Raw genomic sequence first — 141969 nt, 5'->3', positions numbered from 1 at the left:
AGCCACGGTACAGTTTCAAATTTATTACTAAAAAGTTATTGTTAGTTAGAAAATTGTACCTCTTCTTTCTATTGTTCCGATGATGAGGCAGCATTGGGAAAAAAGTTAAAAACATTTTAGGAACAAATATCAGATCATATTACTAATATTACATTTTACATAGCGATAACCACGGCATACACAGCTACAACTTCATTCCTACATTTTGAAATTGCTACCCATGTCTGGCTCTCAAGTTTTAGGCCCCATTTAGACGGTACGAGAACTCGCATACGAGTTTTGTTACATTGCGGTATTTGATGGCTGTGCAAAATTGTATGTACCCTCAACAGCCCGCAATGTAACTAAAATCGTATGCGAGTTCGCACGCCGTCTAAATCAGGCCTTACGGTACCTAACACTGATTAGAAATACTCCGAGCGCGATTTGACTCGCTTGTATCTACTTCTATGTTACTAAAACATTTTACAAACATATTTATAATCTACACTGATGAGTACAGACTAGCCAAAGACTGTTATGCATTAGTTAACCAAAAAGATTTACCCATCTGCTGACTAAAAGTAAACCTAAAACAAAATAAAGATAATGATGAAAAGCGAAGAAGAAATTAACATTAATCTGTAAATGTATCTTGTGGAATAAACAAATCAAAATCCATAAATATGTTTTAGGCAAAGATGATGGGGAAGAGATGAGGCGTGACATGACATAAATAAACGCACAAAACCTTGATGTTTTGCTATTCTCACAATAGGTACGTTAAAGTTTTCTGAATAATACTTGTCACAACCATGGGAACAAATCAAATTATTTTAACAAATATTTTGATTTGGGATTTTAAGTAGTCACACTACTATATATAAATTAAAAATCGAAATAAGATGTCATATATTAAAGAAACCTTCGCCACTGGTGGTGTCCGTCATTTTTAACCGCCGCCTCAAATCTCAAAGAAAGGGGTTCTCAATTCGTCTGTATTTTTTTTTATGTTTGTTCCTCGATATCTCCGTCGTTACTGGACCGATTTTGAATTTTTTTTTTGATTGATAGTATATGCATACAGATTGGTCCCATTTTTCTCAGAACCCAGTTCTAAATTAGATGGGATCCTGGAGAAATCGAGGGAACTCCTCAAATATGAAAGGCATACATATGGTGATTTTTGTGTTTTTGAAGGAACAGCATTCATTTACGTACGGAACAGTGACATTTGGTGCAGTGGAACTGCTGATGATGGTCAGAACGGAACTCCTCAAATCTGCACGGCACGCTTATAGTGACTTTGGTATTTTTATAAGAACAGCATGCTCTTACGTCCAGAACAGTGACATTTGGTGCAGTGGAAGTGCTGATGATGGTCAGAACCGAACTCCTCAAATCTGAAGGGCACACTTACAGTGACTTTGGTATTTTTATAAGAACAGCATGCATTTAAGTTCAGAACAGTAACATTTATTTAGTTATGTTTGTTAAGCATATTGAGTTTTCTAGTCAAATTTTGTCAAGCTTCGATTTCTTATAATCGGATTCATGAGGAATTCAGGAAACTCCTCAAACCTTAACGGTATACGTATATTGATTTTTGTCGCCATCAAATAATTAAAGCATTAAAAGTAGTTTAAAAAAATATCTACACATTTTTCTACATAATCCAACATTCGCAAGTAGCTTTCACCAGAACCCCAAAGGCGGCGGTTTTTTTTTTTTTTAAATATATTATTTCTTTAATATATCGTCACTACTTTGAAAAAAACTTGTATCTTCTTCTGTCAATGAAAAGAAAATTGTAGTAAGTATGTATAGAATGCATATAGACTTACTGCGTTTTAACTTTGAGTAGAAGCATGAGATACGAGATTTTTCAAAGCATTGACGATATGACATCTTATTTCGATTAATACTTGTCAGTTAATTAATCGGTAACAACACAACATGCCTTCATAAACAAATTCCATTGAATGATTATTAAAAAAATCTCCTACCAACATTACCTAATTATGGGAGATTAGAACACATCTATTTGTAATGTGTTTGTTGATTAATAATATCTGCGTAATTAGTTAGGTTACTTATTCATGTCACTATAAAATTTGGTGCCTTTTTTATTAGGTATTTCTACAGCTCTAAATACCGTATGCATAATACTGCTATTACTCACGCAATGCTGACAATAAATAAGTAGTACTTTGTTTCCTACCAACAAAAGTTTTTTTTTTTATGGGATAGGAGGCAAACGAGCTGACAGGTCGCCTGATGGTAAGCGATCACTGCCGCCCATGGACACCAGAAACACCAGAGGTGTTGGAGGTGCGTTTCCGGCATTTAAGATGGGTGTACGCTCTTTAAAGTTTTAATTTCTGTATCTTTGACAACCATCTTTATAGGTAGGTATTACTTTACTATGTTCACGGATGGATTCAAACATACATTCCAAAATTGGCTCTGGATGCGATATATATTGATGGTTTATTCTAATAAAAACGTATCCAAATTTTGACACTGACAATGGTACCTAGGGCACTGGTCCCACCGCGAGCTAGTAAGCTATAAGCTATCGGATATAAAAAGGAACAAAAGATAATCACTCCCGTGCAAATAAAAGAGACACGGCGATATTGATAGCTCACCGCTGGGCGAGTAACTATAAACATCGCCGTGTCTCTTTTATTTACACGGGAGTGATTATCTTTTGTCCGTTTTTATAGCCGATAGCTCATAGTTTACTAGCTCGCGGTAGGACCAGTGCCTAATACCTATCCTAAAATTTGAATCGGGCCGTCAATTTATGTTATGGGGATACTTTACTCACACTATGTTGTTGCGTCTGGCTCTTCTACCATAGACTCGTTATAAGGTAAACTCACCCGTTCATCCACAGCGACTTTGCGACTCTTCCACACAAACTCGCAGACAGCGATGACACACGCCACACCCATCCCTCCCATCAGCACTACGAATACGCCGCCGACATTGGCGAGACCCAGCTCGTTTGCTGTCGACGACGATTTTGATGTCTCGTCCTGGGAAATGAAAGATATTTGCTTGACAAATTCAAACATGGTGGCGTTCACACGGTCAGCGGGCGAAGGGGGGTGTCCTTCATACGCAACTGTGCTTCCTAGTTATCCCGTCGCGCGATGTTCATAAGAGTAAGTAAATAAAATAAAATCATAAGAGTGAAGAAGAGGGTTCATAAGAGTACCATATTTTAATTCGATAAGTTGTAGCCTAACTTCATTTCTGTTTAATATCTCTGTTTGAAGTTTTTTGAAATTAACAACATATGTAATTGAAGATGTTTTTTAAACTTATGAATTTATGTGAGGGCATTGACTTATTGTTTCTAACCAAAAAACAATATTATTCAGTTGTAACTTCATGTCTCTTTGTGCTGCACCATGTAGTATAATTAAGTAATTGATTTGCATAGGAAATTAGGAAATTCACCTCAAAATCAGCATAAAAATGTATAATTCACAAACCGTTCCGTAAAATCTAATCAAAACATATTTTTCAGTACAGATGGTCGTTTTTTTACGCACTAGTTCGAGAAGTGGTTCATTATATGCCAGGTCGAAACTTCGGAGGCTCATCTGTACTGAAAAACGTCGTACGATACACGTGCGAAAAGGAAATCCGTAACTCGTGTCGATTTAAAACACTCCCTTCGGTCGTGTTTTAATTTATCGCCACTCGTTTCGAACTTCCTTTTTTACGCACTTGTATCGTAATGTACTATTTACTAGATTTGCTACCATAGTCTTTAAACATGTTTTGCAACTTCGATATAAAGTTTCAAACTACAAGAGCACTCCCCGCCACCACGGCGACGAGTAAACTGCAGCTACATAATTCGAACTAACCACAAACTCGATTACATAAATGGCAGTTTCAGTGTAAACAAACTTTGAATTAATTCCAATAACATGCCAGTTTACCCTCTTATTGTCTAGACTTACCGCGAAAAGGAAGATCCACTACAATATTGTGACGTTTTCAATGAAAAGGACCGCAGCTATCAGGAGTTCAGGATCGATGTTAAAAGTACATACATTTCAGACACCAATGGATTCATGTGTCGGCTACCGATAAGATCGATTTAATGTTGAAGCTACTATGGAAGGCAATTGTAGAATGAAGACAAATGGGAAAAAAGGCAACGTAGCGAAATATCGCAATCGGTCACAAGCTTCCCTTTTCCTATGTGGCGAAGGGCACAGCACTGGTTAGCCACCAAAAGCGATGTTTCACGGACATTGCACCATAAATCGTCTGAAATTTCCGCTAAGGCCAGTGTGTATGAACGTATATTGTGTACCCTTTTGATTGAAAATGGCCGCTCAGTAAGTATGATGAGAGCGACGCAAGACTGATCGTTGTAGAGATCCTTGGGCTAAGCCTATATCCAGCAATGGACGTTTTTCAGCTGATGATGATGATGATATGACTTACCCTACATGATCCTCCGCCTCTTTTCTCTTTCCACCATTTCGTTTTCAAAATATGCAATTTTCCTTCCTCTTGTAGTTTTAAAACAGCACCACTGATAGCAGTTCGGTATGGGGAATCTGGCCAAAGCAAACACAATTTTGAATAACGTCTTTACGAAAAGATTTACAGAACGTATTTGTGTATGTCCTATACTGTTTCCGAACAGAGTCTATTAAATATGGAATTTAAAAACAGCTCCTTTGTAAAAAAAAATTAACTGCAAATATAAAAAGCAGCGACAACACTTGAAATCAATGAATGTGGTATTAAAACTTTCTTAGAATTTTATTAACACATTCTAAGCTGAAATGACAGAGATTTCAAAGTCAAAACGACATGAGATGTCAAACAAATATCAAAGATCGTAAGCAATGTCAAAATAAGTGCGGTGTAAACAGCTGTAGATCACAGACTCACTAGGCGGCATCGCGATCCCGTAGCCTTTAGAGTCGAGCATGCCCCCGACTTGCGTGAGGTCGCAATTCCGCTCGACCACATACTCGATGGTTGTAGATTCCATGAGGTACGCGTACGCGCCCTTGCCTCTCATCACGCGCTCCTCCCCCTCTTTGTTACTAGTCGCGAATACAGACGGCCTCGCAGACTCCATGAACGACCACATGCGCTGGTAAGTCGAGAAGTTTGAGTCCTGTCGTAAAATTAGATTATGAGATACATGATGAAATACAAATTAGATTAAAATCTCATCTTTATCAATTTTGTGTCGACAAAGAATATCATATGTAGTTTTACATATAAATATGAGATTTTTATCTTGCGTAAACCTTTGAAACCTTATTATAATTTTGTCCTAAAATCAAATAATCAAATGTGAGTGGAGAGACACGATTACATTTACTAGGTATTTTAATTATAAATTCACAATGACCAAGTGTCATGGGTTTATAATTTAATAAAGTCTTTGAAAATTTAATTTGCTATGAAAGTTACTATTTAGGTTCTATATTTTAATGAAGTCTTTGAAAATCTAATTCACTTAAAATACTAGAAATTTGATTTTAACTAAAGAATTTCTCATCTAATCACTCGAAGAACAAAGACGCGTAATTTGAAGACGCATCGCCAAAAACAAATTTCGCAAATTCTAGTTTACATTTAATTAACGCTCGCTTCTGCGAGTACTCATTCTTCACCCGGCTTGAATAGATGCGCTACTGATAAAGTTACTATGTAAAACACTTAATTGTGTTATACAGCTTTGTTTTTTACTCTCAAAAGTAATCTTACCCTGAAGAAAGCAGCGGTGGACCCTCCTTTCAAAGCGCCATACTTGATTTTTGTCTGTTTTGCGAGATCTTCCGCGCTCTCAATAGGCGAGTCCATGCGCTCGACGGTAAGAAATGCGGCCAAATTCGCGGTATACGATGATATCATGATCAAAGTGAAGAACCACCACATTCCCGCCACCATTCTCGTTGAAACCGCTCTGGCAATACATTCAGATAACAAGAGTTAGTATTTATGAAGTTTCTACGTGCTGCTATCAAATAAGTGTTCATTGAAATTGAGACTAAACTAACATCTGAACATGTTGAGCAACTACTTGAATTGAAAGTGTAGTGATTTGATTACTCGTGAAATGTAGTCTTAAATGAAATTATTTGTAGCTTATCTACTATAGGTACCTCTATAAGTGTGTTTTAAATCAGTTTTGATATCATTAGCTTCTGAGATCGTTGTTACATGCACACACAGCAATTAGGTTCATGGATGGACAAAAAGACAATCAAAGGTTATGTAAAATCGATCTCTAGAACTTATCTATTACTTAATTTTAAAATTTGATGCAGCAAGCTATGGATACTACACAAGCGCAGAGAAATCTTGTCTGGTGCACTGTTATCGGCCATACCGAATTCAAAAACTAAATTCTCAAAACCATATCTAACTATTGTGAATCCAAAGCTCATCGAAAGTACCGAAACATCTCTATTTGAACCGGGCGGTGGAGGTTTACTTACTCAGTAGCTACCGATGCTTGAAATTCACAAAGGGTTGTGGTCGCTTTGAAACTAATTAGTGAAAAGGTTCTTCATCCAAGCTTTGTAGTAACCGAAGGCTACATTTCCGTATTAAGTCCTGCGTTATCGTCTTGATCGTTTAATAGAGTCGAATAAAATGCCTTCAGAAACCTTTTTTGCGATAAAAAACTTGAAAACTGTGCAGAATTGTAGCCAACCGTTAGTAGTAGATGGGACTTACTTCGGTGCGATATCCGAACCTTGCTGCATCAAGGAGCCGATAGTGAACCACAGCGAGTTCAACAGAGTGAATTGATTCTCCAGCACCTGCGGCTCGTCAAGACAGTTCCTCGGGCTGTCCCACTCGTACGGGCTGAACCTGCGCCCAAATACCGCCCATTTAATGACTGACTACTCACGCTCACCATCAATAGCCCTTCATCTTTCATCTTTGTCATTTATTGACAAAGACATAAAAGTTTTGTTACGTGTTGAAAATGTCCAAATCGTAAAATAGTCAATAAATCCAAGTTGTACTTTGAAGCATGACTCAAATATTAATTTACATAAGTTCCAATTTTCGATTTGATTATGTCTAATTACAGACGGTTTACGATTTAGAGAAAATTTGCATGTATTTTTTTATATCTTTGACAAGAATGGCAAAGCGTCGGCTTATCATTGTGATGGTCTGAGCGTATGTTTTAGGAAAATAGGGTTCTCTCTATCGCACGGAAAAGTACCCATTTTTGCGGATGTTCCTAACACTATTCCGTCCTTCCATAAAAAGTACCAGTTAAGTATTCCCGACGGCTCCAACTTTTCGGAATTCAAACTGTATTGATTTCGCTGAGGTCACTATTCTCCAGCGACACTAAAACCACATTTGAAACATTCTAGTGCCAAATGTGTTTTCAAAATCGCTTTCTCGCCATTCTTCTATCAGTTATCTTTATCTTACTTGGGTAAAAAGTCACAGCTCTGCTGCATGAGAGATCCAATGGCAAACCACAAACAGTTAGCGAGTGAAAATATATTTTCCATTTTCTCTCCGTCCGGTGACCGCGTTTGATGCCATTCGTACGGAGTAAACCTATTGGATTAGCGCATTTAGCACACGAATAAAAAGGGGTTACTTTATGCGAGAGTAGATTTCCATGAAATATCAAACGCTTTAATTAGCAATAACGAAAGAACGTACCTGGCCAAAATAAATAGAAGCACTGAAACGCCCAAATATGCGGTGGCCATATAAATCCAGACGTCCAGAGACAATGGCGAGAGAAACGAAAACAGGTTCGGCGGTTGTTTTATAGGTTTGCGGTAGAGTACCGAAATTCCGAGGTTCATGAAAGGCATTGTGAAGTCGACCACTTGCTCCCTGTTCAACAAGAAATATCGTGAAATGTGGAATGTGTATTTTCTTTGTAAGAAAAACGGACCAAGCATTTTTAAAATGTACGTACCTGTCGTATGTAATGGTTAAATCCGCAATGGCTACGTCAGCACGTTGTTCTAACAATTCTCTTATCATGCCATCCCATTCTTTAGTTTCCCGATTGAAGGAGCCGTATCTGCCGTCAGGCGCGAGCTTGAATGTGTAATTGAAGCCCAGAATTTTAGATATCTCATGAATGAGATCGATGGCGTACCCTTCGAATTGCGCATTTCCTGTCAACTTCTCGCTTGCTTCCTTCCGCATACAATATGGAGCACTCTATGGAAATAATGAATATGTAAATGTGAAAGAAAAGAAAATATTTTGTTAGAAATATTTTGTTGTCAAAGTAAATTATTGTCGTAGCTTTACGGACTGGGTAAATATTTATATTCTCATATTTACTCAACCTAATTGTGACAAATAGGTGCTAAAGAAAATGCGTATTAGCTAGATAAATTATATTTACAAGCAGTGATGTAAAGTAATGGGTATACGCGACTATGTTGCTACTTACGCATTGTAATGCGAATTACAAGTAATGTGAGCCAGGAGAGTTCCAAATGTGTGCTAATTTAAGCTTCATATGACTCGAGAGTGTAGTAAAATGTAACCAAAAGATCGATGTGCGTACTCACCAAAATCGTCGTCACTATTAATGTTTTGTTTTGCAATATCTCGACAATCTGCTTCTGATTTTCACCGTAAGATCGAGTGTAGTTCACGCCTTCCGATGAGTTCCAAATACCGGCTTTCTGGAGGCCGTCCCTTGTGAGTTCTATTATGTCGAGGGTGAAGTCGCTCCTGAATCCTTGATGGTCAAACTTTATAACTCCGGTTAATCCCTTCATCTCTACCTGTGTATTGAAACAAACGAGCGTTGTGAAACTTGCCTAATCAGACTGTTCAACTATTTAGTTGCGGGAGAACTTCGGATTGTGTTCGTGATGCACGTTTACGAGTATGTGAATTCCGTAACAGCGAATAGATTGTCAAATGCCCCTAATGGATTAGTTTTGTAGTCTAAACTGAATCTGAAAGTAAATTTAAGTATCTGTGTATTGTTGATGTTGGGTTCTATGCTATATTCGTCACATTGATTGGTGTTATTAGCTGTTTTCATTGCATCATTCAGGGGTATTACAAAGTCAAATTGGTCTTCTTCATAAAGTTATTATTAGTATATTATTTATGGCATTTTCGAGCAAATCGTAGCTTAAGGACAGGGACGCTCTAACAGGTTATTCATTCATATCATCCTTATATTGAGCAACAATGTGATACCTTTTCTTGAGATAGTCACGTATATTTTTACGGGTCGTAGTTATTTTAAGTACCAAATGTTAGATTAAGTACCAAATGATTTCTTTTACCACAATATTCAAGGTTAAATGCGAAAGACTCATTGCAAAACGATTTTCCTACTTCAGAGCTGTCATAACATGGAGAAAAGTTAATTTTATACCATTCAACTTTTACGTGGGCATTTTATGTTATGAAAGAACGTCGTAAACTTGCAAGAAAATCCTTGACGATATTAAGATTTATCTTGGTCAAAGAACCTTAATAAAAATAATATTTGAACGTAAGATTCTAAGAATAGATTTACTATTAAGTACAAACGTTTCTACTTACAGTGCATAGATAGGTACAGTATAAAACAAAGCTACTCAGATCAGCAGTAACTGAATCTGTGATTTCTATTTGTGCAGATTTAGAGGTAAGTAGTTAATATTCACAATTTCAGAAAGTACTTAAACGAGTGAGAGTTGTCTTAATATTAAAGTAAAAAAAAATATTATAAGTCAATACACGGTGAAGATAGGTACTTGAAAATAGAAGAAAATGTAGGTACTCTTCTATAGAAAATATTGTCAGGGTCAGACAGCCAAACTATATGCAGGTAACAGCCAAATTTATTTCAATATTTCGGGGCTGATCCCGTAGTAAAGTTGCTCAGCATAATCCACAAATTCACACTGTATATTCTAGCAGATGAGAGAATAAAGCTTCTATAGTAAAAAGGCAATTTTATTTGTGGTTAAAGAATTTTATTAATCTCAAAAGAAATTTACATTTCACTTAATGAGATACATGCATCAAATTAATATATTTATAAATTGCTAGTTTGCACCCGTGGGCGACAATTCTATTTACAAATTTACATTAATATTGTATGTTAATAAACTTAGTATATATTCCTAAGTATAACGATTATCAATTGCAAAATAATAAAATAAATAAAATAAATTTTTCATTTAATTCAGCAAGCGGGTTATTAATAATCATCTTCACAATCCAGTTTATTATCAAATATAATTTGGCGATAAATATTTATGAACGCTTTTTATGCTTTCCTTTTATTTTTTCTTTCTAATCTAATTTTTAATATTCGTAATTTTTTTATACTTTTGATTTCTTCCAAAGGCAGGAGAATGAGGAAAACTTGACGACGATTGACGTGTAACTGACTTGTTGCATTAAGAAATTTTGTTATAAAATAACTTGCCTCAATTTTGCTCTTTTTAGAGGCAAATACATTGGAAATATGTATTTTTATTATTTTCCACACGAAACAACAAAACATTTAGAAGAACAAATAGATAAACTAACTAATTTTTTTGGAGGAGATCGCTTTTTAGCTATAAGATGGCCTGGTGTCTGCTTCTATCTATGTATAATAACTGTTTTGTCTCCATTGTATCTTGCTAAGGTGTGCCAATAAAGAGTATTATTCTACCTGGTTACTTTAAACTACGTGGTTTGACTTCATTGATATTAGTATATTCGTACTTTAATCGTGTGATTGTCACCTTGTCTAAGTCTCGGCACTCATTTATTAATAAATAGCCCCATTGCAACACAGGCACGCTAAGCTCACTAACAATGCGGCCAACTAATCCTACTCCCCACTAATCCGCCCTACATCCTCAACTAAAGAGAGCTATCTGTCTCCTTTACACTGGACATGAGTAGGGTGGACAGAGCTATGTTTAATTAATTTCCACTCTAAGTGCCGCTTAATCTCACTGTTTAGCTGGCTTTTGTTTTCGTGTTTAAGGTGCAGTAAGATTAGGAAATGGGCTTTAAAAAAGTCGTAGCGCCTTTTTGGTTCATATAACGGCTGTCATAAAATTCATTAGTAATTTTGAGGTCTTTCTCGAGGAACTTCTTCGATTCGAATCCCGATCCGTTTCGAAACTTGATAGAAAAAAAATCACGAACGTTTATTTATTTTTTCTAAAAATCGGCGACATTATGTTTGAGGAAGCTCACGGATTACCTTGTTATTTATTTAAATATGCAAAAAGAAATATATCCGCGCGCCCGACGTCAAAAAACTTAGCATTCGCATCGCTTAAGCGCTAAGGATAGCTGATTCATCTTATGGCGTATTGTGATCCAAAGCAAAGCGCTACGACTTAAAAACTGTTTGTTTGAACCTCCTGCACCTTAAATGTCTAATATTTGGAAAGAATGTTAGTAGGAAATGTTGCCGGTGCTAATTGTACTTTTTCCCGTCCCGGTGTTTTAATTGTCACTATTTAACAAGCACAACGCCTTTATTGCACCAGACTCTCCACTTGGCTCATTTACATAGCGACAATGAATATTTATTTTGCTGAACGGTGGAAAAACGAGATACAGCTGGCACATTGCAATCTGTATCACTTAAATGACTAATTTAAAAAGGAATCAACGGTTCATATTTCGAGAGGAAAAATGAAACAGTTAAAAACAAATTATGGAATATAGTTGGCAGATTTATAAATTCTAAAAAGGACTAAAAATTCTTCACAAATATCTTTTCACCACACCAACTGATAAAGGCTTACTTTCCTATTCGAAAACAGATAGCAAAATTGCATTTTATCCACAAGAGTGCATAGTAATTTCATACAAATTTTAACTTGATATCTTGAGCTGGCTGGTAGAAATCACCTATAAATGATGATTTTGAATTATAAATATTGAATAAATTGATAGATTTGATTTAGTTTGATATTTTGTTCGTGTTGGTGTGGTGCAAAATTTTGTGTTTCACTCGGCAGCAAAGTTTGTTTAACCTTCGTGCCTTGAAACCCTCGCAACGCTCAAGATTCCACTTTTTGAACCACTCGCTATGCTCGCGGTTCCATATTGGCACGTGCGGTTAAACAACAACTTTGCCCCCTTGTAAAACAAATAACTATTGTTTTAAGGAATAATACCGAACTGAAAATGAGCACCACCCAAATTACAATAAAAACAGGTGTCGACATAATCTATTATATCCAATCATTATTTAAGCTTCTATGTAAAATTTAACTCATCGACTACTGCGGTAAATAACTCCTAATTAAACATCCCGCAGTGAATCTGTTAATAGAATTGATTTACGTATCAGCTATTAAATCAAGAGGACACTCACGATCTTCATAATTATAATTGAATGTGGATGACCCATGAGGCTATGTGACTTCGAACTCGCACGACAGAGACCGCACGTCAATTTGGTGTGAGGTGTCCAAGTCGTGTAACGCCATTGGCGAATATATGTACATCGTTTTAAATTGAAAATGTAGTATGTACTATTATTATGCGTATATAGTTACGATTCATATTCGGACTCGCACGACAAAGGCTGCACGTCAATTTGGTGTGAGGTGTCCAGGTCGTGAGACGCCTTTGGCGAATACATGTACAGCATTTTAAATTATTATGAGTATACTCATGTTTCATGTGCTCTGCCTACCCCTTCATGGGACACAGGCGTGATTGTATGTATGTATGTATGTATACTCACGATCTTCATGTAATTGATGAGACTGTACCCATGAGGCCATGTGTCTTCGGCATTGCACAACAAAGGTCGCACGTCAATTTGGTGTGAAGTGTCTAAGCTGTGTAACGCCTTTGGCAAATACATGTACAGCATTTTAAATTATTAAGAGTATACTCACGATCTTCATATAATTGATGAGGCTATACCCATGAGGCCATGTGTCTTCGGCCTCGCAAGACAGAGGCCGCACGTCAATCTGCTGTGACGTGTCCAGGTCGTGTAAAGCTTTTGCGAATAAATGCACGGCGTCGTACATTAACGCAGTTTCGGTCTGTGTAAAAAAAAAGAAAAATGTATAAACTAGCCTAATTACACTGCTATGTAAAGTACTGTAAGACCCATTTAAGAACCACCGTTACTAGATGTAAGTCACCAGTTTATTTCACTTATTTGATGTTTTTAAAGCGGCTCACTTTCAAATGGCCTATTTCTAACCATACTCGTAATATATCGAAATTCGATCTAGATTTCCATCCATCTCATATCCATATAGGATATAGGTATATTACAATTAGAATCAGTCCGAACTAATGAATTTATATATCTGTAAACGGACAGACAGTAAACATCTAATAATCTTAATTCTACAATAAATAAACCAAAACATTCACTAAACGTTTTATGGAGGTGGCTATTTGTAAAGGTTACGTTTCATTTGACATAGGGCATAATGAGGAGGCACACTGACATTTTATCCCGCTAGGCGGCGCCTGTGCAAGTGTCTAGACATGTCACTGTCATCTCATATGTGAGAGAGAGAAAAAACCAAAAAACATATCATCTTCTCGCTCTTACGTACGAAATTCTTTATCTGTGCAATGCAAGTGCAATGGTCTAATAGGGTGGCGCCATCTGTCATAACCTTTGAGTGTGCCTCCTCATTAAATAATAATTGTACATGTTGTCAAACAAATGAACTAGTTCGTATAAATGCACGTGAATTTGTGTACTCACCTTTATAAAGGTCATGTTTTCCTGTAAACAGAACAAGTCGTATCATTATGCTGAACTGCTTCAGTCTGTTCTTTTTTAAGAATATCTCAATAAGCAGCTACCTCGTTAAATTTGACATTTACGACTCGAATACCTTACAGATAATTAGCATAATTGTTGATAAATAAGGTGGAATAAAATGGTATTCATTGGCAACATTGCGCAAAAAAATCACAATCCAAATATCAGTTCCCCTAACGTACACCCGTGTAATGTATTGTAAATAGAAAATTCAATGAATTGCTAGAAGTGTTATACATAATCACTGTAAATTTAAATTTAACTTGTTTGTTATTGACTTCTTCTAGGCAGTGTATGGCAATATATTATTTCAACAATGTTCTCGTCAACAACTTTAAATATACCTTAGCAGAGGTATGTCCCAGTTGCAATTTCCTTCCTTTCCTTGCTTCATCATAGACCCAATCTCTCACTACTCTTTGGACGTCAGCTCTTTCAGGGTCTAGCAACCTTAGTGAGGTTATATTAGTGCCACCGTATTTGAATTCTTCTAGGTCAACGCTATGCAAGTCCTGTTAAAATAATAAGAGATATAATGATAAGATTTCAAACAATTGCCATTTATAAATCTTGCGAAAATCTTGATCATAGTTTCAATATTTGGGAAGTAGTACAAACTTTCAGCTAACGACCCGCTTCAAACAATGTTTACAAGATGTCCCACCGATACGACAGTGACGTTTCAGTGTCAAAGTCACCTAAGTCAACAGCCAAGATTTTTAATTTAAAATTTACTGCTATAGCGACCCGTTATGCGGGTTTTCTATTCAAATGTGGGTTTTGCTACGTAAGGTTTTCCTGTGTCAATGGTTACGCTCGTAGGCTTTGTAGCGCGTAGCTCGCGGTGGCATTGAATATGTTTTAATACTTCTTGAAAATGAGACAATAACTGTAACAAAACTATGATTTTGATGTATCTACACTATGGTGTATTATGTAAGTAGATAACAGTATTACCAGAGAAGTGATGAGATAGCTATGGTAGTCCGACATCATCCCGATCTGTTGTGCTTGCTGAAGAACATCTCGTATTCTGTCGGTCGCACAGTCCAGTACTATGTGCGACTCTGCTGAGTTCTTGATTTGCTTAAGCAGAGGCCTGGTGGGTAAAACAGTGACATCAAAATTCCACCCAATGTGCAATCAGAAATGGTTATCTTGACATATTTCGTCTCATATCCCAGATCATTAACACTACTCGAATTAATTTTAATTTCTGTAGCTTAAAATATACCTATCTTAAATTACACATCGCTAATATATGTGAAAGCGATGCAATTTCAACACGTGTTAATAAAACTTTTAACTACATATAATTATAATTCCAAAATTTGCACAATTCATTTCGAATTTAACGAAGTTATAATATTGTAGTTTGGTACATGAATTGAATATATTGCACCATTATTAAATTTTTAATATGTGAGTAAATGTCAGTTTAATACCGACAAGAATGATTTATTTTCGAACGTATTATTTTCATCATCTTTCGATTTTAACGTTCCATTCGGTATTTATTTAGAACATATATTATTATAATTGATATAATTCGATTATTTCTTAGTGAATGCCTACGTGTAGAAGAAATAAAAAAGTCCTCGAAACCACTGAACTTGTTTAAAAAATACACTTTTTTCTTGAAAAACTTGACTATCGCGAAAAAGTTATTTGATTCAGTTTTCAAAATTTGAGTTCATGCTCGAGTAAGTCTGTCCATAAATATAACTGACCTGTAGTCATGGGAATCTGGCAGCTGCCTCACGGCGACCGGCAACTCCAAAGGCCCATGGGCCTTCAGTAACTCCTGAAGTCGAACTAGACCCTCGCTGTTCTCGTACACGATTGTGAACGACTTCCAACCCCACGCTCGCACCAGGTCCACGTACGCCTGTTAGTGAAATAGTGCCATTTTAAAATATCCAAGTATTATTTTTATTCATCGATGCACGGCAAATTTCTCGAATTAATATGCGTGCGCGAAAATTCGAACGCAATGAAACTATTTCGCTTGAGCTACCTAGCGACAACACGGTAGCAACACTTGACTTATCGGCGACATTGATGACTTGTGTCGCGTGCTGTCGCCAGGCATGTCGAAAAACATTCGACAACGCCGCGTTAATTTCGCAACGTCGCTGGCAAAACCAATCGTGCGCTGTTGGCTGACTTATCCAGTGAATTTCAGCTGTGTTGGGCCACTTCGCTGGCGAGAGGCGTCACCAGGCATTCGATATACATATTTGGTCAGCCATTACATATAAATAGTTACATAAATAGTTTCGTAGATATATTTACGTACCCGGCTCAAAGCAGCTGGATGCGGGTACAGGTTGACGAGGCACGACTCGCGTCGCGTCCGGTAGTCCCACCGAGTCTCCAGGTGGGGCAGCTCCATGGTGTCACAGATGGACTGCACGTGCGCGGCCGCCGGGGCGCTCTGCGGCCCAAAGATAGCCGCCACGCCGCTTCGGAGCAGGTGGCATACTGGAGGAGGAAGTTAATTTTAATCCGATGTTGCTTGCGTTTTTTTTTTATTGGGCATTTATTTGTGTGATGAGCACAGATATTTGTCCTGAGTCATGGATGTTTTCTATGTATATAAGTATGTATTTATCTATTTAAGTATGTATATCGTCGCTTAGCACCCATAGTACAAGCTTTGCTTAGTTTGGGGCTAAGTTGATCTGTTTAAGGTGTCCCCAATATTTATTTTATTTATTTTATTTTATTGTATGGCATAAAGAATTTAGAAATAAATCGAAGACACATCTGGCCCCGTAGCCGAATGGCATTTCTCCGACGCCAAACGAAAGCGATACGCCGCTGGCTCTGTCCGCCAATACGCAAGCGCGATAGAGATAGATATCTACTAGCGCTTCGTTTCGTGAGCGTTTCGTGAGCGATTGTGCCATTCGGCTAGCCACCCAGCCGGCCTAGCCGAAATGACAATCGTTGACGGTATACGCAGTCTGGCTTTGTCGTTCCAATACGGAAGAGCGATAGAGATAGCTTTGACTGCGTACCCAGGTAGGGGCATACGTGATATGATGTTCTTAATAGTAATAAAACTCCCAATGTTTGTCGCCGAAATGGATGATGAGATTAGTGAGATTCATCTCAGACATTCTTCTGAATTCTTAAATCTCGAAATATATTTGTGCAAAAGAGTAAATAGTCAGGAATTTCTGTGTAAGAAATAGGCTCTTAGAAAGTTTCCCGGGCCACTTTGTATTCAAAAGAAAGAGTTTGTCATCCCGTCAGCCCATCTCACTAAATTGGATGCTTACCTACAGGCAACGGTACTTGTAGGGGTTTACCTAGTCCTTTTGTTTATAAAAAGAATCTAGATTCTTTGCTGAGCTGAATACCTGTACAATGTTGTATAATAGAGAGTTAGAACCTACCTACTCGCCAGAAGCTGATTTAGTTCTACAGTTGCTATTTGTATTTCTTATCATCATCATCATCATCGACATTGCCACATATTGTATTTCTACACGTAATACAGTACGAAATTAATATTAATATATCCCAGAGTTTCAAATTGGTCCAGGAATTTGACTGTGTGTGGGAGACTTCACAAAAAATATTGTATTCGTACCTAGCTAATAGGCTACTTGCCTCCTAGTCAAATCAGCTTCTTTTTAAGAAGTGTCAAAACGATTTTTAACGTCTTACTAATATTGAATTAATATGAAATCGAATTGAGTAACGTCACAACTCAGTTGCTTTATATATCTATACCCTGACTTATTAAACTCGAAATTGGATTTAAAAATAACTTCTATCCATGTTTTTCTTATATTTATCTGATGATTTTTCAATATTTTATTTTAAGTACAGTCAAGTTCCCTATTACCAGTTTTGTGAAAAAAATATAAAATTAAGTATTTGAATTTCAATATAAACTCGGATTTCGTGTACGTATCATCATCCTCCTTGCGTTATCCCGGCATTTGCCACGGCTCATGGGAGCCTGAGGTCTGCTTTGACAACTAATCCCAAGATTTGGCGTAGGCACTAGTTCCGTGTACTATCGTTCGGTAATTTTACTTTTGTCGCAAAATTTACAACGACTAATTGTTTTTAACTACTCTCGCCGATTGGGTAGGTATACTATTTTCGTCCAAGTAACCTTTTTGCCACAAATTATTTAGCGAAAACCCCGAATAAGTACACTAACCTTCAAACTAAAAATATATAGGTATGAACCTTTCGTCTCTAAATGGCTTTTGCTCTGTAATAACTCACTGAGTAAAGTGAGTAAGGGCCACTTTTATGTCGAGTGTGGCAATTATTTCCTTCTTGCTTTTCTTTCAAATTGTATTCCTTAAATGTTTATATAGGTAGCAGTATTACGTTAGTATTAAGGTTGACTGGAAGAGATCCCTTATAGGGATAAGTTCGCCTTTGTGCACCATAACTATACTGTATTTCTATGTCCTAACTTGTCTTATGTACAATAAATTGTTGACATACATACATTAAGTAGGTTTTACGTTATCTATAGGTGAACTTGTTACTTAATTAAAAATAACATTACTCATTTACGGGTAAGTACCTTTTTTTTGTTTAGGAGGGGGGAAATGCATTACGCATACCACTCGGGTGCGGGGAAGGATCCGAGTGGTTATGTGGAACTCCTTGCTAAGGGCTAATGGGACCCCAAGTCTACCCACTAAACAACCCCCCCGTCTGCCACCATTGTGCTGTGGCGGTGGGCTGCAGGTACGCTCGCGCTTTACTTCACCACCAGCACCAGTCCGCTTTGCAGAGCACCACCTCCGGAGGCCCTTGATAGCCCCATATATTATTAGATTGTATCCAGTACGGTCGACCTCTCAGGGACATTTACGAGTACCTACACCATGTTGAACAAGTCCTACTTGTTATGTTTTCTGTACTAACAGGAACAATAAATTAAAATGTAGGTTGTACTCGTCAAACTGACCAACATTTGGTCTTTGACGGTTTGAGGAGAACACGAAAAGCCTAAATTATTATTCCTGTTACATGTCACAATCAAATGCTTCTAGTGACCTTCTAACTTACCTCGCTTGGCGCGTGGCAGAACAGCTCGGTCGGCGTTCACGCGCTCTGCGGCGTAGTGTATCTAAATTCTAAAGCAACTGAACGCTGCGTGGCTGTCCTGTCTATTTACTAATTTAGTGTAACTACCGTCAAAACAATACACGATCGACCGACGATATTATTCTTACTTACCTCTCTTAGAAGCGTGGAAGCTGTCCTGCGGTGAGATGGTCTCAACTTGCGCCAGCAGCTTGGCGCGTGGCAGAACAGCTCGGTCGGCGTTCACGCGCTCAACAGCGTAGCGGAACGCTACCTCCTGCTTGTCATCTTCAGGGTGGAAGAGGCCACCTGTCACATAGATTAAGGGCTAGTTGCATCAACCATAGTTAGCAGACACATCAACGTCACGCAGCAGAAGTCTATGTAAACTTCCATACCGATCCTAATAACCGATCCTTAAGGCTGCTTTTAGTTTCACGCTGACCGTCGGCGCTGACAGGCTAGTATTATGTATGAGCATTTGACAATAAGGCTGAGAGATGAGTGCTGACGATCGTTGGATCAACTACGCGCCGAGCGCTGCCGCAACCATGGTCAGCGTGACTCCAAAATTAGCCTAAAAATAATAATCCTAATAAACACTAGAGGATTACCAGATGTTACAGTCAGACCGTGCTAAGTTGGCAGCAATTTTGATTGCCTCGCCGGTGTAAATGTATAGTTATTAACCGACTTCAAAAGAAGGAGATTCTCAATTCGACTGATTTTTTTTTTGTATGTATGTTACTCGATATCTCCGAGAATCGTGGACCGATTTTCAATTTTTTTTTTCAATCGAACGGGTATAACCCCGAGATGGTCCCATTGGCACCAAGTCGGGGTCTGGTGATGGGATCTTGGAGAAATCGAGGGAACTCTTCAAATGTTATAGGCACATGTAATGTTTTTAGAGTATTTTTCAAAGGTACACCAGTATTTACGCCTGATGGTAATAATTTTATGTGGCTGAGCTGATGATGGAAGGTCAACTCCTCAATGGTTAGGAGTTAAAGGATAATTCTTTCACTACTGTACGTATATTCGGAATGATACATATAATATCAATAGGAACCACTAAAAATCAACAAATAAATAAACTTTTTAACAAAAAATAAAACCGCCTTCAAAAACAAGCGCGTTACAAAACACGGAGAAACTAAAAAGCAAAAAATAATAAACCTTTGGATTCAGATTTCTTATCGGATTGCAATAATCTAAACATCCAAATTATAAACAAATCAATTATTTTTGGAGTCGGGGCCAGCCTGCGTATGCAGGGCCTGCGGGGCAAACAGGCAATAGCAAGGCGACGAACAGGTCTGGTAAGACTACAAAAATAATCGATTTGTTTATAATTTGGATGTTTAGATTATTGCAATCCGATAAGAAATCTGAATCCAAAGGTTTATTATTTTTTGCTTTTTAGTTTCTCCGTGTTTTGTAACGCGCTTGTTTTTGAAGGTTTTATAATTATCAAAGTCGATTAAATTAGGGCATTTAATTAACCCTTACGTTAAGTAGTTATTTTTTAAACTTCATTCTTGATATTTTTTATCAAGAGGCGTCGTAGGTGTAGGCAATTTTGCGAATTTCTTTAGGTTACATAAATAAACTTTTGTCTGCTCTCAGTACGAAACGAGCAAGGGAATTTACCTGGAACCTCACTTGGATGAATATTTATAACTTAATTAGACTGAAAATACGTAAAAACTTTACAGCGACGCTAATTAGGCATCCCATTATCTTATTTTTAAAGTTTCGTTCGTCTGAAATAGGCTTCTAGAAATATTTTTTAGGGTACAAAGAGCTTTTCATGTTTTATTTAATATATTTTTGTCTCAAACCTCTACACGAATTCCGGAATAATTAATCTGACTTTAGAGTCAAATATTCTTCTTCTTCCAGGCCCCGTAGCCGAATGGCATTTCTGCGACGCGAAACGAAAACGAAACGCCGCGAAAGTCTGGCTCTGTCACGCCACAGTCACGCCAATACGCATCAAGAGCGATAAAGATAGATAGCTACGAAAGAGATATTATCCTGAGCGTTTGTGTATTCGGCTACGCACACAGGTGTCGAGTTTTAATACCTACACCGGGTGTCTCTAAAACCAACGCCAAAATGAAAAGGGATGATATGACATTTCATTAAGGTCAAATTCGCTTAATGTGATGGCTAAATGAGATGTCCTATCACTCCTTTGCATTTTGGCGTTGCTTTTAGGGACACTTGGTATAAGTGACATGGGTTACTGAGCACACATTTAAAACTGACCCACTGTTCCCGCCTTAACCCTCCCTATATTGCCTCCAATAGGTACCTATATACGCTGCTCGTAAATATTTAATTATTCGTATTAAATACTTAAGAGAATTACTTTCCAAGTTTTCAAAGAATTCATTTAAGAGCATTCGTTCTCGGATCTTCTAATTATATAGGTAGCTGTGAAGTTAAATTATCTTTACCCGTCACTTTCTTCGAATCCTTAATTTTCTGCTAAATTTATTGAGAATGTTGAATTGTTGGGTTGGCATTATGTACTAAATGCGTTTAAATTGTTATTCAATTATTTTCGTATTCAAGTTGTCGTGACGAAGTTAAAGTTAACTTAGTTTGGGCTTTTCCACTATTGTTTAATAAATTTAATTTAATGTTTTTGTATTTATTGTTCGGTTTTCGAAAGTGAGAATTGGATTATTGGCAACTTTTTGTGAAAACGCCCATTTTAAGTTTTGTGAGTGTGATGCTATTTTTTACCAAGTTTTTTATTTATTTTATTTCTTAGTAAAATCCTATACCGAATATGCTATGCACTATATTTTTTTTGTTTTACCGAGCCGAACATAATTATTAATTACATAATGATAAGAACCTAAGTCCCAAAAATAGCTAAGTTAGTAAGTAACATCCTTACCAATCCTTATCGTATCCGGCAACGCAGAAAGGTGTCCAAAAAACAGGATCAGATAAATCGCCTTGGCTCCTCTCATTCTGAAACAAAAAAGTAATAACTTTTTCAATTTCGCCGTTTTGCGCATAAACGCCTAGTTCTGCGGTCACCTTAACCCAACTTTTAGAGGACAACGGGTCATTTAGTTCATAAATCAGACTGGGAGCGCTTTCCGAACTTTAAGATACGGAAAAAACATGTTATTTACCTGCAATAATTTATAGGATGAACATATTAATACATATAGTTCATTACTGAATATCTTATACTATAGGATCAATCCTGAACAGGCGAAAAAAATTAAGGAGGTACACTCCAAGTACACTCCCATCGAAAATATCTAGGTCGGACAATATTTTTTCGCGAATTTGGGTCAGCTCCCATATTATTAGATGGTACTCAGTCAGTATAACTATTGTATATTCGCCTCGTTAATTACTGGGCGTTGCGGGTGACTAAATAAACACCCTGTATAAATATTTAAAATTACCCTAAATGCAAATGAGGCAGTAGGTATGTATATGTACACATAGAATAAAATATTTACCATCATGCATGTTTGTTTTCAGAATAACAATTAAGTTTGCCTACAGTATGTTGTATTGCCGACCTACTTAGATATAGGCAAAATTAAATCAATCAATCAATCAATCTATCTATCAATTTCACTTATGTACGAGTACACTGTAACTGGTAACAAGTGACAAACTTTTAAAAAGGTTTCCTAAACTGCCAGTTTCTAATGACACAAAATAAATACAGTAACAATATTAATCATTATTAAGCATATTCGTAGCTTCAGAGGTCAAGCTTTCTACTAAATTTAAACATTATTATTATATAACTACGTTTCTTTAATATCATCAACTCCTAATGAAGTCTGAACTAATTTTGCAAACATCTTCGACAAAAGCTATTGTCCCGGATTTGGAAGTTCACATTTTTGACACATTGGTTTTGAAGTATGTTGCGATGTGGCTAAGACGTATCGTTTGCCAAATCTAAAGATTAATTTCGAATTGGTTGAATCGATTATGCCCTATGTACAAGGAGGTGCTTAAACAAATATACGATTTTTGAATCGAAATGATAAACTCTGCCACAGCACTAGTTTAAAAATAAAAATGAATGATAAATGACATAATAAGTAAATCCTGCGTGATAAATTAATATCGTAAAATACTCACTAACGAAGATCCGCAAAAATGCAATAGGTTATGTTTAAAGTAAGCGAAGTATTGTTTTTAAGTACTTGATTTTTTAAAATATTATTACAGGATTTTATTTAAAATTTCATTAGGTTGCGCGAGTTTACGTTTTGTGGACTCTGTCATGTGTCAAAAAGAGGTTCTTACAGCTCTGGGACAATATGTGTCATATTGATTGTCATTTTTTTATTTAAATGGTCTTACTCTTGGCCTACTAGCCAAAGACAAAGTCGTGGAGTCCTACGATAGAGTGAGCTCACCCAGAGTTGACCCTAGATTTGAAGATTGCCAGTCATAGTAGTTAAATTCATATTCTTATAATAATCAACCCCTAATAATTATACTTCTGCAAACCTCCGCGACACATGTTTCATATTCATAGTCCTATAATATGTAATAATTACCTAAGACAAGTAATGAGAAGCTCTTGAAATGCGCGAACGCTCAATTGCCCTACATTCTCCTACCACAAGTAGGTATGCCGCGTCTAATTGATTTCATTGAGCACGTACCGGAGTGTTGTATAAGGTCTTGCTTCTACGTAGTGAGAAAACCCGATAATTAATTTGATTTCTCACTTGCGATTCACTGTTGTTTTAATTGACATCCAGTCGGGCCATGGATACGTAGAATTTTTGACGTTTTAGAAAATGTTACATTTTTTGCAATTTTTGGCTCTAATAGTAAGTAAGGTCAATACGGATAAGTGTGCCATACGGGGTTAAGTGTGTCTGGCCATTTTACTCATTGTTACAGGTGTTTTTTAACCCCCGGCGCAAAAACGACGGGGTGTTATAAGTTTGACGTGTCTGTCTGTCTGTTTGTCTGTCTATATGTCTGTCTGTTTGTGTGTGTGTCTGTCTGTGGCATTGTAGCTCTAGAACGGATGAACCGATTTAGTTTTAGTTTTTTTTGTTTGAAAACTGTTTCATGAACATCGGTCCACTATGTCACGGTAAGGGTTTTTTTTTCAAAATTTTAATTTTGTGGTTACGCTATTCCCCGACCACAAGTATGCCGCGTCTAATTGATTTCATAGAGCACGTACCGGAGTATTGTACAAGGTCTTGCGTCTACGTAGTGAGAAAACTCGATAATTAATTTGATTTCTCACTTGCGATTCATTGTTCTTTTTAACTGCCGCACCCAAATCTCAAGGAAGGTGGTTCTCAATTCGTCTGTATTTTTTTTATGTTTGTTCCACGATATCTCCTTCGTTACTGGACCGATTTTGTTTTTTTTTATCGAATGTATATGCATACAGATTGGTCCCATTTTTATCAGAACCCAGTTCTGGAGAATTGAGGAACTCCTCAAAAGAGAGGGTCAAAAATCGGCCAAATTTGATCACATGATTTTTGAACGAGCCCTAGCCGGAATTATTGTAAACAAAGGTGTGGCCAGTGCTATAAAAAAAATGTACCATTCGAGTATTTAAATTGCCGATATTTTACAAGTTTATTACAAATCTTTACATATTCCATTACACAAATAATGACTCTGTTTAAACGAAAATAAATTTCAACATAAAACATTTTGGTATATTTCTTAAAATTAAAAGCCGTTTTTGTCGGATAGTCTGTTTATTGCACTGGTATCAGTGTGGAAATGTACCTGAGCCACCAAGTAGCGGGCCGCTAAACATTATTTTTCAGCAACTTTCGAAACTTTAAATACGATGGTGCATAATAAGGTTGGTTATAAATTTAATTATTGGTTTTATAAGTATCTGACATGACAAAACTTCGTAAATTTTGGACCGATTTTTATTTTGACTTGCATGGGATCATAACATAATATAACAGTCATCGTATTCGATCGATTTTAAGTGTGTAATAGTGATCGTTAATAACTAGTTAAAAGTTATTTGTTTTTCTGTCGGCCATTACTTTGAGAACCCCTGACTTGAGCTGCACGTGTTACTTTGACAGTGACAGCAGTTTGTTTACGTTTATTCCGTTCAATTCGTAATGGGATTATAGAAGAGCGAACTTTTGAATATTCAATTTTTAATAAAAAGAACAGCCAGTATTAAAACATTACCAAGTATGCAATCCTCTATCAATGATATTGTAGTAGTAACTGTTGCCTTTGTAACTTTTAGACCGGGCACGCAAAAAATGAAAAAAAAATACAAAAAATAACCCGCAATATAGTGTAATCGATTCTACTCTTGATTTTGAACAAACTGTTTTCAGTGGATGGTGTAACACGTTGTATAAGAAATCAAATTATTTTATTTAATATTTTTTGATTTGTATTTTTTTTAAAGTAGTAGGACTACTGTATACAAATTATAAACTGCAATAGATACCATACACTAATAGATACACTAAAGAAAAAGTGTCGCCACCAGTGGGCTTGATCGCTTTTTCTTTAGTGCATGGTATCTATTTCAGTTTACATGTACAGCACGTTGGGATTTCTGGGTGTACAGAAGTTGTTTGACGATGAAACTATTATATATTTAATTCCCGGAAAAGTTGTTATCCCATGGTTTCATACTTTGTGATAAAAAAAGTCGATAGTATTTTCCACAGACTTTCGTTCGAAATTCAAAAATCGATCAAAAATAAAGCAAAATATCTCATTATTTCGAAAAGTACATCACAGCACGTTCGATTATGAAATAATGAGGTTAATTTCGGTCAAGGGATAGTACTCTATCTAAACTGTCGTTTTTACAAAACCAAGCACGCGGGAGGCATAAAGAGACATAAATCTTACCCTCTTTTCGCTTGGCTGCGATTGTTTTATATCGAATAACTTATCGATAGTAGTAACTTAGGTATACATATACAGATATTACTATCGATAAGTTAGGAGGCCGATTCGAACTTGGAGATTGGTATCAATTTATTCTCGTTTTGATACTTATTTCTGACCAAGAGGTCGTCAAGAGGTGCGAATGAAATACCCTAAGGGAGTGGGAGATAAATGAAAATGTTTTATTTATGTATTTATTGCACATAAGATAATTTTAACGCAACTTTGGAAATCATATATACCTACTACCAATAACGCTATATTGACACAGAGTTGACGGACATAAAGAGAGAAACAGATTTCTTTTTCGTGCCATTTCGGATTTATTATTTGTTCAGGTACTTAAATCCAATGTTATCTGTGATTTAACGTTTGTGGCAAAAATAGGTTTTTAAGAACATGTTTTTTTATAAATACCTAATAAATAAATAAATATTGGGGACACCTTACCCAGATCAACTTAGCCTTTGGGGCTAAGCAAAACTTGTACTATGGGTGCTAAGCGACGATATACTTAAATAGATAAAATACATACTTGTATACATAGAAAACATCCATGACTCAGGAACAAATATCTGTGCTCATCACACAAATAAATGCCCTTACCGGGATTCGAACCCAGGACCGCATGGGTACTTACTGAATTTATTAGTATTTGTGCAAACATAATTATTAAGGGTAAGGGCATTTATTTGTGTGATGAGCACAGATATTTGTTAATTTACTTCTAGTATATAATTCTAGTATATAATCTAGTATATAATAGGTTTCCGCTTCCGGTGGCTGACCAGTCAACACTAACGTCACTCGCCTCCGTCGATTTTAATTGAAAAAAGTGCTTAACCGTGCGAAATCAGTGCAATAGAACTAATAAACATTAAAACTAAACGTCGTGGACAACATACGAAGTGTAGTAACAGTGCTAGTGAACAAACTTAATTAGAATCATCCACAAATACCGATCGGAATTATAACCTCAAAACTATATTTCACCTTATCGCTCCATAGTGCCAACCTAACGTCAAAAAGTGACACTGACACTCGGTGTTGCCACTAAGTTGAACGAAAAACCTTCCAAAACACAACAAAAACATTAAAATGGGCGACAATATGGAAATACTTCTTCAAAAACTTGATGAAAAGTTAGAGAAACAAACAAAAACAATTACGGAATCGGTAACAAGAAACGTCACGGACGCGCTAGAAGTTAAGATGAAAAATATCATCGAAGAAAACAATAACCTCAAAATTAAAGTGTCTGATCTGGAAGAAAAACTTAAAAGAGTTGTAAATGAAAAACGCAAAAATAACCTGGTGTTTTTTGGAGTGGAAGAGAAGGGAAAATCAGAGGCGGAACTCGTGGACTGCATTAAGGACATTGTAATTGAAACGGGAGTTTACTTCGACAGCCACGAAATTAGTAACGTGTACAGAATCGGAAAACAAAGCGAAAACAAGAGTCGTCCAGTCGTAGCTTCCATCACAACTCAATGGAAAAAACATCTTATACTAAAAAATAAGAAAACCCTTCCACAAGGCATTAACGTGAAGGAAGATTACCCTAAGGAAGTTCTGGAAGTAAGAAAACAATTACAACCCCAATTAGAAGAGGAAAGGAAGAAGGGGAATATAGCTTATTTAAAAGATGACAGATTGATAGTCATAAAACCAAAAGACAACAACAGGGAAAAGAGAAAAAGAGAATCGTCAGATTCCCCTCAGTCATCAGCTCAAACAAAATTGAATAAAAACCAAACCCTAAGCAACCCTTCACAATCACTCTCAGGATCGAGCAAGAAAGAGGTCATCAGGCCTACCATGCTGAACTATGTTAGCCGGGAAGGTTCCGACTCTCAACCTAATGTTCCAAAAAACTAATTGCCACGGAAAATCGGAAAAAAACAATAGTATTAAGAAAAAACAACATAGTAAACATTACAACAAAACCTCCCCCAAGCCGACTGGTCATCGAGGGGGAAAATGACCAAAACCCTCTAAATCAAACCCCAGATGAACAAACAGCCACATGTAAAATTAAGAGGTCTGTTCTACAAGTAGCAACCTTAAACACGAGAACTCTGAGGACAGAAGAAAGCCTCACTGAATTAGAATTTGCACTGAGTGACTTGAAGTGGGACATACTAGGCATTAGTGAAATGCGAAGAGTAGGCGAGTCTATAGAGGAACGCCCGGGCTTTATACTATACTCCAAAGGAGAGATCGCCGGTCATAGAGGTGTAGGCTTTCTCATAAAAAAGTCCCACAAAAACAAGATACAAGAATTCGTCGGTATATCAGATAGAATAGCGGTGCTAAACTTACAGCTCCCAGGTTATAAAAAGACATGGTCAATCATCCAAGTCTATGCACCAACAGAACAAGCCCGAAAGGAAGAAATCGAACTTTTTTACAACAAGTTGTCAGACTGTATATCCCAACATTCAAAAAATTTTATCATAGTAATGGGAGACTTCAACGCGCAAGTAGGAAGTCAACAGAAAGGAGAAGAACTTATTATTGGTAAATTTGGTCATGGCAAAAGGAGCCCAAATGGTCAGATATTTATAGATTTCCTGGCGGAGCACAACCTATGCATCCTAAACACTATATTCAAGAAGAAGCCAGGAAAAAATGGACATGGATCTCCCCAGGAGGCAGATATAAGAACCAGATTGATTATATTACCACAAACTACAGAAAACCATTCACAAACACAGATGTTGTCCAAAACTTAAATTTCAACACCAACCATCGAATGGTAAGGAGCACCTTTACACTAGCGCCACCTAGAAAATCTAGAAAATCTGTCAGCAATAAAGCAATCAAAATAAACAAAGATATTATAAAGGAAACCATAGCAACCCTGTCCGAGACCAGTGTGCTGCATGACCCGGATGAGAACCCGTTGATATTGTACCAAAAGCTGGAGCAAAAGCTTGCTAATCCGAAGAATACCAAAAAGAAAAAGGAATACCTCAGCGATGAGTCAAAATCACTACTACAAGAGAGACGAAATCTTCTGTCCGACCCTGCTGGTAAACATGACAACAAGAAAATTGCCCAAATTAGTAAAGCAATCAATAGAAGCATTAGAAAAGATAGAAGAAACCTAAAATATAAAACCTTAGAAAAACACATCATCCAGACGGGCGGTATCAGAAGAGCCCTAAAAGAAATAAAAGAGGTCGACAAGGAATGGATACCGAGCATGAAACACAAAGGGAAAAACATTACCACAAGAAAACATGTCAGCGAGCATGCCACATCTTTTTACTCAAAACTTTACTCCAAAGTGGAAGATGGGACTCAGTGCTACGAAGAAAACCCAGAAAATATGACACAAGAACCTGCTATTTTAAAAAGTGAAGTGGAGAAAGCTATACTCAGCCAAAAAACTGACAAAGCTCCCGGCCCCGACAGAATTGCAAACGAACTACTTAGAGGTACTGTCTATGAACTAAGCCCGATCCTAACAAACATTTTCAATAAAATATTAGTCACCTGTACTATTCCAAGTCAATGGACCAAATCACACATAATTCTCATACACAAAAAAGGGCCAAAGGATGACGTGGGGAACTACAGACCCATTAGCTTGATGTCTAATGTCTATAAAGTATTCGCAAAAGTGATTTTAGAAAGGATAAGCAAGCAACTGGACGAGCAACAACCTGTAGAGCAAGCAGGGTTCCGAAGGAATTATTCGACCTTAGACCACATTCACACTGTAAAACAAATTGTTGAGAAATATAAAGAATATAAAAAACATATATATATTGCGTTCATAGACTACAACAAGGCCTTCGATAGTCTAATCCATGATCGAATTTGGGATACCTTACAGCAACAAGGAATACCACAGGTCTACATAAATGTCCTAAGAAAGCTATATCATAACAGTAGCGCCAGAGTACAACTTGAAGCACTAGGAAATGAGTTTCCAGTACAGAAAGGAGTTAGACAAGGCGATCCTGTCTCACCAAAGATCTTCTCTGCTGTCCTGGAAAGCATTTTCCGTAACGTAAATTGGAAGAACAAAGGAATTAAAATAGATGGAAAATGGCTCAGTCATCTTAGATTTGCTGACGATTTAGTTTTGATGGAAGAATCACCCATAATACTGGAACAGATGGTCAGAGAACTATGTCAAGAAAGTAGTAAGGTTGGTCTTGTAATGAATAGTAGCAAAACTAAACTCCTAACTAATAAGGAACATATAAGCATAATTGTCAACAGCGAACCGTTGGAATATGTGCAGGAGTACATATATCTGGGCCAAATTATTTCATTTGATGACCATATGTCAAAGGAGGTTGAGAAAAGAATTACAAGTGGTTGGAAAAAATATTGGTCCCTAAAGTATATCATGAAGAACAAAGACTTTAGCATGACAATTAAACGTAAGGTATTTAACACCTGTATCCTCCCATGCTTAACGTATGGATGTGAAACATGGGCCCTCACAGAAGTACATAGAGCAAAACTCGCGTCATGCCAGCGTGCGATGGAGAGGAGCATTTTGGGACTCAGAAGAAGCGACAGAGTACGAAATATCGACATAAGAGAGAAGACCAAACTGACAGATATCCTGCAGAGAATAGATCAACTAAAATGGAAATGGACAGGTCATATGATGCGCTCGAAAGAAGGAAAATGGAGTAAAGAGATCACTAACTGGTACCCCAGAGGATGCAGCCGTAAGAAAGGCCCACAGCTCTGTAGATGGGAAGATGAAATAAAACACCCCTAAGGGATATTATTAAACGCACAGCAAAAAAATAATCGCCTATCAATTTATCGTCATCAATAATATACTTCTGTACATCAAATTAATTACTTCACTGCAAATAAACTAAATGATTAACAAAACTAGTAATGCAGATTATTCCAAAATACACATCAGCACGACATTACTTTTTTCCTCTAATGCAAGACAATTAAATTCCTTTAGGAACAAAAATACAACAATCTTATCAAAAATACTAATTGCGCAGCAATTTACCCGTCTTCATAGCAAATTATTTAATTCGAAGAGCATACATCCTTTTTTCTTATTTTTTAAGTATTCACGTTCAGCTAATTTAATAATTATTATAGCTACAATATCTTAATTCATTGCATTATTTCTAAGGAGCAGAATTGTCACCGTCACGAAAACAAACTTTTGCTAGAAAATTGGGTTAGGTTAGGTTAGAACTGCGACCCTCACGGAAACAAACTTTTGTAAGAAAAGTGGGTTAGGTTAGGTTAGAACTGCGACCCTCACGGAAACAAACTTTTGTGAGAAAAGTGGGTTAGGTTAGGTTAGAACTGCGACCCTCACGGAAACAAACTTTTGTGAGAAAAGTAGGTTAGGTTAGGTTAGAACTGCGACTCCCTTGGGTCTCTGACGACGAGATTATGAGGGTAGACATCCGCCTGAGGGGAGGTAAAAAAGCTCCTGGGCCTGACGGGGTACCTGGAAAAGTCCTACCTATCATGCTAAAGCATCTCGGAAACCGAATTAGGGAACTTTTTGATGACTGCCTGAAGGAGGGCCTGTTTCCGAGAGGCTGGAAAGAGAGTAGGTTGTGCCTCCTCAGGAAAGATAGCCGCCCGCCGGACAGTCCCTCCGGATATCGGCCAATAATAGTGCTCCTTGACGAGGTAGGGAAGATGTTGGAGCGTATCCTTGCTGGCCGCATTCTCCAACATCTTAAGAACACCGGCCCGGACGTCAGTGACAGGCAATTCGGGTTCCGGGCGGGGCTGTCCACAATGGACGCACTTTCCTCTCTTAGGAAATTTAGTGAGGATGCAGCGGGGAGAGGGCAGGGTGTCGTAGCGTTATCACTCGACATCGCCAACGCCTTCGGCACCCTCTCATATACGTAATCAAGGAGGCACTTCGGTACCACCACCTGAGGACAATCGTGGAGCACTACCTATCTGAGAGAGTAGTGCTCTACGAAACAAGAGAAGGTCGAGCAGAACGAGAAATGGCCTGCGGTGTTCCACAGGTGTCAGTCTTAGGACCACTCCTGTGGAACATCGGATATGATTGGGTGATAAGGGGGCCGCTGCTTCCCCGCATGTCCACCATATGTTACGCGGACGACACAATGGTGGCTGTGCGGGGAAGAGAATTGGAGGAGACACTGAGGAGGGCGGCGGTTGGCACAGAACTGACGGTCGGCCGCATTCGCCTGCTTGGGTTAAAGGTGGCCCTCTCGAAGACGGAAGCGGTAGTTTTCGGGGGAAAGGATGGCGCCTGCCCGCCGGCTTGACGATTCAGGTGGAGGGGGAATCTGTCCAGGTCAGGGCCAATATCAAATATCTTGGCCTGGTCCTGGACAGAAAATGGGAATTCAGGGAACATTTCACCCGACTTGCTCCACGAATTGTGGGCGTGGCTTCCGCCCTAGGCAGGCTGCTACCCAACGTGGGAGGACCAGGAGCCCCATGCCGCCGCCTTTTTGCGGGGGTGGTAAGAAGTATGGCCCTATACGAGGCCCCGATTTGGGCGGACCGGCTGTCGAGCGGAAACAAATCCCTGCTCCGGCGGCCGCAAAAAGTGGTGGCCTTAAGAATAATTAGGGCCTACTCGACGGTATCCCATGCGGCGGCGTGTCTCCTCGCCTGCACTCCTCCATGGGAGCTCGACGCCCAGGTCCAGGCGGAGAGGTATACGATGAGGGTGGAGGCCAGAGCTAGAGGACAACGCTTGGACCCAGAAGTGGCAGAGCGGGCAGACCGAGAGGCCAAGGTCAGGCTCCGAGAGCTATGGGAGGCCAGTCTGGAGGACAGTCTGGAGGACAGTCCGTATGGAACACACACCATAGGGGCAGTCCTCCCATATATGGAGGAGTGGCTGAAGAGGAAGCACGGGGCCCTGTCATATAGGGCAACGCAGGTGATGACCGGTCACGGCTGCTTCGGTCATTACCTGAAAAAGATAAAGAGGGAATTGGGGCCCCAGTGTCACCAGTGCGGCGACCCTGACGACTCGGCCCAACACACGCTAGAGGTGTGCAGCCACTGGGAGCAAGAGCGCCGCGCTCTCACCGCAGCAATAGGAACGACGGACCTATCGCTGCACAGCGTCGTTGCAGCCATGCTCCGTAGCGAGAGAAACTGGAAAGCGGTCATCTCCTTCTGTGAGGACATCATCTCGCAGAAGGAGACAGAGGAGCGAGAACGCGAAAATGCGGCCTATGCGCCTTCGCATCGGCAAAGACGTAGAGGAAGTAGACGCGCGCAGTTCGCAATAAACGGCGCCCTCCCTCAATAGGGCCAGTGGGTTGGGGCCCACATTGCACGGCCTTACACGACTGGGGGGAGAATCAGAAGCGTCCCTGATTGTCCCCTTCCTTGGTGCGGGTTTTCTGGCCTAACGTCGGGAAAGACGGGGGACATTGCGGAAGAATGAATGTGCGAGCCCGTAATGTCCCCATACAACATCTTAGAGGGTGCGACGCCGGAGTGGGGTTTAGTGGGTATTCTCTTTCCCTCCTAGAAGTAAATTCAGTAAGTACCCATGCGGTCCTGGGTTCGAATCCCGGTAAGGGCGGTGAGGCGAGTTTACCCTACCCTAAATTATTTAGGGTAGGGTAAACTCGCCTCATTCGGTGACACGCCTAATTCGGTGATACAAGCTTTGAAGCACTATTCCGAAAGATGATTTTTGGTTGTTTCACCGAATTACGTTTAATGTATCGAAGAATATATTATAACAATTTCAGTTTCTTTCAACTCGTTAAAAGCAACAGTTTCGTGTGCTCTGCCTACTCCTTTTGGTAAAACAGGCGAAAATTTATGTATGTATTTAAATACTTTGTAGAAATTTTAACCGTCACAAAAACAAAATGGTCACGGCAATATTTTCATTTTTACCCTGTATGCTATACTTTTCATGAAGTAGAATAGAAACCGGCCAAGAGTGTGTCGGGCCACGCTCAGTGTAGGGTTCCGTAGTTTCTCGTATTTTTTTCAAAAACTGTTCAACCTATGAAGTTCAAAATAATTTGCCTAGAAAGTCTTTATAAAGTTCTATTTTTGTGATTTTTTTTCATATTTTTTAAACTTATGGTTCAAAAGTTAGAGGGGGGACGCATGTTTTTAACTTATGGAGCGAATATTTCCGAAAATATTAACAATATTAAAAAATGGTTTTGGTAAACCCCTATTAATTTTTCAATACCTATCCAACAATATATCACACGTTAGGATTGAAATGAAAAAAAAAAACACTACCCACTTTACGTGCACTTTTGCACTTTGTCGGAGTGATTGATATACATATTGGCACCAAATTTCAGCTTTCTAGTTCTAACGGTCACTGAGATTATCCGCGGACGGACGGACGGACGGACAGACACAGACAGACATGGCGAAACTATAAGGGTTCCTAGTCGACTACGGAACCCTAAAAACCTCTCTCGTATACTTATTATTTTTTTGGTGCACACAAAAGCGGCTATTTAAAAATTATTCAGGTTAGAGCATAAAGAGAGTTGTTGTTTTTATTATGAAAACGAGATTGTTATTCTCGGTGGTAACGTACGGTGGTAATAGTACGGCCATCAATCTATGTCGGACTCCACAGATTACTTTACCCCGTCACCTGTTAGACGGCGCATCGATTGTAGAAGATATTAGTGATTTTTGTGGTAGGCCAAGTAAAAGGTTTACATGGAAATGTAAGGAACACAATTTTTTATGTTTGTAACTTTTTGTGCGCTTACGGCCGGTAAGATAAAGGGTAGCTAGGGACCTTTGATATGTTAGCCTCATAACTAGCCCCAACAGAATTACGAAGTTAAAAGTTGTGTTCCGTGCATTTCCCCTCTATGCCTGTATGAGCTTTCATTTCTTGGCCTATGTTTGGGTTGTCAAAACACACTACCGAGTTTTTGAATTGCTCTCAGAAGGCTTAGTGTGACCTGCTTGTAATTGACCTGCTTGCATTTCATGCGACTGATTTTATAGTCTTGTACACAGCGAACTAATCATTCCTTGAACGGATTTCATTATTATAGGAGGTCACGGTCACTTATGCAGCTACTTACTAACAGCTAGGTTATAACTAGTTTGCGAAGTAACCCTAGTACTTTTGTGCGGTTGTACAAGTTTTCATTACAGATTCATAATGCGTAGTTTGTGAGAGAAAGTCTGCGAGCAATTGGGCACCAACCTTTTTGACCCGTGCAAAGGGAGCCCTTACCAACGGAATTGTGAATGACTGGTGGAACCCAAATCGAAGTCATTTGCAAAATAATAGAATATCATAGTCATGTTTGCAGTGCTTATTTATAGATGTATCGGTCATTCACACATTTTGCTGCCTGCCAGCAAATATTAGAAGTAAATAACTGGTACATCCTAGGGACCTGACGTAAGGCGAATGAACTTGTGACGGCTATATACTATTTCAACCTTTTCGAAGTAGGAGTTTGGTGCTGGCCGTTTGACGTAATTTTAGAATTCAAAATTCTTGTTCGCTTAGTTCGGTTTGTCTTCTAGAAAATGCTAAAAGGTCATTGGCAGGCTGTCCTACAACACATTTGTTTGCAAATCAATTTCTTAAATATTTAAGTTTTCAAAGCGTATCTTTTTATTTCTAAATTGAAAGTGCTACGTTTCTCAGGTTTGGGACTCAACTACGAGTTCAAGTACCTACCAGTTTAAGTCAGAGTCCTTGCAACCCAACCGTCTTGGATGTCTTTGTCCTGTCTGCTCCCGTTCCGGGTGGCTTCTGAGAAATCTCGGGACATCTAGCACTACTACTTCGCCGCTCTCTCATCATAATGGTGTTCAAACACTGGCTGTTATAAATGTTATATAACAGTGTGTGACAGGGACAGCGTATTGTCAATGCCATCGCACTGTCCTTGTCACACAATGTTATATAAAATTTATAACAGCCAGAGTGGAAGCACCACAACGTCGCCGGCCTGCATCTTCCACAACTATACAGGAAAGTGAACCTCAAAGGTTCTAGTTTCGCCGTATCGCATTTTTTCTATCTATTTCTACCACAGCTCAGTTAAAACCACGCGACCCTGATATCTTTTGTATATTTATACTATTTTGTAAGTAATAACGATTCTATTGTTAATATTCTTCTACTTTCTTCTTTCTAGCCTACTTCGTGTATATGTGAGTTATGTGACGTCATATGAAACGTCATATTGGCGCCCAACGTGGGACGAATGAATAAATGGAAATTATAGCGTTTTGTATTCTGAAAACTATTAACATGAAAATGATGGTCCTCAAATGTTTTAGTTTGAAATAGAAGGGAAGGGACAGTATTTTGACTGCTGTTTTCATAAAGATGTATACAAACAAGGTACATTTACAACAACGTCTTTTTCTATGATGAACTGAATGGTAACTGTTACTATAAGCTATTTAATGAATTTGTAATTTTTCAAAAGTAATAAACATTGCAGAAGATTTGATTTCAAATTTTAATGGACAATTTCTCTCTTGATTTCATTACATAACAGTTAAAAATATATCAACGAATATAATGGTTTGATCGATTAATATCCTCAAAATCAACAATCATTACACATTTGCATTGATACTGAGAGTAATGGAGAATATATTTAAAGAAGCGTTCATTTACTACATACATTGCTAGTACCTAAATTTCGATAATTAAGGATATCGATGGCGAAGTGCCATGAACTCCTAACTAAGTACGAAAACCTAAGTAGTTGGGAGTTCATGGTACTTCACCGTCGATATGTTATATCGTTTAAACTAATTTACTGAAAAGTTTTATTATTTGTCCTTTCCAAGGCGTTTTTTTTAATAATCATAAATTCATGTATTCATGAACGTATGATATCCTAATTGCTTGTTCGATACAGTTCGTATACTTGTTCGTATAGTGTGTAATTCGATTACTAATTAGTTTTGCAATTATTTAGGTACTTATATTATAAAATGGTTTAAGTCTTATGTATCTCCTTAAAAATATGAATAAATTCATACAAACTTCTCATTACTACAAGAATCACATCATTAGCCTCATCCCATCCATTTTTCACTCGAAAACAGTTGGTTTATTCACTAATGCATTAAAGCTATCATAATATTGACTCAGCTAAGCCTAATACAATCAAAACAAAAACAAATCGAATACTCACTTAAAACGGCAAACACTACACACGCACACACACTATTAAAAATTCGTTGTCATGTTCATAGTCGGTTTAGGTATCAAGTTTGGCACTAGCTCGAGAGGTATCGATTCACGTGCGCTCCGGGCCCGTGTGGAGCGCCCGTCCGCGCGCGAAGTCTGGCTTTGGCTGGGCGGGCGGGGGCTGAGCCGGAGCGCGCTTGCGCACGATCGCTACGCTTTGTAGCGCAACATCCATGGGGAGGAAATATTATTTGGGACAATAAGTATGGATATAACCTTGTATTTAATGTTAATGAATATAACTTTGAATAATAATGAATATATATGTTTTTATATTGTTTTGTAAATGTTTTTATATTTTATTTTTATATACATATTGTAAAATACCTAGCCTAAGAAAGAAAATAAATACAATAACCAGAACTAAAAAAAATATAACATAGAACTATATTAAATAAGTTTATCAATTTGTATAGCCGAGCGTGTCATATTTTGTACTGACAAATTAGATTATTACGTACTTACCTGTAGAAAGTATGTGGCCTGAGCTCTGGCCCTTGAGTGTTTATAATATTGTGTTGTTGCAATTAAATGTCAAGTAACATCTTTATGGTTTCGTTGACTTCCACGTCTTCCACAGAAAAAATGACGAGCGAGAGAGTCATAGACGTTTTGACTTAGTCCGGGAACCTTAAGTAGATGTATTTCTTTGTTCTGTGGTAGGTATATGTGTAGAAAATCTGTAAAATATAAATTAATTTAATTTATCTAATGTTTTGGTGCACATACATGTCAAAAAAGATTTTAACGCGTTTATTTTATGTGTGAGATTTAATATACTTACATAAAATAAAGTGTAATGAAATCACCGCTGATAAGTATGTACTGTTAACATGAAAGAGCCTGACCTGACCAACTCGGCAATTTATTCAGCGGATGCAAGACAGCCGAGCCGCGCTGCGCCGCGCTGCCTGTCCCCGCCGTGCGTTGAACTCAGGATTCGCATCCTCAACGCAAATTGTCTTTTCATTATTCACGCCGCGATTCTTTCGCCCTTTCACATTCCACAATAAAAGTTTGTGCATAAAAATGAAGGGTGCAAGCCTAATCAAAGCCTTACCGGTCGACAATTAACCCAGCGCCAAAAGGAATGAAAAACGGTGCGATTGTTTTTTGTTTTGACAAAACACTGCCGCTTACGCACGAAGCGGAAGTTTAAGAAGGATTTGGGAAATTTAGACTATTTTAGAGGATCGTTTTCTATGCCTCTAAGAGAAGTTGCTTATTCTTAACTTTAAAGGAGAAGAATGATCAAAGAAGGACTTATATTATAGTGAAATATTAGGGACATAGTAAAACATCAAACGAGTTTCACACTAACATACCAATTTATATGACTACAGTTATCACCAGTTTGTGCGTAGTATACTTTCTATACATTTCGCTAGAACTAATACGATCAGTAAGAGTGAGATGCATTAAAAATTAGATCCAGCAACACACTCGTAAATATGTCGTGTACTAACTTACTTACCTACTAATCTAAACTACTCACACTAATCTAAGTACCTAAATCCGCTCCGCGTCCCCCTACATACAAAGGAGCCTATCACGCTTGCTGCGTTGCCTCGTTGAATAACGATGGCCAACCTTTGCATCAGTAGGGCTAGCACACGATTGTCTTTGGTGTCCTGCCGTTTCGCCAAAAAACGTTTCGTCAAATTTCATTTCCCAATAATCATATCGCAATAGTTTCATTTCCCAAAGTATTGTTTGGCAAAGGTATGTTTCGCAATGAATTTGTTTGGTCAAATTATCATTTGGCACAATTTTACTTAGTCAAATTTTATTTAGACAAAACTTTATTTCGCAAACGTTTTTAATGGCAAAACTTATATCCCAAAAACATGTTTGGTCAAAATTTCACATCGCAAATTTCGAAAATATTTAGGCATTTGCATTTTCATTTCTACGGGATTAATTTAATTTACCGAAGATTTTTTTGCCAAATTTAACTTAAAATTGTCAAATGATAATTTCAGTTTTATTCCCAAGGCTTCAGTTGGACAAGAAAAGTTTGCTCAGCTTTATTTTTGTCAAATTAATTACTGGACAAAACTATTTTGTCAACTATTTTTTTTTGTCAAAAAATGTTTCTACAAATTACACCATGCAAAACCACGTTTGTCAATAAATATTACAAGGCATAAATGTAATGTAATAATTGTATTAGTATTGTAACAGAAAACTCGTGTGTGACAGTGTCAGTTTAGGTGCGACGACGAGCGAAGCGAGGAGGAGCGTGTTAGGTTGACAGTGAGCAAACCGAAAATGGCTTTTTAAAGTAATTAAAAATTAATAGAACATAATGGTCTTGAAAACATAAGGTTTCTTTTTAATAAAATGTATCCGGACATGTAAGTGAAAATGTCATCCTTGACATTTGCAGCAGGAGGAAAAAAAGTACGACATACACATTATTTCACACAAATCTTGGATACAAAGTATAAAATCAACAAACAAATTTCTAGTGCGCCATTTAATTACAATATATTGGGAAATGGAAATTTTGCCTAACAATACCTTTGACTAAATAATATTTGGTAAAATGAAATTTGACCAAGTAAATGTTTTGGGAAACAAATACTTGCCAAAAAAAGTTTTGCTAAATGTCAATTTGCGATAAGTTGTTTTGCCAAACGTTTATTTGGGAAATGATAATTTGGGAATAATATTTTGGGATGTGAAACTTTGGGAAACGTTTTTTGGCGAATCGTCAGTAAACCATCCGCTCGAAAAAAGGTTGCATAAACATTTTACCTTAATAAAAAATTAATAAGTTAAGGACTCGTTAAAACCGGGAGAGAAGCGAATGAATTTGTGCGTTTTTTTTACAGTTAAGTTGTAATTGCGATGTGGAGTCGGCAGAATGGAAAGCTTTGGTTTCCAATAATTGCCACTCCAATCAGTGAACCACATGTTTCGCACATTGCATTTTCATATTTTTTGTGAGGGTAAACTAGTGTACGTGATTAATGCTACCTGTAAACCATTAATAATACTCGTATTGACGTACCTACCTACACAGTCACAGTTAATATAACCTGACAACAAAAGTAAAATTTTGAAACAGACCCCGACATAGTGGACCAATTTTCATGAAACATGGCTAAGAACACTCCCGACTAACTCAGCTTTCAAACAAAAAAACTTAATCTAAATCGTTTGATCCGTTAGGGAGCTACTATGCCACAGACAGACAAACAGACAGACACGTCAAACTTATAACACCCGTCGTTTTCGCGTCGGGGGTTGAAAACTATACCTAAAGATATTCATTTTTAACTTCGTCAACAACCTGAAACATCAAAGAAACTAGGAGCTGCTCAGAAAGACTGATATTTAGAAATAGTAACTTATAAGAGATGTATGAGTAAAGTAGGTAACTCATGTACCGGGATTTCATTTATTTATTTAAACTTTATTGCACAATTTACTTTCAACTTTATTGGCCTTAAGGTATTTCTACCAGTCAACCATAACTTATTATCCAAATTTTATCTATTTGGTGAATTAAAAGTTTTAAATGTTTTCTAATTCTTAGCACAGCAAAAAGACGCCTAACGTAACTGAATGGCAATTGATGCGTTTTAGTAAGTAACTGCTACTGGGTATGTTATTCTGGTACAAAAGAAAAAACTAGTTTTTTTATTGATAATTAAAGATCGTTATCAGCGTGCTGTATTGGTGGCAGAGTATGGTTGACAAAAAAACAAATACACAAGTATGTAAAACATTACATATACTTAACAAATTATGAAATATATACATATTTATAATTATTAGCCAAATTACATTGAATAAATAACTAAAATTTGGTCAACATATTTGGCTGTCAGTCGTTCACGTCGATTAGAAAAAATCCATTTTAAATAATTAAATGACCTTTCTACGTTGACAGAAGTTACAAGAAGGTTGTTATAAAATCTAGGTATTGTGTATCCATACTGTGAATGAAGATACTGGGATTATTCGTGCACTTTATTACACTCCTCCGTGCTCGTCTTACTTCGTGCACTACTTTTGACTTGAACTACTTGAATAACAATTCTAGATAATTAGTCGTATCTGCAGTGTCGTATCTAGAGTGCATTTGATTATTTGGATTTAAATAATATAATTACATATTTAAATGTATTTTGTTTTTCTTTGCCAACCGTACCACTTGCCACGAAAAGTGCACCCTGATAACGATCTTTATTGATAATATTTAATTAAATAATCATTCGTTTTCAATAAGCTATTATTCCGATCATTTAAAAACATATCTGTTATGTGCTGTAAAGTAATAAATAAAAAGGTACAAAATTATGTTAAGGTTTTGTAACCTGCTGGAATAAATTGTACCAGCATATGTTATTCAACGAAAGCCGTAGAAATGTCTGACACGAACTTTTTATTTTTATAAATCAATACATTTTTTGCAAACTTTCTAGACCCCCGAGCCCAAGCCGACGGCGTGTCCTATATTTTTGCGAATTTTAGAGAGTGACATGTTATTGCAGATAGTTAGTTAGTTAGTTAGTTTAGTTGGGCATTTTCCACAAGTCGACAACTATTGTGCCTATTTTGCGTGAATTTGACGAGGTAGCACTACTCTAGCCACCCCAGCAGGGTTAGCACATGATTGCCGCGAGAGTATGTCGCCGCGAGATAGACTACCCATCCTTATATCATTAATACAATCAGAAAAAGACGTGTGATCTATCTCGCGGCGACATACTCTCGCGGCAATCATATGCTAGGCCTACAGCTCCTCTACAAATCCTAGCAGTCTTTTCATGTTGCTAAATACCTCTTTTAGTGTGTTCGGCGTACCTAGGTACTTGTTCCTATATACTTCTACCTGTTTACACTCCGGAATAAAGTGTTTGGTGGTCTCTTCTGCTTCCATGCACGCTCTGCACATGGGGCTATCGGTTATACCTATGTTATTGAGGTGTTTGTTCAGTGTGTTGTGTCCTGTAATTAATCCTACTATTTTGCGCAGTTGCCGTCTGGGTGTTCTGAGTAGGATTTTTGTGAGCTTCGTATTAGGTTCGGCAAGAATTTCTTTGGTTTGTCTACATGTGTCTAATTCAAATTATTACACTGCTTCCTAACAGTCTGTGTTTAATCTCTGCAATCTGAAGTTATCTGTTCAAGTCTAAACGAGTTAGTTTCCTAACTCAGAAACTGTCTCCAACTATTCATAATTGTCTATTCATTAAGTTACAAGATTTAGGTATATATTTAGGTAGCCACTTATATAATAGCATAATTTTAATCTACTACTAGTGAATTATTAGTTACTAGCTTTTGCCCGCGGCTTCGCTCGCGTTAGAAAGAGACAAAAAGTAGCCTATGTCGCTCTCCATCTCTTCAACTATCTCCACTTAAAAAGTCACTTCAATACGTCGCTCCGTTTTGCCGTGAAAGACGGACAAATAAACAGACACACACACACACACTTTCCCATTTATAATATTAGTATGGACTAGCTTTTGCCTGCGGCTTCGCTCGCGTTAGAAAGAGACAAAAAGTAGCCTATGTCACTCTCCATCTCTTCAACTATCTCCACTTAAAAAGTCACTTCAATATGTCGCTCCGTTTTGCCGTGAAAGACGGACAAACAAACAGACACACACACTTTCCCATTTATAATATTAGTACGGATGCGTAATACGAAAATCAGGTTATTCTTATATCAGATATAATTACCTATGACTCATAATATTATTGAGCTCGTCCCTAATAATGGGTGAAATGAAGAAGTGACGCATGTCACGAACGTGTAGGAAATATTACGGTAATATTCTGCCGTCAGATACACACTATCACCACAGTATAATAAAGAGTACTATCGTACAGTATGGCCACTGCCGCTCCCCGCTGAAAATGCCGCCCACCTCCTCTCGGTTACCTCAAAGTTATAGCGCCTGTCAAAAACACGAACAGTCGACCTGTCATATTTCACTCATACAAGCATAGTACGCGGTCACCTATACGAGCTAAGACTGTGTGCTAGGAATGCGCCTCTTTCAATATATTTGATCGCCAGTGTCCGAGGTGGGCTATCACACACACTAAACAATAGATAAACTTATGCAGTAACCCTAACCAGTTTTTTGAGAAGTTTGGATTGACATGGGCATAAAAGCGATCTTACAGATCGACTACAGAGGGCTACATACAAATGTACAAGTCCGATAAATGGGCAAGATGCCGAGCATTGTTCGCGGTGGTATTCCCTATTGTGACCAGGAAGGCAAGTATGGTCGCTCGATAAATGATAAAACATCGGGCCGTCCCTATCGCACTATTTGTAAGTTCGATAGGGACGGCCTGATGTTTTATCATTTATCGCTCGGCCATGCTTACCTTGCCTGCCAGGTGACCACACATACGTTGGGGCGAAAAGGTTCTCGAGTGGCGACCGCGTACCGGAAGACGCAGGGTGGGTAGGCCTCCACAAGGTGGACTGATGACCTGGTGAAGGTCGCAGGAGTCCGCTGGATGCGGGTGGCGCAGGACAGGTCATTGTGGCAATTTTTGGGGGAGGCCTATGTCCAGCAGTGGACGTCTTTCGGCTGATATGATGATGATGACCACACATACACAGTCAGGCAAAAAGTAGCAACATCCTAGTGTCGAACCGCTTTCTCACGTATTAAGTATATTGATTTGAAAGGGATGACAGTACAATGTTGCCACCTTTTAATTTCTACTCTTTTTTTAACACGCTTTTATTAGGTCGTCGTGTATGTAACTAACTATGTAATGGAATCTGCGGAGGCTAATTTAACCATCTTCCAAGGATCGTAGCGTAATGAAAATTGGCAGCTATATGTAGTTCCGATGACAATACAATAATATGGTACTGTTGAGCTGATCTGATGATGGAGTCGGAAGATATGAACTGGAACTACATGATGGAACATCGTATCATAGCCGTTTTTGGGTTTCTTAGAAAAGTCTTGTAATGAACTTTGACTACAATTAGGTTTCAAGGTCTGATGATGAAGCCGAAAGATATGAACTGGAACTACATGATGGAACATCGTATCATAGCTGTTTTTGGGTTTCTTAGAAAAGTCTTGTAATGAACTTTGACTACGATTAGGTTTCAAGGTCTGATGATGGAGCCGGAAGATATGAACTGGAACTACATGATGGAACATCGTATCATAGCTGTTTTTGGGCTTCTTAGAAAAGTCTTGTAATGAACTATGACTACGATTAGGTTTCAAGGCCTGATGATGGTGCCGGAAGATAAGAACAGAAAAGGGGGGGGGGCTCGAGGGGGAAAGCATGAAAGAAAGATCAACGTAGTATTTAAAAAAAGTTGGGTTAGCGTTTTCTTGTGACCTTTCAGAGCAAACAAAGGGGGCTCGGGGGCGAAGCCCCCGCAAGAAAGAAAGATAAACGTTGTATTTAAATAAGTTGGGTTAAGGTTTTCTTGTGATCCTTAAGAGCAAAGAAAAGGGGGGCTCGGGGGCGAAGCCCCCGCATGAAAGAAAGATCAACGTAGTATTTAGAATAAGTAGGGATAGCGTTTTCTTGTGACCTTTCAGAGCAAACAAAGGGGGCTCGGGGGCGAAGCCCCCGCATGAAAGAAAGATCAACGTAGTATTTAAGATAAGTTGGGTTAGCGTTTTCTTGTGACCTTTAAGAGCAAACAAAGGGGGCTCGGGGGCGAAGCCCCCGTATAAAAGAAAGATTAAAGTAGTATTTAAAATAAGTTGGGATAGCGTTTTCTTCTGACCTTTCAGAGCAAACAAAGGGGGCTCGGGGGCGAAGCCCACCGCATGAAAGAAAGATTAACGTAGTATTTAAAATAAGTTGGGATAGCGTTTTCTTGTGACCTTTCAGAGCAAACAAAGGGGGGCTCGGGGGGCCAGGCCCCCCTCATTAAAGAAAGATCAACGTTGTATTTAAAATAAGTTGGGTTAAGTTTTCTTGTGATCCTTAAGAGTAAAGAAAAGGGGGCCTCGGGGGGAGAAGCCCCTCGCATGAAAGAAAGATCAACGAAGTATTTAGAATAAGTTGGGTTAGCGTTTTCTTGTGACCTTTACGAGCAAACAAAGGGGGCTTGGGGGTGAAGCCCCCGCATGAAAGAAAGATCAACGTAGTATTTAAGATCAGTTGGGTTAGCGTTTTCTTGTGACCTTTAAGAGCAAACAAAGGGGGGCTCGGGGGGCGAAGCCCCCCGCATAAAAAAAAGATTAACGTAGTATTTAAAATAAGTTGGGTTAGCGTTTTCTTGTGACATTTCAGAGCAAACAAAGGGGGGCTCGGGGGGCGAAGCCCCCCGCATAAAAGAAAGATCAACGTTGTATTTAAGATAAGTTGGGTTAGCGTTTTCTTGTGACCTTTAAGAGCAAACAAAGGGGGGCTCGGGGGGCGAAGCCCCTCGCATAAAAGAAAGATCAACGTAGTATTTAAAATAAGTTGGGTTAGCGTTTTCTTGTGACCTTTCAGAACAAAGAAAGGGGGGCTCGGGGGGCGAAGCCCCCGCATGAAATTAAGATCAACGTAGTATTTAAGATAAGTTGGGTTAAGGTTTTCTTGTGATTCTGCTCTCTTTTAGCGAGCACGTCCTCAACGAGAAAGAGGCGGCGGAGCGCGAACGGGAAGCCCAGGCCGAGGCACCCCCGATGCGCCGCCGCCGCACAGGTTGCAGACGTGCCGCTCACGAGCGGAACCTGCCACCCTAAAGACAGCCAGCGGGCAAGGGATGCATGAGAGCGCCCCCGCCCAATATGCTGGCTCTCGAGTTGGAGAGTGCGACCCTTGTGTCCGGGAAGCGCTCCCACAGTGAGGACCGGTCGGCTCATGGCCCGATCAGCGAGGGATTCTGATCCAGGATGGCCGCTGCGGGGCCGCGGATGCACTTTACAGCTTCCCGGGACCCCGCACACAAAGCGGTGAGAGGACACCGTGGGGTTTAGTGGGTAGGGGGGACTCTTTACAGCCTCGAGCCCCACATAACCGACCGGGTCGCCCACCACCTCAGACCCGGCGGTATGCGTAAACGCATTCCCCACGAAAAAAAAAAAAAAAAAAAAAAAATAAAAAGGTTTTCTTGTGATCCTTTAGAGTAAAGAAAAGGGGGCCTCAGGGGGCGAAGCTCCCGCATGAAAGAAAGATCAACGTAGTATTTAGAATAAGTTGGGATAGCGTTTTCTTGTGACCTTTAAGAGCAAACAAAGGGGGGCTCGGGGGACGAAGCCCCGTGCATAAAAGAAAGATCAACGTTGTATTTAAGATAAGTTGGGTTAGCGTTTTCTTGTGACCTTTAAGAGCAAACAAAGGGGGGCTCGGGGGCGAAGCCCCCGCATAAAATAAAGATTAACGTAGTATTTAAAATAAGTTGGGTAAGCGTTTTCTTGTGACCTTTCAGAGTAAACAAAGGGGGGCACGGGGGGCGAAGCCCCCCGCATAAAAGAAAGATCAACGTTGTATTTAAAATAAGTTGGGTTAGCGTTTTCTTGTGACTTTTAAGAGCAAACAAAGGGGGGCTCGGGGGGCGAAGCCCCCCGCATGAAAGAAAGATCAACGTAGTATTTAGAATAAATTGGTTTAGCGTTTTCTTGTGACCTTTAAGAGCAAACAAAGGGGGGCTCGGGGGGCGAAGCCCCGCGCATGAAAGAAAGATCAACGTAGTATTTAAGATAAGTTGGGTTAGCGTTTTCTTGTGACCTTTAAGAGCAAACAAAGGGGGGCTCGGGGGGCGAAGCCCCCAGCATGAAAGAAAGATCAACGTAGTATTTAGAATAAGTTGGGTTAGCGTTTTCTTGTGACCTTTAAGAGCAAACAAAGGGGGCTCGGGGGCGAAGCCCCCGCATGAAAGAAAGATCAACGTAGTATTTAAGATCAGTTGGGTTAGCGTTTTCTTGTGACCTTTAAGAGCAAACAAAGGGGGCTCGGGGGCGAAGCCCCCGCATAAAAGAAAGATTAACGTAGTATTTAAAATAAGTTGGGTTAGCATTTTCTTGTGACATTTCAGAGCAAACAAAGGGGGCTCGGGGGCGAAGCCCCCATAAAAGAAAGATCAACATTGTATTTAAAATAAGTTGGGTTTAGGTTTTCTTGTGACCTTTAAGAGCAAACAAAGGGGGGCTCGGGGGCGAAGCCCCCGCATGAAAGAAAGATCAACGTTGTATTTAAAATAAGTTGGGTTAGCGTTTTCTTGTGACCTTTAAGAGCAAACAAAGAGGGGCTCGGGGGGCGAAGCCCCCCGCATGAAAGAAAGATCAACGTAGTATTCAGAATAAATTGGTTTAGCGTTTTCTTGTGACCTTTAAGAGCAAACAAAGGGGGCTCGGGGGGCGAAGCCCCCCGCACGAAAGAAAGATCAACGTAGTATTTAAGATAAGTTGGGTTAGTGTTTTCTTGTGACCTTTAAGAGCAAACAAAGGGGGGCTCGGGGGCGAAGCCCCCGCATAAAATAAAGATTAACGTAGTATTTAAAATAAGTTGGGTAAGCGTTTTCTTGTGACCTTTCAGAGTAAACAAAGGGGGACTTGGGGGCGAAGCCCCCGCATAAAAGAAAGATCAACGTTGTATTTAAAATAAGTTGGGTTAGCGTTTTCTTGTGACCTTTAAGAGCAAACAAAGGGGGCTCGGGGGCGAAGCCCCAATGAAAGAAAGATCAACGTAGTATTTAAGATCAGTTGGGTTAGCGTTTTCTTGTGACCTTTAAGAGCAAACAAAGGGGGGCTCGGGGGGCGAAGCCCCCCGCATAAAAGAAAGATTAACGTAGTATTTAAAATAAGTTGGGTTAGCATTTTCTTGTGACATTTCAGAGCAAACAAAGGGGGGCTCGGGGGCGAAGCCCCCCGCATAAAAGAAAGATCAACATTGTATTTAAAATAAGTTGGGTTTAGGTTTTCTTGTGACCTTTAAGAGCAAACAAAGGGGGGCTCGGGGGGCGAAGCCCCCGCATGAAAGAAAGATCAACGTTGTATTTAAATTAAGTTGGGTTAGCGTTTTCTTGTGACCTTTAAGAGCAAACAAAGAGGGGCTCGGGGGGCGAAGCCCCCCGCATGAAAGAAAGATCAACGTAGTATTCAGAATAAATTGGTTTAGCGTTTTCTTGTGACCTTTAAGAGCAAACAAAGGGGGGCTCGGGGGGCGAAGCCCCCCGCACGAAAGAAAGATCAACGTAGTATTTAAGATAAGTTGGGTTAGTGTTTTCTTGTGACCTTTAAGAGCAAACAAAGGGGGGCTCGGGGGCCGAAGCCCCCCGCATAAAATAAAGATTAACGTAGTATTTAAAATAAGTTGGGTAAGCGTTTTCTTGTGACCTTTCAGAGTAAACAAAGGGGGACTTGGGGGGCGAAGCCCCCCGCATAAAAGAAAGATCAACGTTGTATTTAAAATAAGTTGGGTTAGCGTTTTCTTGTGACCTTTAAGAGCAAACAAAGGGGGGCTCGGGGGCGAAGCCCCTGCATGAAAAGAAAGATCAACGTTGTATTTAAAATAAGTTGGGTTAGCGTTTTCTTGTGACCTTTAATAGCAAACAAAGGGGGGCTCGGGGGCGAAGCCCCGCATGAAAGAAAGATCAACGTAGTATTTAGAATAAATTGGTTTAGCGTTTTCTTGTGACCTTTAAGAGCAAACAAAGGGGGCTCGGGGGCGAAGCCCCGCATGAAAGAAAGATCAACGTAGTATTTAAGATAAGTTGGGTTAGTGTTTTCTTGTGACCTTTAAGAGCAAACAAAGGGGGGCTCGGGGGCGAAGCCCCGCATAAAATAAAGATTAACGTAGTATTTAAAATAAGTTGGGTAAGCGTTTTCTTGTGACCTTTCAGAGTAAACAAAGGGGAGCTTGGGGGGCGAAGCCCCCCGCATAAAAGAAAGATTAACGTAGTATTTAAAATAAGTTGGGTTAGCGTTTTCTTGTGACCTTTAAGAGCAAACAAAGGGGGGCTCGGGGGGCGAAGCCCCCGCATGAAAGAAAGATCAACATAGTATTTAGAATAAATTGGTTTAGCGTTTTCTTGTGACCTTTAAGAGCAAACAAAGGGGGGCTCGGGGGGCGAAGCCCCCCGCATGAAAGAAAGTTTAACATAGTATTTAAGATCAGTTGGGTTAGCGTTTTCTTGTGAGCTTTAAGAGCAAACGAAGGGGGGCTCGGGGGGCGAAGCCCCCCGCATGAATGAAAGATCAATGTAGTACTTTAGATCAGTTGGGTTGGCGTTTTCTTGTGACCTTTAAGAGCAAACAAAGGGGGGCTCGGGGGGCGAAGCCCCCCGCATGAAAGAAAGATCAACGTAGTATTTAAGATAAGTTGGGTTAGCGTTTTCTTGTGACCTTTAAGAGCAAACAAAGGGGAGCTCGGGGGGCGAAGCCCCCCGCATAAAAGAAAGATTAACGTAGTATTTAAAATAAGTTGGGATAGCGTTTTCTTGTGACCTTTCAGAGCAAACAAAGGGGGGCTCGGGGGGCGAAGCCCCCGCATAAAAGAAAGATCAACGTTGTTTTTAAAATAAGTTTGGTTAAGGTTTTCTTGTGATGCATAGGTCGCAGACGTGCCGCTCACGAGCGGAACCTGCCACCCTAAAGACAGCCAGCGGGCGAGGGATGCATGAGAGCGCCCCCGCCCAATACGCTGGCTCTCGAGTTGGATAGTGCGACCCTTGTGTCCAGGAAGCGCTCCCACAGTGAGGACCGGTCGGCTCATCGCCTGACCTGCGAGGGATTCTGATCCAGGATGGCCGCTGTGGGGCCGCGAATGCACTTTACAGCTTCCCGGGACTCCGCACACAAAGCGGTGAGAGGACACCGTGGGGTTTAGTGGGTAGGGGGGACTCTTTACAGCCTCGAGCCCCACATAACCGACCGGGTCGCCCACCACCTCAGACCCGGCGGTATGCGTAAACGCATTCCCCACGAAAAAAAAAAAACAAAAAAAAAAAGTTTTCTTGTGATCCTTAAGTGTAAAGAAAAGGGGGCCTCGGGGGGCGAAGCCCCCCGCATAAAAGAAAGATCAACGTTGTATTTAAAATAAGTTGGGTAATGGTTTTCCTGTGACCCTTAAGAGCAAATAAAGGGGGTCTATCTTTTACGGATAAATTAGTAGGTATAAACATTTTTATGATAATACCGTAATAAGAAGGTAGCCGCTGGTTATTATTAAGTAGCAATTAGCAATAAGTACACGTTAAGCCACAAATGGCATGTAAAATCCGCCTACTTGAAATAAATTTATGTATAAATGTTAAAAGTATTTAATTATTAATGACTAAAAAGTATAAAATAAATTAATAGTTTAAAAAACACTATAAAACACGCTTTTATAAATGCACGTAAAAGCCAAAAATAAATTATGGATCGTTCAAGTTGTCTCTATTTGTGAGCTGAAGTTTAAAAACTATGTGCTTTTAATTATAATATTTGATTGTAAAAGCGTGGGGCGCTGGAACAGGAAAGACTTTCTTGTAAACAAATACTAATCCGAACTTCCTGGCGAATGAAGTTGCATAAGAACATAACGTTTACATATGCCGCCTAAGGGTTACCAAAAAGAACCAAAGATATCTCGTCCACGAACAAGAACTCTGCATCCTGTCACTGTAGACACTTTCCCCTTTTGTACTTTGATTACCGGAAAAAAGCGGCGTTCTAAGTGTCGGTGACTGTCGACTCTCCTCGCTACTAGCGCATATTTTGTCTGAGTTCGACAAACTGGTACCTACTTTGAACACTGACTTTTAATTGATTTGACTGTTTAATGTAGAACCTACTAGTCATGCTGCAACTCCAGTTAGCGCGTCAATCTGTGTAACCTCCTTCCCGTAGCATAGCATAATTTGATTTATCAGCAAGTTATACAAAACGTCTTTCCTGTTCCAGCGCCCCACGCTTTTACAATCAAATATTATAATTAAAAGCACATAGTTTTTAAACTTCAGCTCACAAATAGAGACAACTTGAACGATCCATAATTTATTTTTGGCTTTTACGTGCATTTATAAAAGCGTGTTTTATAGTGTTTTTTAAACTATTAATTTATTTTAAACTATAATTGCTACAACGAACCTTATCTTAACTGAAAAACAAAAGAAACCTTGTTATCTTCAGCTGTCAGTACTGTCACTTGTCTATTACTAGTTTGCGAGATCTATTTGCAACAAATTAAAGACGTGACCAGCTTTGGGCGCTCAAATAAAGTGAGGCCAACGAGAGGAGAATGTAAATGTGTTGCCATTACTGATCTAATTTGCGATAGTGATCGATTATTCGTCTTTACTTAACGTGGATTGTTTTCAAAATTCTATTTAATTGCATAAGCGTTACTAGCAGCAGACAAATTGGACTCGCAGACATTGATCCGCACTTCAGCTGAAATCATCCGCAGTATTCGCATTATGCAACTTTAAAACCTCTCTTTAAGAGTCAGAGAGAAGTCAGAATCAAAACCTGTACAGGCGATACTTTACATGCTAGTCCCATTGGTCCCTCGTCACAATTACCACGCCGGGAAAGAGGTAGATTACCTACACACCCTCTGAGAGAATATATGCGTCGTTCGTAGTGTTTCCGTAGCTTCCCAGCGTTTTGTGTTTTTGTGAACAATTGACGAGTTTACTGTAACAGTTACAATTTCATCAGGTTTTAGTAACAGTACCATAAACTGGTTTGCGAGTTATTTATCGAACCGATCACAGTTTGTTGAAGTGCGCGGCGTTGACGGTTCTAGTGTATCATCTGAATTACTCCCAGTGTCCAGAGGAGTTCCACAAGGCTCCATTCTCGGTCCTGTGTTATACAGCCTCTACAGTTCAGATATTGTAAAAAACATACGTCATTGCAAATTTCATGTATATGCCGATGATATTCAAATCTTTATATCTTTTAAACCAGAAGACACTAAAGAGGCAGTCGATAAATTAAACGAAGACTTGCATCGTATTGCTAGCTGGTCAAAAATGAACAGTTTGGTGCTTAATCCTACAAAATCCAAGTTTCTGGTGTTAGGTTCAAGAAAACAAGTGAACAGAATCAACGCTTTAAACCCGAGCGTGAACATTACAGGTCAGAAGGTAGACATGGTCTCAGAAGCCCGTAACTTAGGCATCCTTATGGACAGTTCCTTGCACTTTGAAAACCATGTCGTTGAAACGGTCAGAAATTGCTTCTACAGGTTAACAGTTCTTTACAGGGTGCGAAATTATTTAAGTGTAGACATGCGTGTGAAGCTTTGCGATACTCTAATTCTGTCTAAACTTAATTACGCGGATACGGTATATGGGAACTGTTTACTATCTCGTACAAAAAGAATCGTTCAACGACTGCAAAATGCGTGTGCTCGCTTTTGCTTCCCAATACCACCTCGGACACACATAAGCCCATATCTGAGTAGTAACAAACTGTTAAACATGAGTAATCGACGCATGTTACATTTCGCCTCGCTCCTTTTTGGTATCTGTGTCAGTAAAAAGCCGGTGTATTTATTTGAGAAATTGACCGTCCATCACCACATAAGACATGCTCCCAGACTGCTCTGCCCAAGGCACAGAACTGCTGCATTTCGTGGCAGCTTTCGTTACGCTGCCACGAAGTGCTGGAATAATCTTCCACCTCCAATCCGACAGAGCATTACTATAGGTTCTTTCAAATTGCGACTAAAAGCGTACCTAATGGACCAACAATGTTCTGCTGCCTGAAACATTATTTAGTTTGAGCTAGATTTATTTATTTCATTAAAAATATATATTTCCGATCTTCCTTTCCGTATGTCGTCTTTGTTACTTTTATATGCCTTTTTAGTAGTTCTGCTACTGTATATTTAGATATGTATGTGTGTATATATAATATAAATTTAACGTATTTAATTGACACTATCTATATTCACGATGTCCGCAACCAGTATGCTGTCCCGCATACCTCGCTGGCTCCGCAGAAAACCAGCGCCGTTGACACGCCTGTCGTGTCAGCTGCATTGCTGAGTGGAGACCATTTCGGCCTCTCATTTCTACTTCTACTGTTTTGTTTTAAGTCTTTGTATTTCTATTTCTGATGTTTGTAGTGATGTATTGGCTGAATAAATGAATTCTATTCTATTCTATTCTATTCTAAATAAAAAAAAATCACTAATCACTTTGTTCACCTAATAGCAAATTATGTGAATGTCTCACAGACTACCGTATCTTATTTACTACGATATCAATAGCATTCATTAATGAATAGTGTAGTAGGACCTTAACCTCAGAGACACGAACGCCCTTGCTGATTAGATGCGTGATGCGTCTGTGCCGGATTCTTGTCTGAGACGCAACAGCCGGCCTAGTCGAAGTGACAATCGATGGCGCTACGTGGCAATCCAATCGAAACGCAGTCTGGCTCTGTCGCGCAACTACAGGGTACATAGCCGAATGGCACAAACGCTCACGAAACGCTCACGAAAATCTACCGCTCTTTCGTATTGGCGCGACAGAGCAAGACTACCTTTCGCGGCGTTTCGTTTTCGTTTCGCGTCGCAGAAATGCCATTCGGCTACAGCACCAGAAGAGCGAGAGCTAGTCACGATAACGATGTGAACGTAAGCGATTGTCTGTTGGCTAGGTACCTTTGGTAAGTGAATCGAAAATAATCTCTTCTATATGTATCCTGTCTGACCACGTCAAGATCAAGTGACACGTCAAGATCAAGTGAACAGTGTACTGGACTCACTGAAAAGTTACTGGTAAACATAGTGTCGGAGGCCAAGTTGAGGTCGCTCAGCCAGCGCAGTATAAGACACATGCGAACCAAAATACCACCTTTTGAGCTTTAGTGCGTTTTCACATTATCCGATCCGATATCGGATGTCGGAAGGATTTCAAAGGCAAAATCAAACATAGTGCATGGCTTAAATGTATGGGATATCGATCCTACATCCGATATCGGATCGGATAATGTGAAAATGCACTTAGAGAGCTTGACATTTGTGTCAAATACCGCTAGTAGTAAACGACTGATGGGAAGCAGTCACCGTAGCCTATGGACTTATTGTCGTATAATAAGCATCTTGCCTACCTACTAGTTGTGTGAAACAAATATCACTATATGTTAGTAAGCTCGTTCACTAGATTACAAATTGTTAGTGCTGGTACGCATCATATGTGCGTAATTTATAATAAACTACCATTGTATAAAATTAATAGAAAAATTAATAGTTTAAAAAACACTATAAAACACGCTTTTATAAATGCACGTAAAATCCAAAAATAAATTATGGATCGTTCAAGTTGTCTCTATTTGTGAGCTGAAGTTTAAAAACTATGTGCTTTTAATTATAATATTTGATTGTAAAAGCGTGGGGCGCTGGAACAGGAAAGACTTTTTGTATAACTTGCTGATAAATCAAATTATGCTATGCTACGGGAAGGAGGTTACACAGATTGACGCGCTAACTGGAGTTGCAGCATGACTAGTAGGTTCTACATTAAACAGTCATATCAATTAAAAGTCAGTGTTCAAAGTAGGTACCAGTTTGTCGAACTCAGACAAAATATGCGCTAGTAGCGAGGAGAGTCGACAGTCACCGACACTTAGAACGCCGCTTTTTTCCGGTAATCAAAGTACAAAAGGGGTAAGTGTCTACAGTGACAGGATGCAGAGTTCTTGTTCGTGGACGAGATATCTTTGGTTCTTTTTGGTAACCCTTAGGCGGCATATGTAAACGTTATGTTCTTATGCAACTTCATTCGCCAGGAAGTTCGGATTAGTATTTGTTTACAAGAAAGTCTTTCCTGTTCCAGCGCCCCACGCTTTTACAATCAAATATTATAATTAAAAGCACATAGTTTTTAAACTTCAGCTCACAAATAGAGACAACTTGAACGATCCATAATTTATTTTTGGATTTTACGTGCATTTATAAAAGCGTGTTTTATAGTGTTTTTTAAACTATTAATTTATTTTATACTTTTTAGTCATTAATAATGAAATACTTTTAACATTTATACATAAATTTATTTCAAGTAGGCGGATTTTACATGCTATTTGTGGCTTAACGTATACTTATTGCTAATTGCTACTTAATAATAACCAGCGGCTACCTTCTTATTACGGTATTATCATAAAAATGTTTATACCTAGTAAGTTATCCGTAAAAGATAGACCCCCTTTATTTGCTCTTAAGGGTCACAGGAAAACCATTACCCAACTTATTTTAAATACAACGTTGATCTTTCTTTTATGCGGATGGCTTCGCCCCCCGAGTCCCCCTTTGTTTGCTCTTAAAGGTCACAATAAAACGCTAACCCAACTTATTTTAAATACTACGTTGATCTGTATTTCATGCGGGGGGCTTCGCCCCCCGAGCCCCACTTTGTTTGCTCTTAAAGGTCACAAGAAAACGCTAAACCAATTTGTTCTAAATACTACGTTGATCTTTCTTCCATGCGGGGGCTTCGCCCCCCGAGCCCCCCTTTGTTTGCTCTTAAAGGTCACAAGAAAACGCTAACCCAACTTATTTTAAATACAACGTTGATCTTTCTTTTATACGGAGGGCTTTGCCCCCCGGGCCCCCCTTTGTTTACTCTGAAAGGTCACAAGAAAACGCTAACCCAACTTATTTTAAATACTACGTTAATCTTTCTTTTATGCGGGGGGCTTCGCCCCCCGAGCCCCCTTTGTTTGCTCTTAAAGGTCACAAGAAAACGCTAACCCAACTTATCTTAAATACAACGTTGATCTTTCTTTTATGCGGGGGCTTCGCCCCCCGAGCCCCCCTTTGCTTGCTCTTAAAGGTCACAAGAAAACGCTAACCCAACTGATCCTAAATACTACGTTGATCTTTCTTTCATGCGGGGGGGCTTCGCCCCCGAGCCCCCCTTTGTTTGCCCTTAAAGGTCACAAGAAAACGCTAACCCAACTTATCTTAAATACTACGTTGATCTTTCTTTCATGCGGGGGCTTCGCCCCCGAGCCCCCCTTTGTTTGCTCTTAAAGGTCACAAGAAAACCTTAACCCAACTTATTTTAAATACAACGTTGATCTTTCTTTTATGCGGGGGCTTCGCCCCCGAGCCCCTTTGTTTGCTCTTAAAGGTCACAAGAAAACCTTAACCCAACTTATTTTAAATACAACGTTGATCTCTTTTTATGCGGAGGGCTTCGCCCCCGAGCCCCCCTTTGTTTGCTCTGACATGTCACAAGAAAACGCTAACCCAACTTATTTTAAATACTACGTTAATCATTCTTTTATGCGAGGGCTTCGCCCCCGAGCCCCCTTTGTTTGCTCTTAAAGGTCACAAGAAAACGCTAACCCAACTGATCTAAAATACTACATTGATCTTTCTTTCATGCGGGGCTTCGCCCCCGAGCCCCCTTTGTTTGCTCTTAAAGGTCACAAGAAAACGCTAACCCAACTTATCTTAAATACAACGTTGATCTTTCTTTTATGCGGGGGCTTCGCCCCCGAGCCCCCTTTGCTTGCTCTTAAAGGTCACAAGAAAACGCTAACCCAACTGATCCTAAATACTACGTTGATCTTTCTTTCATGCGGGGGGCTTCGCCCCCCGAGCCCCCCTTTGTTTGCCCTTAAAGGTCACAAGAAAACGCTAACCCAACTTATCTTAAATACTACGTTGATCTTTCTTTCATGCGGGGGGCTTCGCCCCCCGAGCCCCCCTTTGTTTGCTCTTAAAGGTCACAAGAAAACCTTAACCCAACTTATTTTAAATACAACGTTGATCTTTCTTTTATGCGGGGGGCTTCGCCCCCCGAGCCCCCTTTGTTTGCTCTTAAAGGTCACAAGAAAACCTTAACCCAACTTATTTTAAATACAACGTTGATCTCTCTTTTATGCGGAGGGCTTCGCCCCCCGAGCCCCCCTTTGTTTGCTCTGACATGTCACAAGAAAACGCTAACCCAACTTATTTTAAATACTACGTTAATCATTCTTTTATGCGAGGGGCTTCGCCCCCCGAGCCCCCTTTGTTTGCTCTTAAAGGTCACAAGAAAACGCTAACCCAACTGATCTAAAATACTACATTGATCTTTCTTTCATGCGGGGGGCTTCGCCCCCCGAGCCCCCCTTTGTTTGCTCTTAAAGGTCACAAGAAAACGCTATCCCTACTTATTCTAAATACTACGTTGATCTTTCTTTCATGCGGGGGCTTCGCCCCCCGAGCCCCCCTTTGTTTGCTCTTAAAGGTCACAAGAAAACGCTAACCCAACTTATCTTAAATACAACGTTGATCTTTCTTTTATGCGGGGGGCTTCGCCCCCCGAGCCCCCTTTGTTTGCTCTGAAATGTCACAAGGAAACGCTAACCCAACTTATTTTAAATACTACGTTAATCTTTCTTTTATGCGAGGGGCTTTGCCCCCCGAGCCCCCCCTTTTGCTCTTAAAGGTCACAAGAAAACGCTAACCCAACTGATCTTAAATACTACATTGATCTTTCTTTCATCTTTCTTTCGAGCCCCCCTGTGTTTGATCTTAAAGCTCACAAGAAAACGCTAACCCAACTGATCTAAAATACTACATTGATCTTTCTTTCATGCGGGGGCTTCGCCCCCCGAGCCCCCCTTTGTTTGCTCTTAAAGCTCACAAGAAAACGCTAACCCAACTTATCTTAAATACAACGTTGATCTTTCTTTTATGCGGGGGGCTTCGCCCCCCGAGCCCCCCTTTGTTTGCTCTGAAATGTCACAAGAAAACGCTAACCCAACTTATTTTAAATACTACGTTAATCTTTCTTTTATGCGAGGGGCTTCGCCCCCCGAGCCCCCCTTTGTTTGCTCTTAAAGGTCACAAGAAAACGCTAACCCAACTTATCTTAAATACTACGTTGATCTTTATTTCATGCGGGGGGCTTCGCCCCCCGAGCCCCACTTTGTTTGCTCTTAAAGGTCACAAGAAAACGCTAAACCAATTTATTCTAAATACTACGTTGATCTTTCTTTCATGCGGGGGCTTCGCCCCCCGAGCCCCCCTTTGTTTGCTCTTAAAGGTCACAAGAAAACGCTAACCCAACTTATTTTAAATACAACGTTGATCTTTCTTTTATGCGGGGGGCTTCGCCCCCCGAGCACCCCTTTGTTTACTCTGAAAGGTCACAAGAAAACGTTTACCCAACTTATTTTAAATACTACGTTAATCTTTCTTTTATGCGGGGGGCTTCGCCCTCTCAGCCCCCCTTTGTTTGCTCTTAAAGGTTACAAGAAAACGCTAACCCAACTTATTTAAATACTACGTTAATCTTTATTTTATGCCGAACGAGCCCCCCTTTGTTTGCTCTTAAAGGTCTCAAGAAAACGCTAACCCAACTTATTTTAAATACTACGTTAATCTTTCTTTTATGCGGGGGGCTTCGCCCCCCGAGCCCCCTTTGTTTGCTCTGAAAGGTCACAAGAAAACGCTATCCCTACTTATTCTAAATACTACGTTGATCATTCTTTCATGCGGGGGGCTTCGCCCCCCGAGCCCCCCTTTTATTTGCTCTAAGGATCACAAGAAAACCTTAACCCAACTTATTTTAAATACAACGTTTATCTTTCTTTCTTGCGGGGGGCTTCGCCCCCCGAGCCCCCCTTTGTTTGCTCTGAAAGGTCGCAAGAAAACGCTAACCCAACTTTTTTTAAATACTGCGGTTATCTTTCTTTCATGCTTCCCCCCTCGAGCCCCCCCCCCCCCCCCCCCATTTTTCTGTTCTTATCTTCCGGCACCATCATCAGGCCTGGAAACCTAATCGTAGTCATAGTTCATTACAAGACTTTTCTAAGCAGCCCAAAAACAGCTATGATACGATGTTCCATCATGTAGTTCCAGTTCATATCTTCCGGCTCCATCATCAGACCTTGAAACCTAATCGTAGTCAAAGTTCATTACAAGACTTTTCTAAGAAGCCCAAAAACAGCTATGACACGATGTTCCATCATGTAGTTCCAGTTCATATCTTCCGGCTCCATCATCAGACCTTGAAACCTAATCGTAGTCAAAGTTCATTACAAGACTTTTCTAAGAAACCCAAAAACAGCTATGATACGATGTTCCATCATGTAGTTCCAGTTCATATCTTTCGGCTTCATCATCAGACCTTGAAACCTAATTGTAGTCAAAGTTCATTACAAGACTTTTCTAAGAAACCCAAAAACGGCTATGATACGATGTTCCATCATGTAGTTCCAGTTCATATCTTCCGACTCCATCATCAGATCAGCTCAACAGTACCATATTATTGTATTGTCATCGGAACTACATATAGCTGCCAATTTTCATTACGCTACGATCCTTGGAAGATGGTTAAATTAGCCTCCGCAGATTCCATTACATAGTTAGTTACATACACGACGACCTAATAAAAGCGTGTTAAAAAGAAAATTTGTTTTATAAAACTCTTAAAGAATTTTTGGTTGCTAATTGTTTTTATGATATAAATGAATATTATAGCTTTTTGGAGTCTGAATAGTTTTAAGAGCCTACATATGTAAACTGCATGGTAGAAAGGTATGTTGTAAATATTGTAGGTACCTATATTTTAGTTTATAAGTATATAATAATGCGATATAATATAACTTATGTGCGAAATGTCATTTGATATTTGCCAGTCGCTTTTCGGTGAAGGAAAACATCGTGAGGAAACCGGACTAATTCCAATAAGGCCTAGTTACCCTTCGGGTTGGAAGGTCAGATGGCAGTCGCTTTCGTAAAAACTAGTGCCTACGCCAAATCTTGGGATTAGTTGTCAAAGCGGACCCTAGGCTCCCATGAGCCGTGGCAAATGCCGGGATAACGCAAGGAGGATGATGATAAGTATATGTATAATAATGCAGTGCCCTAAAGGGTTTGTGGTAAAAGCACTGATGTCTAGTTGTAAGATCTATTGTAAACCCACAAAAGCAAGAAATAAATGAATGAATATAATATGTATCACATTAGGTACTCATGTTCTATTAAATTGCTGCCACCAATTACCCCATTATATCACATTATTACACACAAAATATCCTTAAGGAGGAGCTAAAGTTTTAATAAAGGCCTAGGATTAAATAAGAATTTCATCTAATAGTTAGTGGCAAATTAAATGTGGAGTAGCTTACTTAGTTGATATTATTGAATAAGCGTCTCTTTAATTTGTAATAAAATCTGCCAGTTACAATTAGTCGTGGCAAGACAGCTATTTAAATACAGATCTCAATTTATGCACTATCAATAATGAAAAAATTCAAAACAACTGACGCAACTTGCCGACGTCAATGACACATATAAAACAAAGATATCTAAGCCATAACAAGGAGCTTGATTTCCGAGTAGATAAAGTAAGTATGAGGACTTTTCCAATCAGTCATCAATAATAGTTGATTGTGATTGATGATAATTATTTACAATTTGTCTACGTAAAGATTATATCAGATATAGAGTACTCAAAACTTTCTTTTTTAGGTAGTTTTAATATTTTGATTTTGACTAAAATGTAGGTATCACCAAAATATCAAAATTTAGAAGATTACTTTGCTAATCCGCGAATATTAATCTCAATCATTTCTAAATTTTGATTATCATGGATTTCCGAAAAGTACCTAACGCCTGGTTCCATCAACCACCAAAAGATGTTCGCTGAAACCCCGCTCCGGAGGATCCCATAGAAGACCAATATGCATTCGGTATTATAAAAATCTGTGAAATGATTAATGCCAAAGCATATTGACATATTCTGCGTTAGGTGTGTTTCTGCCAAATGTGACTTCTACCAAGAATTATTATACGAATCAATCAGATATGCGAAAAGTTTCTGCAATAGTGAACTAACTCACATTCGTCACACTCAGTTCTTTTCGTGGGTTATTCACGGGATGTTACATAGGTATAGGTATAGTTACCATCTGATATATCGAAGCCTGCAAAGCGTTCACAAATATCTGAACACGCACGCACTCGCTTTGGCAATAGAGGCGGATTCCGATATTTGCGACTACTTTAGATGGCAACTATTCAAGTAGACCATCTGTATCATGGGACGGTATCGTATCGTAGATCTGGATGGACTGTGTAAGACTTGATTTCCATAACTCAATTGATTTATTTACATGAACATATTTACATAATTATATAAGAAACTAAGACTAAACTAAGACTAAACTTAAACTAGACTTGATTAAGTATATACTTGATATGAAACTAAAGCAAGTTAATGATGAGATGTATGGAAGAGGAATACATGCTGTGCCGACCCTATGCGACGGGGATAAGGGCAAGAGATCGATGATGATCATAGGATACCTACAGAGCTATTCATAGGAACAAAAACGGCATTTTCTTCAATCGTCACCAATATAGACCTAGTCCACAGGCTGCGCTCTGCTAACTGCAGGCTATTGTCATTGTAGAGGTTAATCAGATTACAGATATAGGTGTGAAAAGTCTGCCTTTAGACGCTCAAAGAGATGATGGCCCGCATCCGGGCATGCACGTGGCTCTCGGGTCGCGTAAGTGCAAACACTTGTTTTCTGCCTTGGCTTGTTGACCAGCCAATGTGCGTGGCCAAATTTGCCACACTGTCAATACGGTCATAATAGTTTTTGATAAGCTTCAATTGCTTTCGATATTTTTTCTACATAAAGGTTTTTAGTAACTGTTTTCTGATGGTCGCTTAGTACTGAGGATCGTGACTACCGATTAAAAAACCTACCCTATCTACCTTAAACTCCACTCCATCAAGCGGTGAGGGCTATGGGAGACCTAAGACCGAAGAAAAGAAATCACAGGAGCTGGTGGTCCCGACTATCATCTTATTTAGTTTAAAGTGTTTAAACGCATTTGTACGAGTACAGCGTTACAGTTTGAGCAAAAAGAGTAGACATTAAAAAGTGGCAACATTGTAGTGTCATCCCTTTCTAATCAGTGTGAGGAAACAGGACGACACTACGTTGTTGCCACTTTTCAATTTCTACTCTTTTTGATCAGACTGTAACCTATGAGTAAGACTGTAACATATGAGTGAGACTGTAACATATTCTGAGTGGCCCGATTCGAATCAATAAACGTCAGCGTCAAAACATTCTTTATGGATATTTGTACACGCACCGTTAATTAAACCTACTTCAATAAACGTCTTTAGATTTAAATAAAATATATCGATCTGATGTGTTAGTGTCAAAACTTATTTTTCACCACACCAACTGGTAAAGGCTTTATTTGCTATTCCAAAACAGATAGCAAAATTGCATTTTATCCACAAGGGGGCAAAGTAATTTCATACAAATTTTAACTCGATGTCTTAATCTGGCTGCTAGATTTTACCTATAAATGATGGTTTTCAATCCTAAATATTGAATAAATTGATGGATTTGACCTAGTTTGATGTTTTATAGTCAGTATTTTGTTCGTGTTGGTGTGGTGAAAAATTTTGTGTTTCACTCGGTGGCAAAGTTTGTTTAACCTTCGTGCCTTGATACCCTGGCAACGCTCAAGATTCCACTTTTTGAACCACTCGCTACGCTCGCTACTCGGTTCAATATTGGAATCTTTCGCTTGCTCAGGTATCAATATTGGCACGTGCGGTTAAACAACTACTTTGCCCCCTTGTAAAACAAATAACTATTGCTTACACAATTAGGCTAATACGAGTATCTAATCTACTAAATCTACCTATTAACAATGATTGATTTGGGCATTATTGATTGGCATAACAATACTGTACCTATGATATAACTCTAAATAGCTAATTAATCCTTAACAGATCTAAACAGACGTATACAACGTAATCAATCCATGCTTTAGTTAATTGCTCCTTTGTACAGCATGTCGTTGGCGAAGACGTGAGCCTTGGTTCGTATTGTCATGATTTTAAAGGATACATTTGTAAAACTTGGTAGTCATCATGAATGAATTGATCTGAATATAATCGAATGTAATAGTCAGCAGTGAATGTAAAATAGAATTTTCTATGGCAATGTTCTATATTGTTCAATTAATTGTACAGTCAACATCGAATTAATACATTGTGACAATCATCATCATCATCATCATCATCATCATCATCATATCAGCCGAAAGACGTCCACTGCTGGACATAGGCCTCCCCCAAAGATTGCCACAATGACCTGTCCTGCGCCACCCGCATCCAGCGGACTCCTGCGACCTTCACCAGATCATCAGTCCACCTTGTTGGGGGCCTACCCACGCTTCGCCTTCCGGTACGCGGTCGCCACTCGAGAACCTTTCCGCCCCAACGGCCATCGGTTCTACGTGCAATGTGCCCCGCCCACTGCCACTTAAGTTTAGCGATTCGGAGGGCTATATCGGTTACTTTGGTTGTGTTGCGGATGGTCTCATTTCTGATACGATCTCGCAAAGAGACTCCTAGCATAGCCCTCTCCATTGCCCTTGGGGTGACCTTGAGCTTTGTTATGAGGCCCATTGTAAGCGACCACGTTTCAGCACCGTATGTCATCACTGGCAACACACACTGATCAAACACTTTCGTCTTCAGACACTGCGGAATATTGGACGAAAAGACGTATCGTAGCAGCAATCTTCAGCTGACGCGACTTTATACCGGCAGCTCAACAAGCAGATCTCTAAGTCCCTCACCCGCGATATGCGCCAATTTAATACTAAATGTATTGAAGAGGCCATAGAGCGGAATAAGGGCTCCAAAGTTTTTGCAAGGGATCTGTCTGTTGGGCAAAGCCAGCTCGCCAAATTGAAAACTGAGGATGGTAGAATCGTCACATCCAAACCTGAGCTCCTGAGTGAGATAGAGAGCTTTTATGGACAGCTATATACGTCAACCAGCAGACCCGAAGTTGGTCTGGCGGAACACCATAGAGCTAGACTGACCCGACACTATACCGAAGACATCCCGTACATCAGCCTGTACGAGATTAGAATGGCTCTTAAACAGCTTAAGAATAACAGGGCGCCTGGTGAAGATGGAGTTACAGCCGAACTTCTGAAGGCGGGTGGTAAACCGATCCTTACGGCCCTTCAGAAGCTGTTCAACTCCGTCGTACTAGAAGGGAGAACGCCAAGGGCATGGCACAGAGGTGTGGTGATACTGTTCTTCAAAAAAGGTGACAACACTTTATTGAAGAACTACCGACCCATTTCACTTCTGAGCCATGTCTATAAGCTGTTTTCAAGAGTCATTACGAATCGTCTCGCACGCAGGCTTGATGACTTCCAGCCTCCCGAACAAGCCGGTTTCCGAAGAGGCTTTTGTACCGTAGACCACATCCACACGCTTCGTCAGGTTATACAGAAGACCGAAGAGTATAACCTGCCCCTCTGTTTAGCGTTTGTGGACTACGAGAAAGCCTTCGATTCGATCGAAACCTGGGCTGTACTACAGTCTCTCCAACGGTGCCAAGTAGACTACCGCTATATCGAAGTGCTGAAGTGCTTGTACAAGAGCGCCACTATGTCAGTCCGACTCCAAGACCAGAACTCGAAGCCCATTCCGTTGCAGCGGGGAGTCAGGCAAGGAGATGTCATATCTCCTAAGCTGTTTACCGCTGCACTGGAGGATGTCTTTAAGACTGGATTGGAGAAGGCTAGGTATCAACATAAACGGCGAGTACCTCACTCACCTTCGATTCGCGGACGATATAGTAGTCTTGGCTGAGACCATGGAGGACTTGAGTACGATGCTCGATGACCTCAATAGAGCCTCCATGCGAGTTGGTCTTAAGATGAACATGGATAAGACGAAAATCATCTCCAATGCCCATGTAGCACCAATTCCCGTTACAATTGGAGGCTTTACACTCGAAGTTGTAGACGATTATATATACCTAGGACAAGTTGTCCAATTAGGTAGGTCCAACTTCGAGAAAGAGGTTAATCGTCGAATCCGACTCGGTTGGGCAGCGTTCGGGAAGGTACGATACGTTGTGACAATGAAAACACCAAATATGTAGGTACCTACATCGTTTTTTCGTAATACACCTTTGTTGTTATAAATATTAAGATGAGTTCCGGTAAATTTTGCAGCTTTTCCTGTCACATTATATTCGATGCTGAAATTGACGGTACATTTTTTTAGTCCTAATAAAAATAGCCCATTCATTGACATAAACAAAACGATATATGAAATAGCTAGATTAAATCTAAAATAGGTCCTTGATGCTTTTGTACTAAAGACACTGTCGACCTTTCCTCGCTGTATCGCAATGCTGACACGTTGTGCGAGGAAGTCACCAGCTCTTCGATCACCAGTTACATCGACCAGACGCTTCTTTTTCCAGTAAATCGGTTCTAAGATTTGGTCTAACATGAGATTTCACTTGAACAGAATCGCAGAGACCATTAAATAAGTAGGTAACCCACAACAATATCTTAATGCCGGCAGACTGGGATAACTCGAAACTTCAACTCCAAGTTTAGTTGCCCGCAAACGTCGCTAATCCCGCACGAGCCAGAGATTAACGTTTCCTTGAAAATTGTTTTGAATTGTGCTTCATTTCTCTTGAGGAATTTTTTTGAGGTTTATGTAACATTTTGTTTCGACGTGTATTGTTTGAAGTGATTGATCTTAAATGTATAAACAATATTTTTTGTTTCAAAATTTGGGCCTTTGTTGCATTGATTTGCAAAAGTTGCTTTCAAGTTTTATAAATAGGCAAAGTCACTTTCTTTCGATATTTTTATTATTACGAACCGTTTGCAAAAATTGCAAGGATTTGACAATACGCGCCCAAGTCGCGTGCTTTGCCCGATACTTATTCGGAAGTGTGGGAGCTGTCGGAAGCCCCTACACATACACTATCATCTTCGCCCCTCTTGTCCAAACAATCTACAACAACGAATTCTATCGCTCGCCTACTTGTGATGCACTGTGTGCACCTTGAAAGTGACTACGCAATGTATGTTGCGTAAGAGGGGATGGCAGTGATAAGAACGCAAGCGCATGATGGTTGCATAATTCCGCTCGCTAAGCGTGGACGAGTTCACCACACACGGAACCAGCCATACCAGCATACTCCGCATAATCTCCAGGTCATAATACACTGGTTGTGAGGTAGGTTGCATGCGCTGGAGCAGCCGATTACAAGGCGAAGAGTTCAGTGGCGTGTTAGCCACGGACGGAGATGGGTGTGTCGTGGTACGCGGTGATAGTGCTGGTGGCCACCGCGCTCGGCGCCTCTATTGGCCGTGAGTTTCATTTGTTTTCATAATCGTTACGTGTTCGCGAATGCTAAATGTGAACTGTTTTTTGGTAGCGGTTTAGCAGTGCTTTGTTTGGTATTTTAACTGTTAAGTGCGTTTTGAAAACGCACTAACGACCAATTCAACAGGCAACAAAATTGAAGTTGTCACTTAAAACCTTTTAGTCGCAAATATCAGTTTGCGAAAATAAAAAATGTGGTCCACGAATGGCTATAAAAAGACTACTGTGTTCATTTTATCATATAGATATTTCTACGGACATTTTCTAATAGTGGAGAGATAATAATTCAAGCCAAAATATAGCAGGCGGTACACTGTATTCATGAGTATTTAGCATAGAATTTGCATAAAATTTCGCGCGCGTTTTGTTGCGACTTAATTGCATGATGCCTTATTCATTAATCTTACTAAATCCCAATTAGACATTGAGCTAAAGCCACAAAATATATAAAACCGAATCTCTTAATTTTGTAATGCCAACCTGTAATGAATTTTAGGAAGATTTAGGCAAATCGTAAAGTTTGACAAGCAGAACGACTGTATAATTGAACATCAAACCATTATATTTCTTAGTTACTGCCGTTAAAAAATTAAGTCAATATTAAATTTTAACAATAAATCTTTAATGTCAATCAATAGACAAAACACCGATTGTTTATATTTAATGAAAATATCAACACCGCACCCTTTAGCACAACTTGCCTTGTCGCGCGAGTCCATACCATACATCAAGCGCGACTTCAAGTATGGACTCGCGCGCGACAAGGCAAGTTGTGCTAAAGGGGCTGCTGATATGTATTTTTAAGGATAAATGACTCGCCAGCATCTTAGGCACTATGATGCCTCTTTAGACTTAGATTTTTAGTTTTCTTTTTAATTGCCTAGTTTATGATATTTATTGTATGGAATGTTTATTTAAGTGTTATTAATATATACATTTTATTCAATGGCTCGAATATTAAAATGTATTGTACCTATAATAATTATAGTATCAATAATATCGTATTATTTTCAGTGTTTTTAATTACCAATTATGCAAAACACCAAAATCCGGTTGATTACTATTTCAAAGGTGGCATTCCATGAAATCACACAATTCACGTATTTTAAAATATTCATTTGGATAATGCCACAATAATATTATTATAATCCCTCCCCAGATCGCATATTTAAAAAATGCTTTTCACCTGAAGAAAATATTATAATGCCCATAATACTAATATTACAATAATTTTCAATAGCTTCCGTTGTAATGTTTGCTAGGGCTGTTAGTAAAGTTTACATTCAGAGGGCCAATTTTTGAATCTCGGCCATTCGATTTCGTTAAATTTGTTCAATAATATCTCCACTACTAGCGATTTAAATTCTACTAACAGAATCGAAAACGAGTGGTCATTACCACTAGATTTAACATTACTAGCCGTCCTTTTTCAAAAATAGCATTAGATACGTCGTTTTCCACAGACTGTCGAACGGCGAATTCGTGCGTTCGAAATTCAAAGATCTATCCCCAGGCGTGAAAATATTCGTATGAACCAAAACATAACCGCACTATCTAATCCGGATATTAGAAAACTAGTATAATAAAACGAAGCCAAAAATATTTTTTTTAGTCTAGAATAAACCAGGTACCCATCATAAATGGTTTCTAAATCCGAAAGTTAAGTTAGTTACTCAATTTTGCATTTTATTTATGGTGTATTTCATTATTTATGTATAATATAAATTGTGTTTAACCAGCGTTTTTATAGGTACCTACATAGAAATTTGTATCACAAACAAGAGAAAAGTACCTAATCAATAAAGATTTATTATTATTTATTATTTAGAATATCGCGTATGATAATAAGCCATGTCACTCTAGGTATATAAAAGTTTAAATTTTTAACAACATATATAGGTACTTGATGTTCGATTTTAGATTTTATTTCACACACATATCGCACATACAATAATAAATTCGTTATCATGTAGATTTTTATTAATGTTATCCTAATAGGTAGTCGTGTCCCAAGAAAATCTGTGACAAACGGTGAATTAAAGCTATAGAAATTCCTAGTACTGATGCCTAGCAGACCACGTAGTACTTAGTGGAGATACTATTAAACAAAAACATTCTATCGAATGGAATTACCAGGGCCCGTAACTTTCATGCCAATGACATCAATTTGACGGCACGTTGCGTATAGGATGATTCAAATAGTTTTATTGTAATACCTACTTCAAACCATCTTAAAATTTAACTGCTTTCATATCCTTGTTATCTTTGACATTACTCACATTACATCAAAATAACACCGTAGAACAGCAGTTCTCAAAAAGTTTGTACAAAAATTAAGGAAAAAGTTAAATTTGTGTTTTTTTTATTCTTATTTTGTTACCTACCAAGATTTTTTTGATGACACATGCATGCATGTTTTATTTGATGTTTATAGTATAATAAAGATTCTAAGATTTTTTTGATGAATTGATATTTTAGTAAGTTTTATTTCGTCATTAATGTTCGCTAGTATCTTTATTTTCTTAATTATAACAATTATCCAAAAACCGAAATAAATTACACATATGAAAGAAAAAGTGACCAAGTCCTCTGGTGCCTGAGGCTGGAAACGAACCAGCGTACTTTCCAATCGCGGAACGCATTTATATACATAGTAGTGTGACTACTTTAAGACAGCACAAGTTGAAATATTTTCAATAGATTATAATTTAACTTGTGTTCATTAGAAACAATTATCCTGTACATATCTTACGAAAGTCGACTTATATTACTGAATGTTAGTAACAAAATAGGATCAATTAAAATTTCCTGACGTGGCTTTGTGGCGACAAACTTTTTAAGAACTGCTGAGAAACAATTAACAACACCGAATCTTTCATAACACTGCCGTAACAGGCACATAGGAAGTGTGCGTGCAGACTCTAAAGCAGAGCCTTCTTCGTCTCAAACACAAATTGTATTATGTATATTCGAGTAACGAAGAGACATAGGACGTTTTGGTCCTGCAATGTGTAATGCATACGAGCATTGCCAACTAGCAATTATGTCATTAGAATCCGCGTTTTGTAATGCAGTCACAACTGTTAATTAATGTAGTAGGTGCGTTCATATAGGCTATTTACACAGAACTAAATCAAGATAGAAGGAAAAAGTGTATCTACTTCGCGTGCGGAAAAGTTAAATAGCGAGCAACATTGTTCGCCGCGCAAGTCAGTCTGCTCCCGACCGCTGCCCGCGAGTGACATACAGTGAAAAATACAAAATGGGTCGGTAGTCGATAATTAACTGTTCAAACACCACCAATAAAAGCAAGAGTGTTAAACAAAGTGTTTCCTATCATCGGTAAGTACCATTTGTCCTAAAATATTTTTTATTAAATAAAAAACACGATTTTCCTATTTTTATCATCAAAACATTAGCTGACGTACGGCCGTCAAACTAGTTTTCCATTGCGGCTTTAATTTGACGAGTCCGACTTGGCGTGCGTTTAAAACAAGCGATATAAAAATAGGCTATTCAAACTGTCGAGACAAAGTGAAGGTAGATTTGTTATTTTCTCCGTCGAACTCACGTCGAACTTAGAATAGTGGTGCACCACGGAATTATATCGTCATGTATGCTGCGATTTCCTTATGCGATTTAAATCGATTTTGCGAAGCAGTGGAAATTATAATTATGTTTTTATATTGTTATGAAACTATACATGTAAAGTACGAGTGAAAAGTAAATTTAACTTTAAAATAGGTTACAGTTACAGTATTAACGTTGAATTTGTGGTCGGCAGAAAAACAAATACAAACATAATACGCTCTATATTTATTATGAATAAAAATAACTCTAAAAATGTGTTAATGGTTAATTATATTTATATATTACTAAAAGTTGTAACAAATAACATGAGGATAATAAAGTGAGTACATGGTCGATTTTCTTAAAAATATTACGAAATATTAACTAGTATTAATACCTACCTACTGAAATCTTTGTTCCTGGCCTTAGGCAAATTATATACCTACTAGTGAATTGTTTGTCATCACACGAATACAGGTATATACTTACTTCATTTCACAACGAAGATTAACATCCGATATTTTTAACTTCGGCGGGCATCCCGCAAGCAACCTCCACAATCGATCGAATAGGTTACGCGGCGACAACGTTCCCATCACTAAAGTACACTCGTGACGTCATAGGCTCGACACAAAACGTTACACGCTCGGTTTCGCTGTTAATCGCCGAGCATTTTCCTTCTATCTTGATTTAGTTCTGTGGCTATTTAAGTTACATACGCTTATTACCTCTATAGGTACAGTCAAGCAATTTGAATCCTAGGCCACTCTAGAACCCTGTCTTATTGACACCTTGCTGTAATTGTCAAAGAAGTTACTTCGACGTTTACTGTGAAAAGGTTCTACAGTGGCCTAGTATTCAAATTGGTTCACTGTACGTATTAAAATTAGACACGACACGACAGTGAGATGGAAAGGGATAGGGATGTATGAAAATGTTCACTTTCAAAGATAATCGGTAAAATTTGTGGTAGCAATTTTTATTGCGATAAAAAATTAAGGCAAATGACAAACGTTACATATATTTTATTTTAATTACTTAGTACTTACTTATATTGTAGGTACCTGACTAAGCTCCTACATATCTTAAGATACTAGATTAGTTATAACTGAGCTTCCATCATGACTTTTAAAGTTGGCATGGTTGGAGAAGCTGTGATAACTTTTCCTTTGAATTCTCCGCAAGATTCTCATATGTCTGGGAATTTAAATGTCAGTCAAGTTCAAGTCGCTTTCCTTATCAGTAAACTGACATGTCATTCGAAGTTTACAAATTGTGTTATCTCATTACCATGTCACTTTACAGTGCACATTGTAATAACCAGTGCTCGGACAAGTCATCGGAAGTTTCTTTGATGGTACTCCATAATGGAGTCCAGTCACCGCCTTCTTTTTCCATCCCTACTTTTCAAAGTTTGGATATTTTGGGTTTGCTATCAAACTCTGACCCCAGATCAATCCTGCTTGCAAATGCTCGTTTTGTATACTGTTCAAGAGCACCGAGTGTTGGTGGCAACCTTTCCATGGCCCGTCCTTTGACGAATAACGCTTTTCTAGCTTTGTTGATGTCTTCTATGTCGCTAGTTTTGTCGTAAGTCAGTATGACATATCTTGCCAAAACATTCAATTGATGGGTTTCAATCTCGTTTTCAGGTCGTGACAATATTTCGAACACTTTGGTCACTTTTGGCATTGAATTCCACGTTCTTGAACAGCATACTAAACGAGCATATTTGCGAGCAGGATTGATCTGGGGTCAGAGTTTGATAGCAAACCCAGAATATCCAAACTTTGAAAAGTGCGGATGTGATGGGCGATGTGTGACAGAATCATGACATTGGAATTATCCGAGGGATTCAGCTAGATTCTTTGGAAAAGTTGTTACATATTATACACTGAATCACTTACAAAATTATTCATTCATGTTTCTGTCAAACCCTGTATAATAATCAGTATTTAAATGCTTCTTCTCTGCCAGCTTCTTTGCTTTGGAAGGCACGCTAAGACGGTTGGTCACATACAAATTTGTAGTTTAGTTTGTTACTCAATCACGAGAAAGCGGCTAGGCGGAATTAGATAAAATTTTATATACAGATTATAAACTGGATCAATACATGAACTACACTTTATTTCTATTTGGACCTCGAATTGGAAGCAAATAAAGTTGCAGCGTATTGTGAAAAGGCAGAAAACTTAGGTGCTTGTTTCATGGAGTCAGACGGGGTGAGCTGTAACTCTGAAAGTTATTACTCTACCACAATTACCTATATAATAGTATCATATTGTAGCTCAATGAATAAGGCATTTAACCTCTTTAGCCTATTTTTGAACAACTCTTGTACTTTTTCTATAAATGACACAAAAAAGAAAAAATATGCCTCTTTTTACAATTTCATACAATACAATACAATATAATACAATACTCTTTATTGCACACCTTGATAAAATACAACAATACAAAACAAGGAAGCAACACGAACAAAGTAAGTTCATAATAAGTTGATGGCTGTTTTCTTTTTAAATATTAATCTTATCACTATGTATTTGGTATCGTTTTATAGGTAATTTAGCGACGATGATTTGGTTCTTAAAGAGTAAACTCGTCAGTCCTACCGTCTATATATATAAAAATGAAATGCGTTTGTTAGTTACCTATAAACTCGAGAACGGCTGGACCGATTTACGTAATTTTGGTATTGAAATGTTTGTATTAGACCGCAGAAGGTTTAGGCAGTGTAAAAACACGTAAATATTGTGATGATAATTAGAAAACAGTGATTCTTTTTTCCCATACAAATTGTTCCTACCTGACAACTTGACAATGACGTGACGTTAATGACAGGTGCGTTCCAAACTTATATTAATGACGGATGCGTTCCAAACGCATTGTGATTTTATTAATTTATCTTGGCAAAATAATGTGAAAATTAGTAATTATTCCGTTAAAGAAATAAGAAAAAATAATGTAAAATTAGTAATTATCGGAACGAACTAAATCGGAACGTCTGTTACAGCTATTTTAAGTAGTCTATGAAGTTGTCATTGTCAAATTGCTTGCCAGATTTATAAATTTTCTCTAATAGCTGTAACAGACGGTTAGATTTGGTTCGGGCCGGACCGGTCGGATTTGGTCCGCGTGCTCTACAGACGGCCGGATATGGTTCGGAGCGAATTAAATCCGCTGTCCGACTCGAACTAAATCTGACAGTTTGTTACAGCTATTAATTTTATACTTCACAAAAGTAGTGATGAACCGGTACCATCGCAAATAAATAGTTACATTCGCTCCGTGCAAAACTTAGGCGAAGGAAACCGAAACGATCACAATCCTCAAGATCTCTACACACATGGCGATCGGTTGCTCGATTAGAGTGAGATAGAGCGATAGAGTGAGGCAATACATGTTTCTTCTTTTCTACCTATTGCTCCATCTCACTCTAATCGTGCAACAAGTAGTTGATTAGGTGGATGTCACACTGGCTCCGATTCGCATCGCACAACCGGAGCCAGTGTATCATCCACCTTAATATGTAGCGGCCAGGTAATGCGGCTATAAAATATTGCTTGAAATGAAATGAATGAGAATGAGCTGTCATAACAGAAAAAAAATCTGTTAGACGTTGTCAACTGTTATTGCTGTGATTTTAGTAGGGGGAAATTAGCTAAAATTACGGCATAATTAATGGAAGGTTTTTTTTAATTGAAATATGTATGTTATAGACTGAAGTTATTTTTCATCAACCCTCCCCAACTCCTCCCCCTCTGCGTCACCCCTCTACCCTCCCTTAAAGTGCCGAAAATGCGGTTTTTCTCGATTTCTGACAAAACTGTTGAAGATACAGAAAAAGCGCGTAGGAACGAAGTAATCCTTAATAAATTTACTACAAATCATTCATTAACACTTTGGTTCTAGCACTTATAGTTTTCGCGTGATCCGTCACGAAAGTTGGTCCTTTGCTGCAATTTTCTTTATTGAATGTTAAGTTTTCGCCCAAATGCTTACGAAATCGTCGAAATTTGTTTGATATGACTAAAATATTGTAACACATGACTAAAATAAAATTAAGGGGGAAAAATCACTACCATGAGTGGAATTTCCAATATGTCTTGGAATTCCAATAACTATTTAAGACGTAATATTTTCACAGTAGTAATCGCTAGGAGTACCATTGATCCATATAGTATATCGATGACTGGGGATGAGCTTTTGGTAGCTGTTGGTAGAGCCCTGGAGTTTCAATCCAGAAGCCGTGAGTTCAAGTTCCACCCATGGTAGTGATTTTTCCCCCTGAAATTCATTTTCAGTTTATAATATTTTAGTAATATCAAACAGATTTCGTAAGCAATTTGGGAGAAAACTTAACATTCACTAAAGAAAATTGCAGCAAAGGACCAACTTTCGTGATGGATCACGCGAAAACTGTAAGTGCTAGAACCAAAGTTTCAATGAATGATTTGTAGTAAATTTATTAAGGATTACTTTGTTTCTACACGCTTTTTCTGTATCTTCAACTCTTTTGTTAGAAATCGCGAAAAACCGCATTTTCGGCTATTTAAGGGGGGAAGAGGGGTGACGCAGAGGGGGGAGAGATGGGGAGGGTTGATGAAAAATAACTTCGGCCTATAATGTACATATCCCAATCAAAAAAATCTTTCATCAATTATGCCAATATTTTCATACATAACTTTCCAGAAACAACGTACTATTTGTGTTTTGAGATAAAATAAAAATAGTATATTTTTGTAGTTGGAATAAACTAGCTTAAATGGTGTATTTTAAATGAATGGTAAAAAAACTCCAAATTGATTTCAAAAGCAATTTAAAGTATTACAGTTAGTAACTAAAACAACGCAATAACCGGATAATTGCCACAAGAGGAAAAAGGTAAGTCATCTTATCTCTTCAATAGGTATGTGCATAGCCGGGCACCGTTAATCAAATATTTAACTTCGATAATCGTTAATCCGTTACTAAAAAAGTTAACTTCGTTAATCGTTAATGCGATACATTTCAACAAATTTAACGTAAGTTAAAGTTAATCGATAATCCGTTAACGCGTGACAAAAAATATTTTTACTGTAGGTATATATTTAGTTGTATCAGTAATCCACTATAATGTATTATATTACTGTAAAAGCCCGAATTACAGCAAGCCTATTGAACTCTAGGCTACATGTGGAAGGCAGTGATTGCCTGAGCTACTGCCAAGAACTGTGTCAGGAGAGCTGCAAGATCACAGCAGGCGGAAGCCGGGTAGAAGCTAGGGAAGAGAATGTGGTCTTAAATTGGGCTCGAATTTGCTGCCCTGTCACTAGAACCACAGTATAATCTAGAACAGTTGCCATGGTAAAACTTAGGATTCATCGAATCAACGTTGGTAAAAGCGAACCCATGTGAACAACAATTCTTTAGGTAATATTTGGGCTTTTGGCGATCAAAATCGGTAAAAGCTGGGATTTACCGGTTAAATCGTAGGATTTTCCGTACTTCGGACTTTTACAGTAGCGTGTTTTTTCGCGGCGCTGCCCTGCTAAATTAACGATTAACGGACTCGGAGAAATTTAACGGAAGTTAACGAGTCCGTTAACATTTTTTAGAGTTAACTTAAAAGTTAATCCGTTAATCGAAATGTTAACTTCGTTAATTAACGATTAACGGATTAACGAGTTAATGCCCAGCTATAGGTATGTGTATATTAAATAGGTACGCTATAATGTAATTAATGATGTAGCTACTTAATTGTGTCAAGTAAAAATGGTCACTTCTTTGCCTTGCCCCATGTTTTGCGCCTCCAAGTATAAGGCGATACGAAGTACGCCGGGCAGCTAGTTTTGGAATAAAATCCAGAAAACTAGAATGAGGGAGATAAAATGGGGGGTAAGGGGGGGAAAAAATGACTCTTCAGCGTGCTTCCATATCGACATTGAAGCACATATATGAAAGCTACATTCATGCCAAGTTTCATGCTTTCTTTCGGATGGGACCGATAATTTTTTTTTTGTTAGGAGGTGGACCCGTACTAGTACACAAACTATATACAAAGAACTTATAAGAATATCATGCATTATAAAGCGGTAAAAAAGCATTATAAAGCGGAAAGTATAAAGCGGTTTTTACGAAGACGGCAGCCTCTCAAACTTTATTGACGTTAATTCTCAGGCTCTTATTACAGATTTCCAGACGGTTTACGATTACGGGTATATCCGGACATCAGTCACAGACAAGACCGGATATTTTCCCCAGTAAAATTGTCTGAATTTTCGTATAACGTAATTAAAAAGACTTTGTTAGAATCTTTTAAGTTTTTTTTATAATGGACATTGCTATTTAAAATTGTACCGAGGTTCTTTGTGTTAGAATTGGGAATTTTTAAAGGATTGTTCCAAAGATCATTTTCATTTTTCAGGACAAAAAATGTTGTCCCGATGGTTACTTTTTCAATACACTCTTCTGCGACTGTAACAAAACAGACAAAAAATACAGATACATTTTTTCGTGGTAGGGTAGTAAAATTTCGCTATCCTAAGTTTAAATAAAAATCTATTATGTGTATGTGGAAAGTAAAAGTTTGAATGAAAATAGCCTTATACAATTAGGGACATGATTTAAATGTTTATTTATTGACACCTAGGCATTACGCATTAATGTACATATAAATTATATTAAAATAAAATACTTATTTTAGCTTGTTCATTGCTTTTAGTATTGTAAGAACATTATCGTTACTACTGTTGTGTTATCTAAATTGTTTTCGACGGATAAAGGCGTTGCCACACAATCAACCGCAGTAACCGCAAGTCTACGCAACTGCAACACTTTTAGCGACTCGTAAAGCTTGTTATAGTTATACATATTATAGTTAAGCCCGCATATCGCTGATATCAACGAACAGCCAGCCTAACCAAAGTGACAAAGGCTTGCGCTATGATAGCAAAACCCGTTGTAACTGTCTATCATTTGCGTTACAATTGTACAATGTTACCATACACACACTTACACGGCCATTTAATAGTTTTACGTCGCATTCGTTACATTTTTAGTTATTTGTTATACAAGGGGGCAAAGTTGTATTTTAACGCCGAGTGTGGAATTGAAAAACGAGCAAGGGAAAGGATTCTATTGTTGAACCACGAGCGAAGCGAGTGGTTCGAAAATAGAATCCTGAACTTGCGAGTTTTTTAACACACGAGAAGTAAAATACATTTGCACCCGAGTGTAACACAAAACTTTTCCCCTCACTATAGCGAGGAAACTACAACGCAAAAAATGCGTTTATCACTGCTTCCAGTAGTTCCACAGGTGGTAAATCATCTTTATTACTAGATTCACCTACTTTTATCAATTTTAAAGCAGTTAATTTTACTTTATTCAAGGTCAAATTACTTTACCCACTAGTGGATAAAATGCGTTTTTACCCGCTGGTATTAAAGGACAAAACACGTGTCTCCGAGCTAGTGACGGGAAAAATAAGTTACCGGTCTATCGTATAGATAGGTAGGTATCGTAATAAGGTTATATACCTATAATATGACCGAAATTTGAGTATAAATGCATCGCACAACGCAAGCCTTCTTGAGAATGTAGGGTTAGTCCACTTGAGTTTTATTGCAAATTGGCAACCTATTCTATGTATTTACCTACTGACTTACTTTACTTGAAGGAGAAACACGTGTGTTATAACAGCATTAAGTCAGCAATGACAACATGACCAATGTTAAACGCTCTGTACCCTGACCGCAACTGTTACGTTACATAACATGTTCTGTTTTTGTTTTCGCGCGTTCGTCCCGTGCATTCTAATGTTTACAGGGTAGCCAACATGCCAATCGTTTACTCTGCGTACGACTCAATATCTTTGTCACATGGAAGAGTTATATGACAATACAATACAGTTATATGACTAATTCCAATAAGGTCTAGTTTACCCTTCGGGATGGAAGGTCAGATGGCAGTAGCTTTCGTAAAAACTAGTGCCTACGCCAAATCTTGGGATTAGTTGTCAAAGCGGACCCCAGGCTCCCATGAGCCGTGGCTAATGCCGGGATAACGCAAGGAGGATGTTGATATGACAATACAACGCTGCAGTTTTAAGTCGGAATTAGGTACATTATTAAAACGTGACGCGACGTACCCAACGCGACGCTTGTTGCGTCGGTCAAATTTCATTATTTCCTATGACTAGTCTGGATACCATGACGTCCATGACATTTTAAATGTTTTACAAGATAGCGTAAATGTCACAGACATTGTATAGTATAGAGACAGCGAACATCGCCAACAAACGGTTAGGTACATATACAATACAATACAATACTCTTTTCATCACACCCGCACTTTAAATGTGCTATTGCACGCAGGCGGAGCGTGAGTTATAGAAAAATCGTTCTCCCAAGGGAATAATGAAATTTCTTGTACCGCACTTAACTTTTTTACATCTATTTACATATTTTTTACATTGCGAGTGTGATGAAAAACATTGTGTGTAACTCGGGGAGTATGAATATTACAAACTCGAGTCTTTAAATCGCTCCGGCAAGCCGTCGCGATTTAACTTACTCTCGTTAGTAATATTCAACTTCCTCCCCTTGTTGCACAATGTACTATTATTGCAAACCTCACATAGTTTACAAGTAATGCACAAGAAACAAAAACCGGCCAAGAGCGTGTCGGGCCACGCTCAGTGTAGGGTTCCGTAGTTTTCCGTATTTTTCTCAAAAACTACTGAACCTATCAAGTTCAAAACAATTTTCCTAGAAAGTATTTATAAAGTTCTACTTTTGTGATTTTTTTCATATTTTTTAAACATATGGTTCAAAAGTTAGAGGGGGGGGACGCACTTTTTTTTCCTTTCGGAGCGATTATTTCCGAAAATATTATTATTATCAAAAAACAATCTTAGCAAACCCTTATTCATTTTTCAATACCTATCCAACAATATATCACACGTTGGGGTTGGAATGAAAAAAAAAATCAGCCCCCAGTTTACATGTAGGGGGGGTACCCTAATAAAACATTTTTTTCCATTTTTTATTTTTGCACTTTGTTGGCGTGATTGATATACATATTGGTACCAAATTTCAGCTTTCTAGTGCTAACGGTTACTGAGATTATCCGCGGACGGACGGACGGACGGACGGACGGACGGACGGACGGACGGACGGACGGACGGACGGACGGACAGACAGACATGGCGAAACTATAAGGGTTCCTAGTTGACTACGGAACCCTAAAAACAAATTAAACAGAGGCAACAACCAGGCGGTCTTATCGCTTAAGAGCATACATATTACATTAATTACATTCATTTTCCGTGCGTGACGTACTAATATGTATTCTGTGGCGTGACGATTAAGACATCGCGTAACTTATTCTGAATCGCCAAAAGCTAAATGGTGGAGGCCCAGATTCACGCTAATATGAGCTGAACGCCACATCTGACGCCGTGTGATTCTGCCGGCGTATCATGCTTGCAATTTTATCACTTATCCACGTGGATAAAACATCTATCACTCTCACTTTCACATCTGTCACTCACACTACTTGCCAAAGTGTGATAAAACAACTTGTTCTAAACAACACGGTATTAGGGTTCCCCCACATCTAGCGTCTCGCGAGCGTAGCGTCGGGCCAACTGTATGGCAAATCCTCGACGTCGCGCCGACGCGGCGTCTTTTTCCATACAGTTGGCCCGACGCTACGTTCGCGAGACGCTAGATGTGGGGGTACCCTTATAAGTTTGACGTGTCGGTCTGTCTGTCTGCGGCATCTTAGCTCCCAAACGGATAAACCGATTAAGATTTAGTTTGTTTTTGTTTGAAAGCTAAATTAGTCGGGAGTGTACTTAGCCATGTTTGATAGAAATCGGTCTACTATAAAAAAAACTATGTAGGGGACATAGTTTTTTTTTAAACTTTAAATTTTGCGGTTAGGTTATAATAGTGCGTCGAAGCTCAGTTGTCAAAGCGGACCTGAAGCTCCCATGAGCCGCGGCGAATGCCGGGATAACGCAAGGAGGATGGTGATGAGTGTGTCGAAGCCTTAAATTATTGGCATGTTGGGTAGGCAAACAATATGCGTCATCTTGCAACACGTAATTGGAACTGGGGTAGCATTAGCATTTTAATTGACCGTCATATTGTATCGGTCTGCCGTGCATATGCTATACCGCATTCGTGAAATTAATCCAATAGGTCCAATTTGACTCGGGGTGACAGATATTACAATATTACTACTACTGGGGAAAATGTTTAAACATCCTACTATACCCCGTTTTTTTTAGCATTAGAGAGAACGTAAAAGCACGAAGCACGAGCTGCACGAGGTCTTTTATATGAGACATTTTTGCCACAACTGTCAGTATCATATACAGACATTTAAATAAAATACTCTATTGTTTTTTACACTAAAATTATAAAAGTGTGTTTGATCTTTATATATAAATAAAACTTACTTATACATTTATTTAGAAAGTATTTGTTTTAATCTGTATGATTTAAAATTTCCTAAGTAATTTAGTTCTGGAAAGGTTGCATATTAAAAAACCTAAAGAAGCAGACATTTGGAACTATCGGTTAATTTTATAGGCTGTCAAATTTGTCAATGGTAGGTATTTATTTATTTAATAATAATAAGTTCTACACTACATAAAGTAACAGCATTCAATGACCGCAAACACACACCATTAAATCTGCAAAATATGACTACACAAAAAAATGAAAGACTGATAGACGACAATACCAAACACGCCGAGTGGGCTAGGAAGTCTCTCCACGGCAGACATCATCAAGACTTATGCCAACCTAATGTCGACAAAGAGGCGTCGAACGCGTGGCTGAGTCGAGGTGAGCTCTTCCCGGAGACTGAAGGGTTCATGATGGCCATACAAATTCAGGTAATCGAAACGAGAAACTACCAAAGGTATATAACAAAAACCTTAGCTGTCGACACTTGTAGAAAATGCAATAGTTGCCCGGAAACAATTCAACATATCACAGGAGCCTGTAAAACAATAGCCCAGACAGACTACAAACACAGACATGACCAAGTAGCGAACATTATCCATCAGAAACTTGCTTTCCAACAACATTTTGTAACTAACATAGAGCCATATTATAAATATAAACCAGAAAGTGTGCTAGAAAACTCTACAGCCAAACTGTATTTTGACCGAACTATTCTAACTGATCGAACCACCCATCACAACCGACCTGACATCACACTAATAGATAAGACTTGCAAAATAGGATACCTGATAGACATAGCTGTTCCTAACACACACAACTTACAAAGTACCATAGCTGAAAAACTCACAAAATATATCGAACTCAAAGACGAGATAACACGTATATGGCATCTCCAAAAAGTTACAATAGTTCCTATAGTCTTATCTACCACAGGCGTAATACCCATACAGCTGCACCAATCTTTAAAGACCTTAAAATTACCACCCAAAACATTTCACCTGCTTCAGAAAGCCGTAGTCCTTAATACTTGCCGCGTAGTAAGAAAATTCTTACAAACTAACCCTGAAGCCCCTAATATCACCCATGCAACATTCAATCCTACAACAAACATAGAAACACGCACCACTCCTAGAAATATACTCGCCCAACCTGATACATGACAAAGACCTAATGAAAATGTAAGAATACTTACCTGATGTGCACTTGGCCTAGGCCCGTGCATAGCAGTACGCCGGTGAAAGCCGAGAATGAAAAGTAAAAAAACAAAAATAATAATAATATTCTTTATTGTGCACCATACAGAAAAAAAAATACACAAGATGGATCACGCTTAATAACTAGGTAACAACAGGCGGTCTTATCGCTAAGAAGCGATCTCTACCAGACAACCTTTAGGTAGCAGGTATTTATACATATTAGGTACGTTATTTTTTGTATTAACGTATAGATAACGTTATTTTATTACTTTATTATTAATATTTTATTTTGTGCTGTATATATTGTGGCATTCGACTGTGATTACTGCAATGGATCAGCCAGAGGCAGGCCCAAGTGGCTTGCAAAAAACACCGTCACGTAGTCCTCTGAATGTTAGTTTTTCGAATAAATAAATAATCACTCCAATTTTGCTTCACAAATAATCAAATGATGCGGTTATATACCTACGAATGCAAATAAAAAAAAATCTAAAAATACCTAATATTTACCTGTTATGTTCTCGTTCTGGTTAAAATTGTTAACATCTAATATTTGTTCTAAGAAGATAGGTTAACGACGACTGCTTCTTTGTTTAAGTACCTTTCTAATTCTAAAAGAACGAGGTATAATAGAAACTGTTTCGAAAATAATAATAATGGGATCTACCTACATAGGCGACTGTTGAACCTTTTCACAATAAAACATCAAAGTGACTCCTATGGTAAATACATAAATATAAACAGCTGGATCTAAATGAGACAAGGTTCTAAAGAGACCCTATGATGGATGCTTGCAACACATTAAGATTAGCAAGTACACTTTCGTTCAATTGATAGGGATATGTCATGCGGGTCACACTGCAAACCCACATCGATTCAATTCGAAGTCAATTGGATAAGGAAACAAACTTGTTTACACCGGTGAAACAGAAGTCTTTACCCGCCAAAGGCCTGATATACAAATGTCTGATATACAAGGAATATTAACTGACACCAAAATTTTATTCAATTAAACTAACAAAAACACATAACTTATGAACTAATAAATTAAACTATAACTAAACTAAATCTATCTATAAAATAAAACACTATAAATAATAACCAAACCACAAAATTAAAATTTTGAAAAAACCCCCGACCGCGACATAGTAGACGGATTTTCATGAAACATGGCTAAGAACACTCCCGACTAACTCAGCTTTCAGACAAAAAATCTAAATCTAATTCGGTTCATCTGTTCGGGAGCTACGATGCCACAGACAGACACACACACAGACAGACAGACAGACAGACGGACAGACAGACAGACAGATAGACACGTCAAACTTATAACACCCCGTCGTTTTTACGTCGGGGGTTAAAAAATAGTAGGTACCTAAGTCGGAGCCGGCCGGTAGCCGCCCAGAAGGCTGGCGGCATTGCCGCGCTGAACAGCAATGCCGATGCACTGGGCAAGATATGCTGCAGCCTTTCCGGTCAGGAATATTAAATAGTATGCTTTTAATATAATATGTAGGTATACCTACATATTTTTCTGTCGATGTTTTTCTTCGTTCGTTTCAGACACCAAATTTTAATCATCATGCTTTAATTTAGAACATAATTAATTAATTAATTTAGCCCGGCAAAAAAGAGTACAAAAATTATAGGGGCGCCACCGTCTATCACTTGTACATGTACAGTCTACTACAAAGAGATGTATCCTTTTTCACCTTATTGCATTGTAATAAGGTGAAAAAGTGGATACACCACAACTTGTTGGCAACTACAACTATTTTGACAGTTTTCTATGAGCACAGTAAAGTATTGCAGGGATAAAAAAAAGTTCCATTGCTCCTTTTTATGCATAACAGTCTGACCAAAATAGTACATTACATCAGAGGCCGGGAAAATGAGGATTTCCGGCCAAGTAAGTATGTATAGTGTTTTTCTCAAACATACAATGAAATAAAAAAAAAATGCTCTAAAGGACAATATTTTATAAAAAAAAGTTACTTTGCAGGCCTAGGCCTAAAAAATAATATGAAATCCCTTTACAGTCCTCTCGAGTTGTTGCGCCCAAAAAGCGATACTTCCCAGCCCATTTTAAGGAACGTAAAGACAATATTTCATTGCATGTTTGAGAAAAGAATATATTAAATTAAATAGTGGCAACATCGTAGTGTCGTCCCGTTTTCTCATATTGATTTGAAAGGGATAACACTACAATGTTGCCATTTTTTAATTTCTACTCTTTTCGGTAAGACTGTACCTATTGACAATTATCTGTGTATTTTATTGCATTCATCTATAATTATTCGTAATTAACACGCTTTTATTAGGTCGTCGTGTATGTAACTAACTATGTAATGGAATCTGCGGAGGCTAATTTAACCATCTTCCAAGGATCGTAGCGTAATGAAAATTGGCAGCTATATGTAGTTTCGATGACAATACAATAATATGGTACTGTTGAGCTGATCTGATGATGGAGTCGGAAGATATGAACTGGAACTACATGATGGAACATCGTATCATAGCCGTTTTTGGGTATCTTAGAAAAGTCTTGTAATGAACTTTGACTACAATTAGGTTTCAAGGTCTGATGATGAAGCCGAAAGATATGAACTGGAACTACATGATGGAACATCGTATCATAGCTGTTTTTGGGTTTCTTAGAAAAGTCTTGTAATGAACTTTGACTACGATTAGGTTTCAAGGTCTGATGATGGAGCCGGAAGATATGAACTGGAACTACATGATGGAACATCGTATCATAGCTGTTTTTGGGCTTCTTAGGAAAGTCTTATAATGAACTTTGACTACAATTAGGTTTCAAGGTCTGATGATGGAGCCGGAAGATATGAGCTGGAACTACATGATGGAACATCGTGTCATAGCTGTTTTTGGGCTTCTTAGAAAAGTCTTGTAATGAACTTTGACTACGATTAAGTTTCAAGGTCTGATGATGGAGCCGGAAGATATGAACTGGAACTACATGATGGAACATCGTATCATAGCCGTTTTTGGGCTTCTTAGAAAAGTCTTGTAATGAACTTTGACTACGATTAGGTTTCAAGGTCTGATGATGGAGCCGGAAGATATGAACTGGAACTACATGGTGGAACATCGTATCATAGCTGTTTTTGGGCTTCTTAGAAAAGTCTTGTAATGAACTATGACTACGATTAGGTTTCAAGGCCTGATGATGGTGCCGGAAGATAAGAACAGAAAAAAGGGGGGGGCTCGAGGGGGAAGCATGAAAGAAAGATCATCGTAGTATTTAAAAAAAGTTGGGTTAGCGTTTTCTTGTGACCTTTCAGAGCAAACAAAGGGGGCTCGGGGGCGAAGCCCCCGCAAGAAAGAAAGATAAACGTTGTATTTAAAATAAGTTGGGTTAAGGTTTTCTTGTGATCCTTAAGAGCAAAGAAAAGGGGGCTCGGGGGCGAAGCCCCCGCATGAAAGAAAGATCAACGTAGTATTTAGAATAAGTAGGGATAGCGTTTTCTTGTGACCTTTACGAGCAAACAAAGGGGGGCTCAGGGGGCGAAGCCCCCCGCATGAAAGAAAGATCAACGTAGTATTTAAGATAAGTTGGGTTAGCGTTTTCTTGTGACCTTTAAGAGCAAACAAAGGGGGGCTCGGGGGGCGAAGCCCCCCTCATAAAAGAAAGATTAACGTAGTATTTAAAATAAGTTGGGATAGCGTTTTCTTGTGACCTGTCAGAGCAAAAAAAGGGGGGCTCGGGGGGCGAAGCCCCCCGCATGAAAGAAAGATCAACGTAGTATTTAAGATAAGTTGGGTTAGCGTTTTCTTGTGACCTTTAAGAGCAAACAAAGGGGGGCTCGGGGGGCGAAGCCCCCGCATAAAAGAAAGATTAACGTAGTATTTAAAATAAGTTGGGATAGCGTTTTCTTGTGACCTTTCAGAGCAAACAAAGGGGGGCTCGGGGGGCGAAGCCCACCGCATGAAAGAAAGATCAACGTAGTATTTAAGATAAGTTGGGTTAGCGTTTTCTTGTGACCTTTAAGAGCAAACAAAGGGGGGCTCGGGGGGCAAAGCCCCCCGCATAAAAGAAAGATTAACGTAGTATTTAAAATAAGTTGGGATAGCGTTTTCTTGTGACCTTTCAGAGCAAACAAAGGGGGGCTCGGGGGGCGAGGCCCCCCGCATAAAAGAAAGATCAACGTTGTATTTAAAATAAGTTGGGTTAAGTTTTCTTGTGATCCTTAAGAGTAAAGAAAAGGGAGCCTCGGGGGGCGAAGCCCCTCGCATGAAAGAAAGATCAACGAAGTATTTAGAATATGTTGGGTTCGCGTTTTCTTGTGAACTTTAAGAGCAAACAAAGGGGGGCTCGGGGGGCGAAGCCCCCCGCATGAAAGAAAGATCAACGTAGTATTTAAGATCAGTTGGGTAAGCGTTTTCTTGTGACCTTTAAGAGCAAACAAAGGGGGCTCGGGGGCGAAGCCCCCGCATAAAATAAAGATTAACGTAGTATTTAAAATAAGTTGGGTTAGCGTTTTCTTGTGACCTTTAAGAGCAAACAAAGGGGGGCTCGGAGGGCGAAGCCCCCCGCATAAAAGAAAGATTAACGTAGTATTTAAAATAAGTTAGGTAAGCGTTTTCTTGTGACCTTTCAGAGTAAACAAAGGGGGGCTCGGGGGGCGAAGCCCCCCGCATAAAAGAAAGATCAACGTTGTATTTAAAATAAGTTGGGTTAGCGTTTTCTTGTGACTTTTAAGAGCAAACAAAGGGGGCTCGGGGGGCGAAGCCCCCCGCATGAAAGAAAGATCAACGTAGTATTTAGAATAAATTGGTTTAGCGTTTTCTTGTGACCTTTCAGAGCAAACAAAGTGGGGCTCGTGGGGCGAAGCCCCCCGCATAAAAGAAAGATTAACGTAGTATTTAAAATAAGTTGGGTTACCGTTTTCTTGTGACCTTCAAGAGTAAACAAAGGGGGGATCGGGGGGCAAAGCCCCCCGCATAAAAGAAAGATCAACGTTGTATTTAAAATAAGTTGGGTTAGCGTTTTCTTGTGACCTTTAAGAGCAAACAAAGTGGGGCTCGGGGGGCGAAGCCCCCCGCATGAAAGAAAGATTAACGTAGTATTTAAGATAAGTTGGGTTAGCGTTTTCTTGTGACCTTTAAGAGCAAACAAAGGGGGGCTCGGGGAGCGAAGCCCCCCGCATGAAAGAAAAATCAACGTAGTATTAAGAATAAATTGGGTTAGCGTTTTCTTGTGACCTTTAAGAGCAAACAAAGGGGGGCTCGGGGGGTGAAGCCCCCCGCATGAAAGAAAGATCAACGTAGTATTTAAGATCAGTTGGGTTAGCGTTTTCTTGTGAGCTTTAAGAGCAAACAAAGGGGGGCTCAGGGGGCGAAGCCCCCCGCATGAAAGAAAGATCAATGTAGTATTTTAGATCAGTTGGGTAAGCGTTTTCTTGTGATATATAAGAGCAAACAAAGGGGGGCTCGGGGGGCGAAGCCCCCGCATAAAAGAAAGATCAACGTTGTATTTAAAATAAGTTGGGTTAAGGTTTTCTTGTGACCTTTAAGAGCAAACAAAGGGGGGCTCTGGGGGCGAAGCCCCCCGCATAAAAGAAAGATTAACGTAGTATTTAAAATAAGTTGGGTTAGCGTTTTCTTGTGACCTTTAAGAGCAAACAAAGGGGGCTCGGGGGCGAAGCCCCCGCATAAAATAAAGATTAACGTAGTATTTAAAATAAGTTGGGTTAGCGTTTTCTTGTGACCTTTAAGAGCAAACAAAGGGGGGCTCGGAGGGCGAAGCCCCCCGCATAAAAGAAAGATTAACGTAGTATTTAAAATAAGTTGGGTAAGCGTTTTCTTGTGACCTTTCAGAGTAAACAAAGGGGGGCTCGGGGGGCAAAGCCCCCCGCATAAAAGAAAGATCAACGTTGTATTTAAAATAAGTTGGATTAGCGTTTTCTTGTGACTTTTAAGAGCAAACAAACGGGGGCTCAGGGGGCGAAGCCCCCCGCATGAAAGAAAGATCAACGTTGTATTTAAAATAAGTTGGGTTAGCGTTTTCTTGTGACCTTTAAGAGCAAACAAAGGGGGGCTCGGAGGGCGAAGCCCCCCGCATAAAAAAAGATTAACGTAGTATTTAAAATAAGTTGGGTTAGCGTTTTCTTGTGACCTTTAAGAGCAAACAAAGGGGGGCTCGGGGGGCGAAGCCCCCCGCATAAACGAAAGATTAACGTAGTATTTAAAATAAGTTGGGATAGCGTTTTCTTGTGACCTTTCAGAGCAAACAAAGGGGGGCTCGGGGGGCGAGGCCCCCCGCTTAAAAGAAAGATCAACGTTGTATTTAAAATAAGTTGGGTTAAGTTTTCTTGTGATCCTTAAGAGTAAAGAAAAGGGGGCCTCGAGGGGCGAAGCCCCCGCATGAAAGAAAGATCAACGAAGTATTTAGAATAAGTTGGGTTAGCGTTTTCTTGTGAACTTTAAGAGCAAACAAAGGGGGGCTCGGGGGGCGAAGCCCCCCGCATGAAAGAAAGATCAACGTAGTATTTAAGATCAGTTGGGTAAGCGTTTTCTTGTGACCTTTAAGAGCAAACAAAGGGGGGCTCGGGGGGCGAAGCCCCCCGCATAAAATAAAGATTAACGTAGTATTTAAAATAAGTTGGGTTAGCGTTTTCTTGTGACCTTTAAGAGCAAACAAAGGGGGGCTCGGAGGGCGAAGCCCCCCGCATAAAAGAAAGATTAACGTAGTATTTAAAATAAGTTGGGTAAGCGTTTTCTTGTGACCTTTCAGAGTAAACAAAGGGGGCTCGGGGGCGAAGCCCCCGCATAAAAGAAAGATCAACGTTGTATTTAAAATAAGTTGGGTTAGCGTTTTCTTGTGACTTTTAAGAGCAAACAAAGGGGGCTCGGGGGGCGAAGCCCCCCGCATGAAGGAAAGATCAACGTAGTATTTAGAATAAATTGGTTTAGCGTTTTCTTGTGACCTTTAAGAGCAAACAAAGTGGGGCTCGGGGGGCGAAGCCCCCCGCATGAAAGAAAGATTAACGTAGTATTTAAGATAAGTTGGGTTAGCGTTTTCTTGTGACCTTTAAGAGCAAACAAAGGGGGGCTCGGGGAGCGAAGCCCGCCGCATGAAAGAAAAATCAACGTAGTATTAAGAATAAGTTGGGTTAGCGTTTTCTTGTGACCTTTAAGAGCAAACAAAGGGGGGCTCGCCCCCCGCATGAAAGAAAGATCAACGTAGTATTTAAGATCAGTTGGGTTAGCGTTTTCTTGTGAGCTTTAAGAGCAAACAAAGGGGGGCTCGGGGGGCGAAGCCCCCGCATGAAAGAAAGATCAATGTAGTGTTTTAGATCAGTTGGGTTAGCGTTTTCTTGTGACCTATAAGAGCAAACAAAGGGGGGCTCGGGGGGCGAAGCCCCCGAATAAAGGAACATTAACGTAGTATTTAAAATAAGTTGGGTAAGCGTTTTCTTGTGACATATAAGAGCAAACAAAGGGGGGCTCGGGGGGCGAAGCCCCCCGCATAAAAGAAAGATCAACGTAGTATTTAGAATAAATTGGTTTAGCGTTTTCTTGTGACCTTTAAGAGCAAACAAAGGTGGGCTCGGGGGGCGAAGCCCCCCGCATGAAAGAAAGATCAACGTTGTATTTAAAATAAGTTGGGTAATGGTTTTCCTGTGACCCTTAAGAGCAAATAAAGGGGGTCAATCTTTTACGGATAACTTGGTATAAACATTTTTATGATAATACCGTAATAAGAAGGTAGCCGCTGGTGATTATTAAGTAGCAATTAGCAATAAGTACACGTTAAGCCACAAATGGCATGTAAAATCCGCCTACTTGAAATAAATTTATGTATAAATGTTAAAAGTATTTCATTATTAATAACTAAAAAGTATAAAATAAATTAATAGTTTAAAAAAACACTATAAAACACGCTTTTATAAATGCACGTAAAAGCCAAAAATAAATTATGGATCGTTCAAGTTGTCTCTATTTGTGAGCTGAAGTTTAAAAACTATGTGCTTTTAATTATAATATTTGATTGTAAAAGCGTGGGGCGCTGGAACAGGAAAGACTTTCTTGTAAACAAATACTAATCCGAACTTCCTTGCGAATGAAGTTGCATAAGAACATAACGTTTACATATGCCGCCTAAGGGTTACCAAAAAGAACCAAAGATATCTCGTCCACGAACAAGAACTTTGCATCCTGTCACTGTAGACACTTTCCCCTTTTGTACTTTGATTACCGGAAAAAAGCGGCGTTCTAAGTGTCGGTGACTGTCGACTCTCCTCGCTACTAGCGCATATTTTGTCTGAGTTCGACAAACTGGTACCTACTTTGAACACTGACTTTTAATTGATTTGACTGTTTAATGTAGAACCTACTAGTCATGCTGCAGCTCCAGTTAGCGTGTCAATCTGTGTAACCTCCTTCCCGTAGCATAGCATAATTTGATTTATCAGCAAGTTATACAAAAAGTCTTTCCTGTTCCAGCGCCCCACGCTTTTACAATCAAATATTATAATTAAAAGCACATAGTTTTTAAACTTCAGCTCACAAATAGAGACAACTTGAACGATCCATAATTTATTTTTGGCTTTTACGTGCATTTATAAAAGCGTGTTTTATAGTGTTTTTTTAAACTATTAATTTATTTTTTTTTACATGTTATTATACGTATACGTAGGTATGTATACAGGGTGTAACAAAAATGGTGGTGATCCGTTTAAGGGCGTATTGAGTATCGTATTCTGATCAGGAAAAAGTAGAAGAAAATTTTTTTTTCGCGAAAAAAATTTTTACCTTTGTATGGCGGTTATGCCGATTCTCGCGGCCCGGCCCATACAAAAATGAAAATTTTTTTCGCGAAAAAAAATTTTTCTTCTACTTTTTCCTGATAAGAATACGATACTGAGTACGCCCTTAAACGGATCACCACCATTTTTGTTACACTCTGTACATATAATATATTAAGTCATGAAACCATTTTCAGTAAAGTTCATCCCATACCGCGTCCCGTCCAATGAGCCCGTCGTAAAGACGAGCCGCATCCTAAGGACGATAATGCAAGTATGTACGTAAGTCTGTCTGTGCTGTGGTACATCGGGAACTCATCTTTGGTGACGGTGGCACAAGGTGGTGGAAAAAGATCAAGCTCCGGCAAATTTTTTTTTGTAATATACATACCTAACTATGTCAAAGTTGCGTCTAACTACATACAACTTTATAAAAACTTTACAGCTTTAAGGAATTGAGGAAATTAATAAATAAAAAAATCAATAATAAATACTATTTACTTCTTGCTCAGGTAATGTGTACCTTAGGCCCTCTTACATCAACCACTTAACTCAGGGTTAACCCTTGGGTTAACCCTCCATTTTCGTTGGTGCAAGTGGCCCTTAAAGGTTTAAAAGTAGGTACAATAATGTAGGTATATTTTCACATAAATTAACATTTATTTTGATTTCAACAATGTAACGACTAGATTAAACGAACAATAACATATTAATTGAATATAAAATAAATATATAAATAAAATAAATATTATAGGATTTGTGTTGTGAGTAGTCAAACAAACATATATATTTAATATATAAATACTTATATACATAGAAAACATCAATGACTCTGGAACAAATATCTGTGCTCATCACACGAATAAATGCCCTTACTGGGATGGGACTGGGATTCGAACCCGGGACCGCGGCTTAGCAGGCAGTGTCATTACCCACTACGCCAGACCGGTCGTCAAAATATGTAATTCTTTAATGAAGGATCCATTCTGAGCATCCGATATATGTATATAATCATTAAATTATACAAATACACATCATACTTGTATATTCAATAATTAGGTGTTCTCGGACACGGAAATTAATTACATTTTACACCATATAAATAAATAGGTGTACAAATTTTCTGGGAACATATTTGATTATATTAATTTAAAGTTAATTATAACTTAGGATTCTTAGAAACAATTTGATTGAACTTTTATTTACTCAAAGTAAATTACAGACTATTTTCAGTATATTAGCTACCACGAGTTTCGAATACTTGCTACCGGGAACCGCAAAATAAATGGAGATATTTTATAACCTAAAAATATGTAAAGTACACGGGGCATCAATGACAGCGGGCAGTTTTCTTATACAGAATAATTCTATACAGGATTTGATGGATCAAAAATCTTTGTACAAATGCGCAAATTAACTAATTACCTACCTCCAGTAAGTACCTAAAGTTAGACCAAGATAAGTTTGCAACGATTTTGATAGCTCTGCCCATCATTTCATCGAAGTTTGACGTTTAAAATATCAGTTGCACCGGTGAGGCTGTCAAAATTGTTGCAAACTTACCTTGGGTTGACTTTATACTATAGGTGCGTGATGCGTATTTAACACTAAGGTCTACTTGCACGTTCCAGGGTTAACCAACTGGGGTTAACACTATAAGGGCCACTTGCACCAACAAAAATGGTGGGTTAACCCACTCCATTGTAAATTTTAAATAGTGTTTAATTTAATGTACCTACATGTAATAAGTTTTAACCAGTGTGTAAAAGCCATACGATCAATAAATAAATAACGCACCATTTTATATGGAATTTGACAGACGACAGCCCACTTAACCCTGAGTTAAATGGTTGGTGCAAGTGGGCCTAAGTTAACTCCCGGTTTACCGTTTAAGGGTCACTTCCACCACCGAAAATGAACGGTTAACCCGAGGTTACCCCACCATTTTATATGGATTTTGACAGTTTGACAGCCCACTAACCTTGAGTTAAGCGGGTGGTGCCAGTGGCCCTAACAGGGGTTACTTGCTAACCCTCTAACGGGATAGCACCGCTCGTTAGGAAACCAGACGGTAATTCGATGTACCCCAATGTACTTCGTATCAACTTCATACTGGTAGGTTTCCTATGGCTCCCAGGCGGTCAAGCAATGGCATATAACGTCGATGCGTCCTTTTGCATTTGCAATTTGATATTTTAACATTATGATATTTCACCAGCCGAGAAGCAAGTACTGGAGAAGTCAGCATGCGGCCGCGTGTGGGTGACAGTGCACTCCCCAAGCATCAACCAAGGCGACCGGGTCATGCTGCAAGACGCCATCGAGCTCAACTGGGACTTTAACAAGTGTGACAAAATACCGAAAAGGGTGAGTATTATAGCCAAAATAGGTAAAAATAGCTAACGAGCGTTTGTCAGTGACAGTGGCGCAAAGGTGAAGTCTTCCGGGCTAAATCAAGGTGTCACGCGGCATCTAAGTGATCAACTGTCGCACTAAATTAGGCGCCGGATGCCACGACCCGGACCCAGACGGGTCAAAAGCGGGTCACTCAGAACTTAGAATCTTCTCACTTGTCTTGCAAATTCCTGAGTTAGCCCTGACGCGCCTTTAACTTCTTGGCTGACTAAAAAGGTACCACAAAATTTGGTCATCTAAGAAGCAAGTGCTGAGAGTCAATATGCGGCCGCGTGTGGGTGACGATGCACTCCCAAAGCATCAACCGAGGCGACCGGGTCATGCTGCAAGACGCCATCGAACTCAACATACCGAAAAGGATGAGTATTATAGCCAACATAGGTAAAAATAGCTAACGAGCGGTTGTCAGTGACAGTGGCGCAAAGGTGAAGTCTTCCGGGCTAGATCAAGGTGTCACGCGCCACTAAAGCACAGTATAATAAAGAGTACTATCGTACAGTATGGCCACTCCCGCTCCCCGCTGAAAGCGCCGCCCACCCCCTATCGGTTACCTCACAGTTACCGCCTGTCAAAAACGCGAACAGTCGACCTGTCATATTTCACTCATACAAGCATGGTACGCGTTCACCTACACGAGCTTAGACTGTGTGCTAGGAACGCGCCTCTTTCATATATTTGATCGCCAGTGTCCGAGGTGTGACTAAAGTGATCAACTGTCGCACTAACTGGGAACTGGAACTTTACCAAATGCGACAATGTGCCGAAAAGGGTGACTATTATATCCTAATAGTTATTATATCTTGGCTAATGCCATCATCATAGTAAGTAGGTAGGTATAGTTTGTTGTTAGTGAACAGTGTAAGTCATCCGGGTCAGCGGTTCTGGCTCTTCGTTTTCTATGGAAAGCATTACGTGACATTACGCAGCATTACGTAGCATTACGCTCTAGCCAAGTCCTGGTCGGGTCTAACCTGAGTCATCCTCATCTTTGAGCCACTGTCATTGAAAATATAATTTATACGTAGGTACTTACTAAGCCATAATATTGACGAAGGTTTTATATCTGACCAAAAAGTGTAGAAATTAAAAAGTGGCCACATCGTAGTGTCGTCCCGTTTTCTCACACATATTGATTTGAAAGGAATGACACTACAATGTTGCCACTTATAATTTCTACTTTTTTGGTCGGACTTCAACTTTGTTCAAGAAAATAGGAATTACAGATAGTAAAATGAAGATGAATACAAGCAAGGTTAGGTACCTACATCTTGCATCGCCTACGCCTAAAGAGTAAAGACTCGATAAACTGCCGGCGCCTAAGATGGCTCATCGTTATTTTTTTACGTAGCACTATTAAAAGCTCATCCACACATTCTTAGGCGTCAGTATCTACCTTATAAAAAAATATGTTTACTTTCTTACTGTAAAATGAGAGCAGAATGATTGCTCACTTTATAATACTCTTATTCTCGTGCTCGATGAAACTTGACGCTAAGGACAGCCATAAATCCAAATAAACGCGGGTCTCTTCAGCCTCTACAGATTATTCATTCTAATTAGATAATAAAGGAAAACGATGTGGGGCGGAGTGAAAACAATAATAACATGTAGGTGTATATGTTTCTTCAAAGAATTCTTCGAAATTATATTTACAAAGTAAGAAAAACAATATTCATATTTATAGAATTCGACGGCCGAATTTACCCTGCGGGATTTGAGAGAACATCAAACGATTAGACCTTCTGTGAAGGAAATCGCGAAACAACTACACGCAGTTCCGCGTTCAAACATTTCAAATTTCCCTTACATAAGTCGTCAATCGGAGACAAATGAGATGACGTTCGCTGAAGATCGAGTTTTATTTACCACATGTAGGTCACACGTCTACAATTGTACTAACTACAACAGTCCAACGCCTTAGCCGGCCTAGTGGAAGTGGCAAACGTTGACGCTACATGGCGATCGAAACGCACTCTGTCTCTGTCGCTCCACTACTGAAGAGCAATAGGGAGGGCTAGTCACGAAGTGTAAGCGATTGAGAAGTTGGCTACCACTCGTTACGAAACGTAATAACTGTGGAAGTGCCCAATCACCAATCACACGATTTATCCACACGTAGTCATACATCGCATGTTAGAAACAAATCAGTAACGCTTTTTGCTGATCCAGTAATAACATGAAGTGATTTTGGTATTTGCATAATTACACGAGAGTTCTAGATGGTTCTGTCTGAATGAGAGTGATTATACGATCCATCGGTTATGCAGTTTTAATGAGCGGAAATGTTACGTTATAATTACCATCCCCCTAACTTTCTTCGATAGGCTACTTTGTGGGTAGTTACAAACATTAAGTGATGTAACCGGGATATGTTATTTATTTAGTATTGACTTCACATAATCCACAACGCGGGAGGTCTCAGTAATTGTCTACAAACAGTTTTGATGATCAGGATCTAGCCTCATGGGAAAAGTTGATATGGTTGCCTAAAATACATATACATTATATTCGACCGTTTTTCGTAGGGCACAAAACTGACAATGTGTAGGTACTCAACAGACTAATCAATCTAATCTTTGAATAATATATATTTCTAAAACCTGAATACACGTGGATTGTAAGCTTGATAAATGTTACCTTTATAGTACATATAATACGAGTTTAGTCTAGCTTCATCTGTAAGCGGAATGAATATTATCCCCAAATGTAGATAGGTACAGTCAGTTACATTAACTCACGCCACGGTAAGCTCAAGAACGCTTGTGTTGTGAGTACTCAGACAACGATATATATAATATACAAATACTTATATACATAGAAAACATCCATGACTCAGGAACAAATATCTGTGCTCATCACACAAATAAATGCCCTTACCAAACAAATCCATGTCACAGTCAACTCCTATCAATCAATCAATCAATAAATCGTTTATTGCAAACCATGGTACATAGTTCATGGTACAAAAGAGGTCGCATGGCACCCCGGTAGGGTACGGCAACGATCGCCACAGGAGGAAAGAATGTGCTGAATCCCTCAACCTGTCCCCAAACGGGCATAAAAGCCCGCCTGCATAAATGATTGTTTGTATAGTGGTTAGAGTAGTGTTGACTGTACATCCAATACCACTAGATGTTCGGCAATAACAAAATTGGCAAGAAACCCACTTATCCATTTGTTTTCGAGTGGGTACATAAAGGATAATATTACCATAATCATAAGAAGAATGCGTGTAAGGGAAGAGCTGAAAACGCAAAATAAATATAATTTATGTTACATATCAAATATAATTATGTAGGTTGGTAACTATAAAAGCATGTTTACACAAACATCTGTGACCCACTGAAGGTGGGTAAATATATCATATTTTTGTTGACAGCTTTAGGAAGGAGAAATGTCGACATTGTCTACCCTTTTTCTATACGTCATTTATCCCTTTTAGTTTAGGTATTACCAAATTAGGAAACCTCAGCCTCAATGATTTTTCTGGGTTACTTTTATACAAGTCTTGACAGTTAATTTATGTTTTTAAGTCTACCTACTATGTTGTACGCGTTAAGAGTAACCACTTCCAGGAAAAAATATTGTATTTATATAAGTTAAATACAATTTATATTGGCTATAAAATATTATTGCCAAATTATTTGCCCAATTAGGCACAGGCAAACATGGCATGTATGTGATGTATGTAACAGTTTCAGCTTACATAATGTTTATTCTAGAAGTATACCAAACAACTAAATGTATGTATTCGTGCGCCCTACATCGGTTAGTGTGTGCACGCAAAACAGATCGCAATGTTGATTACTATAAACAATGCATATTTCCTAAAATGTAATAAGTAATTTCGCACTTATACAATCAAATATTTGTAAAATGTTATAAGTTTATTTAGGTGTCCGTGCCTTCGCTTGAACCACTAATGAGATTAACACCTTCATAACTCGGCCCTAATCGAGTGAATTCCTCGACTAGTAGCGCCATCTGGCGCGCCAGTCAAGTACTAGTGTCGCCCGGTTACCAGCGCTCGGCTGCTTTTTCCTCAGTACGCTTTTGTAACTCGGCCGAGCAACACGTTTACAAAAGCAAGTCTTAAAAAGTTCGAGAAATTAAAACATCGAAAAGATTATGATTACTTCTAACTTCGTGATATTCCGCTCGGTGCCTTTGGCCCAGCGACGAGACGCAGTGACCTCCTGTAGGCACCGTCATAAGTACGCGGATACATATGCCTCACTCACGTGAGACTGACATGGCGTCGTCCCGTGAGATGACAGACGTCGTCCCGTGAGACGACAGACGTCGTCCTGTGAGACGAGAGACGTCGTCCCATGAGACGACAGACGTCGTCCTGTGAGACGACAGACGTCGTCCCGTGAGACGAAAGATGTCGTCCCGTAAGACGATAGACGTTGTCCTGTGAGACGACAGACGTCGTCCTGTGAGACGACAGATGTCGTCCCGTGGGACGACAGGCGTCGTCCCGTGAGACGACATGACGTCGTCCAGTGAGATGACATGACGTAGTCCCGTGAGACGACAAGCGTCGTCCCGTTAGACGACATGGCGTCGTGCCGTGACACGACAGGCGTCGTCCAATGAGACGACATTGCATTGTCCCGCGAGACGACAGGGTTGTTCCTGTGTGGTGGCATAGAGACGATGAAGAAAATTGACAGCGATGGGACGCAGTGTAATCCTATGCACCGTCATAAAGAATATAAGGGACAAATGCCACGCTCACGTAAGACGAGACAGAGCGACGTCCCGTGAGACGACATAGGTTCGTCCCTTGAAAAGTCATAGCTTCGCCTCGTGAGGTGACAGGACACAAGAGATTTCTTGAAACGACAGATGAGGTCCCATTAGATAACCTGGCCTATGAAAAGATAGGGCCCACGATCCGATAGGATAGGGCATCGCCTCGTGATATGACAAAGGAGATCATTCATTGTGCAGACATGATTCGTCATTAGAGACAACATGAGTAAAGTTGTGCTGTGCGAAAAAGTACACTGTCATATAAATTGACAAGCGTCGCCCCGTAAAAGATTAAACTTTGCAGCGACTTGGAATTTGGATTTCGTTGCCCTATGCGATGATTTACGACATCCTGTGAGAACCCATTGGGTTATTACATGCTATGCACTAATTCACCTTTCGTGTCATGAGACGAGCGTTATGATCACGAGGCAAAATGTTGTATTTGTACTCGAATCTCAATGAGATTATGTCGCTTTAACATCTACTTTGCGGTAATTAGCACAACTCTTAACTAAACATACTTTGTATAAGGTATTTTTAAACATATGTACTTCGTAGAAGGTCTTACAAATCAGAACCACAGCGTACGTGTTAACCTGAGACATACACAATTACACAGTTTAGTCATTGTCTTATTAGACAAAAATCATCACGTGATGGGTTCCCATAAGTGGGGTCGTTTTAGACAGGTAAAGTGAACGACATCGGCGTTGTCTCAATTGCCTAATTAGCTAATACATAATCAGCGTGGTCACCTGACCAACAGATGAATGATTGTGAGGAATGTCCAAACTTTTCTCACTCGTGAATATCTGAACGGCCACTGTAAAGCAACGCCGTTATTGCCAACCTAATTTGTCATGACAACTTTTAGAATGCTCGTCATGATAGAGGTTTATTAGCAGGTTTGACGTTGTGAAAATCCACTTCCACATCTAAAAACGTGTGGGTGGAGCTTCGGTAGCAATTAACTAGCACTTTGTTGCCAGATACTAAGCGAATTAAGAAATATACATAATAGTGATGCTAAACAGAATGAAAAACCACTTTATATTACAAAGCCCTTCTTGCCCAATCAGTAAGGGAGAGGGGGCGGCGAAGATACCAATGGGAAAAAGAAAATCCATTAATTTATGCCACTGTTTTATGCTATTCCTAGAGTGCAGATTCTTTTAAATGAATGATTAGAGCTCTAGTCTCATCAACTCACGGGCGTCAATAATTGACGCATGGTCTTGGGTCTTGATACGGACTTTAGAAATGCAGAAGAACCACTCAGGTACTTAGCAAATGTTGACTATTAGCTACAAAATAACTTACCGCAAAGGAAAATTCTTGTACTAGGCTCATTACTCTGTGAAACCTGGATATTCGTCTGTATTTCAGCAAACTTATAGCTGTCCGGCTGAAACATCCAGTCGGACTAATGGCGGATAATGTTCCAGTATATGTTGTTCAGTTCAGTATACCGAACTGACAAAAGTATTACTTCTGTAACAATCGACCCAGTAGAGACTTCTGAACCAATTTATTTAGAAATAAAAAGCTACAGCTCGGAAAGTTTCCTAAGTACGATATATACATATATGTACTACAAATTGACCTCAAACTGCCGTTAATCGACCAACGGTTAGAATTATCAATCATGCATTATTACTAACGTTAGCTAGACCAAGGTTACAGACAATCCTTGAAGAGGTTAATTACAAAGACAACAAACTCGTACCGGAAATCTGACTCCCAAATATAAACGATATTTTGTGGATAGTTTGGCAAAATGACTTAAAGGATATGTTATTTAGTACAATAGCATTTTAGTATGCCTTGTTGCATTGTTACTCAGGACGGACTCTCGTCGTAAAAGGATTTGTCGGTTGCCCAGTTCGATGGCGTAATGTTACGAATCCTATGTTTCTATAAATAACTAACGAATTAGATTAAAGAGACGACCGAACAATATTCTCAAACTATTTACAGCAAAGAACTATGGCTTACATCTCTTGACCGAAGTAAATGAAGTTGGTCCTAAACTTAAACAACTACACAAAACAAAGCAAGAAACCGTGTAGGTAAATTGTATTCAAAGTGTTTATTTGTTGTATGAGTATGATATATCGAAAACACTTTAAGCTCATTAAAACCAATAGGGCAATACATTTTCCGAGAGAAGCCGATTTTCACAATTTGCTAAGGCACTCTTATGGATAAAATGTTGAAAGGTAGTCACTGAATGTGGAGGCCTGTTTCTGAAATAATAAATTAAACGGAAATTGAAGTAGTGATGGGTAGGACATCAATTTCAAATGAGTTTGTATGAGTACCTCATTTCCAAAAATGAGGTGTTACAATGTCTTACTTCAAATGAGGTGAGGTACTGATCTGTATATATATATATAATTTCTAGCATTGGCTGTTTGACAAAATCCATCGGCAACAAAAACTAATATGTGTAGTTGTGTACTAGGTAAATATCCTTTATACATACTAAATTTCATTAGTCATAATGAGTACTTGAACATTTAACAAGAGAAAATAGATAAAATTAAAAAATATTTCAAGGACTGTCATAGAGGCCTGCATAACAACTTAATTTGATGTTTTTATGGAACTGGGTCTAATTTTGCCATTGAATAATATTATTTACAGTTTGTTCCATTTAAATTACTGCTACAAATTACAGTGGTTTCATATTATTAACAGCTTAATAATAACATACTTTGATTAACATAGTTACCATAAAACTGCATGTTTTAAAACAAACTAAAGTTCGTATTGTTTTATAATTAGTACCACTTTTACATAAAAATAACAAACCTACCACTCCATGTGTTTTAAAAGCAATATGATAGTAATTAAAAACACCATCAACATTCGCGACGCCGGTAAGTCTTTTCAGTTCAGTTTCACTATTTTTTTGCACACAAATGACACTAAGGCAGAATCACAGGTATATTTGATTGTGTAAAAGTTGTCACCATTATTACATTTTGGCTCATTTATTAGTATTATCACCACAGATGTCATATATACCATAGATCAAGCAAACGTACCTACTTAGCGTGTCAAATGAACTCAGTGAAATCCACTGAGTTGTCCGTCTTTAATCGCAGCTTGCAGCTTTCGGGCGTCAATTTTTGTAAGTTGAAGTCAATCAAAACATAAAAAATGCCTCGTTACGTGATATTCAATTGCAACAACACAAAAATTATGAACAATCAAGAGCCTGAGACATATTTAAAATTACAGGCAAGAAACAACTTCAGTACAAAATTTGACACGCTCGGCCCCTATACAAATAGATGAACTTGTTTTTTCTATATAAATAAAGTTCTGTGATTATCACTGTAGGACAAAACTAAACTTTATGCAAATATTGCTAATGCAACTAAGTACGTACAAACTAACTTTTCTTCTGTAAACTGTCATTACTGTCAACGTCAACCGCCTGTGAATTACGTTTCGTGTCGGATTTATTTATCATTCTATTGAATTAAGAAATGAATTATTCTTTCTATTACTGATTAAATACTTAATTAAACTACCATGCTTCACATAATTTATATTATATTTCGGTCAGTAATCTTGTAATTGTTTTTAAGCAAGCTTCGTAAACGCATCTTCTCAGTGGTTGGCCCTCTGTGTTGGTATGCTTGGTATTCCGAATATTCAAAACACTTGAGTTACCATTTCAACGTCCAGTCTAAGAGAGCTCCCTGATTACACATAACAATAGCCATACAAACTCTATTGCTGCGGTAGATCACGTTATACTGGTCAATGTGTTAGCACAATAATAGCTATCAAAAAATTCAAAAATGAAGACCTGCCGCGAAAAACAACATTTTGCATCTCAGCTGCATTTATTCATGACTTCACAAATGCGACAGGGACAAAAGATGTGGTTCACGCGAAATCGTCTGATTTTTCGCGCGATTTTTGCGAGCAAGTTAACTATAATAATAATAATAATTATAAGTTAGCCAGTAAGCTAATATAGTCAGTAGTTTTTTAAGAATATTGTACGCTCGAAATGGGCAACTGTTGATACCGAATTTCCTGTATATCATACCATCTTATGTACACAGTTAACAATGAATAAATTTTACTTTACTTTACTTTATCCTGGGATCAAAAAGGCGTAAAATGTATGAAAACTTGCGGCGCATAAGATTGTTTTCTTTCGAGTCATGTGTAACGTATTTTTGGTGAGACAAATTTGAAGCCCGCGTGTGTCTGTCTCACTCCCTCTTATGGTAAACGTAACTATCTGTTTCACTTTGAAAGGATTTTTGAAGTGTTGTTGTCACAGTGCCTCTTCTGTCTTTCCGGTACAAAGCGATTTCCGGTACAAACGAGTCAAACGATACATTTTATTTTATCGGTGGACCTTTTGTCCCGGCCATAAGGTCTGTAGTTCGAAAACTGAACGTGTGGTTGATCACTTCATTTGAGGTGTCGACTCTCGCGACTGAGTTTGAGGGCCGCGTCTGCCGCGAGGCGCGCGAGTGGATGATGAGTTTTTGACGTTTTGTGACATTTGAAGTATGTGCATGATCTGTGAGGAATGAGGTGTTTGTGTTGCTACTGTTGCGAGCGAGTATTTGAGGGCCGCGAGGCGCGCGTGTGGATGATGAGTTTTGACGTTTTTGTGACATTTGAAGTACGTGAATGCTTTGTGAGGCGTGAGGTGTTTGTGTTGCGACTGTCACAAGCGAGTAAAATGAGGTGCGGTGAGTTGAAGTGTGATGCAATACATTTTTGCCGTGTGAAGTACTGCGACAAATTAACAATATGAGTGGTACAAATGAGGTGCCTCACGAGTGAGGAACTCAACACTAAATTGAAGAATGAATCTCTTTCGATTTTAGACCACAGTTTCCTCTTACAAATAAAGTTGCGCTCGCATCCTAAAATTATCGCCCGCTACTGCGGTATTACTAACAGAAAGTTCCCGTTTATTTCATTTGACAAATGTTTTCTGAATAGGTTTCTGGGGCCTAGAGAGATTAACAGAAGTTGTATATTTACAATTAACTTTTGGAACTCCATTAGCGCGTTGTAGGATCGATACACATTTCCGCAGTTGCTTACTAAGCGCCATTTATTAGAATTTTGCGGCGCGACTATTTGTCAGTAACAGAGGAGACGCCACAACTTATTCAAAAACGGTTCGTAAGGTCAGAGGACGAGTCCCAGTCCCAATTGAATTTAGTGTAAGGAACTAGAAATATGATGTTTATAACATTACTGTGCATATGACTTAATTTAGAAGACTTCGGACTCCTAATATACCTGACATACAAGAATTTGTTAGGACACTCATAAAAGGGAGCGCAGATTCTAGGCAAAATGGGTTTCTAGTGGTAACAGAAAACTTAAAATTATTGCCGTTTAAATAGATATTGATGAACTATATTTATCAGAAGTAAGGTCTTGAAACCTAAATGAAAAATAAAAGCTCAGCGCTTAAGGTACGCAGTACTTATAGCTACGATATTTTGACCTATTGGTCTCGAATGACAGACAAGTGTAAATACCATTGTCATCGTCCGTGGCGCTACATGCTACAGCCGTGCGTACGTACGACTTTTAAGAAAATCTAATTATATGCCATACGATAAATAAATAATTGTCATCTCGATATAATTGTAGAATCAGGTATTACCTTACATAACAGTTGCATCTTGTTTATGGGAAGTCCCGCTGCATATGGATTTTGGGAAATAAGCAAGAATACAGTAAATATTAACCCGTATGTTTATGTGTATACATCAGTTTATAAAGAACGTGAGACATTTATATTATTCGCACAAAAGAGCAATATAGAATATATTGCTTTGCAATTTGGTGATAAATTACGAAAGTTCTGAAAAGAAAACTATTTACTATCTTAAGCTGATGACTGAATTTTAATTATAAATGGGTAATCGTACATCATTAACCCTTATTTGAAGAGTTATCTGTCGTCTTACATTCTTATTAGAATATCGAAATGGACTAAAGAGCCATAAGTCGTAATGTTTTAGAATTACTAGCTCACGAATCGTACAATTTTCCCTTTATAAATTCGGCTAGTCAGCACATAAGTCATAAAAATGATAAGCCTAAAAATATATGCATCACATATTCATAATTATTCAAACACAAATTAAATATTTCAAATATCGAAAAAAGCATACTAGCTAGACATAGTAAAAGACTAAATAAAGTTGACGAGTACAGTGTAGAGAGGATTCCCGCATTAACATTCATGTATATTCATGGAAGTATCAAAGTCAATTTAATTAGAAATAATTGCCTTCATTTGATCTTCGCCTAAGTATGTGTGACTCATTAGATCATTGATTCGTTTCAATCGCTTGTATCCCAAAGATTTTTGCTCAGTTGACCCATTTTAATTTAATAGGAAAAATTTACATAGTTTCCGTTCTCGTAAAGACTTTGAGTAGGAGCTTACCTTTTATTATATGGATCCTTAGCTAATCATGGCCATGGTATTGTCAATTCAGTCAGAAGCCGAAAATGTATTATCATCTTATTTGCAGTTTTGCTACCAGTCCAGCAGTAACGCATACATTATCGTGATGTGGGTATACATTACAAATTAACATATGATAGCGTGCAATTTCTTCCAACTCAAGCGTCCATTTCAATTGTTTTGGCAAATGTATATTTCATATACAGAATTCATAACACATTATGCAATGGGAAATGTTGACATTTGGCAGTGGGCTATGTAAGACAATGTTTAAGCTATGTCAATATTGCTTATTACTCAGTATACTAACAATAATATGTGCATATTCGAGATACATATAGGCGCATTACTTATGGTACAGTAATCAATTTACATGAAAAATAAAAATTTCAACATAATGTCATAATGCTCATGGCAGTGCTATGATATAATTGTGTATTATAGTTACATGATATAATTATAGTTATCTTAAGCAGAAGAATCTTGGTGAATTTATAAGACAAAAAACATGTATATGATCTTGTTCTGACTAGGGACTGTTGTAAGGGAAACGTGAGACAAATTTTGCCGACGTTGATGTAACACCCATTGATGAAGGGGAAGCTCTTCAGAGTTTGGGTTGCTACAGATATTTTCTCACAAAAATGTTATTGAAATAACAGGTTTTATTTCCGTAAATATTGTAATACCGATCTATTAACTACTGGCTTCCTGTCGGTTTTATGTTATATATAAATTAAGTGATTCACCACCATCATAGAGTCATAATGGATAACTGTGCTGTGCTGTCAGTTTCAACTCATGAAACCTTAGTGGCTAAATTTTGAAACATCCCTTTGTATACCTTCTTATTTCTTATTATGACATTTCTGTATAAATAAAGTATATCAGTCACAGTACGCCCTAACCAGCGCCGGCAGAGGTTTAAACACGTCTCATTAGTGGTTCAAGCGAAGGCACGGACACCTAAATAGAACCGTTTTTCCCCCGAAGGGTAAAAAACGGATATTTAGGTTCCTGCCGAAGCTTGAACCACCCTTAAGGGCCTTGCCGGCTAAAGGTACTGAGGAAAAAGCAGCCGAGCGCTGGTAACCGGGCGACACTAGTACTTGACTGGCGCGCCAGATGGCGCTACTAGTCGAGGAATTCACTCGATTAGGGCCGAGTTATGAAGGTGTTAATCTCATTAGTGGTTCAAGCTTCGGCAGGAACCTAAATATCCGTTTTTTACCCTTCGGGGGAAAAACGGTTCTAATTTGCTCTAACCATACAAAATGTCTACAGATCGGGCTATTCGATGACCGGCCAGGCTCCTGGAACAACGCGCTCCAAGTGTTCTCGATCGACGCAAAGCAAGGCTACGTCATCACCACCATCTCCCTGGGGGATCCCGCACTGCCCGCCGGCTGGGACAAGGGCCCGGGCCTCAAGGGACCCCACTGTCTGTGGCCCTGGGCTGGCGCGGGTGACGGCAGTACGTCCATCACGTCATACAACTGTCTGAAAATACAGCCGTCTTGGATGGAGGATAATCCGTAAGTTGCAACTCTATGGTAACAAAGAGTCAGATAAAATTGGCTATGGTTTTGATAGCCCCGTCACGTCATAGCCCCGACTGCGCAAGGTAAATGTCATATTTTGATAGAAGTATGATAGAAGTATGATAGAAGTGTGACGTGTGACGAATAAAATAATATTTTAACCCGTGGGGCCAGCCGGCTAGGACGAGGGCTCTGGGGCTTAAAGGACCCCACTGTCTGTGGCCCTGGGCTGGCGCGGGTGACGGCAGTTCGTCCATCACGTGGAACAACTGTCTGAAGATAGAACCGTCTTGGATGGAGGATAACCCGTAAGTTACTCAACTAGAAACCTTTTTTATACGTTTTCCCCTCACTAGCTCGGAAACACGTGTTTTGTCCTTTAATAGCAACGGGTAAAAACGCATTTTATCCACTAGTGGGTAAAGTAATTTTACCTTGAATTAAGTCAAATTACCTGCTTTAAAATTGATAAAAGTAGGTGAATCTAGTAATAAAGATGATTTACCACCTGTGGAACTACTGAAAGCAGTGATAAACGCATTTTTTGCGTTGTAGTTTCCTCGCTATAGTGAGGGGAAAAGTTTTGTGTTACACTCGGGTGCAAATGTATTTTAGGGTCATTTTACGAGACAGCGATTTTTGTCTTATTCCTCTGTCCTTTTTTATTTTTGAAATTTGACCAATAAGGACATACTCTTGTGAAAATAGATTTATTTTTAGACATAACTATGGTTTTGGCCCATATTTTTGTGAACTCATTCATAAAATAAATTCATTTTAACTTTTTGATCCAGAGGAATAAGAAATTTAGGCCCAGAGGAATAAGATAAGTCAGGATAGGTTAACAAAAATGTTAAAAAACCGTATATTTATAAATGATATATTGTACTTTTGTTCACAAAACTATCAAAAAAGTATTCTAGAATATTTTTATATTTATTTTTATTAATAACATTCAGACTGTAAATGCACTAGGTGCTAAAAAGATCTAAATTGTTTTTATTAATATTTTTAAAAAGATCTAAGTTTTTTTTATTAAGGTACTTTAAAATATAGGAAATCACTTGATAACTACTCTTCTTTTTGAAAGTCAGTTAAGAAAAACAAGAAAAATTTAGAAAATTCTTATTCCATTGTCCAAAATCCATAGGAATAAGGGACAGAGGAATAAGAAATTATCGAAAAAAAACCAATGATTCATAATGTGTACATACAACGCGGCTGTCGTTAATAATATGAATAGATAGTACGTAAAGCAATTAATTAAGCAAAAAAGTACATTTTTAAAAGTTATACAAATCCCAAAAAATCGAACAGAGTAATAGGAATGATACCTGAACCACGGACAGAGGAATAAGATATTTACCTTCGCAATTCCGGAGCCACGTGCAACAGCCGACACTTCCACCTCGTACCACGTTCCGAGCGCGACTGATTATTCCCCGCGGGGGGAGGTTTGTCTACAATCTTCAATACGTTTATATAATAAAACCCGCACCAGAGAAATAAGAATTTTGTCGCGGACATCTCTTATTTCCTAAATTTTAAATACAAAATTATAGATAAAAAAAAACTTGTTAAATTTTAGTAATGTAGTAACTAATAATGTATCCATGTACTCAATCAAAATATTCGTTAAGTTGACTGAATTGAAGTTATCATCACATGTTTAGAGAAAAATGGAGAACGGACACGACAGAGTAGTAAGAATAACGGATATATTTTTTTAATATAAAAAATTACAATGACCTTATACTAAAGCTAATCGATGTCCCAGTCGACTAGAGATATAAAGTATCTCTGAAAAAAAAATCAGGATTTTAAACTAAAGTTTTCAGTGAAATAAGCCTCCGGACATTGAAAATTAGGGTCTCGGAGAATCACCCTTTACTTCTCGTGTGTTAAAAAACTCGCAAGTTCAGGATTCTATTCTCGAACCACTCGCTTCGCTCGTGGTTCAACTATAGAATCCTTGCACTTGCTCGTTTTTCAATTCCACACTCGGCGTTAAAATACAACTTTGCCCCCTTGTATACCAAATAACTATTAAAATTGCAAACAATACTCACTACATAAATTCCAATTGGAAGCTACTTTTATCGAGCAATGGAAAACGATTTCAATTTTAATTTATCTGTGAGACACTTCAACTTCAATAGGGCCGCTACTGGTTCTGTCGACCGAAGGATCCCCTCGGTATGAATGCTGATATCCTTCTCATCTTGTGATTCGAATCATCCATCCGATTAAGCTAAGTGCCTTGTCCCCTGCTATAAGTGCTATAACCCCTTGCGACTCCAATGACCCTTAATACCCTATTATTTGAAGACTGACGGAGGACCAACGTGACAATGCTATTACTCTTTACCGCCGCAATTAATTTACTTGTTGGGTTTTGTATTTTCGATCATAAATATCAAAGCCCAAAGTTTTTGCGAAGGAACAAAGAAGAGTAATTAAAGTTGAAGGTTTTGAATAGGCTGTCTTACATTTAGAAATACTTAAATTCATTTAGCCAGTGCCGGGCTGCACGTGTAAATTGTTTTATATTTAGCGAGCTGTGTCGCGCTGCAAAGTCAATAGGTACCTATTATTATAAGTACATTATTTGATACTGGCTGAAAATAATCAATGGGCCCTGGACAAGATTTAAAAGCACATTAAAATTTTATTGCTATGCGGCCCATGCGTGAAGCGATTTTTAAAAACACTGAATGCTTTTTTTAAAAGTAAAATAGGTATTTATGGAGATTTTCAGAATCTTTAGGGCTTATTAATTACACAATGTTTACATATTGTTAATAGGCTTAAGTTTATTGTCAAATGACTGTTAATCACATAGCAGAGAATTTATGGTGTTACATTGAAGAAACATTTCTGATAATTAAATAGGCTGACACGTAGCCATAACAGTTTACAATTACGCCTATTTATGATTACACTTTTTTTCTATAAGCTACATGAGTAATCAAATCATCCTTGTTCCAGCGACATCAACAGGCTACGTGTTGGTGAGCTAGCGATCGCCGGCACCCACAACGCAGGTGCGTGGCGGTTCGACACGGAAATCAGCACCGTCTCGCGAGACAGCTTCGTTCTCTGCCAGGATCGCTCGGTCTGGGCACAGCTCGTCCACGGCATCAGATACTTCGACTTCAGAGTCGCGTACTACGACTTTTATCCTGATCAGGATGACAGGTAATCATAACTTATGATTGACGCTTTGAAATGAAAATCGAGCAAGTGGATCTCTGTTTACCAGTTCGAGTATAATATTAAATTAGTACTCATGAAAGTACGATACCGGCGCCTAAGAGGGCGAACTCGCGAGGTACGTAGCCAAATGCATTTTAAGCTTTCTCTACAGCTCTTCCGTATTGGCGCGACTGATCAAGTTTCGATCGGCATCTGGCATCTATGATTGTCATTTCAGCTAGGCCTGCAGTTTTGTTTATGGTGCTAACGAACATGAACACATAATTAATCTCATTCACACTTCCAAAAGTAAAATGTTAAAAGTGGGAAATCTTAAGAAACGGGCCAACTTAGGCGCCAGTAATTTAATCACAGTTGAAAGTTGAAACTACATAACATCAGATTCTGCTTACAGGGACAATAATAGTCAAAGCTACATTTTCTAGTCTTTATACAAAATATAAGTAGCGCTGGTAGCCTAGCGGTAAGTACAGTGCGACCTTCGTTCCGGAGGTTGCGGGTTCGAACCCCGGCTCGCACCAATGAGATTTTCGGAATTTATGTGCGAAATGTCACTTGATATTTGCCAGTCGCTTTTCGGTGAAGGAAAACATCGTGAGGAAACCGGACTAATTCCAATAAGGTCTAGTTTACCCTTCGGGTTGGAAGGTCAGATGGCAGTCGCTTTCGTAAAAACTAGTGCCTAAAACTAGTGTCTTGGGATTAGTTGTCAAAGCGGACCCCAGGCTCCCACGAGCCGTGGAAAATGCCGGGATAACGCAAGGAGGATGACGATGATATACATAATATAAGTACGATGTGACAAACATGTACCTAGACTTAGTTCTGTTCACGTGTTCTAAACCACTCGATTTACGACAGTGTAATGCCTAATACGATCGCCACCAACAAACTGTCCTGCAATTTGAAACAATCTGTGTAATCTCCAATCGGGTGAGCTACTTGAATGTAATCGGCCATGTGTGGTCGGGCGCGGGACCAACGAGCTCACTAAGTCCAACCACTAAGGTTCCGTCATCAACACGGTTTATTAATCCTATTGTAAACCTTAGTACTGAGAATTGAGATTTAACAATTGCCAGCAACGAGTCTGATAAGTACTGATAGTTCCTACACGGGTGACGTTTTATTTTTGCTGGCTGAATTAGAAGGTATACTCTTGGGTCGACTCGTTCGTTTTTCGTCATGTTCCTAAATTTGTCCAATTTTGCTTTCGTCGGCCATTCTTCATTAGTCAACCTAGTCTGCAGTCATTATTGTAGTATTTGACTATAATGAGTTGTTGGCCTGTTTTTTATTTCGACTCAATCGTTTTTCGTCATTTCGTATTTGATCATATTCTAAGTTGGTACCGACCTAAGACTGCGAAAAAACACGAAAACCATCCATTTAACAGCGGACATGCCGAAAGAAGATTATGACGAGTGAAGAACGAGACGGATTAAGATAAAGATGAACAACGAAATTGACCGTAGTTGAGAAAGACCATCGACGATCGTGACGAATAAAGAATGGCAGACGAAAGCAGAATCGGACAAATTCAGGAACGTGACGTAAAACGAACGAGACGACCCAAGAGTATACCAATTAGAATAAAGCGATATTGTGCATGTGCAGGCTTTTTATCTGTGATAACAACGATTTAATTATCATTAATAACAATATATCATTCCATTTTAGTGTTATTGATAGCTCTAATCTAGAGGGCAAGTAGTTGAATGTTTTTGAATGAGTTGTTTATTTCTTTACCACATCTAATCTACACGTCATTAACCGTTTTACTTTTACCAATCTTTGTTTTCCTCGTAATCTTGCTCTATGTATCGACTTTTGCTCGTCATAGAGTTGTGAAACTTAACTTGCGTGTGTCATAAGTATACATAATAATATGTTACAAAAACATCGCTCTGCTCTATCTGCATCGACTTCTTTTTAACCCCCGACGTAAAAACGACGGGATGTTGTAAGTTTGACGTGTCTGTCTGTCTGTCTGTTTGTCTGTCTGTCTATGTGTGTCTGTCTGTGGCATCGTAACTTCTGTACGGATGAACCGATTTAGATTTAGTATTTTTTTGTTTGAAAACTGAGTTAGTCGAGAGTGTTCTTACTTCTTAGCCATGTTTCATGAAAATCGGTCCACTATGTCGGGCATTTTTTCAACATTTTACATACATACATACATACAATCACGCCTGTTTCCCATGAAGGGGTAGGCAGAGCACATGAAACTACTCAAGTTTCAGTGCCACTCTTGGCAAATAAGGTCGATAGAAAACGAAAGTGTGACATTGCAGTGACAGGTTGCCAGCCTCTCGCCTACGCCACACTTTAACCCACAACATTTCAACATTTTAATATTGTTATATGCCTATTTACTACTATAATAGCGACATCAGCAATAGATAAGTTTAAATATAATGAGAAAAGCATCCTATATCCTTGATACAATGCATTAAGGCCCTAGTTTATATTTAACCTTTGTAATACAAAGTATTACGCACAGAGTACAGGCGACCCAGACACCGCATTGTAAAGCGTTCACAAAGAGCGCGTGGTCACCACTTCACCAGACATAATGACAAATTTTACCGGAAAAATGCCACGATTTGAGCATCGTTGATAATAGAGTAGAATAGAATAGCTTTATTTGCATAGAATAACCCCCTTATTCATAAACGTTCAAAAGTGACAAACGAACTGTATCGGCTTGATAGCTTTAGTGAACGTTTATGAATAAGTGGGTAAGTATTACATGGCTTGTGTCTTCAGACGTTATTTTGACATTTTGTTGGTTATTCTGCTGTAGGTATGTATTTAAAAATACTAGAGTAGCATCTCCCTTTAATATCCTAAAACTCATTTTCTATAAATATAAATATTCCTAAATTAGACGAGTGCGGGTTGTGAATATTGACACAACTGGATCGAGCGATTGTGTCCCATAGTAAGTATTACTACGGGGAATCATATGTGTGGTGACTTTGAGTTGGCTTGAATGCTCTGTCTAGTAGTTGAGGTGGTCTGCGGTAATACGCCACAGATAAACATAACCTAACAGGCCCCGTAACCGAATGGCATTTCTCCGACGCCAAACGAAAGCGATACGCCGCTGGCTCTGTCGCGCCAATACGCAAGCGCGATAGAGATAGATATCTACTAGCACTTCGTTTCGTGAGCGTTTCGTGAGCGTTTGTGCCATTCGGCTAGCCACCCTGTTCTTATTTCTACGGTCATCTTGTTAAACATGCAGATTGACGAATACAGTGACTTGCACAATTCACGCCGTCACGCCGCGCGACTTTGCATCCGGTCAGTTGGATTTGTTTCGACGATTGTTCTGTGCTATGTTTAATTCCAATCAATTTTGATACATTTTATAGGTATCTTTGTTTAATAACAAAACGCTTACGGAAGTTTTGATATTCACAAAGACATTGTACAGAATAAAATGAATCACTCGCGCACTATAAATCAAAAATCGCTTGACCATTATATCGGTAGCATGAGAAATATGTCGAGCAATTCTCGGATAAAAATGCATGAGTGAATCGTTTAAATTATAATTCGACGCTGGAAAGGCTAATTGACTAACGTGCATTTTACAAACTTTACAGGAGAGCCAATATAAACTTTTTTTTTTGGAAAAAAAATCATAACTTTTTGTTTATTTATTATACAATAAAATGACGTACTACGAAGTTGGAGGTATTTGTGTTGTTTATTTGATCAATATGATTGTATTTCGATATATGTACGTATTTACGAAATAAAGTCCACGTTAGACAATTGACATTTTTTCAAAGTCAGGATAAAGGTCTAACCACCATATTCATAGTTTCTTAGGGAACGGATACTTAACTTATGCGACTATTAGCTTTAAAACCCAACCCAAAAGAACATATAATAAGACGTTTCAAACAAAACTAGAATCGAAGAAAATGCATAACAGCCACTTGCTAACATTATGAAACACTGGTATAACAGCTTAAAAGGCACTTCACCAAAAACTAACACCTGTTTTATGTCATACTGAAAACTATTGTATTTCTCATGAAAGAATCTTTAATTAAGTTAAACTTATTTGTGCAGGCAACAGCAAAAGTAAGTGATTATTATTCGATTGTAGACCTTATTATATTATAAAAAGGAAGATGGTCAACACTTACTTTTGCTGTTGATTGTACGAAAACAGACATAGGTTTCTACTGTTGCACCTTCGACGCTCTGCCGCCACCATGTAGTGAAAAAGGCGTAAAAATGTGTGTATGTGAGTATGTATATATTTTAAATATTCTGGGGGCAATCTGATACAAATCAACAAAGCCCCAAACTAAGCAAGGCTTGTATTATGGTGTGATGGGCAACGATATATATAGGTACTTACTAATGTAGATAAATGTAGGTAAATACGGTACCTACTTATATACATACAAATAAACGCCCTCACCGGGATTCGATTCCGGGACCTCCAACTTAGTAGGCAAAGTCACTAGTCAAGGTCAACTAGATCAACAAGGTAACCGTATTCACTACAAGTACTACAACATTGAATCTCAAGATCTCCATACTATCTGACCCGTTTCCTTTGACTAGTGAGTTATACACGGGACAGTATAAAAACAAACTTATAGGTACTTTCAAAATAAACAATAGAAAGTTACTCGTAAATATTATTAGTAAGCTTAGCGTTTGTGTTAAAAAGAGAAAGGAATTTAACATAAATAAAACGACTTATTACTTAAATATAGGTTCGAGTATCATTATTACTTTATACAATTAAAATTACGTATAATAATAATTAAGGAATACACAAAACAAAGACTTGAAAATGAAAATGAATTATTTATTTTTCAAGTAGGCATATTACAATGCGCATATGAACGTCAAATAAATCTACGCCGGCTCTAACCCTACGCCTCAGCCTCGAGAAGATTTCAGTCCCCCCTCTGTTGGGAGAGGGGTATCCACTATGGGACCGGCAAGAAACTCGGCGGGCCACTTCTTTTCAATACATTACATCTTATAATTAACATGCATTAAATAACAAGATAAAATTTAACATGCAAAAGTATTCATCAAAAAAAATTAACAGACTAGGTAGGTACTCCATGGAAATGAATTTCAATAAATTATATTGTAGTTTAATAATACGTCGTTCTTCTTCAGAGAAAACATATCAAATTGTCACAGAAGAAAAAGATAATATAAATCTCAATATCATTAAATATGTACAAATTGAAATTCAAATTCAAAATATATTTATTCATGTAGGCCTAGTTACAAGCTCTTATGAATAGTTCATTAGGTACATATATATTATGATCTTACAAAACATAAAATATTTTATGTGCTTTCTTATCTGAACTGTGTCCTCTACACATAATACAATTATTCTAATTGCTATTTGTTTTTTGCAGTTTCTGGTTCGGGCCATGCATGTTTATATTGTTTATCTATCAAATAGTCCTCGACTCTGTAATAAGCCTTTAATATCAATGATTTTTTAAGTAGTTCTTAAGAGCTGGGAGGGGTAATCTCAAAACTGTGTCAGGTAACTTATTATAAAAATTAATGCATTCATTGCCCAACAAATGATTTCTGCACTTTGCGGACACGAAACTTCTTTATGGCAAGCTTATTTTTGTTTCTAGTGTTATAATTATGGATATCAGAATTCTTAGTGAAACAGTCTAAATTCTTAACAACATAAATGATACTATCATAGATGTTTTGGAAAGCTACAGTTAAGATATTTATTTCTTTGAAAAGTCCTCTTCACGTGTTCCTAAGTTGTAAATAGAACGAATGGCACTCTTTTGTAATACAAAAATAGTCTGTATGTCAGCTACTTTGCCCTAAACCAGAATACCATATGACATTAAACTGTGAAAATAACTACGATACACTAGGCGAGCTGTCTCAACATTAGTCAGTTGCCTGATTCTCCTAACGGCGTATGCGGCTGAACTTAATTTGTTTGCTAGTTTTCTTATATGAAGAGTCCATTGTAGATTTTTGTCTAATGTTACCTCTACTTACCCCTAAACACTCCGAAATGAATGATCGCCACAATTACGCACGATAGCTGTCACGTCTTAACTCGAGTAGCACTAAGCGTTGACTAAAGAGTCTCCCGTCCCTTTCCCCCTTGTAAAATGTTTACGCTTAAGGTCAGTTTTTGGTTTTAAAATACCTAATACGCATTACACTATGACTGAAGAGTTCATTTAAATTCACTAACGTAAATTAAAATATAATTATTCGGTCAGGATATTTGACTATTAAATGTAATTTTTATTTACCAAAGACAAGCAAAATGGATTAAAGGAGAATGTTGTGTTATTAATTTCTAGGATATTTGTTTAAACCACCTAAGCCACTATTTCGCCGGTTGGGATAAACGGCTAACGTGCAGTTTTTGACTGCAGCGGTTTTGGATAAACGGCTAACGTGCAGTTCTTTACTACCGCGGTTCTAGATAAGTGGTTAACGTGCAATCATAACATTTTTTCATTCTGGTGAAATGACTTATAAACTAAAACATATAAAATTACATTAAACGAAATTGACTAACATCCAAACAAGTGTTTTTGGCGTTAATATATAGCCAGTATCTCAATAATTTGTCAAAAAAGTGGCTTGTTAGAGAAAATGTTTTTAGTAAATTGCCTTTTTCCAAATTGCTAACAAGCCAAAAAAGTCTTCAGATCGTTTTGAAACCTGGCTCGTTAGATCCAGAAAAAATCGCTGATTCCAATGATGTATATAACTCAATATGCCCAAAAATGGTCTGTTAGTCAATTAGCCTTTCCAGCGTCGATATACATACATACATACATACAATCACGCCTGTATCCCATGGAGGGGTATACAGAGCCCATGAAACCACTCAAGTTTCAGTGCCACTGTTGGCAAATAAGGGGTTGACAGAAAACGAAACTGTACACATATACACATATATCACAAACTTCATCATCATCATTGTCCTTGCGTTATCCCGGCATTTGCCACGGCTCATGGAAGCCTGGGGTCCGCTGTGACCACTAATCCCATGATTTGGCGTAGTCACTAGTTTTACGAAGGCGGCTGCCATCTGACCTTCCAAAGGGTAATAGGCCTTATTGGAATTAGTCCGGTTTCCTCACAATGTTTTCCTTCACCGAAAAGCGACTGATGGCAAATTTCAAATGACATTTCGCACGTAAGTTCCAAAAAAAACCCATTGGTACGAGCCGAGAATCGAACCCGCGACCTCCGCGCTCCGGATTGAAAATCGCAAGCTTTTACCGCGAGGCCACCAGCGCTTATCCGAGAGGCCAGCAGCGCTTTTCACAAACTTATTGTTATTGAAATAAATTTGAACTTAACAAAATCACAACAAAAACACAACAAACACACAACACACCAAAACACAGAACAAAATCGTAACTTTTCCAGTAATTTTGGTGTAGCATAATTATTATTGCGTTCAAGAAATATACCTATAGGTGTAATATTTAATTAGGATTAATAACAGTAAAATGAGCCTTAATTGATCATCTACCTAGAAAACAATTCGTTTATTTCTACCATGCTGCACTGAAATTGCTTACGATATTTTAAAATCAGAAACAAAGTTTTTTTTTCAAAATTCTAATTATAGGCAATTTATTTACACACGGGTTTATTGCACACGAGTTGATCACTAGAGTGATTCAGTGACATACTTCAAATCAAAGGCTACTTATATAATTTTTAGTCTTTATTTTATAGAGGCTTCCGTACACTCGTGGTGACGATACCAGCCTCATAGGAGATTTCACATGTGCATCTAAGACTCAGATCTTAGTGCGAGATATGTTTTTAAAGGCTTAATTTTGTAGGCTTAACGTCCTGGGGGAAAATACTTCATTTCTCTTAAAGTTGCACAACTTATAACTAAATAACAATAATTTGTAGCAGATCATTTGACTATCGTTAATGAAATCTGAATCATAAGTATCTAATAATTTTATATTGAGTCTTGAAAGTTAAAGATTTTGTATTTATAATATACCTAAGTGAGAATATTCCATCGCCGTTCAGCCACAGACATATCTTCCAAACGACATCAACGCTATCATATGATCTGCCAAAACGATAATGTTTCCCTGTATTACGTTACACACAAGATAAACATTAAACAGCGTTACGTGGAAACTGCGAGCGATCGGCGTTTCCTTGATTACTTGCATAACGCATAATGTCTCAGACATAATACCGTGATATCGATGGAAAATCGCTGATCTGGGACGCGATTCGCCATTGTTTCCTACGTGCCGTCTAGAGCTCGGAAACAGTATTAGCAATCCAAAAGAGGCAACATCGCTGATATTCGTGTCATCCCTTACTTACCCAATATGCGTGAGAAAACGAAACGACATGATGAAGTTGACACATTTTTTTATGCCAGACCATTTTATTGTAAGAGTATGGGCCTATTACAAATTACGAGAGCCCGCATGCGATTTTCGTTAAATAGCGGAGTTTGATGGGCCAGCTGAATTGGGTATAGCTTCAGTTTCCCCAATGCGAATTCGCACGCTGTCTAAATGAGCCTTAAAAGTAAGGGCCCACTCACACGGTGCAAGAACCCGCATGCATCATTACATTGCGGTATTTTATTGGCGTGCTGAACAAACGTATAGATTTATTACCCACTTTATTTATTTCAAATTATTTGTAAAAATAATATAAGGTACAAAGTAACAATTTACGAACACACTAGTATCGATTTTTTTTTATAAAGACTTTAGTAGGATTGGCAGAAAAAATCAAAATTAATAAATAAATATTATAGGACATTATTACACAGATTGACTAAGCCCTACAAAATAAAATAAATCGTCAATATATTTTTCTCTCCTCACACGAATTCTCGCCATTTTTAGGGTTCCATAGTCAATTAGGAACCCTTATAGTTTCGCCATGTCTGTCTGTCCGTCCGTACGCGGATAATCTCAGTAACTGTAAGCACTAGAAAGCTGAAATTTAGTACCAATATGTATATCAATCACGCTAACAAAGTGCAAAAATAAAAAATGGAAAAAAATGTTTTATTAGGGTATCCCTCCATACATGTAAAGTGGGGGCTGATATTTTTTTTCATTCCAACCCCAACGTGTGATATATTGTTGGATAGGTATTTAAAAATGAATAAGGGTTTACTAAGATCGTTTTTTGATAATATTAATATTATACACGTTAAATTATTTGAATATTAATATTTTCGGAAATAATCGCTCCTAAAGGAAAAAAAGTGCGTCCCCCCCTCTACCTTTTGAACCATATGTTTAAAAAATATGAAAAAATCACAAAAGTAGAACCTTATAAAGACTTTCTAGGAAAATTATTTTTAACTTGATAGGTTCAGTAGTTTTTGAGAAAAATATGAAAAACTACGGAACCCTACACTGGCCGGTTTTGTTACATATTTTAGTTTTTGAATTTTTCGCTTGCTTGGTTATCGAAACCGTGGTGCTGGTTTGTTAAACGAAACAATTTTTTTTTTTTCAGGTATTGGTTAAACCATAACTTAATACGAGTCCGTCCATTAGTACCACTGCTCAAAGAAATTCGGGCGTTTCTGGATGGCACTAAAGAGGTAAGAATTTGCCTTCTAATGTTATAGATTTTCTTGTCTCCTTTAGTACAGAAATAAATTAAGATAATATACAACATAACATAACACATTCATGGACACCAATACCTAATAAAAAATGTGATCCACAAAGAAAAAAATGTGCATACAAAAAAGCGTACCCCTGAAATGTACGGGCTTCTTAGGCTTAAATTAAATGGCGTTGTTCGCAGCCTGGAAGTGGCAAAAATCAAAATAAATCCCAATTATTTTTGCGTGTTTTTATTTTTCCAAGAACAAATGACATATTTCTTTATTTTAATATCATGATATCATGTCAATACACATTTTGAAAAAAATAAATTTGTAGGCATGTACCTAGTTATGAATGCTATGATAGTATTTAATATATATATATATATATATATATATATATATATATATATATATAGGTGGCGCTTAAAAATCGAGGTACGATTCTTGCGCCGTGTCTTGCGTGAGCGACGGTCGCGCGACTGTCGCCGTCGCGTCTCATTGCATCGTCTACTTCCATATCGATAAGGTTTGATTTCGTATGCGTCGCATCGCCGTCGCGCGACTATCGCGCGACCGTCGCCCGCGCAAGCCACGGCGTTAGTTTGAAGACTTTGAAGATTGTAAATCCTATATAAATAATCCTTGATTTTCTAGACTGCAAATGTCTGCATATAGACACCGTTTCCCACCACCGCTCATTATCTGGAACAACCACAGTAGGCCTAGCACATGATTGCCGCGAGAGTATATCGCCGCGAGATAGATCATACATCTATTAACTGTATTGACATAAGGACGGGGAGTTTATCTCGCGGCGACATACTCTCGCGGCAATCATGTGCTAAGCCTGCAGGAACACCATTTTAAACACATTGTAGGTGAAAATTAACATGTAATAGTTTAATCTATTATAGAGAAAAGTAATTATTAAAACACAAAACGTTTAGGGTACCCGTTAATGTTCCATTTAAACTTTAATGGCCCACATTTAGATTTCTGACCTTTGACCGGCCAGACCTTGGGTGTATTTGTTTAAAAAGGGATCGAGGGATTAATTTGTATGGCGCAAACAGACCTTAGAATGACGCTCTTAAAGTTCTTAAATGGGAAGGCTTTGCATGTTAACGGCTTTTATAAAGAATGTATACATTCATCGCATAATAATAAATAATAGGCAAAACTGTTAAGCTATACATATTTATTAACTGTTAACTTGTCCATAAAGTATGAACCCTTTGAGTGTTTTCACATTATCCGAGCCGATACCGGATGTAAGTAAGGATGTCAAAGAAGGCGTCTCTAATATACTTATGTATAGTATATCGGTCCGACATCCGATACCGGATCGGATAATGTGAAAACGCACTTGGGTAAAGCCAGACGAACGTAGGTAATCTGTGAGTTGTTACCTGCATCATTTATTTTGAACTGCAGAAATCCTAATGTCCAGAATACTCATTTTACATTGCCTTGGGTTACCAATTAAGGCACGAGGCATTTATTAATAAACATACATATGATCACGCCTGTATCCCATAAAAGGGTAGGCAGAGCACATGAACTACTAATTATCAGTACCAATCTTGGCAAAAAGGGGTTGAAAGAAATCTAATTGTGACATTGCAGTGACAGGTTGCCAGCCTCTCGCCTACGCCACAATTTAACCCATATCCCACAGTCGACTTCTAAGACACCCACGGGAAGAAAGGGGGTGGTGAAATTCTTAACCCGTCACCACACGGGGCACAAATAAAAAATTATTTAAATAGCGCTCGTCGACATTCAACGTCAACATAATAGCTTGCATTTCATGTCAAACTATAATTGCAACTTAACACATATTAAACTAATTACCTATTTCCGCAGATTGTATTCCTCGACGCACACCACTTCCCGATCGGTTTCTACGAGCAAGACGGTTCCCCCATCCGCGTCGTGCACCAGGGTCTCATCCAGCTTGTGCAGCGAGAGCTGGGGCCACACGTGGCGTTCTCGCGGGACTTTGGGACCGGCGCTGGGACCAAAGGTCCCACTGTTCAGTCGTTGTTGGACGCTAACAAGCGGCTGCTGTTCAGCTACGTGGATAACGCGATTGTGTCAGGTACGTCTCATTCACTTAATATAGCAAGGAGTTGGGACCACATTGCTTATGCATGGAACCAGAGGGGCCTCACTGATCAGTTAAAAAAAAAGTTCTTGGACACTCAAACACATTTACTAAAAATAATTTTATTTTACTTTATTTCTTTTCATTCTCCAGGTTTAGGATTTTTACAAAAAAAAAAATATTAAATCGCTTACAAAAGAATACTAAAATTTAAAAACACATTATAAAAAACGTTACCTAGGCTAGTAGCAGCGCGGCGGTCGGCCTAATAATTTTTTTTTGCATGTATATAACGCGGAGCCGAAGCCAACACGTAGAGTCCCTTTTGACACTGCAATGAAATGTAAGGGGTACTCCGAGATACTGCCTTTGATGTCATGGGACGCACGCAGAAGCAGCACCCAAGGTGTAAGGACTATTTGAGTTGAATCTCAAATGAACTAGGCTATTGGATGAAACTGATGGACGCCTGCCTAATAAAACGATATCTAATTTTTTTTCCGGCAGACCGACTCGTTCCCACAAAAAGCGACATCCAAGATGGCTCAAGGGCAACACCGGTGTGTGAACTAAAGGGTGTCGAGACTCGAGAGGTGTACACTACTTTCTACCTTCAGTGACTGTATCATAGGCAAATTTTCACTTCCACCCCAGGAGAATATAGCCCTAACTACCCCATGACTCTGGACGGCCAGCCAAGGCAAGCCAGAGGTCCCGTCCCACCCACCTTTCGGGTAAGATAACTCGGGTACGTGAGGTCGCTACTCCCCAACAGCTCGCCTTAAGCTGCCCTGCGTTGACTAATAATTGCACTGGTATAAACCACCGGGCAATTGGGTCGTCTCATCCCTACGCCGAAAACGGATGGCAGTTTGCTTGAAATAACAGGCGGATTGTATTCTGTGATTGTAATTGATTTTGTTCAGTAAACTCTGTGATATGAATTGGTATTACGTTGAAAGCTCTCATCAACCACGATTGAAGGTCCCGACCTGGTTCCGGTATGATACGCCCACGATTCCCGAAATTCGACTTCCCGTTTCCAAAGATATATTAATCCACAATACAATAACCATAATTTTCAACGACATATAACGATGTATATGTAACCACCACTCTGGCAAAGATATTATGCCGTGTTCCCAAAAAGCAGGAGTTTTATTGGTCAAGAAATTCCGTGATATCGTTTTGGAGTTGTTCATATTCAAAATTCTTCTAAAAACAGACAATAGTCCGACGGCGTAATGTTAGTACTGTACGATGGGTGAAGTACCATTACCCAGCTCCTCCAAAGTGTGGCGAACAGACTTCGCAATATGCGACCGAGCGTTGTTCTGAAAAAGTCACACAGACAGCTGTTTTTGGACGATTAGTGACTATTTCTGAGGCTATCGCGTTAATACTTCGTCCAGCAGTTCCCAATAAAGAATGCCGTGCCGTATTCCAGAAAACTGATTGCTTAAATTTTGTCCATGACTATCTGGCTTTGGTTCCGTTGGCGCTCTTTCTCCGCGTGGAACGCAATAGGCCTACCGCGTTTTGTTGTAATAGTGCATGCTTCGTCGACAGTAAGAATGGACCTGAGAAAGTCTTGTCTGTGTGGTTTCAGGAGGAGACTTTCGCAGATGGTCTCGAATGCTGCGCGCTCGGTGTCTGTCAGAGCGTGGGCTATCCGCCAACTCATTTTATGGTAGGTAGCCCATTGCATGCAACTGCGCGAATTATAGTGGAATGGTCGTACCCAAGTTCTTTCTCCAAGTCCCAATAATCGCATCCGAATGTCTTTTTAAATGTGAGTGTAAGAGGTCTTCGTCGAAGAGACAACTGGCCAACCGGAGCGAGGTTTGTCTTCACAACTCGTATCTCCCTTATCTACTGACTTAAACCAATTGCTCACTGTGGAATGACCAGTAGTGCCTTGTCCAAACGCATGCAAATTTACTCACCGGTTGCCTTGCTCTCGTTCCTAGATTATGCTTGTACAGCATGATCGCTCGTAGTTGATGCAGTTCCACTTAACGCGCGCGCCTTTAAACTCCTTGGGGTAAAGGTCCTAGAACATTCATAGATTATTCTGGTCTTCTTTTTATTTAAGAGGTCTGTAGCTCTTGTCGGTGGAGATTGCGCCATATTTCGCCCTATTTTCTGCTTTCCTCTTTATTTCTGGTCAAGAAAACTCTTCCTGGTCTCGACCTCTTTTTTCTTTTATCTTTTCTTCTACTATATTCTTCTTTTTCTTCTAGTATTTCAAGTGACCAATCATTTTGTCTCTTCTGTTTTCTATTTCATTCGTCAGTCTTCCTTCTTCTCCTTCATTGGTACCTCTTCGTTTTTCGTTCTGTCCAACTTATTTTCTCCATCTTTCTCCAACACACAATTCAAAGGTGGCTAGCCGGTCACTTTCTTTCCTGTTTTTTTTTTTCACCATTTCACAGCAGAATAAAGCTATGTAATATGCTCCAGATATAGGTTTTGCTAAGCCGTTTCCTAATTTTTGGGTATGTGAATTGAAACCTAAAAAAATACGATAGGTAAGTATTCCCAAAAGTTATAGCAAATAAGGGATTGAAAGAAAATACAATTATGATATTGCAATTACAAGTTGCTAGCACTCACCACAATTGAACCATATCCCCAAATTGACTTTTACGACACTCACGAAAGCAAAGGGGGTGGTGGAATTTTTCATTTATGATTCATCATCATCATATTAGCCCGTTGCAGTCCACTGCTGGACATATGCCTCCCCAAGGTACGCCACAGAGCCCGGTCTGCTGCTTTACGCATCCAGTTTCCGCCAGCCCCCCTATGCAAATCATCCCGCCATCTAGCCAGAGGGTGTCCCACACTACGTTTACCAAGACGCGGTCTCCACTCCAGAACACGCTTGCTCCAGCGGTTATCGGTTCTGCGACATATGTGTCCAGCCCATTGCCACTTCAACCTACTAACTTTCACAGCTATGTCGGTCACCTTAGTTCTCTGGCGGATCACTTCGTTCCGAATTTTGTCCGAATTTATGATTATGTTATCACAAGCATGAAACACGTTATCAAATAAAACTTATTGTAATTTCATTCTGTCTGACTTCGGCGACGAATCGATGGATTGTAATATTGCCAAAGTAATTTCGCAGACGGCTCCAGGCTTAGTACATCTACAAATGTTAATATTGTTTTACCTAATTCAATTTAAGAAACGCTTATTTTATCTGTATTCGGTGATTATATTAGCTTATTACATTTTCATTTGATCTATTTATTATTTAATATGTAGGTTTGTATTGTACCTCTTGCCTGAAATATTAAATCGACAAGAACCACGTTAAGTTTTTGAAAAATATGTACTTACTTATTTGGGTGGTCCATGTTTAAAAGTCCTCAATGCTTCGAGTTCAATAAGGACCAATTGGTCAGAACTTTGTAAAAATTCCGGATACAAAAGGCCTCATCACACTTGCGAGTATATCTTTTAGATGTGGACAGTCACATATATTACTTATAAGAGTTGTAATGTGTATGTTACCGTAAAGTAGGGTGAGTTGGGTTGGGCCAAAACTGACTTTCAAACCTCGATATCATTTTAGTTTTATTATCTAATAACATTCGAATTTCTAAGAACCTATCGATTTCTAATATAAAATGTGGCGTTCTCAATCAAAAGGTACCACATTGTCGCTTAAGCATTTGGTAAAAAGCTACAAGCAAATCTCTTCCTCTACCTGTTTCGTACATTGGGGCACATTTTATTTGAAAAAGTCACAAATACTTATGACATGAGAAACGGTACTTCCCCAGCCAAATAAATAAATACGAACAGATGTCATGTAATGACTAATGACTGAACGTGATCAATAGTTCATAATCGTCGCAAATAAATTGGTATGTTGAGCTAACGAGGGATTATGTGATATGCCTAATTAAATCAATGATTGATTTACCTATAGATTAATTTAATTACTTGACAGATAGCTATCATATACAAAAACAATTCGATGATAATAATCTTAAAGCCTCATTTATTTTTTGAGTCTGTCTCTAACAGCGATAAAAGTGTTTTTTTTTTAATATAGTAGGTAGTTTATAGTAATAGTAATAGTCCAATTTAGTTGTCAAAGCGGACCCCAGGCTCCCATGAGCCGTGGCAAATGCCGGGATAACGCAAGGAGGATGATGAATAGTCCAATTTTATGATCATTTTCTATTTGACAAGTATTATCTACTTTGAATGTCTCCATGTAGGACTGTAGGTACTTCAATACTCAAATATTTTTTCTACATAGAGCTACTAAGATAAGATATTACAACAAATAGAACCCCGGTCGTAGTTATTAGTATAATCAACAGTCCCATTTGCACCTCATTTATCATTCATAATGGTTGTTTCAGAAAACAATTGGCTATGGCCGACGTTGCCGCACCTGTGGGCGAACACGAACAACCCGAGCGAGCTGTACTCGTACTTGGACCGCGCCATCGGCTCTGTCAACCAGAGCAACGCGCGCTCGCCCATGCACTCCGCCATGGCGCAGACCACGCCCACCGTGCTCGACATCCTCTTCCTCCGCGGCTCGCTCAGGGAAAACGCCGATGCCGTCAATCGCAACGTAACCCAACACCTTCAAACAACCTGGCGGAAAAACGCCAACATAGTCTCCAGTGACTTCTTCCTGGGCAATGACGTTGTAGACGTCTCCATAGCGATAAGCCTCGAGCGGAGCCGTAAGAGCCGATGGTCATGACGACGCTCGCGGCCAGCCTCCCGCCGCGGCGGTCTCCATGTGAACGCTCTCAAGTCCCTCGTGCGGCCCCCGCACCGCTCCCCCTGGCTCCCGCGAGCGAGGATCCGCACCGAACCGCCTCACCTTAACTGGCCAATTTAACGCGTCGCCGGCCAATTACAGATATCCGCTGCGCTAAGATCACTGCCCGACTTCTTAATATAACGTCCACCGGACAATAGTGAGATAATTTTAGTATTGTATAGTTAGGGCCAGAACTAGTCCTTAGGTATTGACGCTACTTATAAAGTAACGGATTTGTATATATGTACGTATATTTAAATATACTTTGTGCCAAATGAACTGACTTGGATTTATTTTACTGCCTAAGCGATACGTAACGTTTGACGCGGCATGCGGAAGTTTTTATTACAATATTTACGACAACGTACGCGTGGAATACGTTTGGGCGATAATAAAATAACCGTTACATGTCACTTTTTACTTAAATAAGATACAATAGTATCGGCAAACAATAAATATTAAAATTAATATTGTACTTGTACAACAAAAACGAGGTAGATAAATCGTGCATTTAAGCACAAACAGTCTCTTTTTCGGCATCAAGCGTGAGAAGCCAGAAGGGACAGCAGCTCACTGTGGCTCATGCGCGTGAGCGTGCGCGCGTCGAGCCCCATGGCGGCGGCGGCGCCGCGCACGTCCAGCCCGAAGCTCTGCAGCAGCGCCGACAGCGCCACTTCCTCGCCCGTGCGTGGGTCGCGCAGCCGCGGGCACGAGCCGTTGCACTGCGGCCACGAGCAGCGCTCCACCAGCCGCCGCGGCGCGCACCCGCCCTTGCGACGCGCCACTCCGCCGCCGCCCCACAGCCGACGCTCCCAACATCCCAGCGCTCGTGGAAGTGTTATCCCGGACACGTTTATGGCCAGCCACTCCGGGCGCGCCAACGCTCCGTGAGCGAGGCAAGCCGGAGCAAATGTAGCGCGGACCCTCTTCAAACTGTCCCGGATGGCCGAACCGGTGTCGTGCACGGCGTCCCACTGCGCCCGAGTCCGCGGGGCGCGGACGCCCTCCGCCGCCAACTGCGCGGAGTCGAACAGATACTGGAACACGAACAACGGCGTGCGAATGTGAGGGTACAGTCGGTAGCCGAAATAGCAGAGCCACGGTTTTTGCGGGTGTTCCCGTACGCAGGAACTTGGAGGTGAGCCGCGCCACAAGGAGTGGCCGAGGCGGGCGACGGTATCCGCCGAGGACGCGCGTCGGGTTCTAGCCGGTCGGTCCAGGAACCAGCCGGAGTCCGCGACCGCGGCGACTCTGATGCCGTAGGGTCGGAGCATTCTCCTGGCCGAATCGGCGTGGAACAGGACACCAGCGCCGCCCGCGCTGGAGCCGACGAGGAGGAGTCGCCCGGAGAGGCCGATGTGAAGGAGCTGAGCGAGAACCGCTCGGACGATGAGTCGGCCGGCGAAGACGAAGCTGCCGTTGCGTGTCGTCCGCGTTCCGGCCCACATGTCGCTGGAGCAGTAGGGCAGCAGCACGTGGTTGGAGGCGTGCCACAGCGGGTTGGCGGCGGGGTCGGCGGAGAGCAGCGCGGGCGCGCGGCGCGCGCGCGGCCACCGCGCCGAAGACATGAGGCCGGGCCGCCGGCGCCAGCGCGCGCCGCACGACGCCGCGTCCCAGCAGTACCCGCCGCCCTCCAGGTACACCACCCAGTGTTCGCTGTTGGTTCCACGCCGGATATAATACCTGGAACAGTCAATTTCAAGATCAATTTTCTTTATATTTAAAACACAGTATCAAGAAGGTATGATGTTTGTAAATGCAGTTAATGCCCGAATCTGTAATCTTATAATAGGTACTCGTAAAAATATACATTTCAAAAAGTGACCTACTCTACTTAGGCCCAATTGTACCAAACACTTAACTCTGGGTTAGTGTGCTGTCAACTGTCAAATTCCATATTTTCGTTGATGCTAGTGGCCCTTAGGGTCACTCGCGCCACCGAAAGTGGAATTTGACACCACCATTTTTATATTGAATTTGACTGTTGACAGCCCACTAACCTTGAGTTAAGCGGGTGGTGCAAGTGGCCCTTAAAGGATAAAACTAGGCACTGTGTATTTATAAAAGTAACTATATTAGCATAATATGTAATGCTAATGACATGTGTGAACCACGAAAAGTGAATAGGTAATAGCAAAGCCGATTACGTTTTAATAATTCTATGTACACCGTGTTTTTTTTTGTTTTCCGTTAAATTCGACATCAGGAACGATCCTGTATATCACTTTTAATTAAATTCGCAAAAAAAAGAATTCATCTTTTTCATCCATACTATTATTATAAATGGGAAAGTGTGTGTCTGTTTGTTTGTCCGTTTTTCACAGCAAAACTGAGCGACGAATTGACATTATTTTTTAAGTGGAGATAGTTGAAGAGATGGAGAGTGAGTTCTAATCCCCCACTTCCCTCAAATGAGCGGTGGAAATTTGTATGGAGCATTCCACTAATTTCGATTTTAACGCGAGCGAAGCCGCGGGTAAAAGCTAGTACATAATAAATGAATTTATTAGTGTGAAAGACCCATAAAAATTACATTCAAGTTAGTGTCAAGTGATTGACGGCACATGTCAAAACAAATAACATTAGGAATTGGTAAAGGCTGTTACACACGTGTTCAGTAATTATCTTATTTTTTTTAATAATTCGATAACGATAAAAGTTTAATAATTCGATAACGGTAAAAGTTAAGACGCTTGTTTCTTAGAGAAATTAATTGTACTTGATCTAAAGAACCTTCCCTTAAAGTTAACGGAATTCAATAAAAACAGGTTGTATAAGGCTTGTTTCGATACGACCTCTAGTTTTTAGACATCTCATAAATAATGGTCATTATTTATGGTTCATTCAGTTTTCCTTCTACGTGTATAGTTTTTTAGCGGTAAGAGCGTGCGACTTTCAATCCGAGGTCGCGGGTTCGAACCCCGGCTCGTACTGAATGAGTTTTTTTGGAAATTAGGTATGTGCGAAATGCCATTTGATGCTTTCCAGGCGCTTTTCGGTGAAGGAAAACATCGTGAGAACACCGGACTAATCCCTAATTCCGATAAGGCCTAGTTAGCCTTCAGGCTGGAAGGTCAAATGGCAGTCGCTTTCGTAAAACTAGGGCTTATGCCAAATCAATCAATCAATCAATCAATTATTTAAATCTTGGGATTAGTTGTCAAATGCCGGGATAATACAAGGAGGATGATGCAATTTTCCTCAATCACCCGTTGACTACAAACGATGTATTAAGTATGTCATTTCTTATTTCCGAAAGTCGTCTAATTACGAAAGTCGCATAAAAATCACCATTATTTCCATCATATTATCAAGATTCCCTTCACCTTACCTTAAGGCTTAAGACTCGCACTCGTGAGGACCCTAATTTTAGTTTTATTTATGACAGATGTGGTAGATCATGCCGCTCACGAATCGGGTTATAGGTACCTATACTACCTATAGCCACAAGCGGCGCTGTCGCTAGATCAGAGTCGCTGCTTAAATCATCTGTAAAGATGTACACTCGCGACCATAGCAGCATGGAAACCACTAGGTCGATTATCGCATGCACGTTCCTGCGGTCGGATTGAATAAGGTGTTCAAATATTTACCTAGATGGCGTTGCTGGCCAAACGGACTTATTTAACGAATTAAAAATCAAATTTTCGTTTCTGAATAATAATATAAATGGAGTACATATAACGTAATATTATTTACCCAAATAATAATAGTTATATACCATTAGAAGTCATCTGTAATATCTTATAGCAAGAGCTGTTATAATCTGTGGTCTTACGTAGTACTTATCAACCAGTGTAGCAACTTTTATGACTTAGTGGGTATGTGACCACTTGCTCACTTATAATAGTCTTAAGTGCCATTGACTCATTGAGACTTAAGCCATTTATACCAATTATCGGCATCACTAAATTCTCGAAACAAACATCACACTGATAAAAATATTCTTCACAATTACCTAACCTAACCTTTAGTAAAAAATGCATGATAATATTGATAATTGCAGCGGTAAAACTGGTCAAGCAAAGTTCGTTGTGCCGGTTGGAAACAATGATAATTTACTAAGTTATACAATACATATTATTTGCTGCCCGTCATGTGCACGGGTATTTGTGGGTTCGCACCAACGAAATAGATGGTCGGATGGATGGTTGAGGTGGTGGTGATTGAAACAGTCGCCGTGGTCGAAATCGGCCAGGAGAGTAGTATCGTATTATTAAGTTAGAAAAGTGCCTTATCAATAGCCGATAACGGGCACAATGAGTTTCTTAAATACTTCGAGTTTTAGCATTAGACCATTAAATGCGCCGAAATGTGACTATTACCGTTCTTACTATTACCTATTATATCAAATAGGTATTTTGCTTTTACATTTATAAATAATAGTTAAATTTTTGTCGTAATCGTGTTTCGATTATTAGCCATGTCAACACTGTTTATCATTAATTCATTATACGATACTAGTGATAAAAATAACCAAGAATTAGGTAAATAAAATCACTTTCACGGTTATTAAATACTTACTTATTGGGTGTACTCGTATTTTGGATTCTCCTTAGGAATTCATAAACATTAAACCACTTATTAATCTTATTATTATTAATCCTTTATTTAGAAGTCATTTTAATTATACTTAATGGCATATTTATATTATTACATTACATCTATAAATATTTTACTAGTTGAATATTTTTAAACCGACAGAAGGAATCTAACTTAACAATATAGTATGTTTACCTTGCTAGTCTCTGTGTATTACACATGCTGACAATCAATTGAAGAAATCAGTTTATTTGATTAGCAAAATTATGCCATCAACTATCTATAATAGGGCTGTTATTTAGTTCTTCAAAATGGCAAGCACCTAACATTTTATTGAGATTAAAGCTTAAGTAGCATTTCCGCAAAACGGAAAAGGATTGAAGCTTCACCACAATAAAAATAATAGGTATTAAAATAGAAGATCGGACTGCTACGTAACAAAGTATTATAACAGAATATTGATTAATAAAAGAAGCAATTTTAAATATTTACTACGAAGGTATTTGCCTGAGCGTAGTGAAAGATTCAAAAGCCCAAGGTGAAAATATATTTACTACCATGTGCACTTTTGACGTCAACAGAACTAAACAAATTATTGTGTATCAAAATTATTTTTAAACTTAGAAAAACACTTACACAAGGAAAAAAATGGAATTCCGCGCCTAAATAGACTTGGTGATGTAAATGTAATAAGGTCCTTTTCATCTAAAATTTTAACAGAAATTCAGACCTTACTGCACATGAAGCATAATATGGACCCTTCTCTATGGAAAGCCACATTAGAAAATTGTGACTTTCTCCCTTATAGCAGGGAACAAACAGAGTTGATGGTGATGTAAAAAAAAAAAGATTATTTGTATTATTGAAAAATACAAAAAAATGCTTTGAAATTAAAACAAGTTATAATTATATGATAAATCGAGAATCCGATCTTCTATATATCTTACGTATTTGCCAGCTGAAACCTCGAAAGTGTTATATTACTGACCTGATTAAGTAAAGTATTTGCTTATCTATATCATAACGACATAACTTCACTGCAGGTTAAATAGAGAAATAAAAAAAAACTATGCTGTAGCGTAGATAACAATTTATACAGAGTGGCCTTGGATGGAATGCGCTCATATAAGTAGATAAACTCAGTTTACCTAATAAAAATATTATTTTATTTTAGAAAACGAACAAAACTGGGTAGTTTTTCCACACTGTATAAATTTGAATTCTACTGTCGTGACATACTTACTTAGTTAAGATTTTGATAAAATGACACTTTAATTACATTATTATCCACAATTTTTTTTTTAATGTTATTGATCACTTAACACGGAATTCACTAAACACTACTTATAAGATGATACACTAATACTTTGTGTAACCTCCCTCGTTATTAATAACTGCCTGTAAACGGGATCTCATTGACGTAACTAGGTTTTGACACAAATCGGTACCGCGAATATTGTCCCAAATTTTTAAACAATGTGCTTCCAATGCTGCCGGTGTTCTTTCGTTTTGATTGTCCCATCGTTGGACAATGACACCCCATAAATTTTCTATTGGGTTTAAATCGGGTGACTTTGCAGGCCAGGGAATGTCCTTGATGTCATTTTTGTGTTGACCAAACCACTCCTTTACAGTACGCGAACAATGTATCGGGCAATTATCTTGCACAAACGACAATACCGGCAATTCAGTCTCAGGATACACGTTTCGAACTGTAGGTAACATCGTATTTTCCAACACGTCCACGTAATTGTCACTATTTGCGCGGCTAGGTATCCTGACTAGTTCTCCCGGACCGGCTGCAGTCATCCAACCCCACATGTTCACGGTGATGCGACCTGACTCCATATTGGGCACGACATGCTCATTATCATACCGCGTATTGTTTCGATGCCACAAATTCAACCGTCCGTGTTGGCTCGATTTAAATGTCTTCTCATCTGTAAAACAGTCATTTGATTTACAAGGGGGCAAAGTTGTTGTTTAACCGCACGTGCCAATATTGATACCCGAACAAGCGACAGATTCCAACCGCGAACCACGAGCGTAGCGTGTGGTTCAAAAGTGGGATCTTGAGCGTTGCGAGGGTTTCAACGCACGAAGGTTAAACAAACTTTTCAACCAAAAGAAACACACAAATTTTTACCGACCCAAACAAAATCCTAACTGTAAAACATGAAACAAAATGAAATAATAATATTTCAGTATTCAATATTTGTGATTCAATATCATAGGTAGTTAAATTCTACCAGCCAGTTTAGGATATCAAGTTAAAAATTGTATGAAATTACTTTACACTCTTGTGGATAAAATGAAATTTTGCTACCTATCTGTATTAGAAGAATTAAAAGAGCCTTTACCAGTTTAATTTGATTTTACCATAAAATGGAGAAATAAACAAACACAGACGTAATAAAAAACACTAAATAGTAGGTAAATTATTAACCTGTAAAAATAACGTTAGTCCAGTCGTCGTCTAGATGTTTTCGAGCAAACTGTAACCTAGCAGTTTTATGTGCAGCAGTCAACAAAGGTTTGACGGCATGTCTGCGATGATGGAGACCCTCTTTATGAAGCGCACGCCGAACAGTGCGCGCCCTCGTGCCAAACAATCCTGCGTAAAGCCTTGTGGGCCTGAAGCCATCTTGCTCATACTCCTGCACCATTAGCTGACGTTGCTCAGTGTTTATTAGGCATGGTCTACCTGATTTAGGCCGATGCAACAGAGATCCTTCCCCTTGATACCTGTCAACCCACAGGCTAACAGTTTTACGCTGAAACAATGTAACAATATTTATACTTATTATCATCACATAATAATGTCTAGCTCGAGTTGATTTTACTAAACTCAAATGTTTTAGCAAAACAACAATATAAAATGGCGAATACTAATTTTGCATTTATACATTAATTAAAGGAAATGGTCTAAAATAAAAAGAAATATGTTATTATTTCACAAAATGTTAAGTAGGTAAAAGGTTTCCTGTTTCCTAATAAAAATAAGAAAAGTATAAAACAAAGAAATGCCATATAACTCATGTATTGTAAGGAAAAGTGAAAATTAAAAAAGTTACTTACGTTTACACCCATTTCTCTTGCTATCTCTGATTTATTAAATCCTTCTTTGTGCAAGGCAATTATTTGCGATCTCATTATCATGTCGATGTTGGAATGAGAACTCATCGTTAATATGTTTTATATTTTATGTTGTGTAGGTAAATTACATATTTAATGATATTGAGATTCATATTATCTTTTTCTTCTATGACAATTTGATATGTTTTCTCTGAAGAAGAACGACGTATTATTAAGCATTAATATAATTTATTGAAATTGATTTCCATAGAGTACCTAGTCTGTTCATATTCTTTGATGAATACTTTTGCATGTTAAATTGTATGTTGTTATTTAATGCATGTTAATTATAAGATGTAATGTTTTGAAAAGAAGTTGCCCGCCGAGTTTCTTGCCGGTCCCATAGTGGATACCCCCCTCCCAACTGAGGGGGGACAGAAATCTTCTCGAGGCTGAGGCGTAGGGTTAGAGCCGGCGTAGCTTTATTTGACGTTCATATGCGCATTGTAATATGCCTACTTGAAAAATAAATATTTCATTTTCATTTTCATTTTCATTTCATTTCATTTCATTTTCATTTTCATTATGAGTAAACCTAATATAACTCAAAACGCAATTAATTCGGACGTAAGCGGCAACGAAGGACGAACAACGAAAAAGTCTGATAGAAAAATAATTTTGTATGGTGTGAATAAAATTTAAATCTACCCTCTTAACGTTTTAATACTAAACGGAATACTGGTAAAATTAAACGTATTGCCAATTTACAGTAATGAGGCATGCGTCAATTTGGGGGTTGTTGCATTCGGATAAGGTTCTTATTCCATTGGCATGTTTATCGAATGATCTTTAAGTGGTAGTCAATTTCGCCGGCTTCGTTAATGATGCCATGGCCCAGTGGCGAGACTGCAAGGCGCAAACGAGTCGGGCGCTCCTAAGTCCCGGGTTCAAATCCCAGCCATGACAATGACGTGATTTTGTGTTTTTTAGCGTCTTGGCTTGAAATGGCACTCCGTGACACCAATTTGAACTTATTCTCAGACTGATCCTGATAGAAATGAAAAGAAAAATGTGGCTAAGAAAAAAACTCAATACTTCAAAAACCGGTTAAAGTGTCTTTGAAATAATTAGGATGGAAGCGAAATTAGCAAATGAAAGATTGCAATCAACACAAAAATGTATTTTTCTGTATTCAATGACGCCAACGCCATCTAGTGACAGCTAAATATACCAGTAAGGTTCGTGTATAGGAATAATAGCATAATTATACAAAGAACGCATAGATGGTGCTCAACTTCGCTGCAAGCGACTTTTTCGCTGAGTTGACCATCGTCTTTAGGCCGTATCTGTACAAGGCCTAATGATGATGATGATTGTTAGACTTACCCAGCAGGAGAAGCATCGTTGCAGACGAGCGAGGAATTGGACAGCCAGGTCAGTCGCAAGCTGTCTGGTGGGGCTGTAGCCGAAGCCGCAATACACGTTGTTAGAACCTCCTGTAAAAATACGTTAGCTCGTCAGTTTTTTTTTTTTTTTTATTGGCAAATATTGGTTTAAAGGCAATACAGAGCTTATTATTCATAAAAGTGGTGTCAATGGTATTCCGGAACTTTCGGAGACTTGTTCAGCGCTGAAGGCAACACTTACGCTGTGGCTTGCGTGGGCGACGGCCGCGCGATGGTCGCGCGACGGCGATGCGACGCATACGAAATCAAACCTTATCGATATGGAAGTATGAGACGCGACGGCGACGGTCGCGCGACCATCGCCAATGCAAGACACGGCGTTAGAGCCAATTTGACGCTTCAATTAAATGCACGCAATGTTGTAAAAGGAAAGAAATAATGCTCCTAACACGACGATCGATTGGGCAACGGGCATATTAGGATTAAAATGCAACAAATAGGTAGGTAAATACACGGTGTAAGATGAGGGAATCGAAAGATTTTAACTACACATTTCGGAGGGCAAAATGAAGATAAAATGTCAATGACGTCAAGCAAATTTCGGCAAAAAAATTTTTTTTGTAATTTTTTTTTAGGTTTTTTAGGTGTATTTTCACATAAAAAGTAAAAATTATTTGTAAAACTGGCACTTAAAATAAAAATTTACATTTTTTTTCCAGAAAAATACTTTTTTGCAATGAGTTACTAATATTGTCTTCGGTTACCGCGATAGTTACTCATGAAATAAAACTATGGAAACGGATTAAATCGCGTATAATGAATTACTAGTTATTTTTTGACATCTATCAACGAGGATAACGATAACGGCATCATCGCCATCAACATAGCAATTTGTTCTGAGAAATAATAATACTGTTATATTTTAAAATGCTTATAACTCTGAAAGTAGGCGAAATCCAGAAAAGTTGATATGACATTTTACTCTTCTAATATGATGAGGAATACGCTGTTAAAATTATTTGATTTCCTCATGTTACACCGTGTATACTTTGATTAAAGAGGAGGAGATATATTTTGAGTAAAGGGGAGAAAAATGAGAACTCGATTCGTATTAATTGCTTGATAATTTGACAAACAAATGAATAACTAACGTTAGTTATCGACTCACCAATTAAATAAAGATAAATCAAAATTATATCTGTATTCGTGTAACTTTGGTGTAAACAATATCTCGACTAACCAGGCATTCATTTCAAGAATTAAGTACTTGTACTGTACTTGTAATTAAATTATTCTTGTTTTCTCAAACAGTTTAAAACTTAAACGATAAGTATACTACATCGGTTGCAAACAGGCATACGGTCCAATTGATGGTAACTTTGCAACGGCAATTTTAACGCAGTTACATAGGTACATCATGATCAGGGGAGGTAATATCGTGGTCATTGTTAGGGGGTCATGATTACAACTGCGTCGAAATATCAGGGATCTGGACAAAAAACAAAAAGTAATCACGGTCTATATCTCGGTCAATATACCACCATCGCCGGTTGCACCAAACCGTCTGTCACCGAATTTAGCGTTCGATACTAAGACGTGGACTAAGAGCCCAGAGGCGCCAGACCTTCCTCATTTTCTCAAGGATGAAACTTTGGGACAATGTAGAGTTCGTATCGACATCGACGTTGAATGCCTATTATCTAGTTCGGCCCTACGGTCATGTTTTTTTTATAAGGTTTTTTTTTTCAACACTAACTTTCCTTAAATTCTCAAGTCTGATTTTTATACAGTCATGTGATAGAAAATACTGTAAAAATTAGATAATTAATATTTTCTAACCATTTTTAGGGTTCCGTAGTCAACTAGGAACCCTTATAGTTTCGCCATGTCTGTCTGTCCGTCCGTCCGTCCGTCCGTCCGTCCGTCCGTCCGTCCGTCCGCGGATAATCTCAGTAACCGTTAGCACTAGAAAGCTGAAATTTGGTCCCAATATGTATATCAATCACGCCAACAAAGTGCAAAAATAAAAAATGGAAAAAAATGTTTTATTAGGGTACCCCCCCTACATGTAAAGTGGGGGCTGATAATTTTTTTCATTCCAACCACAACGTGTGATATATTGTTGGATAGGTATTTAAAAATAAATAAGGGCTTACTAGGATTGTTTTTTGATAATATTAATATTTTCGGAAATAATCGCTCCTAAAAGAAAAAAAAGTGCGTCCCCCCCCTTCTAAATTTTGAACCATACGTTTAAAAAATATGAATAAAATCACAAAAGTAGAACTTTGTAAAGACTTTCTAGGAAAATTGTTTTGAACTTAATAGGTTCAGTAGTTTTTGAGAAAAATATGGAAAACTTCGGAACTCTACACTGAGCGTGGCCCGACACGCTCTTGGCCGGTTTTTTACGCCAGCCGTAGCTTGAGAAATTAGGGTAAGTTAGAGAGAATTTCAACCGTCTGGTAAAAGTTACGGAAATGGTCAGGTAATAATGGTGATCAAATCCTTACAGTCTTTCTATCACATATATAAAAATCAGCCTTGAGAATTTAAGGAAAATTAGTGTTTTTGAAAAAAACCCTTATAGCAAAAATTGGCCGACGGGCCGAACTACTTAATATGCAGACGTTAAACGTCTTTTCGGTGAAGGAAAACATCGTGAGGAAACCGGACTAATTCCAATAAGGCCTAGTTACCCGTCGGATTGGAAGGTCAGATGGCAGTCGCTTTCGTAAAAACTAGTGCCTACGCCAAATCTTGGGATTAGTTGTCAAAGCGGACCCCAGGCTCCCATGAGCCGTGGCAAATGCCAGGATAACGCAAGGAGGATGATGAAACGTCGGCGTTGATACGAACTCTACAGGGTCCCAAAGTTTTATCCTTGAGAAAATGAGGAAGTTCTGGCGGCTCTGGGCTCTTAGTCCATAGTTATTTGTTACAGGTACAAGGGCGCAAAGTTGTATTTTAACGCCGAGTGTGGAATTGAAAAACGAGCAAGCCAAAGGAATCTATAGTTGAACTAGGGAAGGGAACTTGAATTTTTCAACACACGAGAAATAAAATAAGTAGCTGCTGAAAGCACAGATCTATACAAAGATGAAAATGAGATTATACACCCTGTTCTTTTATTTCTGTTAAATTCTACACATCGTGGCTTATTAACAAAAGTTATCTGGCATATTATCGTTTTTTTGTTAAATTCAAAACAAAATATATACATAATGTAATAAATGATTTAAGTCGTGTGAAAGAACCTTAAGAGTATCATAAAAGTTAATGTCAATAATCTGACAGCACATTCCAAAATAAGTAATAGGTATTAAACTAAAATTCATAATCCTATACAGACCAAATTGACTAGTAAGTGTGAACAAATGTTGCCACAGTTTGGCTAGTGTCGTTCTTATCGATATTAAAATTATTATTACACCGTAGATTTAAGGTGCACCCAGACGGTACAATCTAATTGGCAATTTGATCTTTTAATCAATATACTAACTTTTTCTGTGATTTCGACAGACCAAAAGGTCTGTAGACCCCTAATTAGATATAAAATGTTAATTTCAAACCAGCAGTAATGTAAATTAAATTTATATATTTATTATGATAGTTTATTGAATCTTTATAAATGAATTATTACAATTATTGTGTTACAGCCGAAAGATGGAAAGATTGTGTAGATCACATAATAAAAACCGAGGACAAAATGTTACAACTCGACCATTTAGTGGACAATGTCTCGGATCGTTTTATTATAAATGTAACTGATGATGATGCTGATGATGAAGATTACGAAATAACGGAGCCTGGGAATGAATAATATTTTATAATAAAGACTACTTATCGACCTTTTTATGCTAGAAAACGATTGTGCAAAAACGCATTTTATCCATCTACTACTTCGAAAACCGAACAAACCAAAATGTTTACCTTTTATTTAAAAGTAACATACGTATTTTTGATTTAAACTAGTCTGTTATTTGTACTTTACAACTTGTCGATATATTGCTATCGACATATACTCTTCACTATTTTTATTTCACTGTTCCTGGTAACATTTCATCTGTCACTCATTTGTCAATTTAGTCCGCAGGATTGTGAATTTTAGTTTAGGAAGTAATATTGTTGTACACTTGTTCAGTCTTTTGAGGGTTCAGTATTTGATTGAATATTATAACTAATTGACATTAAAAGCGATGACACTAGTTTCTTATAGTAATTAACGTGTTCGCTCTTCGCCCCGGCTAGTCTATGGCCCATTTATGATAAAAAAGCTGTATTTGACTTAAAGAACTGTAAGAGAATGTCAAGGAACGAGTGCCGAGGTATCAACAAAAATGCATAAGATCTGAATACTTGCGTTTACTGTCACGGTTAAAATAGGAATGTGAATACAAATGATCTTATGATTAAATACAACTAGGTTAAGTGGGAAATTGTCATGCGTATGCAAAATGACGTTCTACTTTTGGACAAAGTCCAGGTGCATCAATTGCATTAAGATATTGTTTTGGGTCAGATTGAATATGCGTAGTTGCAAAAACCGGCCAAGAGCGTGTCGAACCACGCTCAGTGTAGGGTTCCGTAGTTTTCCGTATTTTTCTCAAAAACTACTGAACCTATCAAGTTCAAAACATTTTTCCTAGAAAGTCTTTATAAATTTCTACTTTTGGGATTTTTTAAACATATGGTTCAAAAGTTAGAGGGGGGGGACGCACTTTTTTAGGGTTCCGTAGTCAACTAGGAACCCTTATAGTTTCGCCATGTCTGTCTGTCCGTCCGTCCGTCCGTCCGTCCGTCCGTCCGTCCGCGGATAATCTCAGTAACCGTTAGCACTAGAAAGCTGAAATTTAGTACCAATATGTATCAATCACGCCAACAAAGTGCAAAAATAAAAAATGGAAAAAAATGTTTGGGTACCCCCCCTACATGTAAAGTGGGGGCTGATTTTTTTTTTCATTCCAACCCCAACGTGTGATATATTGTTGGATAATATAATAAAATAATCGCTTCTAAAGGAAAAAAAAGTGCGTCCCCCCCCCCTCTAACTTTTGAACCATATGTTTAAAAAATATGAAAAAAATCACAAAAGTAGAACTTTATAAGGACTTTCTAGGAAAATTGTTTTGAACTTGATAGGTTCAGTAGTTTTTGAGAAAAATACGGAAAACTACGGAACCCTACACTGAGCGTGGCCCGACACGCTCTTGGCCGGTTTTTTCCTTTAGGAGCGATTATTTCCGAAAAAATTAATATTATCAAAAAACGATCTTAGTAAACCCTTATTCATTTTTAAATACCTATCCAACAATATATCACACGTTGGGGTTGGAATGAAAAAAATATCAGCCCCCACTTTACATGTAGGGGGGGTACCCTAATAAAACATTTTTTTCCATTTTTTATTTTTGCACTTTGTTGGCGTGATTGATATACATATTGGTACCAAATTTCAGCTTTCTAGTGCTAACGGTTACTGAGATTATCCGCGGACGGACGGACGGACGGACGGACAGACGGACAGACGGACAGACAGACATGGCGAAACTATAAGGGTTCCTAGTTGACTACGGAACCCTAAAAATGTATATCTTTGTACAAGAACTTTCCTTTAAATTTAACGGAAATAAAAAATTTAAAAACCCAAAGTTATCCTCACGTGTAACAAATGAATGTTCCGTTAAAAACTCGTACCGTAATAAAAGACGAAGGGAATTCCGAATAAATCCTTACTAATTTACGACGACATTATTCTGCCTTTGATGGCATTTTAATGTTGAGTGCCTAATTTGTAGCATTTTAATATTTTTCCATTAAATTAATTTCGATAAAAGAGTCTTGTATTCCACATAATTACGTACATTTTAGAACGGAATACCTACACATTTCGGAAGTTATCAAAGAGTAGTCATTATGTGTGGTTCCTTCAATAAGATTGCAATTCATACGCATATTTATGTAAATATTATAGTTTCGAAAACAACTGTCTGTTTGTTAACTATTCACGCTTAAACTACGGAACGAATTGAAAGGCATGTGTAAGTAATTAAGTAGGTAGATACAAATGTCTGTTCAGGGTACGTAGCCGAATGGCACAAACGCTCACGAAACGCTCACGAAACGAAACGCTCGTAGATATCTATCACTATCGCCCTTGCATATTGGCGCGTCAGAGCCAGACTACCTTTCGCGGCGTTTCGTTTTTGTTTTGCGTCGCAGAAATGTCATTCGGCTACGGCATCAGATTGTTTCTGAGGACATGATTCCTTAGGGAAGAATTAAGACGCGGCAAACCTTATTAACTTAATAAAATACCTATAAATTAAAATTATATTGAAATTAGAGTAGATAACTAAAACTTTCAGCTACGTTTCCACTAGATATAACCAATTGCATCGCAGAACCATGCGCTAACGTCACAATATAAACAAACACTGTTATCAAAATAATAAATAAATGCGTACACAGAGTATCCATGTGATGGAGATGGAGCTGGGCAGGCAGGCGCGGCGCCGGTCGCCGCGGCGCGCACTCATCACTGGCTGCGCCCGCGCCGGACACGGACACAGTGGGCAACTCGGGCGAGGGCGGGCGAGCGAGCGCACCCCATACTGACGCGCGCGCTCCACGGCCAGCCGCAGCGCACTACAGGCTAGCCCGCGCACGGTAGCTCTCCCGCTGTTTACAAAATAAAGCCTCTATTTAGAGCGAAGGGCCGAACTTCTCGCTGCGCGGCGTCGGACCGAATAAAGGTAAGCCGAGCGGCGGCTCGTTTGTGCACAGTGCGCAGGGGCAGCGGGACCGGCTCCGCGGCGAGATCAAACGCGGCGCAGATCAAAGGCGCCGCCGCGCGATCGGCATCCGTCATTATTATTATGCAAGCATTACGAGGCGCGCGTGACTCAAGCGAGAGGGCCACGCGAGCGCGGGCGCCGCGCCGGCTGCCGCCCCTCCCCTCCACTTCTCCCACCTGTCAACATCCCGGCATAATAAAATATGACGTCCTTTATCCCTCACCGACCACTTTGACGGTCGCCAACCCCGCTATGAAGCAGCTCGATCCCGAAAATGTTAACTCGGGCAAAACATCCCGCAATGGCGGATAATGAATGGCTCGTTGAGCCTGGAGCGGCCTCTGATTAGCTACGCATTACACACATGTTCTTTTTGAACATTTTTGGCACCTCATTAAATTTTATAACTTTGTTTGGCGAGCATTGCTAAATTCGCTACCGGGCGGCGTGCTGTTTACATTTTATATTCTTATTCTGATCTTAATGAGAGGACCGTTGCGATCTATATAACATTTATGTTAGAGTGTCTAGAGAAAAAAATGTTCACACCTCACACCTAACTTTATACACAATAGTAATTATCTTGTCGCAAAAAAAATACATAACTAGCAACCTAAAGCTGTCATTGTATCATATAAGAAAATTCCACTATATAACAGGCGCTTTGATTTGTTTCTCCAGGTACTTTGCGAACTTCTAACCCATTATAATTAAAGTATCCCATAAACTCTTCAGTAACAGCTGAAACAGTTTAGTTATTGCTGGGTAAGACAAAGAGAATCGATTCTGATACTTCATCCTAAAATCTCGTATGTTTTCTGTTGACTTTCGTAGGCTTCGTAGACAATTTACTAGCTAGTTAAAAAATAGTAATTTTACTTCCCTAAGGCTCATAACATAAGAACGTTATTTCGAAATAGTTTCCTAATTTGGAACTGATTATACAACAATTATATTTTAATGTAGATATCTAAATAAAAAACCGGCCAAGAGCATGTCGGGCCACGCTCAGTGTAGGGTTCCGTAGTTTTCCGTATTTTTCTCAAAAACTACTTAACCTATCAAGTTCAATACAATTTTCCTAGAAATTGTTTATAAAGTTCTACTTTTGTGATTTTTTTCATATTTTTTAAACATATGGTTCAAAAGTTAGAGGGGGGGGA

At 38.9% G+C, this 141969-nt stretch overlaps 3 protein-coding genes across 7 annotated transcripts; 1 reads left to right on the top strand and 2 right to left on the bottom strand.

Annotated features, from left to right (window-relative positions):
- Positions 1-2767: 2767 nt before the first annotated feature.
- LOC125229326 (glutamate receptor ionotropic, kainate 2) lies at positions 2768-36956 on the bottom strand. Of its 3 annotated transcripts, none has more exons than XM_048134137.1 (17): positions 36886-36956; positions 21738-21814; positions 18977-19132; positions 16053-16237; positions 15484-15641; positions 14711-14852; positions 14098-14265; positions 13694-13714; positions 12858-13010; positions 8553-8771; positions 7943-8193; positions 7678-7857; positions 7438-7569; positions 5743-5941; positions 4912-5143; positions 4456-4571; positions 2768-3023 (listed from the first exon to the last, which is right to left on the bottom strand). In XM_048134137.1, the coding sequence occupies exons 2-17, from the start codon at positions 21811-21813 to the stop codon at positions 2814-2816; spliced, it is 2598 nt and encodes an 865-aa protein (XP_047990094.1). In that variant the 5' UTR covers position 21814; positions 36886-36956; the 3' UTR covers positions 2768-2813. The 3 variants fall into 3 exon arrangements, with proteins under 3 accessions (XP_047990094.1, XP_047990093.1, XP_047990095.1); XM_048134136.1 differs by lacking the exon at positions 7438-7569 and adding an exon at positions 6718-6855; XM_048134138.1 differs by lacking the exons at positions 2768-3023; positions 4456-4571; positions 4912-5143; positions 5743-5941; positions 7438-7569 and adding an exon at positions 6714-6855.
- Positions 36957-65902: 28946 nt separating this feature from the next.
- On the top strand, positions 65903-125265 carry LOC125229404 (PI-PLC X domain-containing protein 3). 3 transcript variants are annotated; one of them, XM_048134232.1, is made up of 9 exons: positions 65936-66014; positions 90225-90305; positions 92246-92394; positions 104969-105219; positions 108214-108423; positions 117976-118063; positions 119942-120176; positions 121792-121872; positions 124571-125265. In XM_048134232.1, exons 1-9 carry the CDS (start codon positions 65951-65953, stop codon positions 124921-124923), a joined length of 1512 nt encoding a protein of 503 aa, XP_047990189.1. In that variant the 5' UTR covers positions 65936-65950; the 3' UTR covers positions 124924-125265. The 3 variants fall into 3 exon arrangements, with proteins under 3 accessions (XP_047990191.1, XP_047990189.1, XP_047990190.1); XM_048134234.1 differs by lacking the exon at positions 90225-90305 and having other exon boundaries at positions 65903-66014; XM_048134233.1 differs by lacking the exon at positions 121792-121872.
- A 147-nt stretch (positions 125266-125412) lies between these two features.
- LOC125229405 (palmitoleoyl-protein carboxylesterase NOTUM) lies at positions 125413-141511 on the bottom strand. The gene is made up of 3 exons (XM_048134235.1): positions 140477-141511; positions 133990-134099; positions 125413-126669 (listed from the first exon to the last, which is right to left on the bottom strand). The coding sequence occupies exons 1-3, from the start codon at positions 140546-140548 to the stop codon at positions 125526-125528; spliced, it is 1326 nt and encodes a 441-aa protein (XP_047990192.1). The 5' UTR covers positions 140549-141511; the 3' UTR covers positions 125413-125525.
- Between the last annotated feature and the right edge of the window lie 458 nt (positions 141512-141969).

The sequence above is a fragment of the Leguminivora glycinivorella genome, chromosome 9 (assembly GCF_023078275.1).
Source record: "Leguminivora glycinivorella isolate SPB_JAAS2020 chromosome 9, LegGlyc_1.1, whole genome shotgun sequence".
Taxonomy (NCBI): domain Eukaryota; kingdom Metazoa; phylum Arthropoda; class Insecta; order Lepidoptera; family Tortricidae; genus Leguminivora; species Leguminivora glycinivorella.
The sequence above is the reverse complement of the archived record's forward strand: the minus strand, read 5'-3'. Positions and strand labels throughout refer to the sequence as shown.

What these genes read in the sequence shown, in the direction of transcription:
- LOC125229326 (XM_048134136.1), bottom strand. Translation starts at nt 21,813, where the DNA reads ATGAGAGGAGCCAAGGCGATTTATCTGATCCTGTTTTTTGGACACCTT. An exon ending in GGTTCGGATATCGCACCGAA is followed by an intron (nt 5,942 to 6,717) that starts GTAAGTCCCATC and finishes ATGTATTGCCAG; the next exon opens with AGCGGTTTCAACGAGAATGG. An exon ending in GAGGCGGAGGATCATGTAGG is followed by an intron (nt 3,024 to 4,455) that starts GTAAGTCATATC and finishes TTCATTTCCCAG; the next exon opens with GACGAGACATCAAAATCGTC.
- LOC125229404 (XM_048134232.1), top strand. Translation starts at nt 65,951, where the DNA reads ATGGGTGTGTCGTGGTACGCGGTGATAGTGCTGGTGGCCACCGCGCTC. An exon ending in GTGACAAAATACCGAAAAGG is followed by an intron (nt 92,395 to 104,968) that starts GTGAGTATTATA and finishes AAATGTCTACAG; the next exon opens with ATCGGGCTATTCGATGACCG. An exon ending in TTCTGGATGGCACTAAAGAG is followed by an intron (nt 118,064 to 119,941) that starts GTAAGAATTTGC and finishes CTATTTCCGCAG; the next exon opens with ATTGTATTCCTCGACGCACA.
- LOC125229405 (XM_048134235.1), bottom strand. Translation starts at nt 140,548, where the DNA reads ATGAGTGCGCGCCGCGGCGACCGGCGCCGCGCCTGCCTGCCCAGCTCC. An exon ending in CCATCACATGGATACTCTGT is followed by an intron (nt 134,100 to 140,476) that starts GTACGCATTTAT and finishes GTATTTTTACAG; the next exon opens with GAGGTTCTAACAACGTGTAT. An exon ending in AACGATGCTTCTCCTGCTGG is followed by an intron (nt 126,670 to 133,989) that starts GTAAGTCTAACA and finishes TGACTGTTCCAG; the next exon opens with GTATTATATCCGGCGTGGAA.